Source organism: Chrysemys picta, chromosome 6, assembly GCF_011386835.1.
Source record: "Chrysemys picta bellii isolate R12L10 chromosome 6, ASM1138683v2, whole genome shotgun sequence".
Classification (NCBI taxonomy): domain Eukaryota; kingdom Metazoa; phylum Chordata; order Testudines; family Emydidae; genus Chrysemys; species Chrysemys picta.
Window position 1 is genome coordinate 980,282 of NC_088796.1, and position 141,818 is coordinate 1,122,099.

The 141,818-nt window shown below is 51.9% G+C and overlaps 3 protein-coding genes and 1 long non-coding RNA gene across 9 annotated transcripts; 2 read left to right on the plus strand and 2 right to left on the minus strand.

The window, feature by feature from the left end:
* The first annotated feature begins 1,383 nt into the window (after positions 1-1,383).
* LOC101936239 (gamma-secretase subunit Aph-1b-like) lies at positions 1,384-27,477 on the plus strand. Of its 2 annotated transcripts, none has more exons than XM_042846652.2 (7): positions 1,384-1,775; positions 11,993-12,163; positions 21,971-22,044; positions 22,316-22,438; positions 25,249-25,376; positions 25,981-26,104; positions 26,423-27,477. In XM_042846652.2, the coding sequence occupies exons 1-7, from the start codon at positions 1,663-1,665 to the stop codon at positions 26,650-26,652; spliced, it is 963 nt and encodes a 320-aa protein (XP_042702586.1). In that variant the 5' UTR covers positions 1,384-1,662; the 3' UTR covers positions 26,653-27,477. The 2 variants fall into 2 exon arrangements, with proteins under 2 accessions (XP_042702586.1, XP_005288917.1); XM_005288860.4 differs by having other exon boundaries at positions 1,389-1,775; positions 26,418-27,477.
* A 1,986-nt stretch (positions 27,478-29,463) lies between these two features.
* CA9 (carbonic anhydrase 9) lies at positions 29,464-75,612 on the minus strand. 5 transcript variants are annotated; one of them, XM_008174893.4, is made up of 14 exons: positions 75,249-75,612; positions 56,269-56,298; positions 48,683-48,853; positions 45,475-45,617; positions 44,060-44,152; positions 43,446-43,512; positions 42,124-42,281; positions 41,738-41,879; positions 37,119-37,193; positions 34,603-34,677; positions 31,124-31,147; positions 30,579-30,614; positions 30,155-30,248; positions 29,464-29,814 (listed from the first exon to the last, which is right to left on the minus strand). In XM_008174893.4, the coding sequence occupies exons 1-14, from the start codon at positions 75,349-75,351 to the stop codon at positions 29,748-29,750; spliced, it is 1,278 nt and encodes a 425-aa protein (XP_008173115.1). In that variant the 5' UTR covers positions 75,352-75,612; the 3' UTR covers positions 29,464-29,747. The 5 variants fall into 5 exon arrangements, with proteins under 5 accessions (XP_008173115.1, XP_065454644.1, XP_008173116.1 ...); XM_065598572.1 differs by lacking the exon at positions 75,249-75,612 and adding an exon at positions 67,789-67,861; XM_008174894.4 differs by lacking the exon at positions 34,603-34,677.
* Positions 75,613-105,331: 29,719 nt separating this feature from the next.
* Positions 105,332-130,726, minus strand: LOC135984172 (uncharacterized). The gene is made up of 3 exons (XR_010602068.1): positions 129,233-130,726; positions 110,090-113,830; positions 105,332-108,564 (listed from the first exon to the last, which is right to left on the minus strand). It is a non-coding gene; the product is annotated as an uncharacterized LOC135984172 (long non-coding RNA).
* A 7,069-nt stretch (positions 130,727-137,795) lies between these two features.
* Positions 137,796-140,325, plus strand: LOC135984166 (uncharacterized). The gene is made up of 2 exons (XM_065598574.1): positions 137,796-138,777; positions 139,772-140,325. Exons 1-2 carry the CDS (start codon positions 138,201-138,203, stop codon positions 140,245-140,247), a joined length of 1,053 nt encoding a protein of 350 aa, XP_065454646.1. The 5' UTR covers positions 137,796-138,200; the 3' UTR covers positions 140,248-140,325.
* Positions 140,326-141,818: the final 1,493 nt, after the last annotated feature.

Here is a 141,818-nt window from a genome sequence, read left to right on the forward strand (position 1 = left end):
GACTGACCCCAGACTCCCCCCACCGGCCTTAGTCCCCACGACTGACCCCAGACTCCCCCCCCCCCCGCCTTCGTCCCCACGACTGACCCCAGACTCCCCCCCCCCCCGCCTTCGTCCCCACGACTGACCCCAGACTCCCCCCTCAGCCTTTGTCCCCAGGACTGACCCCAGACTCCCCCCCCCCCGCCTTCATCCCCACGACTGACCCCAGACTCCCCCCCGCCTTCGTCCCCACGACTGACCCCAGACTCCCCCCACCGGCCTTCGTCCCCACGACTGACCCCAGACTCCCCCCCCCCGCCTTCGTCCCCACGACTGACCCCAGACTCCCCCCCCCCCCTTTGTCCCCACGACTGACCCCAGACTCCCCCCCGCCTTCGTCCCCACGACTGACCCCAGACTCCCCCCCCCCGCCTTCGTCCCCACGACTGACCCCAGACTCCCCCCCCCCCCTTTGTCCCCACGACTGACCCCAGACTCCCCCCCGCCTTCATCCCCACGACTGACCCCAGACTCCCCCCACCGGCCTTCGTCCCCACGACTGACCCCAGACTCCCCCCACCGGCCTTCGTCCCCAGGACTGACCCCAGACTCCCCCCACCGGCCTTAGTCCCCACGACTGACCCCAGACTCCCCCCACCGGCCTTAGTCCCCACGACTGACCCCAGACTCCCCCCCCCCGCCTTCGTCCCCACGACTGACCCCAGACTCCCCCCCCCCCCGCCTTCGTCCCCACGACTGACCCCAGACTCCCCCCTCAGCCTTTGTCCCCAGGACTGACCCCAGACTCCCCCCCCCCCGCCTTCATCCCCACGACTGACCCCAGACTCCCCCCCGCCTTCGTCCCCACGACTGACCCCAGACTCCCCCCACCGGCCTTCGTCCCCACGACTGACCCCAGACTCCCCCCCCCCGCCTTCGTCCCCACGACTGACCCCAGACTCCCCCCCCCCCCCTTTGTCCCCACGACTGACCCCAGACTCCCCCCCGCCTTCGTCCCCACGACTGACCCCAGACTCCCCCCCCCCGCCTTCGTCCCCACGACTGACCCCAGACTCCCCCCCCCCCCTTTGTCCCCACGACTGACCCCGACTCCCCCGAGGCTCAGCGCCCTGCTCCGTTCTCAGCACCCAGGAGCGCGCTGGGCAGAGCAGAGGAAGCCCCGGTCCCCTCTCCAGGGGCCTAAACCCGGACCTGGCAGGAGGGGGGTCGGGGGTCCGGTCCCACAGGGACTTGGGGCGGGGGGCGGGTCCGTCACCCCCAGGCCCAATGATGCTCAGCACCGCCCTGTATAGACTGGCCCAGGGCCGGCGGGGCAGAGCTCGGCTCGGGGCTCCTGGGATCGGCTCGGCGGGGCGGGGCTCGGCTCGGGGGCTCCTGGGCTCGGCTCGGCTCGGCTCGGCTCGGGGGCCCGGCGGGGCAGGACCGAGGCTCCACGCTACGGCCCGGCGGAGGGCCCCTGGCTCCGGCGTTGCCCTTTTAAGGCGGCCCGGCTGGGGGATGTGATGTCACCGGGCTCCCGGAAGGGCCGGAGCCGGGACCGGGACCGGCGGGGCGGGGCTCAGTCGGGCGGCGGGGGAGCGGCTCAGGCAGCCGGACGGACGGACCGACAGACCGAGCCCCGCCCCCGGACCGGGAGCCCCCGGAGCCCCCCCGGCCGCCATGACCCTCGCCGTGTTCTTCGGCTGCACCTTCATCGCCTTCGGGCCGGCGCTCGGGCTCTTCCTCTTCACCGTGCTGCGGGACCCGCTGCGCATCATCATCCTCATCGCCGGGTGAGTGCGCGGCCCCGCGGGACCCCGCCCGCAGCCTGCCCCGGGGGGGGGTCCCGCTGCCTCGGGAGCGCGCGGGGGGGGCCCGCTCCCGGCCCAGCTCCCGGCCCCCGCCCGCAGCCTGCCCCGGGGGGGGTCCCGCTGCCTTGGGAGCGCGCGGGGGGGGGGCGCTCCCGGCCCCCGCCCGCAGCCTGGCACGGGGGGGGTCCCGCTGCCTCGGGAGCGCGCGGGGGGCGCCAGCCTGCCCCGGGGGGGGGGGTCCCGCTGCCTCGAGGGGGGGGGGCGCCTTCCCCGGTCCCGGCCCCCGCCCGCAGCCCGGGGAGACCCAGCCTGACCTCCCGTCGCACCGGCCCCAGGCCCACCCAGCCCAGGGTCCGGTCTGCCTCGGGGGCACCGGCCGCTGCCGGGAGTGAACCGAGCCGGTGACCACCCAGTGACCCATCCCCTGTCGCCCGTTGCCAGGCTCGGGACACCCTCCCTGCCCAGCCTGGCTGATAGCCACTGATGGACCCGTCCTCCACGAACTTATCTAGCTCCTTTTGGAACCCTGTGACAGTCTTGGCCTTCACAACATCCTCTGGCAAGGAGTTCCACAGGTTGACTGCATTGTGTGAAGAAAGACTTCCTTTGTTTGTTTTTAAACCTTCTGTCTATTCATTTCATTAGGTGACTCCTAGTTCTTGTGTTATGAGAAGGAGTAAATAACACTTCCTTATTTACTTTCTCCACACCAGTCATGATTTTATAGACCCCTATCATATCCCCCCTTAGTCGTCTCTTTTCCAAGCTGGACAGTCCCAATCTTATTAATCGCTCCTCAGATGGAAGCTGTTCCATGCCCTCAGTCATTTGTTGCCCTTTTCTGTGCCTTTTCAAATCCCAATATATCTTTTTTGAGGTGGGGTGACCAGATCTGCAAGCATTATTCAAGCGGGGGAGGGATAGCTTAGTAGTTTGAGCACTGGCCTGCTAAACCCAGGGTTGTGAGTTCAATCCTTGAGGGGACCACTTTGGGGATCTGGGGCAAAATCAGTACTTGGTCCTACTAGTGAAGGCAGGGGGCTGGACTCAATGACCTTTCAAGGTCCCTTCCAGCTCTAGGAGATGGGATATCTCCATTAATTAAGTGTGGGCATACTATGGATTTATACAGAGGCAATATGATTTTTTTTATCTTATTACAGTAACTATCCCTTTCATAATGATTCCCAACATTATTTAGCAGAACCTGGGAATGGGTGGCAAGGAATGGATCACTTGATAATTCCCTGTTCTGTTGATTGCCTCTGAGGCACCTGGCATTGTCCACTGTGGGAAGGTAGGTGACTGGGCTAGATGGACCTTTGGTCTGAGCCAGTATGGCCTGTTCTTATGTTACCTTTTTTGACTGCTGCCGCATATTGAGCGGATGTTCTCAGACAACTGTCCATAATGACTCCAAGATCTTTCTTGAGTGGTGACGCTCGTTTAGATTCTGTTGCTTTATATGTATAGATGGTATTCTAGCACGGGCCGTAGGACTCATCTGACCTCCTGTACAGCATAGGCCAGGGAACTGCCCCAAAATGGTTTCTAGAGTGGAGCTTTTCAAAAAACATTTGCTCTTGACAGGGCCAGCTCTATGCACCAGCAAAGCAAGCAGGTGCTTGGGGCGGCACATTTGTAGGGGCGGCATTTGGGTCATCCTTTTTCTGTGTGTGGGGCGACCCAGCCCGACACTGACCCAGCCCGCAAGCTGACGCTGAAGTCCAGGTGGAAGAGCCGCTGTGGGTGGCCAAAGCTGGCCCCGGGGCTGGGGTCCAGCAGCAGCAGCAGCGTGTCGTGTGGGGAAGGCGCTCTAGGGCCGCTATGGTTCGTGCCGCTGGCCACGGCTGAGCCATCCAACAGGCTCTGACACGTGGAGTGCAGGACACTTGGGCTGGGAGCTGCCCCGCGGGGTGCATGAAGCCGCCTGCAAGTGCCGCAGGGCGGCCGCCCCCTAGCGCTGCAGCTGGGGCTGGGCAAAGCGGCCCGAGCTGCTCAGGAGCTGGGGTGGCAGAGGGTGCAGGTGTGGGGAGAAGCCCAGAGCTGGGGTGGGGGGGCAGCCAAAACATTTTTGGCTTGGGGGGAGGGGGAGAGGCAAAAAACCTAGAGCCAGCCCTGCTCTTGATTTAAAATTTTTCAAGTTATGGGGTACCCACCATGATCCTTGGTAAATTGTTCTAATGGTTAATTACCCTCACTGTTAAAAACATACACCTTATTTCTAGTTTAAATTTGTCTAGCTTTGATGTCCAGCCATTGGATCGTGTTAGACCTTTCTCTGCTAGATTGAAGAGCCCCTTATTGAACATTTGTTCCCCATGTGGGTACTTGTACACTGATCAAATCAGACCTTAACCTTCTCTTTTAAGAGTTTATCTTAAAAGGCCCCAAAAGCAAGCTATTCCTCTGGTTAGGAAAGATAGAAAATGTGGCAAAAGACCACCTTGGCTTAACCATGAGATCTTGCATGATCTAAAAAATAAAAAGGAGTCATATTAAAAAATGGAAACTAGGACAGATTACAAAGGATGAATATAGGCAAACAACACAGGAATGCAGGAGCAAGATTAGAAAGGCAAAGGCACAAAATGAGCTCAAACTAGCTACGGGAATAAAGGGAAACAAGAAGACTTTATCAATACATTAGAAGCAAGAGGAAGACCAAAGACAGGGTAGGCCCATTGCTCAGTGAAGAGAGAGAAACAGTAACAGGAAACTTGGAAATGGCAGAGATGCTTAATGACCTCTTTGTTTCGGTCTTCACCAAGAAGTCTGAAGGAATGCCTAACTTAGTGAATGCTAATGGGAAGGGGGTAGGTTTAGAAGATAAAATAAAAAAAGAACAAGTTAAAAATCACTTAGAAAAGTTAGGTTCCTGCAAGTCACCAGGGCCTGATGAAATGCATCCTAGAATACTCAAGGAGGTATCTGAGCTATTATCTTTGGAAAATCATGGGAGACGGGAGAGATTCCAGAAGACTGGAAGAGGGCAAATATAGTGCCCATCTATAAAAAGGGAAATAAAAACAACCCAGGAAACTACAGACCAGTTAGTTTAACTTCTGTGCCAGGGAAGATAATGGAGCAAGTAATTAAGGAAATCTGCAAACACTTGGAAGGTGGTAAGGTGATAGGGAACAGCCAGCATGGATTTGTAAAGAACAAATAGTGTCAAACCAATCTGATGGCTTGTTATCCTATCAAAGAAAGCTTTGTGGATAAGGGAGAAGCTGTGGATGTGGTATACCTAGACTTTAGTAAGGTATTTGATACGGTCTCGCATGATATTCTTATCGATAAAGAAGGCAAATACAATTTAGATGGGGCTACTATAAGGTGGGTGCATAACTGGCTGGATAACCATACTCAGAGAGTTGTTATTAATGGTTCCCAATCCTGCTGGAAAGGCATAACGAGTGGGGTTCCGCAGGGGTCTGTTTTGGGACCAGCTCTGTTCAATATCTTCATCAACGACTTAGATATTGGCATAGAAAGTATGCTTATTAAGTTTGCAGATGATACTAAACTGGGAGGGATTGCAACTGCTTTGGAGGATAGGGTCATAATTCAAAATGATCTGGACAAATTGGAGAAATGGTCTGAGTTAAACAGGATGAAGTTTAACAAAGACAAATGCAAAGTGCTCCACTTAGGAAGGAACAATCAGTTTCACACATACAGAATGGGAAGAGACTGTCTAGGAAGGAGTACGGCAGAAAGGGATCTAGGGGTTATAGTGGACCACAAGCTAAATAGGAGTCAACAGTGTGATGCTGTTGCAAAAAAAGCAAACATGATTCTGGGATGCATTAAAGATGTGTTGTGAGCAAGACACGAGAAGTCATTCTTCCGCTCTACTCTGGTTAGGCCTCAGCTGGAGTATTGTGTCCAGTTCTGGGCACCGCATTTCAAGAAAGATGTGGAGAAATTGGAGAGGGTCCAGAGAAGAGCAACAAGAATGATTAAAGGTCTTGAGAACATGACTTATGAAGGAAGGCTGAAAGAATTGGATTTGTTTAGTTTAGAAAAGAGAAGACTGAGAGGGGACATGATAGCAGTTTTCAGATATCTACAAGGGTGTCATAAGGAGGAGGGAGAAAACTTGTTCACTTTAGCCTCTAAGGATAGAACAAGAAGCAATGGGCTTAAACTGCAGCAAGGGAGGTTTAGGTTGGACATTAGGAAAGAGTTCCTAACGGTCAGGGTGGTTAAACACTGGAATAAATTGCCTAGGGAGGTTGTGGAATCTCCATCTCTGGAGATTTATCTAAGCTTACTCTTAAATAAATGTCTAGACCATCTCTGATAGACAGTATTTGGTCCTGCCATGAGGGCAGGGGACTGGACTCGATGACCTCTTGAGGTCCCTTCCAGTCCTAGAATCTATGAATGAGGACTCCTCATTGTTTTTGAAGATACAGACTAACACGGCTACCACTCTGAAACCTGTTACCCTGTCTACAGTTACATTTTGAGACCTACCAGTTAGCCAGCTTTTAATCCATTTAATGTGCACTATCTCACCTGGGGGAGGGATAGCTCAGTGGTTTGAGTATTGGCCTGCTAAACCCAGGGTTTTGAGTTCAATTCTTGAGGGGGTCTGTAGAGAAGCAGACTCACCCCTGCGGTGCCTCCTGCTGGTCATCCAGGGAATTAGCTCTCCAGCCTCTGGAGCGCCCTCTGTAGGCCGGTGATCCACCTGTCCTCGCCTTCTCAGCTCCCATGTCCCTCCCAGGGCCCCTGTGCCCCTTGCTCTGGGTGCTGCTCCCTGGCAATACCCACACACGCTAGGTCTCCCCTCCCAGGGGATCCCACTACCCCCACCTCAGGATAAGGCTACTGCCAGTCACCAACTAGCCCCCACTCCCTGGGGCAGACTGCAGTATAGGCCACTCATCACTGGCAAGGTTGGGTTTGGACCTGCTGCCTTGGCCTAGCCTGGGCTGCCCTCTGCAACCCCCAGTACCCCTTGGCCTATTACCAGGCCACAGCTTGGGGCTATCCAGGCTGGAGCTCCCCAGCCTTTCCCAAGTCCTGTGCCACTCAGTACCCTGTCTAGCTCCCTGTAGCCAGGCCCTTCTCTCTGAAGGCAGAGAGAGACTCTTGAGCTCCTGGCTCCCAGCCTCTTATATAGGCCAGCTGGGGCCTGATTGGGGCATGGCCCAGCTGTGGCTACTTCCCCAATCAGCCCAGTAGCTTTTCCCTTTGCCCCAGCCCTCTGCCAGGGCTGTTTTAAACCCCTCAGGCAGGAGTGGGGTAAGCACCCCGCTACAGGGTCACTTAGGGATCTAGGGCAAAATCAGTACTTGGTCCTGCTAGTGAAGGCAGGGGGCTGGACTCAATGATCTTTCAAGGTCCCTTCCAGTTCTAGGAGATTGATTATAAATAAATAAATTAATGGAGATATCCTTTCTAGTTTTTTGTTTTTTTTAATTAAAATGTTGTGCAGTACCAAGCGCTTCACAGAAGTCAGCATTTATTACATAAACACTATTACCTTTAGCAACCAAACTTTTAATCTAAAAAAAAAAAAAAAAAAAATAGAATCATGGAATCATAGAAATTTAGGGCAGGAAGGGACCTCGAGATGTCCTCAATGCTAGTCACCTGCTCTGAGGCAGGACCAAGTAAACCTAGGCTATCCCTGACAGGGGTTTGTCCAACCTGTTCTTAATCTCCAGTGATAGGGATTCCACAGCCTCCCTTGGAAGCCTGTTCCAGAGCTTAACTACCCTTATAGTTAGAAAATTTTTCCTAGTATCTAACCTAAATCTCCCTTGCTGAAGTTTAAGTCTATTACTTCTTGTCCCACCTTCAGTGGATATGGAGAACAATAGATCACAGTCCCCTTTATAACAGCCCTTAAGGTATTGAAGGCTGTTATCAGGTCCTCTCTCCCTGCCTTCTTTTCTCAGGACTAAACAAGCCAGTGTTTTTTAACCTTTCCTCACAGGCCAGGTTTTTCTAAACCTTTTATTATTTTTGTTACTCTCCTCTGGACTCTCTCCAATTTGTCCACATCTTTCCTAAAAGGTGGTGCCTAGAATTTGACACGGTTTTCTGGCTGAAGCCTCACCCAGTGCCAAGTACAGCAGGACAATTGCATCCCATGCTTTTTGTACAAAATTCCAGTTAATACGCCCCAGAACGATATCCACCTTTTTGCAACCGCATCATGTGGTTGACCCATATTCAATGTGTGATCCACTCTAACCCCCAGATCCTTTTTAGCAGTACTCCCACCTAGCCAATTATTCCCCATTTTGTAGTTGTGCGTTTGATTTTTTTTTTTTCCTTCCCGAGTGAAGTACTTTTCACTCGTTTTTTATTGAATTTCGTCTCCTTGAATTCAGACCAATTCTCCAATTTGTCAGGGTTGTTGTGAATTCTAATCCTGTTCTCCAAAGTGCTTCCAACCCTCCCAGCCTGGTGTCATCTGCAGATTGTATAAGCATGCTCTCCACTCCATTATCCTAAGTCATTAATGAAAAAATTGAGCAGTACCAGACCCAGGATTGACTGCTGCAGGACCCCACTAGATAGACCCTCTCGGTTTGATGGCAACCCATTGATAACGACTCTTTGAATATGGTCTTTCAATCAGTTGTGCACCACCTTATTGTAATTTCATCTAGACCACATTTTTCTAGTTTTCTTATGAGAATGTCACATGGGACTGTGTCAAAAGTCTTACTAAAGTAAAGATGCATCATATCTATTTGGCCATTAACTTTGTCAAAGAAGGAAATGAGATTGGTTTGGCATGATTTGTTCTTGATAAATCCATGCTGGCTGTTCCTTATAACCCTGTTATTCTCTAGGTGCTTATAAATTGATTTTTTTAAATAACTTGTTCCAATATTTTTCCAGGTATTGAAGTTAGGTTGACTGGTTTGTAATTCCCTGCTCCTTTGCTCCTCTTCTTAAAGATAGGTGCTATGTTTGCCCTTCTCCAATCCTCTACAATCTCACCCATCCTCCAAGAGTTCTCAAAGATTGCTTCCGTAAGTAGGAACTAGTATGAATTTCATTAGGTCCTGCTGATGTGAATACATCTACTTATCTAAATAGTCTTGAATCTATTCTTTCCCTATTTTGGCTTGCATTCCTTCCCCCTTGTTAATATTAACCATGATATCAAGTTAATTTGCGGTGGTGTTGTAGCCATGTTGGTCCCAGGATATTAGAGACAAGGTGGGTGAGGTAATATCCTTTATTGGACCAGCTTCTGCTGGTGAGAGAGACAAGCTTTTGAGTTTATACAGAGCCCTTCTTCAGGTCTGGGAAAGCTACTGAGAGTGGAGACAGCTTGTCTTTCTCACCAGCAGAAGTTGGTCCAATAAAAGATATTACCTCACCCACCTTGTCTCATCAAGCTAGTTTGACAGGATCTATTTTCCATAAACCCATGCTGATTAGCATTAATTATATTATCCTCCTTTAATTCTTCATTAATTGAGTCCCATATCAGCTGCTTCATTATCTTGCCCAGGATCGATGTCTGGCTGACAAGCCCATAATTACCCAGGTCATGCTGTTTACCCTTTCGAAATATTAGCACAATATTCGCTTTCTTCCAGCCTTCTGCACCTTTCCCCAGCGTTTTAGGGCACTTTGAAAATCAGCAGTAACGGTCCAACGAGCTCCTCAGCCAGCCCTTCTAAAACTCTTGGGTTCAAGTTATCTGGACCTGCTGTTTTTAAATATCTAACTGTTGTAGCTGCTGTGGGGCATTCTCCTGAGAAAGTAGTGGAATGGAAAGAGTGATATTGTCATATGATGAGCCTACAACGTCTCCCACATACAGAACAGAAATATTTACTGAACTCCTCTGCCTTTTCTCATTATTATTATTATTTATTATTGATAATTCTACTACTTCCATCTAGTAATAGACCAATCCATTGTCAGGATTCTTGTTCTTTCAAACATATTTTAAAAACTCTTATTGTCCTTATCTCTGCTGGCCACAGATTTCTCCTTGTGTCCCGTTTCAGTGTTCTACGATTCCTAACTTCTGATTTAAATCCATTTCCACCCCCTTCTCCTTTCTTCCATTTGTTGTGTATTGTTTAATTTTTGTACACTAGAGTGTGAGTGCGCACAATGCGGGCCAGGTAGATAGATAAAGCAGGACCTGAGAGAAGGAGTTTTCAGGTCTGGGTATATTTTCTACGGGTCAGACCAGCAGCAGTCCCCTGTGCCCCAAGAGAAGGATCTGGAGCAGCCTGGGTCAGAGAGGATGGGGGAGCTCAGGGAACAGGAGCTGGGCACCTCTGCAGGTTTCAGGGGCTGAGCCCTGCAGCAGCTCCACCGGACAGCACTGGAGATGCAGACTTCTCTGCCATGGGGCATGCTGGTGGACAATTCACCATTCCCTTGTGCTGTCATTTACAGCAGTGTACATGTGTGCAATGCTGTCCATCGGCGTTCGCTCTCTTTGCATCACCAGGCAGGGCAGACAAGGACAGGAAATAAAATTAAGATTCAGCTTGGAAAAGGCAGCTGGGGCCAGGGGTGCAGTGGGAGGAGAAATAACTCCAGTGCCTCCATCATGGTGGGCAGGTGAGAACCGTATTCAGTGAGAGACAGCAGGGCGCGGGGCAGCCAGGTGACATGGCAGCAAGAGACGCCAATGCCGTTTTGGGCGTTGAAGATAGGAGCTGGGAGAATGAGTCTCTCTGTGCAGCATGGACAGGATGGGGGATGCAGCGCTGGAAGGGAGGTGTTAGACAAAGGGAGACATCCCTGGCCTGGCTGGGCCTGAGGACATGGCCGCTGGGACCTAATCCAGCTCTTCCTCTAACTGGTATGGTGCAGTGTGTGGTGGGCTGCAGCCCCCAGCTCTGCGAGCCAGCTGCCTTTGGGACCTCGCTCCCCTTGCTGCCCCCAGAGTGCCTGAGACTGTGACCTGCAGTGACAGGGGCTGAGTGTCTTTCACTTGCCATCAGGTGTTTGCTCTCTTCTGCTCTGAGCACCGTGTGCTTCAGGTAGGGCACTAACTGCCCAGTCTACTCCCTGGCTGAGGAGCACAAGGGCCTCATTCTGGAGCCGCTGCTAAGAGCCCAGTCCCTGTGCACTCTGTGGTTTGCTGGTCTGTCTGTCATGGGGTGGGCATTAGACGTGGGGGTCTCTGTCCATGCACTGCAGGGTCTTGAGTTGGGTTAGCAGTAGGTTTTTCTGCCACTTCCCATGTTTCTGGGCCCCCCTTGCTCTGGGCACTGCGTCTTGCTGCTCTCCCAGGGGCTGCTGCCGACAGTGGCAGGAGAGCACCAGGCCTCGGCCTGGAGGGGCCTAGCACATGATCCGTCACGCGCTCTCAGAGAGATGTCAGCACAGATTCGTTCCCTCAGCTGGCGCATGGGAGTCACACTGCTGTGGTCACTGCTCCCCCCAGAGTAACTCTGCCTCTCGGCTGGTCCTGTTCTTGTCGGGCCCACAGTGGCCCTGCCAGCTCTTGGGGCACTCTGGGGAGGAAGAATGCAGCCTCTCTCTCTTTCTTTCTCTCAGGCCCTGGCAGCAGCTAATGGTCCTGAGGACCAAGCCAGTTCATCTGAAATAAAATAGCTGTTTCTTTGGCAGCATCACAGAAACGGGGAAGCGCAGAATAGAGACTGGCCAACCCCAGATGCACCCCAGGCTGATCCAGTCCTCATATCACCCAGACAGCAGTGTGGCTTCAGTGCCAGAGGAGGAATCTGTCTCCCATGAAGCTGCCTGTTGGCAATCCCTCTGGGAGAATGGCCACAGGTCCTTGCCAGACTCCCCATGTATACGGGGTAGGGAGGCGCAGGGGAAAAGTTACCTGTTCCCCCTAGACACACCTCACTTGGGTGATTGCACATGGTCTCCAGCCCCGTTGCACAATTGTAATGCTCCTCAGAGCCCCTAGCTGAGAGCGCCTGTGTGAGCAGGCTAATGGGGCAGGCCCCAGGCCAGGCACCTATGGCCCCACCCTCAGCAGGTGGGAAGACAATGGAGCTCTGAAGATTTCCACCAGCTGAGACTCCTGCTACAGGCATCCACACTTCTCCCTGCCCCTAGCTCTGTCGAGCCTGACCAGGCCTGGGAGCTGCACCCCACTGATATGCAGATAGTGGGACCCTTTCCACACTGCCCACCCGGGGGGCTATCTGGAAGCAGGCAAGCAGTATGGTGCTGCATTTTCCAAAATGGCCTGTCTCTTTCTCTTTCAGGGCCTTTTTCTGGCTGGTCTCCCTGCTCCTGTCATCGTTAGTCTGGTTCATTGCAGTTAAAGCCAGTGACCCAGGGGATGAGCCGCTGCAGAAGGGCCTCCTGATATTCGGGGTCCTGTTCTCCGTGCTCCTGCAGGAGGCCTTTCGATTTCTCTACTACAAGTTGCTCAGGTAAGGAGTGGGGTGGGGTGCCTCACACTGCCTGCCTTTCTAGACTGTCAGTCCAAACTGCAACTGCGCTGCCTATTGCACAAGCCAGGACTTTGACACTCACCCTGCTGCCCCACCCCGCTTGTCTGTTTGATCCACCTGACGTCTCTTGTTACGTATTCAGACTGTGAGCTCTCTGGTGCAGGGACTGTCTTTTGGTTTTGTTATAGGTGTTTAGAGCGCCCAGCACAAAGAGCCCTGATCTCCCGCCTCTAGGTGCTCCTGCAATACTAATAGTAAATAGAATCATAATTGTGATTAAATTCGTCTAGTTTAAGGCCAGAAGGTCCATTAAATAATCTAGTCTGAGCTCCTGGGTAGCACAGCCCATTGAATTTCCCCCAGTTCCCTCTGCACGGAGCCCAGTAACTTGTGTTTGGCTGAAGCAGCTTCCAGAAAGATCAAGCTTGGATGTCTGACACCAAGAGATGGAGAATCCACCACTGCCCGTAGGAGTTTCTTCCAATGGTGATTCAGCTTCACTTTTAGACATTTGTGTCTAATTTCTAACCTGAATTTGTCCAGATTCAGCTTCCAGCGTTGGTTCTTGTTCAGCCCGTCTCTGCTAGATTAAAGAGCCCTTTGGTACATGGCATTGTCATCTCAGGAAGGTACTGACGCTGTAAGCAAGTCACCTCTCCATCGTCTTGTTGATAAGCTGGAGCTGAGGCTGAGACTAGATTCCTGTTCATTTAACGCAACAGTCTTACGAGTGCTACTTTACCACAAAGGGAAAAAGCCAAGAAATTAGCGCAGCGTGGCTGAAAATCTGGCAGTGCTTACGCTGCATCCTGCTCCAAGCCACGACCCAACCCCGACCCAGCACTCCTCTGCATCCCGCTAGCTTCCCTACTACAGCAGATCCTTGTTGTTTGTGCAGCTTTGTAAACATGGTAATGTGTATCGAACATCTGAGAGACTGGGGCTGACTCTCATGTCCTCATGCAGCTGGGAGTGGGGAGTTTTGCTTTTCCCTGTTACAGCGCGCCCATCCAGCTTTGGAATCCATCCATCTAGTAACCGGACGAGAGCAAAGTGCTACCCTCTGCCAGCTCCCCCCCTCTGCTGAGCTCCCCAGGCTGAAGAAAGGGTGGAGGCACTTGTGGAGAAGCGGCCAAGTGGAGGTGGAGGTTACAGCTTGAGCGGGGACTTCTCCTAAAGGGACTCTTCATGTTCCTGCAGCAATCTTGAAACGGGCCACTTTCTTCTCCAAGTGAGAGTCTCTGCTTCGACTCCCAGCTGTGATGCTTCCATAGCGCTATGTTTCATCCCCAGGCCTGGAGCACTGAGCAGCTAATGGTGCCCTGTGTACTCTGCTCGCCAGGATTCTTCTGCTCACACACTTGGGGCCTGGGTCTTGTGCCCCCTAATTCTGGCTTAACTGGCTACCTTGGCCCCCCCCTGCACCAGGAGGAGAATTCCTGGGTCACGGCACTAGTGCAGTGGCTCTGTGCTGGCCACCACGTAGGAATGCGGCCAGAGCACTCTCCACGTCAGCTATTCTGGACTGCCCCTTTGCATCACGGGCAGTGGGTGTAATTAGAGCAGGCCTCAGGCAGCTTGAATTTATGCCAGGGACTGGTCTGATCCCTGGTCAGTCCCAGTCTCTGGGGGCTGCAAAGGCTGTGCACAGCCACCTTCCCCTCCCCTCCCCCCCTCCAAGCTCAGCTCAGAATCCAGGCCTAGATCTGTACGTAGAACAAAGCAGGGGGGGGGGACGGCTTGAAGGTGACTTCGGGGCTCTGCCTTAAGCCCTGACTGAGCGTGTAGAGATGATAGGCAATGTGTGAGATGGCATTATGCCCACCTGTTCTCATCTGGGCTCATTCCGAGCTACAAGGCTCAGAGCCAGGTCAAGAGCAACGAGGCAGTTACTGAGACGTTTGGGATCGGATCTCCTCAGCAGACAGTTTCTGTGTCTTTGGATCCTGGTCTTGGGTCCAGGATGCTCCTGTGACACCCACTCTGGAGGGGGCAATGCCATAGCCTTGGTGGATCACAACTCCACTCACCTCACACACTTCTGCTGGGCTCAGCCCAAGAGACACTTTTCTAGAAGTGTCTATTCAGACTTTCTGGGGTGAGGATGGGTAGGGGCAGCCCCTCTCCTCACTTGCTCTGGCTCCCGGATCTGTGCATCAGGACTTGGTTCTCGGGTTCCTGAACTGCATTCCCTACAGCAGCCAGTGGGTGGTGATTGTGTATTACAAAAGTTTCCATCAGTGGAGATGTGGTTCTGACTGCAAATTTGATCCTGACTGTTTGCACAAGGCTCTCCGGCCTTGGCCTGGAAGCGCAGAGTCACTCTGCTGGGAATTGCGTCCCTCCCTTTGTTTATAACCCTGAGTCAGAGTCAGCGATTGGTAAGGCCAGAATGGGCCATTATGATCATCCAGTCTGACCTCCTGCTAGCACAGGCCAGCGAGCCTCGCCCAGTGATTCCTGCATGAAACCCAGAATGTCTGTTCCATGTTGGCAAACTGTCGGGAGCTGGCACTGCTTCCTGGGCTCTGCAGGGTTGGTTCCCTGTGTGGATGGAGCCGTGAGGCAGGTCAGCCCTGCAGCTCTTCCAATCATTCTTTCCCTGACTCTAGTACATCAGATCCAAGGCTTTCGAAGCATTTCACAAAGGCTGTTGAGCTCAGTCTTGCGGCCCCTCGGAGCAGGGCAGTATTAACCGCCCGTGTTAGCAGATGGGGAACTGAGGTAGGAAGTGTGTGTCAGAGCACAGCCACTAACAGATCCCAGATCTGACTCCCATTCCTGGGCTTTAGCCTGAAGACCATCCTGCCTCCTGTATAATCTGCACAGAACGTCCCTGCATTTGTGCATCTCAAAGCCCCTTGGAGCCTTCAGCTCTGGGCCTCATAAACCGCTTCCCGTCAGTGCAACTCTCATGTGGCTTGCCCGGCCTCATCCTCTCCAGACACTCCCCGACAGGAGAATCCAGGGGAAGCTTCAGGCAAATTGACATTGACTTGCAGGAGGGAGGAGGCGCAAGAGCCCTGTTTTAAAGAGACACCTTCCCCCCCATCCCAGACACCAGAGGCTGCTGCCTCTTATGCATGTTCACAGGCAGGTGCAGCCTGCTCTGAAAATCAGGTATAACCCTCAGACCCCTGGCCAGCTGCCAGCACAGCCCTGATCTGGGTAAAGTCTGGGCCCCGCCCTCAATGAATCACCAAATAATTACGAAATCAATTTGCAAACACCTAGAAGATAATGAGATAAGTAACCATCAGCATGGATTTGTCAAGAACAAATCGTGTCAAACCAACCTGATAGCTTTCTTTGACAGGTAAGCAGCCTTGTGGAAAGGAGGGATGCAGTAGACGTGGTATAACTTGACTTTAGTAAGGTTTTTGATACTGTCTCTCATGACCTTCTCATAAACAAACTAGGGAACTACAACCCAGATGGAGCTACTATAAGGTGGGTGCAAAAGTCGTTGGAAAACCATTCCCAGAGAGTAGTTATCAGTGGTTCACAGTCAGGCTGGAAGGGCATAATGAGTGGGGTCCCGCAGGGATCAGTTCTGGGTCCGGTTCTGTTCAATATCTTCATCAATGATTTAGATAATGGCATAGAGAGTACACTTTTTAAGTTTGCGGACGATACCCTGCTAGGAGGGGTTGCAAGTGCTTTGGAGGACAGGATTAAAATTCAAAATGATATGGACAAACTGGAGATATGGTCTGAACTAAATAGGATGAAATTCAATAAGGACAAATGCAAAGTGCTCCACTTAGGAAGGAACAATCAGTTGCACCCATACAAAATGGGAAATGACTGCCTAGGAAGGAGTACTGCAGAAAGGGATCTGGGGGTCACAGTGGATCATAAGCTAAATATGAGTCAATAGTGTAACACTGTTGCAAAAAAAGAGAACATCATTCTGGGATGTATTCGCAGGAGTGTTGTAAGCAAGACACAAGAAGTAATTCTTCCACTCTACTCCGCGCTGATTAGGCCTCAACCGGAGTATTGTGTCCAGTTCTGGGCGCCACATTTTAGGAAAGATGTGGACAAATTGGAGAAAGTCCAGAGAAGAGCAACAAAAATGATTAAAGGTCTAGCAGGTAAATATGCCCAATGGTCTGTGATGGGATGTTAGATGGGTGGGATCTGAGTTACTACAGAGAATTCTTTCCTGGGTGCTGGCTGGTGAGTCTTGCCCACATGCTCAGGGTTTAACTGATCGCCATATTTGGGGTCGGGAAGGAATTTTCTTCCAGGGCAGATTGGCAGAGGCCCTGGAGTTTTTTCGCCTTCCTCTGCAGCGTGGGTCATGGGTCGCTTGCTGGAGGATTCTCTGCACCTTGAGGTCTTTAAACCATGATGAGGACTTCAGTAACTCAGGCATAGGTTAGGGGTTTGTTACAGGAGTGGGTGGGTGAGATTCTGTGGCCTGCGTTGTGCAGGTCAGACTAGATGATCATAATGGTCCCTTCTGACCTTAAAGTCTATGAGAAAACATGACCTATGAGGGAAGAGTGGAAAAAATTGGGTTTGTTTAGTCTGGAGAAGAGAAGACTGAGAGGGGACATAACATTTTCAAGTACATAAAAGGTTGTTACAAGGAGGAGGAAGAAAAATTTGTTCTTCTTAACCTCTGAGGGCAGGACAAGAAGCAATGGGCTTAAATTGCAGCAAGGGCAGTTTAGGTTGGACATTAGGAAAAATTTCCTAACTGTCAGAGTGGTTAAGCACTGGAATAAATTGCCTAGGGAGGTGGTGGAATCTCTATTGTTGGGAATTTTGAAGAGCAGGTTGGACAAACACCTGTCAGGGACGGTCTAGATAATACTTAGTCCTGCCTTGAGTGCAGGGGACTGGACTGGACGACCTCTCAAGGTCATCCAGTCTGATTCTATTTCCCATCTACCTTCAGGGCATCAGAGGGCACCAGGGATTGATGCCGCCTGCTGGACAAAGGGAGCCTCTCAGGCCATAAATCCTCCTCCTTTGCATTATGAGAATGGGGCCTTGTGTGCAGCGCTACACACGGCGTGAGAGACAGTCCCTGCCCCAAGGAGCTGACAGTCTAAGCAGACAAAGAGGGGCACAGTGAAAGGAAGTGACCTGCGCGCGGTCGATATACATCTGTACCAGCTAAACCTAGGCAGGGACGGGATCCAAACGAGCTGTGACCACTCACAAAAGAGAGCTTGAAGTCACCGTGGGTAGTTCCTTGAAATTTTCAGCTCAATGCACAGCTGAGGCCAAAAGGGCAAACAGAATGTCAGGCGCCATTAGGAAAGGGATAGAAAATAAGACCCTAAGTAGCATAATACCACTAGATAAATCCATGGTTTGCCCACACCTTGAATACTGTGTGCAGTTCTGGTGACCCCATCTCAAACGATATATATTAGAAATCGAAAAGTACAGAGAAGGGCAATAAAAGTATGGAACATCTTCCATATGAGGAGAGATTAGAGACTGGGACTTTTCAGCTTGGAAAAGAGATAAATTAGGGGGTATATGAGAGAGGTCTATAAAATAATGTCTGGTGTGGAGAAAGTGAATAAGGAAGGTGGGGGGGAGGAATAGCTCAGTGGTTTGAGCATTGGCCTGTTAAACCCAGGGTTGTGAGTTCAATCCTTGAGGGAGCCATTTAGGGATCTGGGGCAAAAAAAATAGTTGGAGATTAACCCTGCTTTGAGCAGGGGGTTGGACAAGATGACCTCCTGAGGTCCCTTCCAACTCTAATATTCTATGTTCTAAGTCGGGGTCGGCAACGTTCAGCACGTGGCTCACCAGGGTAAGCACCCTAGCAGGCCGGGCCAGTTTATTTACCTGCTGATGCGGCAGGTTCGGCCGATCGCGGCCCCCCACTCGCCGCGGTTCGCTGTCCCGGGCCAATGGGGGCGGCGGGAAGCAGCGTGGGCCGAGGGATGTGCTGCCCGCAGCTTCCCACCACCCCCATTGGCCCAGGACGGCGAACCGCGGCGAGTGGGGTCCGCGATCGGCCGAACCTGCCGCGTCAGCAGGTAAATAAACTGACCCGGCCCGCCAGGGTAAGCACCCTGGCGAGCCACGTGCCAAACGTTGCCGATCCCTGTTCTAAGTTCATAAGCCTAAACCAGGTGGCAGTGAGGGGCCGGGGCTGGCTCTAAACGCAGCAACTCCATACTACAGCATCTCCCTGTTTGGTATCAAAAACCCTTTCATGCCTGGGCTCAAACTGCATGGCCCAGCACGGTAACATCAGAGCCAGGCCTAGAACCCAGGATTCATAGTGTTTGAGCCAGAAGGGAGCATTAGTCTGACCCCCTGCAGAGTACAGGCCAGCTGCTGTTGTCCAGTCACTCCTGTGCTGAGCGATTTACTCTCAGCCATTGGTTCTTTTCTGCCTTTCTCCTCTCGATTAAAGAGCCCTTTAGTACCTGGTATTTTCTCCCCGTGCGGGTCTTTAGATGCTCTTTGTCTCTTACTGTAAGGCATTTTTCCAGCTCTTGGATTATTTTTGTGGCTCTTCTCTGCACCCTCTTTAGTTTTTCAACATCCTTTTAAAAATGTGAACCCCACAATTGGACGCAGTGGCAACCTCACTAACGCAGTATAAAGAGGTAAAATCACTTCCTCCTCGATAATCACCTGTGCATACATAGATGACCACAGTGGTCCTCTCTTCCCTTAAAATCTATGAATCTATCTGACCTTCTGCAGAGCACAGGCCAGAGAACTGCTCTGAAATAATTCTAGAGCAGAACTTTGAGGAAAAACCTCCCATCTTGATTTTAAAATTGTCAGTGATGGAAAGTCCACCACAGCCCTTGGTAAACTGTTCCAATGGTTGTTTAACCTCACTGTTAAAAAGTGTGCCTTATTTCCAGTCTGACTGTCTAGCTTATACTTCCACCCATGGATCGAGTCAGACCTTTCTCTGATCAATAGAAGAGCCCATTATTAAATATTTGTTCCCTATGTAGGTACTTGTAGACTGGAATCAAGTCACAACTTAACCTTCTCTTTGTTAAGCTAAATAGATTGAGCTTCTTGAGTCAATCACTATGTGGCAGGCTTTCTGATGCTTTAATCATTCTCCTGGCTCATCTCTGAACCCTCTGCAATTTATCCATATTTTTCTTGAATTGAGGACACCAGAACTGGACCCAGGATTCCAGCAGTGGTTCCAATAGTGCCAAAGACAGAGGTAAAATAACTTCTCTGCCCCACTCGAGATTCCCATTCATGCCTCCCAGGATCGCATTAGCCCTTTCGATCACCATGTCACACTGGGAGCTCATGTTCAGCTGATTATCCACCACACCCCAAATCTTTTCCAGTGTCACTGCTTCCCAGGATGGAGTCCCCCATTCTGTAAGTGTGGCCTGCATTCCTCCTTCCTAGATGGATACATTTACGTCTAGTCATATTAAAATGTGTATATTGTATGCTTGTGCCCAGTTTACCAAGTGATCTACATCGCTCTGTATCAGTGACCTGGCCGCTTCATTATTTACCACTCTCCCAATTCTTTTTTGTCATCTGCAAAATTTCAATGATGGTTTTGCTTTCTTCCAGCTCATTGATAAATGGTTAAATAGCATAGGGCCAAGAACCAATCCTGGTGGGATCCCACTGGAAACAGTCCGGTTCAGAGATGATTCCCTATCAGTTAGCCAGTTTTTAATTCGTTTAATGTGGGTCGTGTTAATTTTCTATCATTCTAGGTTTGTACTGGGAGCTCAGTTCAGTTGCTTATCCCCTATGACCCCTAATCCTTTTTAGATTCACTACTTTCCAGGATACAGTCCCCCATTCTGTAGGTATGGCGTGCATTCCTATGACTGTATTAAAATGCATTTTGTTTGAATGGGCCCAGATTACCTTATGTGACTGCCCTGTCCTTGTCCTTATTTACCATTCTGCCCGTCTGTCATCAGCAGACTTTATAAGCAGTGTGTGACAGACCCAGACCAGTGGGATACAGGAGTCTGGTAGAGGGCAAATATACTGGTCACTGGATAAGTAGTTTTCTGTTCCCTGAGTGACCAGAGCAGGGGCTGCACTAGAGTAATCAGGAACCTGCTAGAACCAGTTAAGGCAGGCAGGCTAATTAGGACACCTGGAGCCAATTAAGAAGAAGCTGCTAGAATCAATTAAGGCAGGCTAATCAGGGCACCTGGGTTTTAAAAAGGAGTTCACCCCAGTTTGTGGTGGGAGTGTGAGGAGCTGAGAGTGTCTGCTGCTGGAGGACTGAGGAGCACAAGCGTTATCAGACACCAGGAGGAAGGTCCTGTGGTGAGAATAAGGAAGGTGTTTGGAGGAGGCCATGGGGCAGTAGCCCAGGGAGTTGTAGCTGTCATGCAACTGTTACAGGAGGCACTATAGACAGCTGCAGTCCACAGGGCCCTGGGCTGGAACCTGGAGTAGAGGGTGGGCCCGGGTTCCCCCCAAACCTCCCAATTGACCTGGACTGTAGGTTCTTCCAGAGGGGAAGGTCTCTGGGCTGTTCCCCAACCCACATGGTGAATCTCTGAGGCAAGAAAATCTGCCAAGAAGCGCAGGACCCACCAAGATAGAGGAAGAACTTTGTCACAAGTGATATTTATATTTACTTCCAGATCCTTTGATTAAAAAAATTAAGTGGCATTGGGCTTAGAACCATACCAGAAATGCCTCATTCAGTTATGATTTCCTCTTGACAGCTGTCCCAGAGCTTTGGAACAGTCCCTAGGAGGAGCCTGTCAGTGGGCCAGACCCCGGGGGGAGGGGGTGTCTCTCTCTTTCTCCATCATAAGCTGTGCGGCTTCACCACCTCCTGAGACTGGACCTCTGGGCCTGAAGCCCCCCTGTGTCACCCCGTGAGCTCTGGTTAGCGAGTCCCACTGAGATAAACCCCGATGGAGGCTTGTCCACTCCGCAGGGATTAATGCACCTCGCCCAGCATCTGCAGTGACCCTCACCCAGCGCTGCCAGAACAGTCGGGTCTGTCCGTCACCTGGACACAGCACAGGGAGCCCTTAGGGTAGCCCAGAGAACTGACGCTTAGAGTATCCTCCAGTCTGGCCAGCCCAGAGCCCAGCTGCGCTGTAGAGAACCCCTTGGGTCAAGCTCTGTCTGTCTCTGTCTGACCTCCTTGGTCAGACTCCAGGTGAGAGCCCAACTCCTGCCAGCTCTGATCCCGCATCTCACACTTCCAGTCCTTTGGTCTCCAGCTGGGGAATGTTTCTCAGCCTCCCTGCTGAGAGGTGGGAAATCCGGATCCCTCTGGGGCCTTGGTCACTGGGTGTCAACGTCTGAGGGATTGGATTTGCCATTGTTTTCTCAGATCTCCCTTGATGTGGGGCCTAAAGCCCAGACAGTTCAATGACACCCACCCCTTTGCTTCTTTGCCTGCCCTGAGAGCAGACAGCCCTTTTCCACCCACTTGGCAACCATGCAGCACACAGGGGAAATGGGCTCACAGGACTCTTAAGAATATTACAGAATATTCCCACTTTCTCAAAACTCCTTTCTGAGATCTGTCAGCCAGTTCTAAATCCGTTTAATTTACGCTTCATTGATATTGTGTGGAGGTAATTTTTTAATCAGACTATCGTGCGGTGCTAAATCGAACACCTTGTAAAGATCCAAGTACAGTACGTCTACACAGTTACCGTTATCAACCAGCCTAGTAATCCCATCAGAGAATCAGAGTCCTGGCTCCCAGCACCGTGGTCTACATGCACCCATGATGCTGCTTTGCATCCCCACGCCAGGCACCATGGGCAGCCATACACTGGGGTGTGACTGGAGCGCTCTCCTTTCTCTGTCCAGGAAGGCGATCGAAGGGCTGGTGGCCCTCAGCGAAGATGGCTGCTCCCCGATTTCCATCCAGCAGATGGCGTATGGTATGTTCCTCGGTGGGGCAGGGCTGACTCCAGCCTGAGTGGTGGGGACATGGGATGAGTGGAGGTAGCATCTCCTAGAGGAGGGGAGCGGGTCTTGGGGAAAGGAGGTTTCTTACCAGGGATCCCTCAGAATGGAGGAAAGTGTTATGGGGTCCCTGTGCAAGGCTGTGGGGGAGGCCTCTGGGGTTGGAGACAGGTCAGGGAGCCTCTCTGAGAGTCTCTGGCTCTGACGTCCCTGGGCTCAGCAACACGTGTTTTCTCTGTCCCACAGTAGCTGGCCTGGGCTTCGGGCTCATGAGCGGCGCCTTCTCCATGATTAACCTCCTGGCAGATGCACTGGGGCCTGGCACTGTGGGGATCCATGGAGACTCGCAGCTCTACTTCCTGACCTCGGGTGAGCAATGGGCCTACAAACCCCTGCACCATCTCCCCACCAAACTGTGCCATAGAATCTCTATGGATAGTAATTCCACGCTCTAATAATAAGAATGTAGCAGTAGTGATATACTACTGACCACCTGATCAGGATGGTGATAGTGACTGTGAAATGGTCAGGGAGATTAGAGAGGCTATTGCAATAAAAAACTCAATAATAGAGATTTCCACTTTCCCCATGTTGACTGGGCACATGTCACCTCAGGACGGGGTGCAGAGATAAAGTTTCTGACACCTTCAATGACTGCTTCTTGGAGCAGATAGTCCTGGAACCCACAAGAGGAGAGGCAATTCTTGATTTAGTCCTAAGTGGAGCACAGGATCTGGTCCACGAGGTGAATATAGCTGGACCACTTGGTAACAGTGACCATCATATAATTAAATTTAACATCCCTGTGGCAGGGAAAAGAGCACAGCAGCCCAACACTAGCATTTAATTTCAGAAAGGGGAACTACACAAAAATGAGGAAGTTAGTTAAACAGAAATTAAAAGGTACAGCGCCAAAAGTGAAATCCCTGCAAGCTGCATGGAAACATTTTAAAGACCCCATAATAGAGACTCAACCTAAATGTATACCCCAAACTAAAAAACATGAGAACCAAAAATGCCACCATGGCTAAACAACAAAGTAAAAGAAGCAGTGAGAGGCAAAAAGGCATCCTTTAAAAAATGGAAGTTAAATCCTAGTGAGGAAAATAGAAAGGCGCATAAACTCTGGCAAATGAAGTGTAAATATAATTAGGAAGGCCAAAAAAGAATGTGAAGAACAGCTAGCCAAAGACTCAAGAAGTAATAAAAAATTCTTTAAGTATATCAGAAGCAGGAAGCCTGCTAAACAACCAGTGAGGCCACTGGACGATGGAGATGCTAAAGGAACACTCAAGGACGATAAGGCTATTGCAGAGAAATTAAATGAATTCTTTGCATCAGTCTTCACAGCTGAGGATATGAGGGAGATTCCCAAACCTGAGCCATTCTTTTTAGGTGAGAAATTTGAGAAACTGTCCCAGATTGAGGTGTCATTAGAGGAGGTTTTGGAACAAATTGAAAAACTAAATAGTAATAAGTCACCAGGACCAGATGGGATTCACCCAAGAGTTCTGAAGGAACTCAGATATGAAATTGCACAACTGCTAACTGTGGTCTGTAACCTATCATTTAAATTGGCTTCTGTACCAGATGACAGGAGGTTAGCTAATGTGATGCGAATTTTTAAAAAGGGCTCTGGACGGGATCTTGGCAATTACAGGCCAGTAAGTCTGACTTCAGAACTGGGCAAAATGGTTGAAACCATAGTAAAGAACAGAATTGTCAGACACATAGATGAACATAATTTGTTGGGGGGAAGAGTCAACATGGTTTTTGTAAAGGGAAATCATGCTTCACCAATCTACTAGAATTCTTGGAGGGGGTCAACAAGCATGTGGACAAGGGGGATCCAGTGGGTATAGTGTATTCAGATTTTCAGAAAGCCTTTGACTAGGTCCCTCACCAAAGGCTCTTAAGCAAAGTAAGCTGTCATGGGATAAGAGGGGCGGTCCTTTCAGGAATCAGTAACTGGTTAAAAGACAGGAAACAAAGGGTAGGAATAAATGGTCAGTTCTCAGAATGGAGAGAGGTAAATAGTGGTGTCCCCCAGGGGTCTGTACTGGGACAAGTCCTATTCAACGTATTCATAAATTGGGAAAGGGGTAAACAGTGAGTTGGCAAAATTTGCAGATGATACAAAACTACTCAAGATAGTTAAATCCCAGGCAGATTGCGAAGAGCTACAAAAGGATCTCTCAAACTTGGGTGACTGGGCAACAAAATGGCAGATGAAATTCAATGTTGATAAATGCAAAGTAATGCACACTGGAAAACATAGTCCCAACTATACATATAAAATGATGAGGTCTAAATTAGCTGTTAACACTCAAGAAAGAGACCTTGGCATCATTTGGGGGGAGGGATAGCTCAGTGGTTTGAGCATTGGCCTGCTAAACCCAGGGCTGTGAGTTCAATCCTTGAGGGGGCCACTTGGGGATCTGGGGCAAAATCAGTACTTGGTCCTGCTAGTGAAGGCAGGGGGCTGGACTCCTTGACCTTTCAAGGTCCTTTCCAGTTCTAGGAAATGGGATATCTCCATTAATTTCAATTTCATTGTGGATAGTTCTCTGAAAACACTCAAAAAAGCAAACAGGATGTTGGGCATCATTAAGAAAGGGATAGTTAATAAGAGAAAATATCATGTTGCCTCTACATAAATCCATGGTACGCCCACACCTTGAATACAGTGTGCAGATGTGGTCACCCCCGTCTCAAAAAAGATATATTGGAATTGGAACACACACAAGAGCGGGTTGCAGCTCTGCTTCCCGATCTCAGTTAAGCAACAAGTGTAACAGCCCCTGCCATGCCCCCCCCCCGAACCTGCACTGCACCCAACCCATCCCCTCCTCACCCATGTCTGCTCCCCACTCCTGCCATGTCTCCACTAACCACCACCACCAACCCTTTTCTCACCCACACTGCCCCCCACCACTGCCTCCTCCTCAAGGCACCCCACTCCCACAGCCCCTTGAACTACCTGCCTACTGCCCCCCCCCCCCCCACACACACACACACCTTCATCACCCACGGACATCCTGCTCACACCCCGCCCATCCCCTCAGGTAAAGCCAGTTTTCCTCACCCTCTGCTGATGGGTGCCCCACCCTGCCATGGCCCTGACTCTGCCCGGGGCAGCCTCCCATCTTGGCCGTGACTGTGTCTGCTCCTCCTCACAGCCTTCATGACCATGGTGATGATTTTCCTTCACACATTCTGGGGAATCCTCTTCTTCCATGGCTGTGAGACCCAGCACTGGTGGGAGATGGCGGCCGTCATCCTCACTCACCTCATCGTGTCAGGATCGGTGAGTGTGGGCAGGGCAAACCGGAGACATGGGCGGCTGGGCAGACTGCTCCCACACCACCGTGTCTCTGCTGCCGGGGTGGGCAGTTCTGGGCCAGGAATTACTATCTGGCTGGTGTGCGGGGTGCCCCCAGGATCTGGGCCCTGTCCGGATGGGTGCCGCATGCACAGAGAGACAGTCCCTGCCCCCAGGAGAAACTGGGTGTTCCCCCCCCATGACCTGTGGGACCCTGCATGAGTGCGAATGGGCAGAGGCAGCCTCTAGGTATGGACACCTGCAAGTGAGAGACACTAGCACCCCTGAACCTCAAACTCCAAACGCTTCAGAGGAGCCTGCAGGACCCACTAGCTCTGGGGGGTAACGCTGTCCTGCTGCAGACCAGCGAGACACCCCAGTGCCCTCGGCATCCCAGCCCCACACCCCTCAGAGCATTGTGCCTCAGCCAGGTGCAGAGCCAGGAGTGTCAGGGAAGGAGATTAGCGCATCGAGGGGGCCTGAGCCAAGCAGGCCAGGGCTCAAGGGGAGGCCAGCTCTGGCATAACTGCCTCTGGGGCTCCCCCCGGCTCATCCCCTCCTCTCACTCTGTTTGCTGTTCTCCTCTCAGACGTTCTGGAACCCCCTGTACGTGGGCAGCCTCGTCCCCTCCTACCTGCTGATGTTTGCCACAGGTGCATGGGCCTACGTCCTGTCAGGAGGCTGCACTCAGAACCTGCTCCAGTCCCTGCGGGGTGAGTATCCGCTCCAGCCCCACGTCCAGAGCAGGAGCCCTGCCGAGGCCCTGCCTCTGAGGGGGTAGGGAGGGGCTACCCCAGTGTTGGGAGGATGTGGCCTGCTTTGGGGCCCATCCCCAGAATTATCTGGGAGAATGCCCTGATCTGAGCCCCTTCAGCAGTGACGTTAACCCGTTCCTGGCACTAGCAGGTGGGGAAACACCCCAATCTGGGCTGTTCATCAGGGTGAGAATGGGGTGGGAAATGACCCGCTCTGGAACCCTGTGAGCTGGGTGCCTGAACTCACCCCCTCGCCTTTACTTCTCCATAGGGCAGCAGAGCGAGACAAGCCCCCAGCCAGGATCCTGAGGGTCCATCAGGAGCTCTCCCCCTCAGCTGCTCCCTGCCTGCCCTGCCCTCCCTCTGGTGCTGTCAGCTGGGACCTACAGTTGCCTTCTCTGCAATATCATTTCTCTCTTCTGGAATGGGGGTCCCCCGATCTGTCCCTGCTGGAGGCAGGTGTCCGGGGACTCCTGCAGCCAGGGAGTAGCCAGCAGACTGTCTGATAGCCGGGGGCTGCTCACCGTCCTACCAACCCCTCTCCCTCCGTGCTGTGGACATGGACTGATTTAGCCCACCCTTGAAAGACACATGGTGTGAGGGGTTCTCCAGAACTCACTGTGCCTGCGCCACAACCGGTGTGTGTGTGTGGTGGGCGCGCTCTGCCCCATACAGGGAACGTCCTTCTCGGCCCCAGGACGTCTGATCTGGCCGGCAGTGGGCTGGGCTGAGGAGCAAGTGAGCAGTGCTGGCCTGTGACTGTTTGCCAGGATACATCCAAGGGCCAAGCTGGGGATGCCAGGCACTAAGGAGCTGCAACGTCCTGTCCCCTTGCCCAGGAGTGGCTGTACCAGGGGGCCGAATTCCCAGCCCTGGCCCCAAGTGCCTGGCTGCTGGTATGGGACAGACTGCCAGGTACTGGCCTGGGAAGGATGGAGGGTGAGAGTGGGTGGCATTTGCGTGGGAAGTGCAGGACAGGTGGGTGGCAAAGGATGAGGCTGACTGATGCCCAGCACTGGCATGGGGAGGGGGTGAGTGGTGAGAAAGGGGAGGGGGTGGGCAGGTGGTGCTGGCACTGCATAGCTGGTAGCTGCACGCCTCATGCAGAAGTGCTGGGAGGAGGGGCGGTCGCAGAGGTTTATCCGTGACCCTGCCCATCTCTCTGGTGGGGGTGGATATGAGGCGCATGAGCTGGCACCAGCCCTGGGGATGTGGGGTGGAAGGGGGAGCAGGGACCCTGGTAGCCGTGCAGGGGCGTCAGGGCCAAGAGCCAAGACTGGCTGAGTTTGTAATGGGCTTTTATATCAATAAAGAGAAATACCAGCCTCAAAGAGAGTGTGTGTGTGTGGCTGTGGGGGATGGGTCCTGCGAATGCAGTGCACCGGCCATGCTGGGAGAATCATAGAATATCAGAGTTGGAAGGGACTTCGGGAGGTATCTAGTCCAACCCCCTGCTCAAAGCAGGACCAATCCCCAACTAAATCATCCCAGCCAGGGCTTTGTCAAGCCGGGCCTTAAAAACCTCCAAGGAAGGAGACTCCACCATCTCCCTAGGTAACGCATTCCAGTGCTTCACCACCCTCCTAGTGAAATAGTGTTTCCTAATATCCAACCTAGCCCTCCCCCACTGCAACTTGAGACCATTACTCCTTGTTCTGTCATCTGCTACCACTGAGAACAGTCTAGATCCATCCTCTTTGGAACCCCCCTTCAGGTAGTTGAAAGCAGCTATCAAATCCCCCCTCATTCTTCTCTTCTGCAGACTAAACAATCCCAGTTCCCTCAGCCTCTCCTCATAAATCATGTGTTTCAGCCCCCTAATAATTTTTGTTGCCCTCCGCTGGACTCTCTCTCCAATTTTTCCACATCCTTCTTGTGTGGGGCCCAAAACTGGACACAGTATTCCAGATGAGGCCTCACCAATGTCGAATAGAGGGGAATGATCACGTCCCTCGATCTGCTGGCAATGCCCCTACTTATATAGCCCAAAATGCCATTTGCCTTCTTGGCAACAAGGGCACACTGTTGACTCATATCCAGCTTCTCGTCAACTGTGACCCCTAGGTCCTGCTTCCTAGCCATTCGGTCCCTAGTCTATAGCAGTGCATGGGATTCTTCCGTCCTAAGTGCAGGACTCTGCACTTGTCCTTGTTGAACCTCATCAGGTTTCTTATGGCCCAATCCTGTAATTTGTCTAGGTCCCTCTGTATCCTATCCCTACCCTCCAGCGTATCTACCTCTCCCCCCAGTTTAGAGTGAAGTTGGGGTAATACCCAGCTCGTATGCAGTGTTTCAGGGGTAGGGGCAGGGTTATTATCCGTATTGTACAGCTGGGGAAACCAAGGCACAGGCACGGAATTGATTTGTCTAAGGTCACCCACAGCCCAGTGGGGGAGCCTGGAAGAGAACCCAGCTGTTCTGAGCCCTGGTCCAGTGCTGAATCCACTCGACCACATTGCCACTGTCTTGGGAGGGGAGGTTTGTAGACAGTTGGGGAGGGGGCTGTCTTATTGTTTCCCTTGGGTCCTTGTTCATGACAGAAATGCTGCAGGGACTCCACATGGCCACTAGGTGTCAGCCAGTCCACGGCCTGTGGCGCTGGCATCGAGTGGGGCTGTGGCTGGATGTTGCCAGGTGGACGCGGGGCTCCAGGCTGGCCCAGTAACGAGCCCCACCAGAGGGTCACAGGATGCTGGGCACTGGCTTCCCCGCTCTGGCTGGGCAGTGGCTGTCTAGCCTCTGCTGCTGCAGGCAGGGGTCTGGTTGCTGAGCCCCGGGGGGCAGGCCGATGGCCATGGGAATCCCCCTCCCACCTGGGACAGGCCTCGTGGCAATTACTTCTGCTGCTGCTCAGCCCACGGTGCACTAAGAACGTGTGGGACTGAGCTGCACTTGCCACGGCAATGCAGCCACGGGCGGTGGGGGGGGGGGGAAGGCAAAGCCCAGCTGCAGCGTCCCCCATGTTGGGATTGGCCCAGGCCGCTGGAGCCTGTACCCTGACAGCTGGGGAATGTCCCACTGGTTCTTCACTGACCACAGGCAATGGGACCTTCAGTCTGGTTCCTGCACCCCCAGCCCGGTGGGGGGACATATCCCCTGCTAGCTTGTAACAATCACCCCTTGCTAACTCCCACCCCTGGGGCTTCCTGGCTGCTCTAGCTGGGCATCCGCTGTGCTGCTATGGGCGGCTGGCCCTGCCCAGGGGTGCTTCCTAGCCCTGGCCTGGGGCAATCCCCCAGCAGAGGCAGGGCCGTCACTGCAACGGTGGGAGTGGCCCTGGCCCCCGTGGGCGATGGCTCCTGCAGCAGAGGCAGGGCTGGTGTAGCAATAGGTTTTTATTTCATTTATTTTATTGTGTTTTTAAAAAAAGTATCTGTGAAAGGGGGGGAGTTTTCCCCCTCAGTCTCTGCTGAGCAGGTAACCAGGCCTCAAGGAGCGAAGGCCCCAGCCGAGGGGCCCCTGGTGCTCTGGCCCCCCGGTAGGGGGAAGGGCGTGCTGGGCTGGCCGCAGGTGGCAGGGTCGGGCTGGCTGAGCCCCAGGAGGCGTGTGCTGGTCTCCAGTCCATGTGCCAGAGGCCCTCGCAGGGCAGCAGGGGCAGCGCCTACGCCGCGTTCTCATCTGTGGTGGCTGCTGTGTAGATGACATTGGGCTTGGGGTGAGAGTCCGGCCTGCAGGGAAGGGAGAACACAGGGGTCAGGGCGGCCCTGGAATGAGCTGAGAAAGGACTGGTCACCTGCAGCTCCCTGGCAGCCCCCCTTCCGCATCATGGGGCAGGTGCTCCCCACTCACCCCCCGGCCGCTGGGCTGGGCTGGGCTGTGCAGGAGTGACTGCTGCTAGGTGGGCTGCGACTCTCCCAGCCTTTGCAGGGTAGGGCACTGGGGTGAGGGGTGGGGATTTGGCTGGGGGGGGCAGCAAGGGAGAATCATAAATTGAATGGAGTTTCAGGATGGTGGGGGGGGAGGTTCCTGCATACAGAGAGGGGAGTGGAGGATGCCTGGGGCTCTCACCTCCTATTCTGGCTCTGCTGCTTGTAGATGTAGATGAGGAAGGCCAGAGCCGTGACTGCGAAGAGAACCCCGAAGAGACCGGCCAGCACCTCCGCTGCAGACACAGGAGAGCAAGGGGGGGTGAGGCCCTAGACACAGACGGGGAGGGAGAGCTCTAGTCCTGGGAGAGTGGGACAAGCCAAGTGATGCTCCCGGGGGGGAGGAGGAGGAAGCTAGCGGCCCTGAGCAGGGCTGGGGTGCCACAGGACAGGGGCAGGGACAGGCCAGGAGAGCCAGGGCAGGGGGTGGAGTTGAGAGAAGTTGGATAGCCCCAGGCTGGGGAGGCTGTGTGGCCTGGGGCAGGAGGTCGAGGTAGCAGAAGCTGAGTGGTCCCGGGGCAGGGAATGGGGGGAGAGGCCAGGGCCACCCAGCAGGGAGCACTCACCTGTCTGCAGGGCGAAGCCCAGCTGTTTTTCTGAATCTAAACATGAAACAGTTTGAGGGGGACACAGAGACAGCAGGTGAGGCTGGGCAGGGACAGGTGCCAATATCACAGGACCCACCAGGCCCCTCCCACCTGCCCCATGTACAACCCCCAGCCCACTATCTAGCCATCGCCTGCCCACATCCCAGCATGCAGCCACCAAGCCTGCCCCCCCCCACATCCTATCCCAGCGTGCAGCCCCATCCCCCACCCATCCCATTAGGGGGTCACTGAAATCTGCACACCCCCAATCTGTGTGCACCCCCACCCCCCTGTGCAGTGCCAGGCTCTTTCCTGGCACACAGCCACCCCCACCCCCATGTAAACTCATGTCACCCCATGGACATGTTTCCCTCCCCCCTGGCATGGTGCCTTAGGGAAGCAGGAACCACCCCCCATTGGCACTGCCCTGGCGGCTCCTGCTCTGAGCTGGTGTTAAGGGGAGGCCTGGCAATTCTTCGCCTCTGCCCCATCCTTGGGGTGTGGGGCCGGGGCCCAGCTCTTACCTGCGCATGGTGGGCAGCCAGCACCTGCAACAGAGGCAACAGGGTGAGCAGGCCATGGGGGGGGGTGGGGGGTGGACAGGCATGTCCCATTACAGTCCCCCCCTCCCCCCGTTTATTTGGTTTTGGTAAAACAACTTTGAAGGGTCTCTGCCCCCAGCAGAGCTGCCATTCCCGCTGCCCCCCCTCTCCAGCAGGGACATTCTCCCCCTCTGCACACAACCAGCCCCAGCAATGCGGCTGCTTTAAGCCCAGCTCATCGGTCCTTCAGCATGGCTCAGCTGCTCCCTGGGGCTTGGCCTCTGCTCCAGTTCTTCCTCGTACTCAGGTGTTTTGTGAAACGCACCCCACCACTTTCCAATTCAGGGAAACCCAGAGCCCAACTAGGAGCGTCTCATGCCCACAGCGAGGCCTCCGTCACACACACAATGGCACTGGGAGACCCTCACATACACCCCCAGGGGGGTATGACAGTCCTTTGGCCATGACCATCACCAATCTAGCCTCTGACAGAGCCCAGAACCCCCTTCCTCCCTTCCTGAGAGACCCCGCTGCCCACACAGGACTCTGGAAATCCATAAAGGAACTGTGCCAAAACCCAGCCAGCAACACAGCTTGGGAAATGCTGGTTCCCCTGAGCCAGGCGCGACAAAGAGAGAAGCCCAGATCTCCAGCCGTGCTCCCAAATATGCCTAGCATATGAGGTGCCCTCCCCAGCAGCTGTGCTGGCTGCAGGGAGATGGAAAGGACAGACGTGGAAGTGTCAGTGCCAATCCCTGGGGCTCACAAGCCAGCAGGAGTGTGGTACCGTCTTCAGGAACATCGCTGGTGCTTACCCCTGCAGCGCCTTTGGGGGCAGGAGTCACGGGGGGAGCCCCACCACATGTGGTGAGATTACAGGGACTTCAAACAATTCAGGGGCCTCTCAGAAATGCCTGTGCCCAGCCCTCATGGAAACCCCCACCCCAGTGCCTGCCCAGCTTCAACATCCACCCTCTAGATCTTGTTATACTTTTGTCTGCTAGACAGGCCATCTTTCCGCAATTTTCTGTTCCCGCTGCCGGTACTGATCGACTGTGATCAAGTCACCCTTCATCTTTGTTAAGCTAAAAATGACTGAGCTCCTTGAGTTTATCACTATAGGGCAGGTTTTCCCCTTGTTTAATCAGTCTCCGGTTCCTCTCAACCCTCTCCAGTTTTCATCCACCCTTCAACTGTGGGCACCAGCACTGGACACACTATTCCAGCAGCGGCTGCATCAGTGCCAAATAAAGAGATAAAATAAACTCTCTGCCCCTACTCAGGATTCCCCTGGTTATGCCTCTGTGACGAACTGGGACTGTTCTTAATGTGGTCTTTGAATGCTGAGTGGGGAGTGTTGGCTGGGAAGACAGGGGAGTGTGGCTAGGACGGTCTGCATTGGGGATGGGAGACTGGCTGTAAGGGAGGATACCTGAGCATGTAACGTGAGACCCCAGGAAGGGGTTAGAGGCCAGGTGACACCTCTGCCCGGGAAACTGAACAAAGGCTGGGGAGAGAGGTTCAGAGCTGGCTGGTGATATGGCTGGGAGGCAGACGGGGCTCTGACCTCCCAAGGGGGCTGCGGTGCCCTGGGACCCCAAGATGCAGCTAATTGGGGGGGGGGGGATCCTGTTGCCTGTGCCTGCAGGACCTGTCTTGGACTGTGTTCCTGTCGTCTAAATAAACCTTCTGCTTTACTGACTGGCTAAGAGTCCTGGTGAATCGCAGGAAGCCGGGGGTGCAGGGCCCTGAGTCCCCCACACTCCGTGACAGCCTCCCAGGGTCACATTTGCTCTTTTGGGCCATAGTATTGCACTGGCCCCTCATGTTCAGCTGATTCTCCACCACAGCCACCCCCAAGGCTTTTCCAGAGTCGCTGCTTCCCAGGACTGAGTGCCCTGTCCAGTACGTGCAGCTGCAGCCTTTGATCCTGCATTTGTCTGTTCCTAGACGTACATGTTTACATTGGCTATATTAAAACACATATTGTTTGCTTGTGCCCAGGTTCCAAGCGATCCCGATCCCTGTGTCAGGGACCTGTGCCCATTATTTCCCACTGCCCCACCAATGTTTGTGTCAAACTTTATCAGTGATGATTTTACATTTTCTTCTAGATAATTGATAAAAATGTTAAATAACATAAGGCCAGGAACTGATGACTGTAGGACCCCACTGAAAACCCACCCGTTTGATGATTCCCAGTTACATTTTGAGATCTATAAGTTAACCAGTTTTGAATCCAGCTGTTAGCCATATTAATTATATATCAGTCTAGTTTCTTAATCAAAATGTCCTGTGGTCCCAAGTCAAATCCCATACCGAAGCCTGGCTATTGCATTTACCTTTGCTGTAATCTCATAAAAAAAACAGCACGTTGATTTGACAAGATCTATTTTCCATAAACCCATTTTGACTGGCATGAATTATATTACACCCCCCACCCCTTTAATTCTTTATTAAGCGAGTCCCATATCAGCAGCCCCATTGTTTTGCCTAGGAACAACGTCAGCCTGATAAACCAGGAATTACCTGGGTCAGTCTGTTTAACCTTTTCAAACAGTCACACACCATTAAATATTGGCACAATCACTCTCACTGCTAAATATTTGTGCCTTATTTCTAGTCTGTATTTGTCTAGCTGCAGCTGATAGCTACTGGAGCTCGTTCTGCCTTTGTCTGGTAGAATTAAGAGCCCTTTGTTCCCTGTGTAAGTAATTGTGGAAAATGATGAGTCTTTCCAAAGCAGATTTTCCAGATCTTGAACACTCACAACTCTTCCCTGAACCTTTTCCTAGCTTTCAACATCCCCTTTGAAGTGTGGCCCCTGGAGCAGGACACCGTGTTCAGCAATGCCATATGCAGAAGTAATAGCACCCCCGGCAGGCAAGGGTCAGGTTTTGTTACCATCACGCTGGGCACTCCTGTGCCAGTGTACATCTGCCATAATCACGGAGTCCTTCAAGTGATAAAGGGCCTTGAAGGCCAAGACCAGGAGTTCAAGTGTGAGGCACTGGAGCGCCATGGCAAGAACTCAGGGTGTGTGCAGGGGAAGTGCCCAGGGCCCAGAAAGCCCAAACAGCCTGAAAGTGCCTCATGGACAAAGTGCGAATGTTGTTTATTATTCTAGTGCCCATGTACCTAGAGCCTCTCCCACTCCAGAGAAAACGTTCCATCCCCCCCACTAGCCATTGCCAGAGCCCAGGTCCCTCTAGCACTGGAGAGACCTCCACACACAGCCCATCACCCCCCAGCCACCACCAGAGCTCAGGCTAGGACAGTCCTCAAGCCAAACCCCCACATGAGACAATCCCAGCACCAAAGCCCATCAAGCCCAGAACCCCAGCAGAGGTTCAGACTCCGACTGGCCCAAAGAGAGCCCTTCCCAGCAGCTGTGCTGGCTGCAGGCAAGTGGAAAGCACAGAGATGGGAGAACCAGTTCCAGCCACCAAGGGGAGCGGTACCTTCTTCAGGCGCTTTGTCGGTGCTTCCCCCTGCAGTATCTTCAAGGGCAGGAGTCACAGGGGCATCGCTGCCATCTGGGGTGAGATTACAGGGGACTGAAATATGCACAAACCAGGGGGAGGGGCTTTTCCAGCCAAGGGCCACCCACAACCCTCGCTCTGAATCAAGGAATAGTCTAAAACTCCATCATGGAGCCCTGGAAATCCTGAAATACCCTGAGCAGCCCAGCGAGGCACGCCATTACAAATCTGTTCGCACCTCTTTCAGCGCTGCCAGCAGGCTTGCTAAACAACGCTACGTCTCTACCTTACCTGAGTCGCACCCCCACAGTCTCAGCCCTCTTTTTGCCATGTTTGAGTCACTCCTCAAATTCTCTCCTCCTCCTGCCTCCACTACTCTCTCCATAAAGGGGCGCGGCAATTCCTTCCAAGAGCAGATTGACAAACTATAACAGGACCTTCCCCCTCTCGTCTTGCCTTCCCTTCGCCTCCTACAGCTCTCGCCACCTTCTCCCTGAGAACAGAGGCAGACATTTTTCATCTGCTCGCCTCTTCGAGCCCCAGGACCGTCTGCTCTCTTGGGCCACACTAATTCCCCCTTTTACCCTTCTCCGTAATCTCTCACTGGTCTGTGGCGCGTGCCCCTCTGTGACAACGCCTTCCCGCGGCCGGCAAGCATGCTTTAGTTTCTTCCATCGTAACAAATGAGCCCAGTTCCCTTTCAGTTCTAAGGCCACCGAACACAAGGTTTACGCTCGCTGGCTGGAGTTCCGCTCCACTCTGGCTCTTGGTCCTTGCACTTCACACTCACCCACGTCTGTAATGAGCTCTTAGCCGACACTCAGACCCATCCGCCTTGACCTGTCAGCTGCCTGGCACGCAGTCACCCATGCCCGTCTTGAAGTCTTGTCCTGCCTGGGCGTCTGTCACTCTGCCCTCTCCTGAGTCTCCTCCCACCTCTCCAATTGCTCCTGCAGCCAGTCCTTCTGCACGTCCTCCTCCGTCCCACTTCAGCTGTCTGGGGGATTCCTCAGGGCTCTGGCCTTGGGCTCCTTCTCTTCTCCCGCTACACCTAGCTCTGAGTAATTTCATCTGCATACACAATACCAGCTCTATGATGGTGATTCACAGACCAGTCTCCTTCTGTACACACTAACATCTCAGCCTGTCTCGCTGACATCGCTTCCTGGCTGTCTCACCATCAGCTCATGTGCAATATGGCTAAACCAGAGCGCTTAATCTCCGCCCAACACACAAGTCTGCTACCTCCCTTCCTGACCACAGTGGACAACACCACAACCCTGCCTGTCACTCAGGCCTGTCACCGGGGTGTCATCATTGACTCGGACCGCTCTCTAGTTCCTCACATCCAGACTGAGTGCAAGTCTTGCAGCTTTTTTTGCATAACATCACTAAGATCCGCCCTTTCGTATCCATCCACAAGCTAAAACACGTCAGCTCATGTCTCAATTACGGCGCCAGTCTTGACACGCGTCTCCCTGACGGCTCACACTCAAAGCTAATTTCCTAGGCTGTCGCTCTGACCACAGATCCCTCCACTGCCGCCCTCTTCTCTAGCACAGGGGTTCTCAACCTTTTTGTTCCTGGGGCCCCCCAACACGCTATAAAACCCCCAGGGCCCCCCTGTGCCACAACAACTGGTTTTCTGACTACAAAAGCCAGGGCAGCGTTAGGGGGTAGCAAGCCGGGCAACTGCCTGGGGCCCCACGCCACAGGGGCCCCTGCAAAGCTACATTGCTCAGGCTTCAGCTTCAGCCCCGAGTGGCGGAGCTCAGGGCAATGGGCTTCAGCCCCATGCAGTGGGGCTTTGGCTTTCTGCCCTGGGCCCCAGAAAGTCTAAGGCTGGCCCTGCTTGGTGGCCCCCCTAAAATCTGTTCACGGCCCCCCAGGGGACCCCAGAACCCTGGTTGAGAACCACTGCTCTAGCACATCCAACATTTGTCTCCTTGCGTCCCTTTCAAGGCCCTTCATGGCCTATCTCCCCCCCACATACGGCGTTTAAAAGAAACAAAACACCCCACCCAGCAAGAGTTGCGATACAGGGGAACAAACTAGCTACTGACACTCCTGTCCCCCCACCCTCCAAAGAAACTCCTGGGAATACCTAGTATAGCAGAGCCCATCCCCCACAGCCAACCACTGAGACAGCCCCGAGCCCCATCCTCCAGCTAGCACCCCCCCCCCCAGGTGCAGAGCTATCCATCCCCCACAGCCAGCCACTGAGACAGCCCCAAGCCCCTGCCCCTGCCCCCCAGGAGCACCCAACCTGCTCAGATCCACAGCCGCACCCACCAACCAGCCACGCTGCCCCTCAGAGCCCAGAAGCCTCTCGGCCCAGCTCCCCAGCAGAGGCGTTGACTCTGCCCAGACACGGTAGAACCCCCCCACCCCCCCCACAGCTGTGCTGGCTGCAGGGAGACGGGCAGGACAGACAGGGGGGAGCCCGATCCAGCCCTTCGAGGGGATAACAAAAGCCACCAGGAGGAGAGCGGTACCTGATCCGGGGGCTTCGGCCGTGCTTCTCTCTGTGGCACCGTCAGGGGCGGGCGTCACAGGGGGAACGCCGTCGTCTGGTGAGATTCAGGGACTCAAACACACAAGATCCAGGGGCCTCCCAGCACCCCAGTGACCACCCCCCCAGCCATCCCCCCAGCAACTCCCCTGGAATGCCTGCACAGAAGCCAGGAACAGCCCAAACCTGGTCCCACACCCGCAGCCCAACATGTCCCAGCAACCTTCACAATCTCCCCCTCCCCCTCATCCCGTGAGCAGCCCAGAGACTCACTGAATTCAACCGCCTGTGGCAAGGACACTCCGAATCCTGGGCCCATGCCATCCCTGCCCCTGGGACCCTTCTGCAGGCAGCTTTGGGCTCTTACCAGAACGCTCGCCCCAGCCCGAAGCCCTGACTAATGGGGCAGGACCCTGCATTGGGGCCAGGCAGGTAAAGTCAGCGCACTGACTGCTGTGCCCCATGTGTTCAGCACAAGCCTTTGTTAGGTTCGGCTTTGCCTGATTCCCTGCCGGGGACGCGGCCTCCTTTGGGACTGCGTGCCCCTAGGCCAGGGGTGGGCAATCTTTTTGGTCCGAGAGCCACATCTGGGTATGGAAATTGTGTGGTGGGCCATGAATGCTCATGAAATTGGGGGATGGGGAGCGGGAGGGAGTGAGGGCTCCAGCTGGGGGTGCGGGCTCTGAGGTGGGGCCAGAAATGAGGAGTTCAGGGTGCAGGAGGGGGCTCCGGACTGGGGCAGGGGGTTGGGGTGTGGGAGGGGATCAGGGGTGCAGACTCTGGGTGGCGCTTACTTCAAGCAGCTCTTGGAAGCAGCAGCATGTTCCCCCTCCAGCTCCTACGTGGAGCGCGGCCAGATGGCTCTGCGCACTGCCCCGTCTGCAGGCGCCGTCTCTGCAGCTTCCATTGGTCCTGTTTGCTGGCCAATGGGCGCTGCGGAGGCGGCGCTTGGGGTGGGGGCAGCGTGTGGAGCCCCCTGGCTGTCCCTATGTGTAGGAGCCAGAGGGGAGAACATGCCGCTGCTTCCGGGAGCTGTGTGGAGGAAGCCCCCGACCCCACTCCCTGGCAGGAGCTCGAGGGCCAGATTAAAACGTCTGAAGGGCTAGATGTAGCTCCCGGGCCATAATTTGCCCACCCCCTGTCCTAGGCACTGCCCACAGCACCTGGGTGACAGAGACAGGGGTCTGGCTCAGATCGGGGACCTGGGCCCAGCCTGGCTGGAAGAGTCATGCTGAACCGCGAAGAAAGCCCTGAACCCTGCAGCAAGTGGCACCTTCCTCCCGCATTCACAGCCCCAAGCCAAGTTCCACATCCTGCTACAGCCTGACAGAGATGCTCAGAGCCAGGCCGGAGCCAGAGGGCACTGCGATGGTAGGGCCTCCTCTCACTGAGCCGGGGACCTCTCCACCCAGCAGCCAGTGGGCCAGGAACTTGCCAGAGGCAATCTGTCCCTCTGAGCTGCGTCATCTGCCCCAAAGACAACAGAGACGCATTGCCTGGGCCCAGCCACCTCCCTCCCCCACCTCCAGGGCCTTTAACTTCTGGAAGCCCTAAAGGCCCAAGAATGGGTCAGTGGCTCTGAGCTGTTCCAGCCGAGCCTTGGCCCGTGGGTGCCTGCTGCACCAGGGTGCCAGCTCATCAGCACCATCCCAGGAGGGCCGGAAGCCCGGATGCCCAGCTGTGACGAAGTCGGACTGTTCTTAATGTTTCCTCTGAATACTGTGTGGGTGCCTCAGTTTCCCCTATGCAGTTCTTAAGTCTCTAGGTGGTGGGATAAAGGCCAGTGTGCATAAAAATGGCCAACACTCTGTCTCCTGGCAACTAATGGCCGGGGCCCTTCCCCCCTGCAAGGAGATAGCTAAGGTGAACAAAGAGATCAGGTGACCTCCTGGCCCGGGACAGAGACAAAGGCCAGAAAGGAGGGGCTGGAGGGGGTTTCAGTTTGGAGCTGGCTGGGGACTAGGAGTTAGAGCAGACGGGGGTGTCTGGCTCGCTGGGCCCCAGAATGGACCCGGCGGAGGGGTCCCGTTCGCTGGACCGACAAGCTCTGTTTTAGACCCTGTTCCTGTCATCTAATAAACCTCTGTTTTACTGGCTGGCTGAGAGTCACGTCTGATTGTGGAGTGGGGGGTGCAGAACCCTCTGGCTCCCCCAGGACCCCGCCTGGGCAGACTCACTGTGGGAAGCGCACGGAGGGGCATATGCTGAATGCTCCAAGGTCAGACCCAGGAGCTGAAGCCATGTGAGCTTCTTGCCCTAAGGACAGTCTGCTCCATGGGAGAGGAGGCTCCCCAGAGTCCTGACTGGCTTTGTGGGGAGCAGTTCCAGAGCATCGCCCGGGGACTCCGTGACACCAGCCAGCAGAAATTGAAGAAGCACACAGGAAATGAGCCCTCAGCCATGTTACCAATGGCTTCAGCACCTACAGCAAAGTGAGCAGAGCAAGCCCAGCCAGGCGGGCGGCAGGGGCCCAATGGCACCCACACGGCCCTGTGCTAACCATCACCACCCCCAAGACACCATCACAAGGGGCCCTTCGTGCCCCCTCAAGCAGGGCACTTGCAGAGGGAGCTGGTGCGGCCGTGAGAGACAGTCCCCCCAGCAACCACCTAGCGGGGACAGAGCTGCAGGGATGCCACTCACCATCGTCTGCCATTCCCCAAGGCAGCAGCCAAGCTCTGACCAGGGTGTAGAAGACGAATCACTTGCACTGTGCCCCGGGTGCTCAAAGCCTGGCTGGGAAAGGGGTGGGCAGACCCCAGGAGCCATGGCTGGGGCAGCTCCTGCCAGCGCCACCCTTACAATGTGCAGCGCCGGGGCCTCCTGGTACGGTCGACACGCTCAGTGCCACCACAGAGTTGCCTGGTCTCACGTGCGGCCGGAGGCAGCTCAGCCCCGGCCTGGCCATGTTCTCGGAGGCACAGGGAGTCTGGCTCCACAGCGCCTGCAGCCCATTCCCGTTCCCACGTCTGCCCAAAGCCAGCGGCTCTCTCCAGACCATGGTCACTGCAGTCAAGGAGGCACTGTGGCCCATCATAGTGCCAGCCCCTCCTCTGCCCCTCTCCCTGTGAGGCTGAGAGTCCCAGCCTCCATTCCCTCCAGAGCCTGTTTTAACCGGTAATGTTTGGGACGTCAGAGGGAGAGCAGCCTGTTAGCGTGTCACCCTGCCCCCTCCTGCTGTCTCCCTGGGGCACCCGGGCTGCTGAGTGGGAGGCACTGGGAGAGCAGCCCCAGCTAATGGCTCAGCTCGGCCTGGTTTGGGGCAGCAGGACTGACCAGAGCCCACTGGTGGTTTCGTGCTGCCCCACGTGACACAGGGGATCATCATATCCCCTGTGGAGGTCGGGCACCCAGACCTTCCCCTCCTCACTGCTTCAGGGAGCCGTGTGACATCTGTGCACATACAGATGTGCCCTTATTGCTCCCAACAGGCCCCATCAAGGCGCCTGTGGGGCAGAGCCAGGGACGTTCTTCTCCAGTGAGTCTGGTTCTTCCTTCACGCTGGGCAGCAGCAGGACTGACATCCCTGGGCCTTGCTGAGCCCACAGAGTGTGACCCCTCTTTCTAGGGTGCCTGCACTGTCTCTCCTTGAAACCCACCCTCACCTGCACGACGTGTGCTGTAAGGGCGATCTCAGTGACTGCGATTTCCAAGGCCTCCGCCACCCTCCCTGTACCAGGGCTCCGGCACATCCACCAGCACATGTGGTTGGTGGTGGGTCAATCGTCTGCTCTACAGGCAGTAACTGAAACTGGGCCCAAAACTAGGACTTTGTGACACACTATGGGGCTCCGCCAGGCAAATATTTACCCAATGCGGTATCACAGGCCGTTAATGGTTCTGTTATCGCCTGGTACACACCTGCTGTATCATGCACAGGGTGGCTTTGTCTGGGGGTGAGACACAGAGACACGCCGGGGCTTGGCCCACCTGCTTGGCCCAGCCTCAGTTGTTGAATGATCCAGGAGTGGGGCAGCGAGACTGCGGCTTTCCTAGACCACTGATGGGTCAGGAAGATCAACAAGTCCCTGAGCTGGGGCAGGAGTGTTCCAGGGAAGGGTTCAAAGAAGCTGAACTGACCGAGCCCTTTCCCAGGTGGGGAAGAGGGTATGCCCCCATTCACTGCTGGGCCTAGCCAGGCCCAGAAGTGGGAGCCACAAAATACCCCTGGAGGGTGTGTTCTGGGGTTTCAAAGAGTCCTGCTCTCCTGCAGCTCCAGCCTGGCTTTGGCTAGCAGGGCTGGAGACATGCAGAGAAGCACCTGAACGCCTGGGTCCCGAAGGGAGCTGGCAAAAACTGCCAACAACTTGCTGTGACTACTTGTTCAGACACATTCCTTTTGTGCCCTGCTGGCATGTCAGCTGTGAGGCCAGGACAGAGCAGGTCCTGGAGACCAAGCTGCCTCCCCACAGAGCCCCCTCAGGTCAGGTTAGCAGTGAGACCCATTGCGTTGTTTGGCCCCACGGCTCGCTGGCACTGGCTTACATGAGCTATTCCTTCCTGGGACACCAGCGTCCGGGTCCTGCTCTGCTCTGCCAGGCTTGTCTGTGTCAGGGTGGCACGCAGCAGAGAACCGCCCAGCCCCATCCCACAGCTCCTTACCAGGTAGCGGGACCCGTCTCGGGCTGAGGGATGCCTGGAAATTCGCTAGGACTTTCCGTCCGTGCAGGCTCTGGGTTAGCCGGAAGTTGTTCTGCAGATCTTTGTCATCGTCTCCCTGCAGCGTGGTCTCCAGCAGCGAGATCTGGAGAGGGAGGGTTGAACGGCGTCACTAAGCCGCCCCTGGGAGCCTCTTGAACTCAGCCATCCTCGGTGCCCTGGTGCGAGGGGGGCTGGCTTCAGGAAGTCTCCAGTGGCCCACGGGCCGCCCCCGCCCATTGCTGGTGCTGGCACGCAGCTCCTAGCGTGACAGGCATGGCAGAGCCACCTGCAGACAGCCCCACCCACCCCCAAGAGGAGAAAAGGAGGCCCTCACCCCCCGGACGGACCTGCTCCTTGGACAGCAGCACCGTCTGGTTGAAGACAGTCCAGTTCACCGTCTGGTAGCAGGGAGGGGTGGTCAGAGAGCCGCTGTAGCGGTAATAGCGGCTTAGGTTGGTGGGCAGCAACCCTTCAATATTGAATCCAGCCACAGTCCTTTCCGTGCCTGGAAGGAAAAAAATACTGCCTGTGCTCTAGAGCAGTGTGTCTCCATGCTCTAGAACAGAGAGACAGCACAATCTAGAGCAGCACAGCTCCATGGACTAGAGCACAGCAACAATCGAGAGCTGCACAGGCCCCTGGGGATCTGAATCTGGACAGCATTGTTGTCGGCAAAAGGGCCCGAGGACAGCAACATCGGGTTCGTTGCCTGGTGTGCTTCACGCCAATGAACACACCAGGATGGAGAAGCAAACAAAGTTTATTTGAGATCTCAAAGTGGTGCAAGGAGACAGACAAGTCTCAGATCAAGCACACTGAGAGAAACAGTTTTCCCTTTTTATTCTTTTGCAGCTAGGCTTCACCCTTTACCCCCCTCCTTCACCCTCCCTTTCTCCTATAATAGTTTACTTTAAGCAAGTAACAAGCAATTACATTTCACAGCCAAATTCCTCCCTCTTCCCCTCTCCCTTCTCTCCCCCCCTTCTCCCATTCCCTCTCCCTTCTTCTACAAAAGCCATGTTTATACATTTAAGCAGTTAAATCATTCTGGCGGCTATAAGTCTAGCTTGTTAGTAACACTCCTCTAAACCGTTACCTGGTCCTGTTTCCCTTTGATTTATTATCTCCCCTTCAGCCAGAAACATACAGGTCTCATTATTACCGCTTGGTACCAGTATGAAGGGGGGGTTGTAACTGATAACTGGTTGTTACACATTCTAATTTCTGCCCCTGGCTTTTGAGGTCGATTAAAGTGAAACATGGAGCAACTTTGGTTCCTTTCGGCCTCGTGACACCAACAGCATGATCCTGGTCAGCACATGCCCAGGAGCCAACATCCAGAGACGGTGAGCTGTCACTGCGCAGCCGCCTGGGAACTGAGCCCTGGTTTCACTGCAGACGCACAATGCCCTGGCCAGGCACAGCCAGTCTGTACAAGCCCTGGATGGACGAGCCTATGGCGCTAGAGAAGCCATGTCATTGGGACAGGTGCAGAGTGGGAGCCCGGGGAATCCCGAGGGATGAGACAGGCCACTCATTGCCTGTCTGTCTCACAGGAGCTGCCTGCCTCTGTCTGTCTCTGGCATGCACAGGCCTCTCCATGCAGCAGGCAGCTCACCGCTGCCCCGGGCTGTCCCCATGGTGGGCATTAGGCAGGCAAGGGCTTTACCTTCCTCTTGGACCTTATGCAGCTGCTCAAGCAGAGGCTGATAGTGCACGTTGTCCTCCGGCCCAACCTGTAACACAGACTCAGCAGGTGTGAAAGCACAGGCGCCAGGAAGGGCCAGTCCCCTGCCTATTAAGCCCTGGTAGCTGGGTCACAGCAGGGAGGGTAGCTCTGAACATGGGACTAATTTCACTCTCACAGGCAGCAGAGCGACCTGTGACCTCCCTGACTAACCTGGCTGGGGTCAGGGCATCCCGCAGCACGGCCCTTGCACCCCCGACCAGGATCAAAGCATGAACCCTACCACTGACCAGCGATTAGGGCATCCCCTAACCTCACTTGGACCAGTGCACAGAGCACTTTCTGCCTCCCACCACAAGCATGGCCCAGCGATCGGGGCATGTCCCGTCTCCGCGCTGGCATGGCCCAGTTGTCAGAGCATTCCTCCCTCCCAGACAGCCCCTGCCCTCCATTGCCCCTGTTCTCCTCCACCCCAGAACTGCCTATGCCCTCTCAGTCCTCGCCTACCCTGCCACGCCCAGCCCAGTGATCAGAGCATCCCTGCCTGGCACTGCCCCCCCCCCCACCTTCCCAGGGACTGCCCCCATTGCCATCACCTGCAGGAAAGCTGCCAGCACTGCCAGGCCACCGGGTTGCCTCATTGCCTCTTTGATGCTGCCAGAGCTGGGGTTGTAATACACCACATGGATCTGGAATCAAAGCACAGAACCCCCTGAGGCTCCATTGTGCCATGGGTGAGTGCTGGACCCCCCAGTCCTGCACCGGTCCCAGTATGACCCCGCCAGGTCTGGCCAACCCCAGCACTAGGGCCTCGCCATTAGCAGTACCTGGGGCTTGGTCAAGCGGCCAGAGCCCCCCACTCGGCACCAGGCAAGCTCCCCAAACCATTTTACAGTGACCCGAGAGTGCTGCTGCTGCCAGCCCCTGCTGCCCAAGAGCCCTGCCACCAGCCTCCCCTGTTTTCTGCACATGGGTCAGGGCTGAAGGTCGTCTCCCTGGTGCCCCTCTAGCTGGGGCAGCAGCATGCTGGCAGCCCCTCCAACTCCTGTCCTCCCTGATGCACTGGGCCCTGGCGGCTCCGTGTGAACAGCAACAGGGGGAGGGGGGGGGGGGTAGAACCAGTTAGGAACCAGACCCAGGCAGCAAACACCTCTGTGTATGAGACAACAGTCCCAGGAGCTCTCTGACCACACAGCTCTGGGCTGGTGCCAAGGACGAGGGCACAGCGAGCTGCCCCCCTCTCAGGCCCTCACATGCCAGGGCGCGGGCCAGAGTGCTGGGGAAAAGCTGAATCATCCTCCAGCACAGGGCGGCCTGCACTGGGGAGCTCTGCGTTGCCCCCTCCTTAGGTTCTAGGTCCCCTGGGGTAGCTTGTGCCCCCCTGGGCACATCCGAGGGCAATTTTAAAGGGGGCTGTGATGGGCCCTGGACTTAGGTGGGGGTGGGCTCCCTGTGCCCCTAGCACCTGGTTAGCGCCAGGGCAGTCTGGCTGCAGAGCAGTATGGATTGTTTATCCTGTACGCAGAGTGTGTGCTCCCCGCGTGGGTCCGTCCCCGCATTGTGCACTGGGTGCCTGGCTCCAGGCCATTCCCTCCCCACCCCCACCCTGCTGGCACAATGTCCCTTCCATGGGGGAGTTTTGCCTCACTTCCCCTCTGCTTCCATGTTTCAGGCTGTGTCATAAACTCTGCTTTTATTTCAGTTGCTCAGCCCTAGGCGCATGATTCCTCCCTCTGGGTTCCTGGGCACTGGGCACTTGAACTGAGCCAAGGGCAGAGACTGGTCGGAGCACTCCGCCAAGGGCAAAGGGGTGGCAACCTCCCCGCCAATGGAGCTGCAGTGTGGACAAAGGGCAGCCAGTGACCTGGGGGTGCCACATCCGCCTCAGGGCACTAGCCCTTCACCCCGTGCAGACAGCTGGAGCGGGTGGGACTGAAGTGATCACCGCCAAGCACTGAGGCACACCCGGGGAGCAGCAGGCAAGAGGGGAAGGCCCACGACGGATCTTTACCTCCCCATCATAGCGGCGTCCGTCCACGGTGTGTTCTGAGCCAGGCCCTTCCGGGGAGCCCCAGTGCAGGTGCAGCTGCATAGCTCTGTACTCCTGCGGGTAGCCGCTGGCAATAGTCAGAGAGCCAGGCAGCCGAAGGACAACTGCAGGAGTGAGGGAGTGAAGGGGGAGAGAAGTCAGAGGTGGGCTCTGATCCATGGCGCTGGCACCAGGCGAAGATGTGTGTTATGGAAAATAGTCAATGTGGTTTAATGGAAAACAGGTCTTCTCAAACAAACTGATTTCATTCTTTGATGCAATTAGGAGTCTGGCTGATAGAGGGAACGGTGGAGATGTAACGTACGGAGACACAGTACAGTACAACACTGTAAGTTAAAAACGTAGCACTGTACAGTAGCAATAGAACACGCTAAATGGATTATACCCCGGCTAACCAACTGCTCTCAAAAAACAGCTGCCAATGGGAAGCCTCACTGATCAGGGGAGTCTAGAGTGAGGTTCTGCAGGGATCAGTTCAAGGCCTGACACTATTCAACCGTTTCACTAACGCTCTGGCAGAAACTCACTGCTGATGGCACAAAGATCGGCAGAGCGATAAGGATGAAAACGGGGCAGCCACACAGACCAATCTGGATCACTTGGTAAGCTGGGCCCATTCAAACAAAATGTGCTTTAGTGCAGCCAAATGCCAAGTGATACAGCTAAGAACAAGGAATCCCGGCTCTGCGTCCCGGGAAGCAGCGACTCTGAAAAGGATTGAGGGGTTACAGTCACCAGCAACTCAACAGGAGCTCCCAGTGCAACACTGGCACAAGGGGCTAATGAGCTCCCTGGAGGTATAAATAGGGGATTAGCAATGGAGCCGGGAGGTGCCTTTATCCCTGTCTTCGGCACTGGTGAGACTGATACTGGAACTTGGGTCCAGTTCTGGGGTCCACATTTGAAAATTAGAGAGGATGAAGAAAAGATCTGTGAGTTGAGTGCTACAGAAAATGTCTCCTAGTGAGAGACCTCCATCTGTTTAATCAAAAAGGAGATTGAGAGGTGACTTGATTATGGTGTAGGGTTTGTCTACAGCACAGGAACACTCAGGAAACTAACGTTTAAAGTGGATTAGTTAAATCCCTGTGTGGACACTCTGAATCAGAATTAAAGTGAACTAAACAAAACTGAAAAAAAGCCACTCTAATTCTGAATAAGAACATCCACACAGGAGTTCAAGGCAGTTTAACTAATCCACTTTAAATTCATACCTTTGGCTAATTCAGATTAATTTTCCTGCATGTCCCCATGTACACAAACCCTTATTTACCTAAGTACCTTAGCCCTAAGTACCTTCCTGGGAAGAAAATAACAGGTTCTAAGGGCTCTTTACTCTAGCAGAGAAAGGCAGAACAAGAACCGATGGCTGGAAGCTGAAAACACATGAATTCAAATTAGAAATTAGGCACCAATTTGGAAGAATTTTTTTAACGTGATTAACACCTGGCACACACTGCCAGAGACAGTGCTGGACTCCTCGTCTCTTTGACGTCTTCAAGCCTGGCTGCCTTTCTGGAAGCTGCTTTAGCCAAACACAAGTTCTGGGGCTCAGTGCAGGGGACTGTGGTGGGATTCAAGGGCGTGTGCCACAGAGCAGGTCAGACTAGGGATCTGATTGTCCCTTCTGCCCTTGGAATCCAGGAATCTAGGAAACTCTAGGACAGTCAGGGAACCGTCACGGGGAGGGGCAGACAGTGAGCCCAGAGCTTACCCAGACCTGGCACCCCAGTGGGGCCTGCTGGGGGAGACTGGAACTGTAAAACCAGGAGTTTCCCCCACAGCCAGCACTCCCGCCCCCCTGCTCCCCACAGCGTCCCCTCTGCTGGGAGAGACCAGGCTGGAGTAGCCGGGAGCTCCCCCCACAGCCAGCGCTCCTGCCCCCCTGCTCCCCACAGCGTCCCCTCTGCTGGGAGAGGCTGGGACTGGAGTAGCCGGGAGCTCCCCTAGGGTTGGAACTTTCTAATCCAGGGGTGGCCACCCTGTGGCTCCGGAGCCACACGCGGCTCTTCCCAAGTTAATATGCGTCTCCTCGTACAGGCACCGACTCCGGGGCTGGAGCTACAGGTGCCAACTTTCCAATATGCTGGGGGGTGCTCACTGCTCAGCCCCCGGCTCTGCCACAGGCCCTGCCCCCCACTCCAACCCTTCCCGCCCCCAGGGCCAGCTCCAGGGCTTTGGCCTCCCCAAGCAGCCAAAAAAAAGCCGCGATCGCAATTGCGATCTGTGGCAGCAATTCGGCAGGAGTGAGGGACCGTCCGCCGAATTGCTGCCGAATAGCTGGCCCTGCCGCCCCTCTCCGGAGTGGCCGCCCCAAGCACCTGCTTGACAGGCTGGTGCCTGGAGCTGGCCCTGCCTGCCCCCTCCCCTGAGCCTGCCATGCCCTCGCTCCTGTCCCCCCCACCCCCAGCCTCCTGCATGCTACGAAACAGCTGATGGGATGTGAGGGGAGGGAGGGGGAGGCGCTGATCCGCGGGGCTGCTGGTGGGTGGGAGGATCTGGGAGCGAGGGGGTGGGGACAGAGCTGATGGAGGGCTGCTGACTTATTACTGTGGCTCTTTGGCAATGTACATTGGTAAATTCTGGCTCCTTCTCAGGCTGAGGTTGGCCACCCCTCTTCTAATCGCACAAAACTGAACACCCTAGCCCCGCCCCTCCCTGAGGCCCTGCCCCCCCCACTACATTCCCCCTCCCTTGGTGGCTCGCTCTCCTGCACCCTCACTCACTTTCACTGGGCTGGGGCAGGGAGTTAGGGTGCAGGAGGGGGTGAGGGCTCTAACTGGGGGTGCAGGCTCCAGGGTGGGGCCAGAAATTAGGGGTTCAGGGTGCAGGAGGGGGCTCTGGGCTGGGGCAGGGAGTTGGGGTGCAGGCGGGGGTGAGGGGCTCTCGTTTGGGATGCGGGCTCTGGGGTGGGGCCAGGAATGAGAGATTTGGGGTGTAGGAGGGGGCTCTGGGTTTGGGATGGCTCAGGGATGGGGCAGGGGGTTGGGGTTCAGGGCTGGGACTCAGGGCTTATCTCCGGTGGCTCCTGGAGGTCAGCAGGCTCCCTGCCTGTCCTGGCACTGTGTTGCACCCCAGAAGTGGCCAGCAGGTCCAGCTCCTAGGTGGGGGGGCAGGAGGTTCCACGCGCTGCTCTCGCCCGCACACACCGCTCAGCCCCTGCACTGACCTGTGTGTCCGTTGTTCATTAGGCTGAGACGCTCACTGGGGTCCAGGTTGTAACCCGCCAGCACAACAGGCTGCAGCTCATGGCTGAAGATTGTGGAATTGGTGTCAATATTGATGGGAGACTGCATCTGCCCACCGCAGTCTGGGAACTCCAGCGGCCACTCGTCCTTATCTGTGCGGGGAAGAGAGAGACAAGTGGGGGAGCTGCGGGGTGAGGGAGCCTGCCGGGGAAGGGGAGCGTGCAGGAGGACTTCGGGCCCACCAGCAGAGGCTGCAGACTCACGGGATGGTGATGTCAGAGGTCTGAGCGAACCAGGGGCCTGTGGGGAGCTCAGCTGCAAACACTGGTCCCTCCTGACAAGCAGGGCCGGTGCAAGGAAGTTTCGGGCCCTAGGCGAAACTTCCACCTTGCGCCCCCCCGCAGCTAACCCCACCGCCCCACGGCAGCTAACCCAGCCCCCCACCCGGGGAGCCCCCCCCCCCCCCGCCCAGGGAGCCCCCCCGCCACCCCTGCGGCAGCTAACCCCGCCTGGGGAGCCCGCCTCCACAGCAGCTAAACCTCCGCTGAGCATCCCAGTGCCACTCTAATTCTCCTCCCCTCACAGGCTTGCGGCGCCGATTGGAGGAGACTTAGAGTGGGGGCTGTGTGCTCAGCGGAGGAGGCGGAGTGGAGGTGATCTGAGGCGGGGAGCGGTTCCCCTGTGCGCCCCCTCTGTTACTGTGGGCGGCCCTCCCCGCGCCAGCTCACTTCCACTCCACCTCCTCGGCTGAGCAGGCTTTTAGGCGCCCTCAACCACTAGGCGCCCTAGGCGGCCGCCTAGTTTGCCTGAATGCTTGCACCAGCCCTGCTGACAAGCACGTGCCACAGGGATTGTGTTGGCCACTCAGTGGGTCTGGGTGCAGCGCAGTGTGTTTATTCACACTCAGTTCGTCTCACTGACGGCTACTTACCCCTGAATTTTACCCCGGAGTGGTGGTGGGGGCGGGGGAACGGACAGTGCAAGCATCCTCTTGCCCCGTCTTGTGGTACCTGCCTTGAGCATAGTGCATTGGGGTGCTGCTGCCCTGCGCTAGCTCCCTCCAGATTTGCTCAGAAGCCTTTGCCGGCGCAGCACTGCGATGCTGCTTCCGGCCCAGACAGAAGCTGATGACCAGGGCCTGCTCCGCCAGCAGACAGTGCTCGGCTCAGAAGCTGCTGGAATCTCTGTGCAGCTGTCACAGGACAGGGCTCTGCACTCTGTCCACTGCCAGGAGCGTCTATTTTAAGGCGCAGCTGAACAAGCTGTGAGAAGACGATTTACAGCCTGATCCTGGCAGGGAGCAAGACACGCTCCTGGCGCAGCTGTGCTGCTCCCTCTCCGCCGCTAAGCGTGCGCTTTGCTGCCCTGCCCTTCATGGCCCTTTCAGAGGCAGCCAGGCTGGCCAGGTCAGAGACATGAGGCAAAACTGCTAATGCAAGTCACATGTGGGGGAGAGACATGCAACAGAGCTATGGCCATGAATGGAAACAGGCTGGTGGCTCCCTGGGAGCCACAGGACTTCACTGCACAGTGAGCAGCACCAGAAACTCAAAGGCGGCACCACAGAGAGCAAGCCTCATCTCTTCCACGTCGGCACAGCCGGGCGACACAGGGACCTGCGTCCATGGCCAAACATGTTCATGTACACGTGAAGCCCTTGTGTGTGCATGAGAGTGAGGCAGACAGAGCCACGTCTCTGTGTGCGGCTACAGGAGCTGTGCCCGAAGACACACGTGTGTGTGTGTGCGGCTACAGGAGCTGTGCCCGAAGACACACGTGTGTGTGCGTGCGGCTACAGGAGCTGTGCCCGAAGACACACGTGTGTGTGCGTGCGGCTACAGGAGCTGTGCCCGAAGACACACGTGTGTGTGCGTGCAGCTACAGGAGCTGTGCCCGAAGACACACACGTGTGTGTGCCTGCGGCTACAGGCGCTGTGCCCGAAGACACACGTGTGTGTGCGTGCGGCTACAGGAGCTATGCCCGAAGACACACGTGTGTGTGTGTGCGGCTACAGGAGCTATGCCCGAAGACACACGTGTGTGTGCGTGCGGCTACAGGAGCTGTGCCCGAAGACACACGTGTGTGTGTGTGTGTGCGGCTACAGGCGCTGTGCCCGAAGACACACATGTGTGTGCGTGCGGCTACAGGCGCTGTGCCCGAAGACACACATGTCTGTGCGTGCGGCTACAGGAGCTGTGCCCGAAGACACACACGTGTGCGTGCGGCTACAGGAGCTGTGCCCGAAGACACACGTGTGTGTGCGTGCGGCTACAGGAGCTATGCCCGAAGACACACGTGTGTGTGCGTGCGGCTACAGGAGCTATGCCCGAAGACACACGTGTGTGTGCGTGCGGCTACAGGAGCTGTGCCCGAAGACACACGTGTGTGTGCGTGCGGCTACAGGAGCTGTGCCCGAAGACACACGTGTGTGTGCGTGCGGCTACAGGAGCTATGCCCGAAGACACACGTGTGTGTGCCTGCGGCTACAGGAGCTATGCCCGAAGACACACATGTGCGTGCGGCTACAGGAGCTGTGCCCGAAGACACACATGTGTGTGCGTGCGGCTACAGGAGCTGTGCCCGAAGACACACGTGTGTGTGTGTGTGTCTACAGGAGCTGTGCCCGAAGACACACGTGTGTGTGTGTGTGTCTACAGGAGCTGTGCCCGAAGACACACATGTGTGTGTGTGTGTCTACAGGAGCTGTGCCCGAAGACACGTGTGTGTGTGCGTCACCACTTCTGGGGGATCCATGGCCAGCATAGCCCCTGCCCAGGCACGTGTCTGCTTTAAGACCTGTTAGGCTGTGCATGTTGGATTTGACCCAATATTATTTTTGGCTGGGTTACTTTTGCTATTCCTTATTCCTGTATTTTGAATGCCTATAAAGGTTTCTGGGTTTCCCTGACGGGGCTCAGTAAATGGGCTCTTTCCCTTATCGGTAGAGCCCTGCGTGGGACTCGTGTAGAGCCCTGCAGAGGGACTGGAATCCCACAGGACCCGCTGCCATGCTAGCGGAAGCAGGATTTTTAAAAGTCCTGCGCAGGGCTCTAGCTGGAAGCCGTGGTACTGGTGTGTCACAAGTTGCTCCTAGTTACCTCAGTACGAGGTTTAGCTGGAGCTCCTAAGGAGGAACAGGTTAGGCTGAGCACCTGGGGGACATTTCGGGTGAGCGTTGGGGGAGGAGTAGAGAAGGGTGGCACCCACAGAGCACAATTCATGGTGCATATTGCTAGGCAGAGTGGCTTAGAGTGAGTGCCCGGGAACTGTTCAGGGCACACACCTGGGAAGAAGGTTTATGGTGAACGCCAATGGCTTGGTTTAGGGTGAACACCCAAGGAGGAGCAATTAAGGGAGAACACCCAGGAATGATTCAGCGTGAGCACGTGGGGAGCAGCACTTTAGGGTGAACGCTGGACGAATGTTTTTTGAGTGAATCCCAGAGATGGAGCAATTTAGAGTGAACCCTCACAGAACGGTTTAGGGCAGGGCCCAAGGGAGAAGCAGTGCAGGGTGAACAGTCAATGAACAGGTGTAAGCATCCAGAGAGGAACAACGTAGGGTGAAACCATTGGGGAATCATTTAGGGGCGCACCTGAGAAGAGCGCTTTACAATGGACACCCAGGGAAGAGCATTGAGGGCAGAGTAGTTTGGGGTGGACACTTAGGGAGCTGTTCAGCAGGGGCACCCAGGGAACAGGGTAGGATGAGCATGTAGGGAAGAGCCAGGGGTTTGTGTTAGGAGAATTTGAGAGTGTGTCTAGGGAGGAAATATTTAGGGGGGCATGAGAGGGGACCGGTTCAGGCAGAGCACTCAGAGAGGTGCAGTTAGCGTGAGCACAGTGAAGAGCGGTAGGACGGACTCATGGGACAGCGTTTACATGTTTCTCCCCTACATGGAGTGAGCAGACCAGGGGACTGGTTTAGGATGATACCCAGGCACTGTGGTTTAAAGTGAGCACAGAGGAGACTTATTCTGGTTCTCCCTGGGTGTCTATCCTGAACATTTCCTCCCCCGGTGCTTATCCTGATCGACTGCTTCACCCACGTGCTCACCATTCACTGTTCCCTTTCTGGGCACGTGACCTAGATTGTTCCCCCAGAGAACTCACCCTCCCCTTGAGCCCTTGCCCCAGTGGTCCCACTGGTGCTCACTTAATAGACGTACTCCCTGGGCAGGGCCATCCCTATGGGGACGCGGGGCCCGGGACATAGGCGCAGAGTTTCTATCTGCCGGGCGGTGCTCCCACCCAGCTCTGCCCAGGCCCCGCCCTCACTCCACCCCTTCCCCCAAGACCCCACTTCTGACCTGCCTTTTCCCACCCCTGCTCCGCCCCCACCCTGCCTCTTCTCACCCCTGCCCCACCTCTTCCCAGCCCATTTCTGCCCCCTCCCCAAAGTGTGCCACACCCTCACTCCTCTCCCCTCCCCCCCAGCGCTTTCTGACGCCGCGGGCGAAACATCTGATCTGCAGTAGGCACTGGGAGAGAGGGGAGGCGCTGATGGGCAGGGCCCGCTGGCAAGCAGGAGGCGCTGCGGGGAGGGGAGATTGGTGTGGGATGGCTCCTCCTCGCCTCCCCGTGCCCACCTCCCCACCTGCCTCCTTACGAACCGCGGGAGCCCCCAAAGCGTGGGGCACAGGGCAGTTGCCCCAATTTGCCATACCCTAGGGACGGCTCTGTCCCTGGGCGCTTCCCCTAGCCCCCTTCACTCCAAGTACTCACCCTCAATAACTATTGCCCATGAGCTAACCCTAAACTGTTGCTCTGAAGGAGACTCCCCAGTGTGCTCATGCTAAACCATGCCTTGCAGGAGATAAATTTAAACTCTCCTCCCCTGGAGCTCACTCTAAACCCTTTGCCACACCCCACTCTTCACAGCTATTCCCCTTTCGCAGCTCCCCGGACGCTTTCACACAATCACTCCCTCGCTTTATCCCCATAAGCTGCCCACACTCCCACTTAGTATCACGCTGCCCTCGAACACAGGTAAACCCCACGAGACGGGATGCGGCAGGCTGTCGCCGTTTGCAAACAGCTCAGTACAACCCTGGCGGTGTGAAGCATGAGTAAAGCCACTGTGAGCTCACGCACCTGGGTGTTGGCCAACCCAGCTCGGCGTTGCACCGAACACGCCCTTAGCGCTAACAGGGCTTTGGTCAACACGGCTCGGCGCTGCACCGAACACCCCCTTAGCGCTAACGGGGCTTTGGCCAACAAGGCTCGGCGCTGCACCGAACACCCCCTTAGCGCTAACGGGGCTTTGGCCAACACGGCTCGGCGCTGCACCGAACACCCCCTTAGCGCTAACGGGGCTTTGGCCAACCCAGCTCGGCGCTGCACCGAACACCCCCTTAGCGCTAACGGGGCTTTGGCCAACCCAGCTCGGCGTTGCACCGAACACCCCCTTAGCGGTAACGGGGCTTTGGCCAACACGGCTCAGCGCTGCACCGAACACCCCCTTAGCGCTAACAGGGCTTTGGTCAACACGGGTCGGCGCTGCACCGAACACCCCCTTAGCGCTAACAGGGCTTTGGTCAACACGGCTCGGCGCTGCACCGAACACCCCCTTAGCACTAACGGGGCTTTGGTCAACACGGCTCGGCGCTGCACCGAACACCCCCTTAGCGCTAACGGGCTTTGGCCGACACGGCTCGGCGCTGCACCGAACACCCCCTTAGCGCTAACGGAGCTTTGGCCAACACAACTCGGCACTGCACAAAACCCCCCTTAGCACTAACAGGGCTTTGGCCGACACGGCTCGGGGCTGCACCGAACATGCCCTTAGCACTAATGGGTTAACGGAATGGGTGGAGACACAGGGATGCATTTAACCTTCTTTGGGCTGGTGGTCTTGGACCCCCCACCTCCAGCCCATCGCTAGGCCTCAGGAGGGGCAGATCTGACCATTGGCAAGTCTGAGTGAGACCTTCTATAGGGCCCAATTCACATTTTGGGGCCTAATTCACCAGGCCCCTGCACCTTGTGTTCAGGGCCGGCTTTAGCAAGAGCGGGGCCCGATTCCTGGGGGCGAGGCTTGCTGCAAGCCCCACCCCCAGGAATCGAGCCGCACTCCGGCCGTGTTCGCCGGGCTTGGGTCCGGCCCAGAGCCCCTTGGCGGCCGGAGCCGCGCCGCGCCGCGGGGGCCAGGCTGGAGCTGCGCTGCGGGGGCCGGGCCGGGCGGCCGGACCCGAAGCCGTGCCGCGGGGGCGGGGCCGGGCCGGGTGGCCGGACCCAAAGCCGCGCCGCGGGGGCCGGGGGCCAGACCCGAAGCCGTGCCGCGGGGGCCGGGCCGGGCCGGAGCCACGCCGCGGGTTGGGCCGGAGCCACGCTGCGGGCCGGCGCACTCGGCCGGAACCGGGGCCGGACTAGGCCGTGCCTCCCCGGAGCCCTCCTCGTGCCCCCCACCACCCCGGGTTATCTAGTGCTGCCTGCCCGCCCCTGCTTCTTTTCAGACTTCCCGCGAACCTCTGATTCGCGGGAAGCAGGGGCGGGGGAGGAGCAGGGGGCGGAGCATTCAGGGGAGGGGAGGAGGGGGAAGTGAGCTGGGGGCGGGGTGGAGAGCTGCGGCGTGGGGCCCGAATTGGCTGAATCGGCCTAAAGCCGGCCCTGCTTGTGTTGTCACTGACACCAGTGCAAAGTGAGTGTAAGGTGTCCCCACTCTGATTTACAGGGCAAATGAGACACAAGGGTCAGGATAATGGTGACCTGGGCCTTGGTGTGAGTGTGGGGAGGACAGCGGCTTGCATGGGCTGGGTGGAGAGAGGAGCAGGGAAAACCAGCATGGAAGGAAAAGAAGGACGCAGAGGAGCCCGGCATGGTGGAGTCAGGGGAGCCAGGAAGCTCAAGGAGCAAAGCAAAGGTCCTGTAGGCACAGCTGAGATTTCCAGCCCCAGCCCTGGTTAAAGGCCTCAGAGGCGTGGGATGCCCGTGATGTAAGGAACTCTCTATCCAGCTGGGCTGTCCCTGCGGGCAGCCGAACAGCCAGTTCACCAGGCAGGCACAGGGTCAGGAGCCTGGCTTGCGCCCTGGGCCACCTCCCTATGGGCAGGGAGCTGCACAGCCAGCCTGGCTGCAAAGCGGGGTGCGTATGGCAGGGGGACATAGGACTGGTGAGTCAATACCCCATAAGAGAGGATGTGTTTGTAAGCCGGGGGGCGACGTTCCAGCAGCGGGAGCAACCCTAGGTCTGCGTGAACATGGAACCTGGCTCTCCCAGTGACCCCAGGGGTGGGTGAAGTCCAGCTCAGTGAGTGAATGAACCTTTTAGCCTGTGGGAACATAGAACAGATGGGCAGGGTGGGGCCCAACAACGGCTCCCCACGGGTCACTCTCTCTTATCTGAATCTGAGCAGCTCCCACCTCTCCCTGGGCCTGTCAGGTCCCAGAAATGCTTGTGAGCCCCTCTGGGGTTGGTACCAGACCCCACTCCTGCTGCTGAACAGGGGCAGGGCACGGCAGAGCCTGGGCGAGAGCAAGGCAGCCCTGTAATAATTAACCCTGGCTGGCACGGGCCCAGGGCCTGCTGTGTGATATGAAAGGGTACGAGTAACCACGGTGTATTTACCTGCATAGCTCCAGTGACCGTGGCCAGGACCTTGAAAAGAAAAGAGAGAGAGAGAGAATGAGTGGAAGCCCGAGCTGGCAGCAAACAAACCAGTTCCAGGCAGCCCTCCAGTCCCCGCCCAGCTGGACTGCCCCACACTCGCTCCCAGCTCCCTCCCAGTTTCTCACCCTTCCCCCTCCTCTCACTCAGGCAGATGCGGATTTACCATGAAACAAACAGTGCAGTGGCCCAGGGCCCCCAATGAGTCGGAACCCCCCAAAATGCAGGACAAATCTCATCTAACAACCAGCACCCGAGTCCCAGCCGGCGGCGCTGCAGGGCTCAGGCAGGCAGGTTGCCTGCATTCTGTGGCGGGTAGCCCCACACTGCTCCCGGAAGCAGCCAGCATGTCCCTGCGGCCCCTGGGGTGTGTGTGTCTCTGCGCGTTGCCTCCGCCCCAACCACCAACTCCGCAGCTCCCATTGGCCGGGAACTGCGGCCAATGGGAGCTGTGGTGGCGGCGCCTGCGGCAGTGGTGCTCAGAGACCTCCTGGATCCCCCACTTAGGAGCCGCTGCCAGAGGGGTGTGCTGGTCGCTTTGGGAGCCACGCCCCCCAAGGTAACTGCTACCCCCTGACTCCTCCCACACCCCAACCCCCTGCCCCAGCCCAGAGCCTGCACCCAGCACCCAAACTCCCTCCCAGAGCCCGACCCCTGCACCCCTTCCTGCTCCAACCCCGGCCCCAATCAAGGTACCTCACTTTATTTTCATTTACTTCCTATTACTTATAATATAGGAGGAGGACGATGGAGGGTAGCGATAGGGTCCAGAGTGACCTAGACAAATTGGAGGATTGGGCCAAACAAGGTTCAACAAGGACAAGTGCAGAGTCCTGCACTTAGGACGGAAGAATCCCATGCACCGCTACAGGCTGGGGACCAATTGGCTAAGCAGCAGTTCTGCAGAAAAGGACCTGGGGATTACAGTGGATGAGAAGCTGGATATGAGTCAGCAGTGTGCCCTTGTTGCCAAGAAGGCCAACGGCATATTGGGCTGTATTAGTAGGAGCATTGCCAGCAGATCGAGGGAAGTGATTATTCCCCTCTATTCAGCACTGGTGAGGCCACACCTGGAATATTGCATCCAGTTTTGGTCCCCTGCCTACAGAAGGGATGTGAACAAATTGGAGAGAGTCCAGCAGAGGGCAACAAAAATTATTAGGGGGCTGGGGCACATGACTTACAAGGAGAGGCTGAGGGAACTGGGGTTATTTAGTCTGCAGAAGAGAAGAATGAGGGGTGGATTTGATAGCAGCCTTCAACTACCTGAAGGGGGGTTCCAAAGAGGCTGGAGCTCGGCTGTTCTCAGTGGTAGCAGATGACAGAACAAGGAGCAATGGTCTCAAGTTGCAGTGGGGGAGGTCTAGATTGGATATTAGAAAACACTATTTCACTAGGAGGGTGGTGAAGCACTGGAATGGGTTCCCTAGGGAAGTGGTGGAATCTCCTTCCTTAGAGGTTTTTAAGGCCCGGCTTGATAAAGCCCTGGCTGGGATGATTTAGTTGATGTTGGTCCTGTTTTGAGCAGGGGGTTGGAGTAGATGACCTGCTGAGGTCTCTTCCAGCCCTAATCTTCTATGATTTTATGAAAAAATGAATGAAAAACTTGGGGGAGATAAAAGAGAATGTTCTTTTTCTTGGCTGGGTCCCGAAGGGGTGTGTGTGCGAAAATGAAGCTGTGCACAGGGCCCCACTAACTCTAAAGCTGCCACTGCACTCAGGTGCGAGCTGGCAGACGCCCTGTGGCCTCAGGGCCAGCTCCTCTCTCAGACACACGTGAGAAAGGCCCCTTCGGAGAGTCTCTCTCCTGCTCACTCAGACCAACCTGATGCATCTGGAACATTCTGGAAATTTGGGCCATTTTTAAGTGATCTGAGTCCCATGCACTGAGAAATTGTACAAACGCTCTGCCATGTGCCCAGCTAGCTCCAACGCTGCTCCTTCTCCACCCTCAACCTCTTCTGGGTCACTGCTCTCGAAGAGTAAGGCCTGAAGACCTTTAGCTTAGCAGGAAGGCTACACTTTTCCCTACATTCCTAATGAGATGCAGAAACTCCAGATCATGTGCTCGTGGGGCATATAAACAAGGGAGTAGGGAGGAGGCAAGGCGGGTGATTTTTACCTCTCTGTATTTACAGCATTGGCAAGACCAACACTGGAGTACTGCGGTGAATTCTGGTGTCTACATGATTAAAAAGCTGTTGATACATTATAGAGGGTGCAGAGTAGAGCCTCAAAAATTATGTGAGGGCTGAAAAATGCTTTAGACTGGAAGAGTTAAGGCGCTCCATCTGTTTAGCTTATCAAAAGGAAGACAGAGGTGATCTGATTACAGCCTACAAGTATCTTCCAGGTACTAAGGGGCTCTTCAACCTTACAGGAAAGGCAAAACAAGAACCAACGGCTACAAGTTAAAGCCAAACAAAATCAAATTAGAACTAAGGCACAATTTGTAACAGTGCTTAAGCACTGGACCAAACTCCCAGAGTGGATTCTCCACCTCTTATCTTCACATTAAGACTGGTACCTTTCTGGAAAAGCGTTAGTCGAACACATGCTATTGGGCTCAATACAGGGGTAACTGGATGAACGGCTCTGGCTCTGGTCGGATTAGATGATCTAATGTTGCCAACAGGCCTTAAGATCTATGCGCTGCTTGTTGCAAGGGAGCCTGTCTGGAGCACCGTACTGCCCCAGAGACACGCTCAACACTCACAGGCACTGAGCCGCCCCAAAGAGCTTGAGAAGAAATGTGTGAGCCTGAGAAACACAAGGCAGGAAGGAGGGGAGCAGGGCTAAGACGCAGAGTTATCTAGACCTGCTACGAGATAACCATTCTCAGCTCTCCCCACTGGTTCTTCTGCTCAGCCCTGAGCCATTGGCACCTTCCCTTAGGCCTTGGAGCAGAGCTGGATCTTAAGGAGGAGCGGGTAGGTGTCTTGCGGCTTAGCTCCAGGAGGGGTATGGTTGCCAATTTTGGTTAGCCATATTCCTGGAGGTTTCATCACATGACATAATCTTTAATGAAAGATTAATTTTTAATTCCTGGATACTCCAGGGCAATCCTGGAGGGTTGGCAACCCTTCAGAAGGGGGTGGGGGAGGTAGGAAAGGGGAGGCCAATAGGCCACTGAACTCAGCTAACATGCGCTTGCTCAGTCTCCCTCGGTTTGGATTCTGAAGGACCTCGGGTGTGGGGGTGTCTTCCCCTCTCAAATTCACTCCCCATCTCGGGCAGGCAGACCTTGGGGATGCTGAGGTTCAGGCCAGGTGCAAGGCCCCTGTTCCCCAGCTGGGGATGGTTTGCCAGAAGCTGGGAATGGGCGACAGGGGATGGATCACCTCATGATTTCCTGTTCTGTTCATTCTCTCTGGGGCACCTGGCACTGGCCACTGTCAGAAGACAGGATACTGGGCTGGATGGACCTTTGGTCTGATCCAGTCTGGCCGTCCTTATGTTCTTACGTCACTGAGAGGCAGGGTTCCCTGGTGGGGAGTTGCTCTGTTCACACTGACATGTACCATGCTGGTTCTAATATGCATTTCTCTCCAGGTTGATGAAGTTTAGAAATGGGCGAGCAGACCCCGGAACAGGAAAGGCAGCAATGTAGGGGCTTGGGTGGGTGGGTTCAGAGAACCTGGGGACACAGAAACATTGGAGAGGAGTCAAGTATCAGAGGGGTAGCCATGTTAGTCTGGATCTGTAAAAGCAGCGAAGAGTCTTGTGGCACCTTATAGACTAACAGACGTATTGGAGCATGAGCTTTCGTGGGTGAATACATGCATGCATCTGACAAAGTGGGTATTCACCCACGAATACGTCTGTTAGTCTATAAGGTACCACCGGACTCTTTATTGGACAGGAGGTAAGTGAAAGGGGCCAGTGGAACCCCCAATTCCTGGGGCGAACAGCCCTCATCCCACAAGGTACAGCTCTTGTAGCTGGGGTCTCCATGGCCCTGACTCTGAGCAGGGCCGGGAACCTGCCAGTGTTGTCGTCACACTTGGCCCATTCGGGAGGTGAGCCTGACGAGCTGACAGCACTGCTCTCCGGCCCCGCCCTTGGCAATGGCTATGGAAAGACACCTGATATTAATAGAGTGAGTTTATAGATGAGAAAGACAGATTTTCCCAGGCCCAGCCCTGAGGCTGCTCATTGCCCTGAGACCCAATGGCACTGCTGGCGGGGGGGGGGGGAAACAGGGGCTGTCTCGGGCTATGTCTACACTATGAGCTGGGTGTGAGTTGCTGTTCGTAGACATACGTAAATAGCAGCATAGCGACGGCAGCAGAGCCTGACTTAGCTGTGTTGAGTACAAACATGCCTGAAATGGGGGGCATGTACTTGGCACGGCCACGCCGTGTCTCCGGTGCTACTACCCATGTCATCATGTGTGATGTTATTGACATGAACTGTGACCATATAGATCATTGTTGCAACCAAGGTCCTATAGTTGACTTCCTTTGTACAAGATTTGTGCAAGTAAGGTCTCTATGAAAAGGTTGTAATTTGCTGGTTATAATTATGCTGTCTGTATGTGTGTATCATTTTTGTATTTGAAGTTATGAATATTAGCTATACACTTGTATCTCAATGTGTTTGATTCTAAGTGAAGCGTTTGGTCAGCTTCTTGAGGAAGGAATTTTCAGATTAAGTGCCCAGTCAAGAAACATTTGACTGACAATGGACCTTGGGAGACTCCACTCTACATATGGGAAGCCTTCCTGGGAACGTTCAAGGCAGTATGTGAGCAATGGCTGCTCTACCTGTAAAGAACTGAGTCATGCATGGACATGTGATTGCCCAGACTCCACCTTGCTTCTGTGATTTTCCACAGTAAGAACAAAGGGGTGTCCTTCCACATGGCAAAAGGGCTATAAAAGGCAGCTGCATCATCTCCATTTTGTCTTCAATCCTGCTTCTTACCTCTGGAGGAACTTTGCTACAAACTGATGCTCTGAACAAAGGACTGAATGACCCATCCCAGCTGGGGATGTTCCAGAGACTTGATTTGAACCTGCAGTTTATTCTATCACTGCTACAAGCCTGAACCAAGAACTTTGCCATTACTGTATATAATTGATTCCTTTTAACCAATTCTAACCAATTTTCTATCTTTTTCCTTTTATGAATAAACCTTTAGATGTTAGATTCTAAAAGGATTGGCAACAGCGTGATTTGTGGGTAAGATCTTATTTTTATATTGACCTGGGTCTGGGGCTCAGTCCTAGGGGATCAGGAGAACCTTTTTTCTTTTACTGGGGTATTGGTTTTCATAACCATTTGTCCCCATAACGAGTGGCACTGGTGGTGATACTGGGAAACTGGAGTGTCTAATGGAATTGCTTGTGGTTAGCCAGTGGGGTGAAACCAAAGTCTTCACTGTCTGGCTGGTTTGGTTTGCCTTAGAGGTGGAAAAACCCCAGCCTTGGGCTGTAACTGCCCTGTTTTAAGCGATTTGTCCTGAATTGGCACTCTCAGTTGGGTCCCGCCAGAACCAGCATCATTACAGTGACCATCCAGTCTGACCCCCTGCATAGCACAGGTCCTAGGACTAGTCTGACCCTGTGTATAGCATGGGCCATAGGACTAGTCTGACCCTGTATATAGCACAGGCCCTGGGACTAGTCTGACCTCGGGTGACCAGGTGTAAGGTTTTTGTTAAAAGACTGGTCAGCAGTGCTGCGGCGCTAAGGCAGGCTAGTCCCTACCTGTCCTGGCTGGCACCGTGCTGCGCCCCGGAAGTGACCAGCAGGTCCAGCTCCTAGGCGGGAGGGCCATGGTGCTCTGTGCGCTGCCCCCGCCCCGAGCACCGGCTCTGCGCTCCCTGTGCAGGAATCCACTCAGTGCAGCTATGCTGGCTGCACATAGGTGGTGTTGCTAGAGTGGGAAGAAAGCTCTGCAGATCTTTAAGTCTCACTTGCTCCCTTCCCCCCACCCACTTAGTTCATCGAGTCTGAGGCTAGAAGGGACCACTGTGATCATCTCGTCTGACCTCAGGTAGAACATAGGCCAGAGAATTTCCCCAAAATAATTCCCAGAGAAGATCTGTTCAAAGACATCCAATGTTGATTTAAATATTGCCAGAGATGGAAAATCCACCACCACCCTTCGTAAACTGTTCCAGTGATTAATTATTCTCACTGTTAAAAATGTACATCCCAGTTCCAGTCTGAATGTGTCTAGCTTCACCTTCCACCCACTGGATCATGTTAGACCTTTCTCTGCTAGATTGAAAAGCCCATTATTAAATATTTGTTCCCCATGCAGGTGCTTACAGACTGTAATCACGTCACCCCTTCACCTTCTCTTTGTTAAGTTAAATAGATTGAGCTTATGGAACCCGTCACTAAGGCAGGTTTTCTAATCGTCTAATCACTCTCGTGGCTCTTCTCTGATCCCTCTCCAGTTTATCAACCTCCTTCTTGAATTGTGGACATCAGAACTGGACAGGGCATTACAGCACCAGTGCCAAATAGAGAGATAAAATGACCTCTCTACTCCTGTTTGAGATTCCTCTGTTTATGCATCCAAGGATCGCATTAATCCTTTCGCCCACAGCAATACACTGGGAGCTCATGTTCAGCTGATTATCCACCACACCCCCAAATCTTTTCCAGCGTCACTGCTTCCCAGGATAGAGTCCCCCATCTTGTAAGTATGGCCTGCATTCCTTGTTCCTGGATGGGTACATTTACATTTAGTTGTACTAAAAGACATATTGTTTGCTTGCGCCCAGCCTCCAAAGTGATCCAGATTGCTCTGTATCAATGACCTGCCCTCTTCACTATTTACCACTCCCATCTGCTAACTTTATTGGTGATGATTGAATGTTTTCTGCCAGGTCATTGATAAAGATGTTCAATTGCATAGGGCCAAGAATCAATCCCCAGCACTGCTCGATGACGATTCCCCGTTTACAGTTACACTGAGATCTATCAGTTAGCCAGTTTTTAATGCATGTAATGTGTGACATGTTTAGCCCAGTGCAGAGCCAGCCCTAAAGCTGTTGGGCTAGAGGCGGCCTCTGAGGCCTGGGGCTCCCCAGGGAATTTCCCAGCCTCAGAGGCCAATCAGTCTCCCCCCCACCCCCATACTGAACAGGGCCCTCGCTCTTCTCTGCAGCTCTGCCAGAGTCCCCCATAGACTCATCTCCTCATTCTTCCGGGCCCCTCCCCCTCGTCTCTGCTCCCAGGAGGAGTCCAATTCCCACATACATCTTTCCTATCTGCTATCAGATGATGAGTGTTCGGCAGGCATCTTGCTGCACAGTTCATCCTGGCGCTGCCGGCGCAGAAACTAGATGAAGAGCCACAGATACGGGGGTCACGGCACTGGCCCCAGCAGACTGCCCAGGCAGCAGCGTGGCCTGCCAACCACAGTTGCCAACTTTCACGCTGTAAATAAGCACCCCGACTTTCACAATAAGACAAACATCAAACTAATCCCATTTGAAAACAAGGCCAAAACAAGCCAATCCCTAAGAACCCCAACACTCTATGTGACTAGATCCCTCCGGCGTGCTGGGTGGGCCCACTGTGCACCCCTGACTCTCTCCCTCCCCTTGCCCCTGCTTGCCAAGAGCTGATCAAAAAAAAGAAGCAACAAGCCAAAATAATAGCCAAAAACTAGCCAACAAGCAACTCACAAGCCAGTTAAGCCAAAAACAAGCCCAATTTCTGAATTTTTTTCACGGGTTTGGCATGTCTGCTGCCAACCCGTCCCTGCTCAGGTGAACCTGTCCTGCACCCCTCGCTCCTGCCTACAGCTTCACTGAGTCCAGGATTCCCCTCCATTTCCTGCTCGTCACTCTTGTGTAGACCAGCTGCCTTGCCCCGCCTCAGAGGGGGCTGCATTTCATAGTAGGCATAACAGTTCCTCTGTATCCCTCAGAGCAGTGGGCCTGAGCCAAACTCTGAAATCCCACTCGGACTCTTAAGGCAGGGGGAGGGTAATTAATTATGGCCCATTCTGCTACCCTTACTCTGTAAGTGCTCCCAGAGACTTCAGCATGCATAAGGGAGGAAGAGTCTGGTCTTGGGTGTCCAAGTGCTGATGGTTGAGGCTGGGTGGGTCACCAGCGGTCAGTGTATCAGCTGCATCTGCATCTCCCTCCTCACGCTCCTTCCTCTCCCCTCTCCGCATTCTCTCCCTCTTTCTGCCTTGCTCCTGCAGTTCACTCGCCCTGCATTTGCACTGTGCTTATCAACATGGTATCTTGGCCCATTACGTGGTGTCCTCTGGCCTCCCGTCAGCCTGTCCCAGCCATTCTGAGGGGAAACGAACTGAGGCCTACACAGGCAGCGCTCTCACCCATCGCCGTTTCCCAGTGAGATGCAAAGACACAGCCACCATCAGGAGCACACAGAAGCACTCACCCCTGCACATCTCAGCCCTGAGCATCCAACACCTCCAAGCACAGGGCACAGTCCTGTCACCATCCACAGTGGTACCAGGGCCTGGTACCCACCCAACTTAAATAGAACTCACCACAGGGGATGGCGGAGGGCTGTGCTTAGCCACAACGCAAACCACTCCCTCACTGAGAGGTTCTAGTGTCTCCCCAGCTGCCAATCCCTGCTCCCCACACTGACCCTGCGGCAAGGAGTTCCACAGGCTGGCTGTGCATTGTGTGAAGAAATACTTGTATGAAGGGGTAAAGAACACTTCCCTGTTCACTTTCTCCATACCACTCATGATTTTACAGACCTCCCCCGTAGCCATCTCTTTTCTAAGCTGAACAGTCCCTGTCTTTTTAATCTCTCCTCATACAGAAGCTGTTCCATCCCCCTAATCATTTTTGTTGCCCTTTTCTGTACTTTTTTCCAATTGCAATTTATCTTTTTTCAGATGGAGTGAACAGATCCGCATGTAGTATTCAAGGTGTGGAGGCACCATGGATTTATGTAGTGGCATTATGATATTTTCTGTCTTATTATCTCTCCCTTTCCTAACTGTTCCTCGCAGTCTGTTAATTTTTTTGACTGCCGCTGCACATTGAGTGGATGTTTTTAGAGAACTCTTCCAATGCTGCCTTCTCCTGCCCAGTCCTCTCTCCAAGCCCCTCCTTCGCTCAGTGCTAATGCCCTGAGATGATCGCGCTCCTTCCCCCCAGGCCCTGCCTGGCCCATACACAAAGAGAGGAATCAGATCTCCCTGCTCCAGTTGCCTTGGCAATGAGCACTGGGCCCTGCAGTCACCCAGAGAAGTGACGGAGGCAGAGGCCAGGAGGCTGCATTCCCATTGTTCCCAGAAGAGTCTATTCCACACACACTGACTCAGCTTTACCCCATAATCTCCTGCCTCATCTCACGGAAAGGCTGCACCCCAAAGGGGAGCACACAGGGCTCCACACTCGAGGTGGGCATGACAAAGGGGAGTGCACGGCAGGAGACCCCAACACTTGTATTTACCTATGGCCAGACTGTCCCTCTCCCTCACGCCCAGGAGCAGCAGCAGGATCCCTGTTCTCAGCTGGTCTCAGACCTGGGTGGGGAGCACAGCGCTGCAGCATGACAAGCTCCAGGACACAGACAACGCCAGCAGCAGCACAAGGGAGCAGCTGGGAGCTGGTCTTGTCCTCACCCCCACAATGGGATCCAATTAGGGCAGAGGTGGGCAAACTACGGCCCGCGGGATCGTCCTGCCCGGCCCTTGAGCTCCCAGCTGGGGAGGCTGTCCCCCCCCATCCCCCGCAGTCTCAGTTTGCCGTGACGCCAGCCCTTCTTAATCAGAGAGATTCAGGCAGAACAAACTTCACTGTTCAGCCCCCACAAAGCAAAATGTTTCCTAGCTGGCAATAAGCGTTTCCCTGAGCTCTACCGCCCTGTCCCTTCAGACCAGCAGAATTGGTCTCACTTGGAGACCATCGTTTGGAAAGTCCCAGTAACATCACAGCCTCTGGCCAGGCCACTTTGTGCTGTGACCCCGGCAGCTCTCACAAGCGTATGCAGAGCTGGGCCTGATCAGCACCTGCAGCAGGCACCTCAACGGAACACCTCGGTACTGCCCATCATGGCCTGGGTGATTGGGGCTCCTCTCTCTGCCTCTGCACTGACCCAATGCCCCCATGTGGGGCAAAGAGGCACTGCTGGAGAGGCTGTAATACCAAGGTCCTGTCCACTTATAGGCTTTAACAATCCCCCAGTACTTTGCACAAGGGATGGTAACACTGGGGCCCTGGCCCAAATCCTGTGCAGGTAATTATAGCCTGCCACTTAAATTCCCCCTGTACTTGCAGTCGGGTACGGTTTTCTTCCAGTCAGAAATTGCTGAGTAGCATTGCTATTCACTGTTGAACAGCTGCCACGTACCACACCAGAGGTGGACGCATTTCAGTGGTGGGTGACATGATCACTAACTATCCGTTACCTATCTCTAAGGAGGAGTGAGGCTTCAGTGGTTATAACCTCAAAAGCCTTGAATGAAAGCTCAACTGGCCACCCACCGGTTAGGTCACTGCATTCACAGGGTAACTGGCAGGGCCAAGATTTGCTTTGGTGAGAATCCCAACCAGGGAACTCAGCAGAGAGAGCTGCACACGAGGCATGTTCAGCTGCCACTGGGCTCAAAGAATCAGAGAAGCAAGCCAGCCTGTCACCCTGTCCCAGCCCATCCCCAGAGTCAAGGCAGGCTTCAGCCATCAGCATATTCTCTAGGCTTCTGTCAAGTCCAGCAAGAAATGCTGCAGATGACAGGGCCCTGCCCAGGGAGACCCTCCTCTGGCAGCCTGAGATTCAGCCTAAAAAAGCTCCTCTGTGTTAACTTCAGCCACTTTCTCCTCGTCACTGCACACACCCAAGTGCCGCCAGAAATCGCTCTCTCGCTATCAGGCATTTTGAGGATGCTCATCATGGCAGAGCCTGTGCGAGTGCCAGGTCTGTGCCTTCCTTACTGCTACATTTGGGCAGGAGCTGCTGCCATTAAAGGCAGGCAGCTTTGCATGTCCACACTGCTCCCGCAAGGAAGGCAGTGAAAGCAGAGCCAGTGTGCTGTCAGGGGGAGGTGCTGAAAAGGCTGTGGGTTGGAACCAGTCCTGTGCAGAAAAGAAGCTGCTGACCATAGATAGCTGAAGCCCCCAGTTCCCAGGAGCTCCTGGCAAACAGCCAGCCTGTTTGTGCTGGAAACCAGGCCTTAGTGGCTGGTGTGGTGCATGCGTCCTGGGGTCAGTGACTGGCTCGTACCTGCTCTGTTGCCCGCCCACCCTCACAGAGCCCTGTCCCCCTCTACGCCACTTGCCCCCTGCTTCCAGGCACAGCACTGGAACCTGGGTTACCCTGGTACAAACCCCCCCAGACCTCAGCTCCACCCAGAGACCTCTCACCCAGTAAATGAGGGGGATCCCCTTATCCCCTCCATTAGTGACAGACAATGCCAGGGATCCCCAAATCCCACCCTGAGGGTGCCTGGCCCTCACGCCAGGGCACATTCCTGGACAGTCGCTCCCCGAAGATGAGGAGCTCTGATCTCCCAAATTCTCACCCTCCTCTTCCTTGTGGGCATGCTGCCCTCCACCTCTCTGTCCTGGCACATGCCCCATGGACACTGTTCATCTGATGCTCCTTGGCCCCTCCCTGCATATGCCCCATGCCTGGTGCTACTTCTCCACTGCTCATTGGCCCCTCCACCTTCACATGGTTCAGATTCAGCTTCTCCAGGATCTCCTGCCCTCCCACGCAGGCACAGCCCCTGGGCACGGCTCTCCGGTGCACACCCTGGGCACCACCCAGGCGGGCCTCGCTCCTTCCCAGCCTGAGCTCTGACTGCGCAATAACCTCAGCCCTGTTTAGAAATCTTGCTCTAGTGCAAACCTTTGTGACAGTCTCTAATCCGCAGCTGGCAGCTCGTGTTGCTACAGGGAACATTCCTTGTGTTCCTGGCGGTGGAGGGCACAGGTCCTGGTGCCTGGGAACTGAGCCAATTCCCTACAGCGGCTTCTCTGCAGGAAGGTGGCAGAGGGCTGGCAAGCCCCAACGTACCTTTCCCATCCCCTGACAGCCACGGAGCCCCTGCTCCTGCAGGTGTGAGGATGAGGGAGATTGCACCCGCAGGGAAATGGGAGCGGGCACCAAGGCAAGACTGGGATGGAAGGTGACCAGGAATGGAGCTGGGAATGGACAGAGACAGGAATGGGGAGGGGAATGGACTAGGATGGCTGCAGTGGGACTGACATGGGGCAGGAGGGACTAAGGGAGGTGCAGGATGAGAAGGAGAGTGGGTAACAGAGGCAGGTGGGGGGCAGACTTCGTGGGGAGCCTCTCCAGGGTGGGAGGGATCAAGGCCCCAGAGTCTCGCTCTCCTTCTCCTTCCCCCAGGGAGATGCTATTTCTCCCCATCACTCTTGATAACAACCCTGCCCATTTTATCAGGGCCAAGGTCTCTGTGCCCGGCCCAGGCTGGGTAGCTGCATGCCTGAGAGGTGAGGGGTTAGCAGGGAGGGCCCTGAGGGCTAGGGAGCTGCCTGGGGGCCTCTGGCCAGACACAGGGTGAGCCCGGCTGAGGAGCCCACACGTGTGTGTCGGGGAGGGGGTGGGCAGAGAAAAGCTCTGGCAGAGCTCATGCTGCCGGCACAGTCTGCTGCAATAACCACTGCTCAGCTGTGGGTACAGCCATCCCCTCTCCTCACAGCCAGGGCTCTGCTCTGCAGCTGCCCAGCCCTGCTGCCTGGGGCCCATCCATTCTGCAGGGCATTGCTCGCACTCCGGCACTGAACGCTCAGACCAGCTGGCAGAGGCTCCAGGGAGGCAGGTCAGAGCTGACTCTCCCAAGCCATACCTCAGACAGGACCCTTTTGTGGAGGGCACCCCTTCCTCCCCCAAGCTTGGTGCACTGTGTAACACAGAGCCCGGAGCCAACCCCCCTCCCAGAGACAGGCAGGGCACCTGGCAGTGCTTTCTCCTTTGCCGCAGCAAAATCCAGTCCAGCTCAGCCCTGCCCTGCCCCCTGGCGCAAGCGCTGAGATGGGGGAGCCCAGCAGACACCCTCTGGTTCCAGAGGCCCCAGGTAGGATCGGGTCTCGGCCCCGACACATACCCTGCCCCCAAGATCTTAGCAGCAGATTTACAAGCACCCAGCCTGAAGCTCCCCCCGGCGCTGGCCACTGGAGCACACACTGTACCCAGAGCCCCAGACCTGCCCCTCTGGCACCAACGGGCGGGTTCTTCCCACCATCACGTCCACAAACCACACCGATTCAGTGCATCTCCTGGCACTGTAGGAGGAAATGATGCAACCTGCGGAGAGTAATCCCTCCCCAGGACGCTGCCTGTGCAGATCCCTCGAGTTCTAGTACAACCCTATAAAACTAAACCACATGCCACAGCTTCCCCTGAGTCACCCCAGCCCTGATGCAAGTAGCACTTCCAACCAGCAGCATGTGCTCGGAGGCAAGAGGCAGATGCAGAGACCCTGGAGCTGCAGCCTAGTCCAGCCACAGAGCTGGGTGTGGGCATGGTGCTCACAGCTCAGCACAAGGTGTCTAACAGGGTGATGGAAGGCAACACAGGGACCAGATGGGAGCAAGGGGGGTGCAGTGGAGGGTCGGCGGGGGGTGAGATGAGGTGGGGGTGACATGGGGTGATGAGGTGAGGATGACAAAGAGGTGAGGAAGGGGGGTGATACTGGAGTGAGACAGCGACACTGCACAGCACCCTGCAGCACCCTGCCCAGGACCCACTACTCTGGGCCCACTGCTCAGTCTGTCTAGGCTCTCCAACTGCACTCACTGCTGTGTTCTCAATGCCCGCCTGGCTCTCACCCCTCGAAAGCTGCTGCACTCTCTGAGCTCCCAGGAACCCTCTGTACATGGACAACACAACTGCAGCCTCACTCCTGTATCGACACCCCCTGGGAACTTCCAGCATGGAAACATGACAGCACCCCCAGCTATATTACAGCACCGTGCCCCCTGCAGCACTGACACCTCTGCATCCCCACTCCCTGGGCTCAGCACAGCCCTCTCAGCACCTGACCGGTAGAGCAAATACCCTTACCCACAGCCAGGAAACATGCAGGACAAGCCCAGCACCTAGAATGCAAACATACACTGGGCAGCCAGGGAGAACGAATCCAAAACAGCCCCAGCCCCAGATCCCTGCACAGAACAATCACACTGGTACAGACATCACTGCAGCGACATGTGCAGAAATAGACAAACCCTCACCAAATACAGACTCAGTGACCATAAACCAGGGGTGGGGACCAGGCGGCATAAAGCATAGGCCAAACTCACAGAGCAATGACTGTCCGGGGGGAGGGATAGCTCAGTGGTTTGAGTATTGGCCTGCTAAACCCAGAGTTGTGACTTCAATCCTTGAGGGGGCCATTTAGGGACCTGTGTCAAACATCTGTCTGGGGATTGGTCCTGCTTTGAGCAGGGGGTGGGACTAGAAGACCTCCTGAGGTCCCTTCCAACCCTGATATTCTATGATTCTATGACAGAGAAGAGAGAGAAAGAGAAACATTCTAGTCCAATGTCCCACAGCAATGGAACAAATGGAAGTTGGACTCCAACTATCAGGAATCCTAAGCAATATCTTACCAGAGTGAAGAACTGCTGGAGATGGAAAGAAACAGCCCCACATTATGGAACCACCTGCCCTGGGGCAGGGATGGGCAGGAACAACAAATGGACCCAGGGGCTCAAACCCCAAAGACATGAAGCCCTGACCAGGGTGAATCATAGCCCCACCTCTGACAGAGACTGCAATGGGCTGTTACTTTCCAGCACTTGTCTAGCCAGTCATGACAATCAAGTCTTACTGAACAGAAGTGTGTGACAGTCCCTGAGAGCCTCCTTCACTGAGACATGACCACATCCCTTCCACTGTATCACACCCTCCAGGCCTTGCACTGAGATGTGGCTGAATTTATTCCTCCAGCAGAACAGAGTGCGACTGATGCTGTTTGGAACATCACTGCACGTTTCTCTCCCGCTCCCCGGGTGCCTCATCGATTTCTCAGGTGATTCAAGCAGGTTCTGTGATAGCCCAGCACTGCAGTAGGGGGCCTTAGACGTGAGTGTGAAGTGGCACTTGGTGGTAGCACTGCTCTGACCCTATTAGGGCAGTATGTCTGAGCACGCTCACCACCAACAGACCAACACTACAGATGAAACGCACCATAAACCCGCTCAGCATTGGAATATCCATGCAGCTGTTTCAGGTCCATCCCCATATGCCTCCCCTCCCCCCAGCACCTTATTGCCCATGTGGCTGTGCCATAAATCTTGACAACCTCGCTGTCCAGGCTGCTGTGCCAGGCCACCCCCGTCTGAGTTGCTGACCGTACCAGTCACATGCCATCGCTTTCCCCTGAGTGTTAGAACTGTAACTGTCAAGTTGACATTAATCCCTTTGATCTGATGGAAAAAGGAATTAATGTGTGGAAAGGGGTTTGGGGCCCAGCGAGGAGAAAGGGGGGCTGCAGGAGATGGCTCAGGAGCTGTATGTAGAGAGTGGGCGAGGTGAGCAGGAGAGGTGAGGGGTGTGACCTGGTGGGAAGAATGGGCCCACGTGCTATGCAGGATGTCAGCCTGCGTGACTATCATGGGCCCTTGTGGCTTTAAGAGCTATAAGTCTGTGCACATAAGGAGGGAACTAAGGTGAGGGAAAGGGGGGCACAGGATCTATACACGGCGGGTGAGGGAAAGGGGGCACAGGATCTATACCCGGCGGGTGAGGGAAAGGGGGGCACAGGATCTATACCCGGCGGGTGAGGGAAAGGGGGGCACAGGATCTATACCCGGCGGGTGAGGGAAAGGGGGGCACAGGATCTATACACGGCGGGTGAGGGAAAGGGGGGCACAGGATCTATACACGGCGGGTGAGGGAAAGGGGGGCCCAGGATCTATACCCGGCGGGTGAGGGAAAGGGGGGCCCAGGATCTATACCCGGCGGGTGAGGGAAAGGGGGGCCCAGGATCTATACCCGGCGGGTGAGGGAAAGGGGGGCCCAGGATCTATACCCGGCGGGTGAGGGAAAGGGGGGCCCAGGATCTATACCCGGCGGGTGAGGGAAAGGGGGGCCCAGGATCTATACCCGGCGGGTGAGGGAAAGGGGGGCCCAGGATCTATACCCGGCGGGTGAGGGAAAGGGGGGCCCAGGATCTATACCCGGCGGGTGAGGGAAAGGGGGGCCCAGGATCTGTACCCGGCGGGCGAGGGAAAGGGGGGCACAGGATCTATACACGGCGGGCGAGGGAAAGGGGGGCACAGGATCTATACACGGCGGGCGAGGGAAAAGGGGGCACAGGATCTATACACGGCGGGCGAGGGAAAAGGGGGCACAGGATCTATACACGGCGGGCGAGGGAAAAGGGGGCACAGGATCTATACACGGCGGGCGAGGGAAAGGGGGCACAGGATCTATACCCGGCGGGCGAGGGAAAGGGGGGCACAGGATCTATACCCGGCGGGTGAGGGAAAAGGGGGGCACAGGATCTATACCCGGCGGGTGAGGGAAAAGGGGGGCACAGGATCTATACCCGGCGGGTGAGGGAAAAGGGGGGCACAGGATCTATACCCGGCGGGTGAGGGAAAAGGGGGCACAGGATCTATACCCGGCGGGTGAGGGAAAGGGGGCACAGGATCTATACCCGGCGGGTGAGGGAAAGGGGGCACAGGATCTATACCCGGCGGGTGAGGGAAAGGGGGCACAGGATCTATACCCGGCGGGTGAGGGAAAGGGGGGCACAGGATCTATACACGGCGGGTGAGGGAAAGGGGCACAGGATCTATACCCGGCGGGCGAGGGAAAGGGGGGCCCAGGATCTATACCCGGCGGGCGAGGGAAAGGGGGGCCCAGGATCTATACCCGGCGGGCGAGGGAAAGGGGGGCACAGGATCTATACCCGGCGGGTGAGGGAAAGGGGGCACAGGATCTATACCCGGCGGGTGAGGGAAAGGGGGGCACAGGATCTATACCCGGCGGGTGAGGGAAAGGGGGCACAGGATCTATACCCGGCGGGTGAGGGAAAGGGGGCACAGGATCTATACACGGCGGGTGAGGGAAAGGGGGGCACAGGATCTATACACGGCGGGTGAGGGAAAAGGGGGCCCAGGATCTATACACGGCGGGTGAGGGAAAGGGGGGCCCAGGATCTCTACCCGGCGGGTGAGGGAAAGGGGGGCACAGGATCTCTACCCGGCGGGTGAGGGAAAGGGGGGCACAGGATCTATACACGGCGGGTGAGGGAAAGGGGCACAGGATCTATACACGGCGGGTGAGGGAAAGGGGCACAGGATCTATACACGGCGGGTGAGGGAAAGGGGGCACAGGATCTATACAAGGCGGGTGAGGGAAAGGGGGGCACAGGATCTATACACGGCGGGTGAGGGAAAGGGGGGCACAGGATCTATACACGGCGGGTGAGGGAAAGGGGGGCACAGGATCTATACACGGCGGGTGAGGGAAAGGGGGGCACAGGATCTATAGATGGCGGGTGAGGGAAAGGGGGGCACAGGATCTATACACGGCGGGTGAGGGAAAAGGGGGCACAGGATCTATACACGGCGGGTGAGGGAAAGGGGGGCACAGGATCTATACACGGCGGGTGAGGGAAAAGGGGGGCACAGGATCTATACACGGCGGGTGAGGGAAAAGGGGGCACAGGATCTATACACGGCGGGTGAGGGAAAGGGGGGCACAGGATCTATACACGGTGGGTGAGGGAAAGGGGCACAGGATCTATACACGGCGGGTGAGGGAAAAGGGGGCACAGGATCTATACATGGTGGGTGAGGGAAAGGGGCACAGGATCTATACACGGCGGGTGAGGGAAAGGGGGGGCACAGGATCTATACACGGCGGGTGAGGGAAAGGGGGGCACAGGATCTATACACGGCGGGTGAGGGAAAGGGGGGCACAGGATCTATACCCGGTGGGTGAGGGAAAAGGGGGCACAGGATCTATACACGGCGGGTGAGGGAAAAGGGGGCACAGGATCTATACATGGTGGGTGAGGGAAAGGGGCACAGGATCTATACACGGTGGGTGAGGGAAAGGGGCACAGGATCTATACACGGTGGGTGAGGGAAAGGGGCACAGGATCTATACACGGCGGGTGAGGGAAAGGGGGGCACAGGATCTATACACGGCGGGTGAGGGAAAGGGGGGCACAGGATCTATACACGGTGGGTGAGGGAAAGGGGCACAGGATCTATACACGGCGGGTGAGGGAAAGGGGGGCACAGGATCTATACACGGTGGGTGAGGGAAAGGGGGCACAGGATCTATACACGGCGGGTGAGGGAAAGGGGCACAGGATCTATACATGGTGGGGGTCATGGGAGTGGAGGGTCTGTACGGCTGTGTACACAAATGCTTATTTAATTGGCAGACTGGGCAGAGTGCCTGGCGGGGAGATGTTGCTGTGGTTACACCTGACCAGGCTATTCCAGTTTGTAGGTGTGCTGGGTTCTCCAGGGTCAATACAGCTGGCAACCTTCTCTGCATTGTGGTACCATTTGTGGGTCATGTCCTCTTGTCAAGGTGAAGCTGGGAGAAATTCCATCTCCACTGACTGAACTTTTGGTGGGAGCCCCCAGGGGCTTAGCTGGTGCTGGGATGGGTGCCCTGGCTGTGTGCGCTGGGTCCAGCAGGTGCTGAGAGACAGGAAGCGGATCCAGGATTTGGGCTGGGGGACTGGAGGCAGGAACTGAAGCACTGTCTGTGCAGGGGCATTCCTCCAGCAGCGCTCTCGGCAGCCGACATGCCCTCTCCAGCAGCCTAGCAGACAATTGCCCCATGACACAAACAGGACATGCTTCATTCAGCCCTCCTGGGATGTGTTAGAGAACCAGCAGGGCGACACCAGCCAGCCCTGTGGGGAGCAGAACCAGCGCCAAGTACCCTGCGCCCCATCTCTCCCTAGAGTGAGCAGCCAGACACCAGAGAGCTGTGTGTGGCCCAGGGAACCAGAGATCGAGTCTGGGATTTACTCACCTTTCTTTTTGGGGTGAGAAGAGTCCTCTGAGCCATGCTCATCCTCCGTCCAGCCCAGGGCAGCCAGCAGCAGGAGAGAGAGACCCAGCCTGGTGCAGCTCATCCTCCAACAAGGGCCAGTTCAGTGGGACGGCCCCACTTCTCCACTGCAGAGCCTGCCTCTGGCTGCCAGAGCAGCAGGAGCTGTGCTGGGCGGCCGGAGCTGAACTGTGTCTGCGTGAGAGGGAGAGAGAGAGGGCAAGAGCGGGAGGGGGCAGTGACTCACACAGCCTTTACCTTTTATAGAGACTGCAGGCAAAGTCTGCGGGGCAGGTGAAGGGTGAACGACATGCTGCACTGGGAGCTGCCTGAAGTTCAATGTCATTGCCAGCTGGGGGTCTGGGCTGGGACCAGGGTGTGCGTATCTGGAGCCTTAACGTGGACTAGAGCCAAGGGACGCGACCGGAGCTTGAACAGGGTTTCCTTTTCAGACAACCTCCCAGCAATGCAGTTCAAACACAGCCACAGCTCCCCTCCCATAGCAACGGGGCCTGGGACCGACCCTCCATTATCCCCATAACCACAGCTCCTCTCCCATAGCAAGGGGGCCTGTGACTGACCCTCCATGAGCCCCATAACCACAGCTCCCCTCCCATACCAATGGGGCCTGGGACTGACCCCTCCATGAGCCCCATAATCACTGCTCCTCTCCCATACCAATGGGGCCTGAGACTGACCCTCCATGAGCCCCATAACCACAGCTCCTCTCCCATAGCAAGGAGGCCTGGGACCAACCCCCTCCATGAGCCTCATAACCACAGCTCCTCTCCCATAGCTATGGGGGCTGCGGCCTGACCCCACCCTCCTGTGAGCCCCCATTACCACAGAGCCCGTCCAATAGCAATGGAGCCTGGGACCGACCCTCTGTGAGTCTCATAAGCACAGCTCCCCTCCCCTGGCAATGGGGCCTGAGAACTAACCCCTCCATGAGCCCTAGAAGCAGAGCACCCTTCTCACAGCAATGGGGTCTGGGGACAGCACACAGCACCTGTGACCCATCCACATCATTGTAACTACACCCCCACCCTTCCTGTGACACAGAGGGCTCAGGAGCCCACACCCCAAGGGGTTGCCCTTTGATGGGAGAGTGAGGCCCGAAGCAGATATTGCCCTCATGCCACTGCTCATCAGAGCGAAGGACAATACACAGGAGTTTAAGTATATAGAGAACAAAAGGAATCCTAACAGTGATCATGGTCCATAGCTAGATGGGCCTGGTAGACCTGTCAGTAATAATACAGAAAAGGCAGAAGTGTTTGGTAAATATTTCTGCTCTGTATTTGGGAAATAAACAGATGATGTGTTCATATCCTATTATATGATGATGAAATATATTCCATTCCAATAGCAACCCAGGAGGATGTCAAACAGCAGCTTCTACTGTTAGACATTTCTAAATCAGCAGCTCCAGATAACTTGCATCCAAGAGTATTAAAGGAGCTGGCTCAGGAACTCAATAAGTCTTGGAACACGGGAACGTTCCAGAGGAGTGGAAGAAGGCTCTTGTTGTGTCAACATTTTAAAAGGTAAACCGGGTGACCCAGGTTACTTTAACCTGTCATCCTGACACTGATCCCGAGCAAAAACATGGAATGGTTGATATAAGACTAGATTAATAAATAATTAAAGCAATGCAATATAATTAATGTCCAACAGCTATTTCTGAGAACAGGTCTCATCAAAGTAACATACCGTTTTTTGATGAGATCACAAGTTTGGTTGACAAAGCTCATAGTAATATTTAGACATCTGTGAGGTATTTGACTTGGCACTGCAGGACATATTGATTAATAAACTACAGTGATATAAACTCAACATGGCATACATCTAATGGATAATAGACTGATTACACTGTAGGTCTCAGAATTTAATTATAAATGGGACGTCATCACCAGAGTGACTGTGTTTCTAATGGAGTCCTGCAAGGATCAGTTTTTGGCCTTACACTATTAAACATTTTTATCAATGACTTGGGAAAAAAACAAAATTTTTACTGATAATGTTTGCAGGTGACAAAGATTGGGGAAGTGGTAAATAATGAAGAAGACAGGTCACTGATAATACAGAGGGATCTTGATCACTTAGCAAATGGGACACAGGCAACAATATTCATTTAAATATGTCCAAATGCAAGGGCATACATATAGGAGCAAAGAATGTGGGACATACTTACAGGCAGGGGGACTTCATCCAGGGAAGCAGTGACTCTGAAAAAGAGTTGGGGGTTCTGGGGGATAATCAGCAGATCATGAGCTCCCAGGGTGACCAAAAAGGCTAATGTGACCTCTGGATGTATAGAGAGGGGAATAGTGAGTAGGAGTAGAGAGGTTATATCACATCTGTATTTGGCACTGGTTCGACCGCTGCTGGAATCCTGTGTCCAGTTCTGGTGTCCACACTTCAAGAAGGATGTGGGTACATTGGAAAGACCATTGAGAGAAGAGCCATGAGAATGACTGACTCATGGGAAAACATGCTGTGATAAATGAAGGGTAAACTCCCTTTTATGGACACCCAGACAGCCAGTTAGCTATAAAATCCCTCTTAGTAGCTGTTCTCCTCTTGCTCTACCTGTAAAGGGTTAAAAAGTCTCACTGCTATGCATAGGTAAAAGGGTGGGAGTGGGCACCTGACCAAAAGAGACAGTGGGAAGGCTAGAACATTTTAAAATAGAGAAAAACTTCCCCTTTGTCTGTCTGTGGTTGTTCTCCCAGGGAGAGGGACAGAACAGCAACTATACTGTAAAAAGCTTGGGCCAGGTATGAAAAATCATCAGATCAGATCATGCCTAGAAACGACTCATTTGAAACCCCAGATATGTAAGTAGACCAGGAAATGTCTAGGAAGACGCAATTAGGTTTAATCTCTTATTTCTTTATGGCTTGTAGATTCCTCTGTGCTAACTCCAGGTGCTTTTGTTTTGCTTGTAACCTTTAAGTTGGACCTCAAGAAATCTATTTTGGTGCTTAATCCTTGTATTTGCTCTTTTAAAATCTAGCAATAGCCTGAGTTTTCAGAATTTTTTTTTTTAAATAAAATTTACCTTTTTTAAGAACAGGATTGAAGTTCTGTGTCTTAAAAGGTTTGTGCACATGTTTTTTTTATTAGCTGGTGGCAACAGATGATTTCTTTTTCTTTTCTTTCTCAACTCTTCCCCGGGGGTAGTGGTGAAAGGGCTTGAGGGTACCCCACAGGAAGGGATTCCCAAGTGAGCCTTCCTGGTCTCTCAAAGGGATTCTGCACTTGGGTGGTGGCAGCATCTACCCATCCAAGGTCAGAGAGAAGCTGTAACCTTGGGCGTTTAATACAAGCCTGGAGTGGCCAGTGTTAATTTTTAGAATCCTTGCGGGCCCTCACCTTCTGCACCCAAAGTGAGGAATCAGCTTTGACACATGCCATGTAGTGAAATTCTTAAGGAGCTCAATCTTTTTAACTTCTCAAAGAGCTGAAGGGGTGATGATCACAACATATAACTACGTACATGGACATTAGCAGACAAAGGTATAACTCGACACACCAGCGGGAAGTTAAAGGTAGATGAATTCAGACTAGAAATAAGGTGCAAATTTTTAACAGTGATAGTAATTAACTATTGGAACAATGTACCAAGGAATGTGGTGGATCCTCCATCACTGGAGATTTTTAAATCAAGATGGGATGTTTTCCTAAAAAATACGCCCAAACTCCAACACAGCTCTTGGCCTTGCCGCAGGTTTTAATACAGAGAAGTTCTATGACCTGTGTTATGCAGGAGGTCAGGCTAGATGATCACAGTGGTCCATTCAAGTCTTAAAAGCCATGAATTCCCTAGCTAACCTCAGAGGCCATTCGCTCACATTTGCAACAAGGCCTTGGAGCTGTTACTCGGTTCCCCAGTCATGAATGGAGTTAGCTTCATATGCTTGGGAGGCAGGGCATGGTACTAGCCCCACTGTACAGATGGGAAACAGGCACAGATTTCAGAAGGGACTTGCCCAAGGTCACAGAGTGGGTCAGTGGCAGAGCTGGAAATAGACTCCAGGTCTCCAGAGTCCCAGTTCTATGCCATAACCACAGGTTACCCCGCCAGGATGCTAGTCTGCTAAGCTCTGCTTGTGGCAGTCGCGCCCTTCAACCCATAGGGAGTGGTTGCTCACAGAGCATGCAGAGTACCTCCCATCTCCTGCAAGCCTCCTCTGCAGTTTAACATACAGGCCCGAGCCAGCTTGCCCTGCTTCTATGCCTGCCCTTCATGCAATGGGCTCTTTCTGCCTTTGGGCACCCCGTGCTGGGACTGCTTCTTCAGCCTGGCTCACTGTGCCGAGGGCTCTTGCTAAATAGGTCACATACTTGGCAGGATCAGTGCATCCCTCAGGTGACTGGCCCCATTCTGCACCCCGGTTCCTGTGCTGAACTCAGTCATTTGCCACCAAGTGGGGGTTGGAACCAGGGGAGGACTGCTCGTCGCTGGATTGTGCCGGGGGACCCCAGGGAGCAGCTGCCAGTACTGAGGAAAGGTGACAGCTGCCCTGGCTGTGAGTGGAGGGAGGGAGAGGCACATTCCTCCCAGAACAACCTCAGCTGGAAATTCCAGGCCTGCTCAGGCTGCAGAGGGCAGCAGCCCAGGCCTGGCCACAAACTGCTCAGCAAAGCCCCTGGCGAGTGTCCAAGCTCCTTGGTTGGGCAGCAGAGGAGCTGCCGCCCACTTGATGGCCTTCACTGGAGTGTACCTGCTGCCTCTTTCCAGAGCTGGTAGTGAGCACAGGTTATCCCTAATCCCCTTGTCTCCAGGCAAGTCGAATTCTTCTGTAGCTATAGCAGGGCTTGGCCCACCCCAAGAGACCTGCACCAGCCAGGCCAATGCAGGCAGCTCTGGACTTGCTGAGGGGATCTCTCTGTGCCCACGTGCCCTAGCCTGCATACCCCCTGGAGCTCTGGGTTGAACTGAGTGACATATTAAAAATATTTTTTATATATTAAAAATGTACACACTTGGACTGAGGTAGAGATGGACATAGGAGACGGAAGTGTTGAGAGTCTCTGGGTTAGGCTAAAAGGGGTAAAAAACAAGGGTGATGTAATGCTAGGAGTCTACTACAAGCCACCTAACCAGGTGGAAGAGGTGGATGAGGCTTTTTTTAAACAACTAACAAAATCATCCAAAGCCCAAGATTTGGTGGTGATGGGGGACTTCAACTATCTGGATATATGTTGGGAAAATAACACAGCGGGGCACAGACTATCCACCAAATTCTTGGACTGCATTGCAGACAACTTTTTATTTCAGAAGGTTGAAAAAGCTACTAGGGGGGAAGCTGTTCTAGACTTGATTTTAACAAATAGGGAGGAACTCGTTGAGAATGTGAAAGTAGAAGGCAGCCTGGGTGAAAGTGATCATGAAATCATAGAGTTTGCAATTCTAAGGAAGGGTAGAAGGGAGAACAGCAAAATAGAGACAATGGATTTCAGGAAGGCGGATTTTGGGAAGCTCAGAGAGCTGATAGGTAAGGTCCCATGGGAATCAAGACTGAGGGGAAAAACAACTGAGGAGAGTTGGCAGTTTTTCAAAGGGAAACTATTAAGGGCCCAAAAGCAAGCTATTCCGCTGGTTAGGAAAGATAGAAAATGTGGCAAAAGACCACCTTGGCTTAACCACGAGATCTTGCATGAGCTAAAAAATAAAAAGGAGTCATAAAAAATGGAAACTAGGACAGATTACAAAGGATGAATATAGGCAAACAACACAGGAATGCCGGGGCAAGATTAGAAAGGCAAAGGCACAAAATGAGCTCAAACTAGCTATAGGAATAAAAGGAAACAAGAAGACTTTTTATCAATACATTAGAAGCAAGAGGAAGACCAAAGACAGGGTAGGCCCACTGCTCAGTGAAGAGGGAGAAACAGTAACAGGAAACTTGGAAATGGCAGAGATGCTTAATGACTTCTTTGTTTCGGTCTTCACCGAGAAGTCTGAAGGAATGCCTAACATAGTGAATGCTAATGGGAAGGGGGTAGGTTTAGCAGATAAAATAAAAAAAGAACAAGTTAAAAATCACTTAGAAAAGTTAGATGCCTGCAAGTCACCAGGGCCTGATGAAATGCATCCTAGAATACTCAAGGAGCTAATAGAGGAGGTATCTGAGCCTCTAGCTATTATCTTTGGAAAATCATGGGAGACGGGAGAGATTCCAGAAGACTGGAAAAGGGCAAATATAGTGCCCATCTATAAAAAGGGAAATAAAAACAACCCAGGAAACTACAGACCAGTTAATTTAACTTCTGTGCCAGGGAAGATAATGGAGCAAGTAATTAAGGAAATCATCTGCAAACACTTGGAAGGTGGTAAGGTGATAGGGAATAGCCAGCATGGATTTGTAAAGAACAAATCGTGTCAAACCAATCTGATAGCTTTCTTTGATAGGATAACGAGCCTTGTGGATAAGGGTGAAGCGGTGGATGTGGTATACCTAGACTTTAGTAAGGCATTTGATACGGTCTCGCATGATATTCTTATCGATAAACTAGGCAAATACAATTTAGATGGGGCTACTATAAGGTGGGTGCATAACTGGCTTGATAACCGTACTCAGAGAGCTGTTGTTAATGGTTCCCAATCCTGCTGGAAAGGCATAACGAGTGGGGTACCGCAGGAGTCTGTTTTGGGACCGGCTCTGTTCAATATCTTCATCAACGACTTAGATATTGGCATAGAAAGTACGCTTATTAAGTTTGTGGATGATACCAAACTGGGAGGGATTGCAACTGCTTTGGAGGACAGGGTCATAATTCAAAATGATCTGGACAAATTGGAGAAATGGTCTGAGTTAAACAGGATGAAGTTTAACAAAGACAAATGCAAAGTGCTCCACTTAGGAAGAAAAAATCAGTTTCACACATACAGAATGGGAAGAGACTGTCTAGGAAGGAGTACGGCAGAAAGGGATCTAGGGGTTATAGTGGACCACAAGCTAAATATGAGTCAACAGTGTGATGCTGTTGCAAAAAAAGCAAACATAATTCTGGGATGTATTAACAGGTGTGTTGTGAGCAAGACACGAGAAGTAATTCTTCCGCTCTACTCTGCTCTGGTTAGGCCTCAGCTGGAGTATTGTGTCCAGTTCTGGGCACCGCATTTCAAGAAAGATGTGGAGAAATTGGATAGGGTCCAGAGAAGAGCAACAAGAATGATTAAAGTTCTTGAGAACATGACCTGTGAAGGAAGGCTGAAAGAATTGGGTTTGTTTAGTTTGGAAAAGAGAAGACTGAGAGGGGACATGATAGCAGTTTTCAGGTATCTAAAAGGGTGTCATAAGGAGGAGGGAGAAAACTTGTTCACTTTAGCCTCTAAGGATAGAACAAGAAGCAATGGGCTTAAACTGCAGCAAGGGAGGTCTAGGTTGGACATTAGGAAAAAGTTCCTAACTGTCAGGGTGGTTAAACACTGGAATAAACTGCCTAGGGAGGTTGTGGAATCTCCATCTCTGGAGATATTTAAGAATAGGTTAGATAAATGTCTGTCAGGGATGGTCTAGACAGTATTTGGTCCTGCCATGCTGGCAGGGGACTGGACTCGATGACCTCTCGAGGTCCCTTCCAGTCCTAGAATCTATGAATCTATGACACTCAGAATGTCCATCAGCCCCTCCTTCCAGCTCCTCAGCTGGGATACAGTGGGACATGCCTTCAGCCACTCCCCAGGGCCTGGCTTCATCACAGGAGACCTCCCACGCCAGGTAGATGAGCATGACACCTACATCCTACATCCTCTGCTAGGTAAGAGACTGAAGTCCAGGACCTCCATGGCTGTATTCTCTGAAATGCTTCCAGTTCCATGCGCAGGGCAAGTTAGACAGGCAGAACTGCAGAGTCTCAATGCATGGATGAGACAATGGTGTAGGGAGGAGGGGTTTAGATTTATTAGGAACTAGAGAACGTTTTGGGAAAGGGGGAGCCTATACAGGAAGGGTGGGCTCCACCTAAACCAAAATGGAACCAGATTGCTGGCATGTAAAATTAAAAAGGTCGCAGAGCAGTTTTTAAACTAAGGACTGTGGGAAAGCCAACAGGTGCAGAGCATCTGATGAAGTGGGTTTTAGGGTTACCATACGTCCTCTTTTTCCCGGACATGTCCGGCTTTTCGGCACTCAAACCCCCGTCCGGGGGGAATTGCCAAAAATAGGGTTACCATACGTCCTCTTTTTCCCGGACATGTCTGGCTTTTCGGCACTCAAACCCCCGTCCGGGGGGAATTGCCAAAAAGCCGAACATGTCCGGGAAAATGGTGGCTCTGCTCCTCCCCGACTCTTCGGCTCTGTTTAAGAGCCGGGCTGCCTGAGAGCTACCGGCTTCGGGCAGCCCCTATGCCTCCGGACCCTGCGCCCCCAGCCGGGCACTTCCCCTCCCGGGCTCCAGCGGCGCAGGGTCCAGAGGCACGGGGGCTGCCCGAAGCCGGTAGCACTCGGGCAGCCCGGCTCTTAAACAGAGCCGAAGAGGAGCAGAGCCTCCAGCCGCCGCTGCTCTGCTTAACTTACACTGTGTCAGTTACATAGAGCCGAAGAGGAGCAGAGCCACCCTGGTCCTGCTAGTGAAGGCAGGGGGCTGGACTCAATGATCTTTCAAGGTCCCTTCCAGTTCTAGGAGATAGGATATCTCCCTCTGTTAATTAATTAACATCATGTAATGGCAGACAGCTAAAAAGTGATAATTTTTTTAAGTGCTTATAAACAAATGCTAGTAGTCTAAATAATCAGATGGGTGAACTAGAGTGCCTCGTTTTAAATGAAGATATTGTTATAACAGGCATCACAGAAATTTGGTGGAATGAGGATAATCAATGGGACACAGTAATAGCAGTGTACAAAATATATTGAAAGGACATAACTGGTCGTGCTGGTGGGGGAGTGGCACTATATGTGAAAGAAAGCATAGAATCAAATGAAGTAAAAATCTTAAGTGAGCCAAACTGTACCATAGAATCTCTATGGATGGTTCTCTATGGATGGTAATTCCACGATCTAATAATGAGAATATAGCAGTAGGGATATACTACTGCCTACCTGACCAGAATGGTGATGGTGACTGTGAAATGCTCAGGGAGATTAGAGAGGCTATTAAAATAAAAAACTCAATAATAATCGGCAATTTCATATCCCCATATTGTCTGGGTCCATGTCACCTCAGGACGGGATGCAGAGATAAAGTTTCTGACACCTTAAATGACTGCTTCTTGGAGCAGATAGTCCTGGAACCCACAAGAGAAGAGGCAATTCTTGATTTGGTCCTATATGGAGCACAGGATCTGGTTCAAGAGGTGAATATAGCTGGACTGCTTGGTAATAGTGACCATAATATAATTAAATTTAACATCCTGGTGGCAGGAAAAACACAACAGCAGCCCAAAACGAAAACATTTAATTTCAGAAAGGGGGACTACACAAAAATGAGGAAGTTAGTTAAACTTTGAAGCTGTGAGCTTCAAAGGAAGGTCTGAAAACTAGAAGCCTCCGGTAATTGGCTGAGCCTTAATCAGTGGGCGGGGCATTCACATAGGCCAGGGCTTTATAAAGCAGCGCACAAGTGACCAGGGAGCTTTTGTGAACAGGGGCTGCTAACAGGGAGTTTCACAAGGGAATTTGGAAGGGAGTGGGGTTCCCTTTATTCCCCTTAAAACCTATAAACCAAACTACATTCAAAACCTTTTGCTTAAACCACCCTTTCATTAACTAGGAGACAATGCAGGCAGAAGCCCAGCCACAGAGTGGGGGCTATCCAGTTTATTGCACTGAGTGCAGCATGTATGATTACCTGCCCCGTGGGCGGGTGGCGTATGTGTGCATTCGGTGCAAGGAGCTCCTGGCCCTCAGAGACCACGTACGGACTTTGGAGGCCAGAGTAGCGGAACTGGAGGAGCTAAGGGAGGCAGAGAGGTATGCTTTCCGGGACACTGTAGAATTGTCCCACCTCCGGTCAGACAGCCCCTGCGCTGTTGAGGAGGATGAAAGGCCCAGGGAAGCAGAGCAGTCAACGGGAGCAGAGGGAAACCTTCCCATAGTTGGGATCCTCCTTCCAGATGGTGCTGGGGTTGCCTCTCGCACTGAGGTTACCTCTCCGGGGGAGGGAACTCCAGTTGCTATGGGAGATTCGATCATTAGAAACATAGATAGCTGGGTTTGTGATGACCGGGAGAACCGCATGGTGATGTGCCTGTCTGGTGCGAGGGTTGCGAATCTCTCGAGGCATCTAGACAGACTTATGTGTAGTGCTGGGGAGGAGCCGGTGGTCGTGGTACATGTAGGTACCAATGACATAGGGAAGCGTAGGAGACATGTCCTGGAGGCCAAATTTAGGCTGCTAGGGAAGAGACTGAAATCCAGGACCTCTATGGTGGCATTCTCTGAAATGCTCCCAGTTCCACACGCAGGGCCAGGTAGGCAGACAGAGCTTCAGAGTGTGGATGAGACAATGGTGTAGACAGGAGGAGTTTACATTCATTAGGAACTGGGGAAACTTTTGGGATGGGGGGAGCCTATACAGGAGAGATGGGCTCCACCTAAACCAAAGTGGAACCAGACTGCTGGCACTAAACATTAAAAAGGTTGTAGAGCAGTTTTTAAACTAGGAGATGGGGGAAAGCCGACTGCTACAGACGAGCATGTGGATCGGACAGAGACTTCTCTTAGGGGAGAGTCTAATGATAGAGAATCTCCAGGTAATAGTCAGGAGCAGAGGATGGAAGAGGATAAAGTAGGGGCCAGATCAGATGATAAACATTCACATAAAAAAGAATCTAACACATCAGAAAAGGGCAGACAAATAAACAGTGACAAGTTTTTAAAGCGCTTGTACATAAATACTAGAAGTCTAAATAATAAGATGGGTGAACTAGAGTGCCTCGTGATAAAGGAGGATATTGATATAATAGGCATCACAGAAACCTGGTGGAGTGAGGACAATCAATGGGACACAATCATTCCGGGGTACAAAATATATCGGAAGGACAGAACAGGTCATGCGGGGGGGGGGGGGGGAGGTGGCACTAAATGTGAAAGAAAATGTAGAATCAAATGAAGTAAAAATCTTAAGTGAATCCACACGTTCCGTAGAATCTCTATGGATAGAAATTTCATGCTCTAATAAGAATATAACATTAGGGATCTGTTATCGACCACCTGACCAGGACAGTGATAGTGATGATGAAATGCTAAGGGAAATTAGAGAGGCTATCAAAATTAAGAACCCAATAATAGTGGGGGATTTCAATTATCCCCATACTGACTGGGAACATTTCACTTCAGGACGAAATGCAGAGATAAAATTTCTCGATACTTTAAATGACTGCTTCACGGAGCAGCTGGTACGGGAACCCACAAGGGGAGAGGCAACTCTAGATTTAGTCCTGAGTGGAGCGCAGGAGCTGGTCCAAGAGGTAACTATAACAGGACCGCTTGGAAATAGTGACCATAATACAATAGCATTCAACATCCCTGTGGTGGGAAGAACATCTCAACAGCCCAACACTGTGGCATTTAATTTCAAAAGGGGGAACTATGCAAACATGAGGGGGTTAGTTAAACAGAAGTTAAAAAGTACAGTGACTAAAGTGAAATCCCTGCAAGCTGCATGGGCACTTTTTAAAGACACCATAATAGAGGCCCAACTTCAATGTATACCCCAAATTAAGAAACACGGTAAAAGAACTAAAAAAGAGCCACCGTGGCTTAACAACCACGTAAAAGAAGCAGTGAGAGATAAAAAGACTTCCTTTAAAAAGTGGAAGTCAAATCCTAGTGAGGCAAATAGAAAGGAGCATAAATGCTGCCAAATTAAGTGCAAGAATGTAATAAGAAATGCCAAAGAGGAGTTTGAAGAACGGCTAGCCAAAAACTCCAAAGGTAATAACAGAATGTTTAAGTATATCAGAAGCAGGAAGCCTGCTAAACAGCCAGTGGGGTCCCTTGATGATCGAGATACAAAAGGAGCGCTTAAAGACGATAAAGTCATTGCGGAGAAACTAAATGGATTCTTTGCTTCGGTCTTCACGACTGAGGATGTTAGAGAGATTCCCAAACCTGAGCTGGCTTTTGTAGGTGACAAATCTGAGGAACTGTCACAGATTGAAGTGTCACGAGAGGAGGTTTTGGAATTAATTGATAAACTTAACATTAACAAGTCACCGGGACCAGATGGCATTCACCCAAGAGTTCTGAAAGAACTCAAATGTGAAGTTGCTGAACTATTAACTAAGGTTTGTAACCTGTCCTTTAAATTGGCTTCTGTACCCAATGACTGGAAGTTAGCTAATGTAACGCCAATATTTAAAAAGGGCTCTAGAGCTGATCCCGGCAATTACAGACCGGTAAGTCTAATGTCGGTACCGGGCAAATTAGTCAAAACAATAGTTAAGAATAAAATTGTCAGACATAGAAAAACTGTTGAGCAATAGTCAACATGGTTTCTGTAAAGGGAAATCGTGTCTTACTAATCTATTAGAGTTCTTTGAAGGGGTCAACAAACATGTGGACAAGGGGGATCCAGTGGACATAATGTACTTAGATTTCCAGAAAGCCTTTGACAACGTCCCTCACCAAAGGCTCTTACATAAATTAAGTTGTCATGGGATAAAAGGGAAGGTTCTTTCATGGATTGAGAACTGGTTAAAAGACAGGGAACAAAGGGTAGGAATGAATGGTAAATTCTCAGAATGGAGAGGGGTAACTAGTGGTGTTCCCCAAGGGTCAGTCTTCAGACCAATCCTATTCAACTTATTTATAAATGATCTGGAGAAAGGGGTAAACAGTGAGGTGGCAAAGTTTGCAGATGATACTAAACTGCTCAAGATAGTTAAGACCAAAGCAGACTGTGAAGAACTTCAGAAAGATCTCACAAAACTAAGTGATTAGGCAACAAAATGGCAAATGAAATTTAATGTGGATAAATGTAAAGTAATGCACATTGGAAAAAATAACCCCAACTATACATACAATATGATGGGGGCTAATTTAGCTACAACAATTCAGGAAAAAGATCTTGGAGTCATCATGGATAGTTCCCTGAAGATGTCTGCACAGTGTGCAGAGGCGGTCAAAAAAGCAAACAGGATGTTAGGGATCATTAAAAAGGGGCTAGAGAATAAGAATGAGAATATATTATTGCCCTTATATAAATCGATGGTATGCCCACATCTCGAATACTGCGTACAGATGTGGTCTCCTCATTTCAAAAAAGATATACTGGCACTAGAAAAGGTTCAGAAAAGGGCAACTAAAATGATTAGGGGTTTGGAACGGGTCCCATATGAGGAGAGATTAAAGAGGCTAGGACTCTTCAGCGTGGAAAAGAGGAGACAAAGGGGGGATATGATAGAGGTATATAAAATCATGAGGGAGGTGGAGAAAGTGGATAAGGAAAAGTTATTTACTTATTCCCATAATACAAGAACTAGGGGTCACCAAATGAAATTAATAGGCAGCAGCTTTTGAAACAAATACAAGGAAGTTCTTCTTCACGCAGCGCACAGTCAACTTTCGGAACTCCTTACCTGAGGAGGTTGTGAAGGCTAGGACTATAACAGCATTTAAGAGAGAACTGGATAAATTCATGGAGGTTAAGTCCATTAATGGCTATTAGCCAGGATGGGTAAGGAATGGTGTCCCTAGCCTCTGTTTGTCAGAGGATGGAGATGGATGGCAGGAGAGAGATCACCTGATCATTGCCTGTTGGTCCACTCCCTCTGGGGCACCTGGCATTGGCCACTGTCGGTAGACAGGATACTGGGCTAGATGGACCTTTGGTCTGACCTGGTCTGGCCGTTCTTATGTTCTAAAAGGTTCAGTGCCAAAAATGAAATCCTTGCAAGCTTCAGGGAAACTTTTTAAAGACACCATAAAAGAGGCTCAACTTAAATGTATACCCCAAATTAAAAAGCATAGTAAGAGAACCAAAAAAGTGCCACTGTGGCTAAACAACAAAGTAAAAGAAGCAGTGAGAGGCAAAAAGACATCCTTTAAAAACTGGAAGTTAAATCCTATTGGTGACCCCTTTCACAAAGCAAGTCTCTGAGTGCGACCCCTCTTATGAATTAAAAACTCTCATTTTTTATATTTAACACTATTATAAATGCTGGAGTGAAGCGTGGTTTGGGCTGGAGGCTGACAGCTTGTGACCCCCCATGTAATAACCTTGTGACCCCCTCAGGGGTCACAACTCCCAGTTTGAGAACCCCTGCTATTGAGGAAAATTGAAAGGAGCATAAACTCTGGCAAGTGAGGTGTAAAAATATAATTAGGAAGGCCAAAAAGAATTTGAAGAACAGATAGCCAAAAACTCAAAAAGAATAGTAAAATATAAATAAAAATTAAGTACATCAGAAGCAGGAAGACTGCTAAACAACCAGTGAGGCCACTGGATGATCAAGATGCTAAAGGAGCACTCAAGGACAATAAGGCCATTGCGGAGAAACTAAATGAATTCTTTGCATCGGCCTTTGTGACTTTGAGGGAGATTCCCAAACCTGAGACCTTCTTTTTAGGTGGGAAATGTCCAAGATTGAGGTGTATTAGAGGAAGCGTTGGAACAAATTGATAAGCTAAACAGGAATAAGCAACCAGGACCAGATGGGATTCACCCAAGAGTTCTGAAGAAACCCAAATGTGAAATTGCACAACTACTAACTGTAGCCTGTAACCTATCATTTAAATCAGCTTCTGTACCAGATGACAGGAGGATAGCTAATGTGATGCCAATTTTTAAAAAAGGCTCCAGAGATGATCCCGGCAATTACAGGCCAGTAAGCCTAACTTCAGTACTGGGCAAAATGGTTGAAACTATAGTAAAGAACAGAATTGTCAGACACACATAGGATGACCAGATGTCCCGATTTTACAGAGACAGTCCCGATATTGGGGCTTTTTCTTATTTAGGCTTTTATTACCCCCCCACCCCCATCCCGATTTTTCACACTTGCTGTCTGGTCAGCCTAGACACACAGATGAACACAATTTGTTGGGGAAGAGTCAACATGGTTTTTGTAAAGGGAAATCATGCCTCACCAATCTACTGGAATTCTTTGAAGGGGGTCAACAAGCATGTGGACAAGGGTGATGAAGTGGATATAGTGTACTTAGATTTTCAGAAAGCCTTTGACAAAGTCCCTCAGCAGAGGCTCTTAAGCAAAGTAAACTGTCATGGGATAAGAGGAAGGTCCTCTCGTGGATCAGTGACTAGTTAAAAGATAGAAAACAAAGAGTTGAAATAAATGGTCAGTTTTCAGAATGGAGAGAGGTAAATAGTGGTGTCCCCCAGGGGTCTGTACTGGGACCAGTAGAGTTCAACATATTAATAAATGACCTGGAAAAAGGGGTAAACAGTGAGGTGGCAAAATTTGCAGATGATACAAAACTACTCAAGGTAGTTATGTCCAAAGCAGACTGTGAAGAGTTACAAAGGGATCTCTCAAACCTGGGTGATTGGGAAACAAAATGGCAGATGACATTCAGTGTTGATAATTGAAAGTAATGCACATTGGAAAACATAATCCCAACTATACATATAAAATGATGGGGTCTATATTAGCTGTTACCACTTAAAAAAGAAATCTTGGAGTCATTGGGGATAGTTCTCTGAAAACATCCACTCAATGTGCAGCGACAGTCAAAAAAGCTAACAGAATGTTGGGAATCATTAAGGAAGGGACAGATGACGTATATACTCGATCATAAGCCGGTTCGTTTATAAGCCGACCACCCCACCCCCCAAGATGGATAAGTAAAAATGGAAAAAATTAGTGACCCGTTCATAAGCCGACCCTATAATTTAGGGGTCAGCAAACTTTGGCTCCAGGGCCATCAAGATAAGCTGCTGGTGGGCCGAGATGGTTTGTTTACCTCGTGTCCGCAGGCAGGAGGTAAACCTAAGTAAACAAAGTGTCCCAGCACAAGGGCACACTGCCGACTCATATCCAGCTTCTCATCCACTGTAAACCCCCGGTCCTTTTCTGCAGAACTGCTGCTTAGCCAGTTGGTCTCCAGCCTGTAGCGGTGCACGGGATTCTTTCATCCTAAGTGCAGGACTCTGCACTTGTCCTTGCTGAACCTCACCAGATTTCTTTGGGCCCAATCCTCCAATTTGTCTAGGTCACTCTGGACCCTATCCCTACCCTCCAGTGTATCTACCTCTCCCCCCAGCTTAGTGTCATCCGTGAACTTGCTGAGGGTGCAATTCATCCAATCATCCAGCTCATTAATAAAGACTCAATGTTTCCAAGCCCACACTGCATTGTAAAGCCATGTCTAATAGGTCCTTGCCGGGGCTCGACTCTTCCGGGCAGGAGGGGAGCCACACCGACTCACTATTGTGGGAACAAGCAGTCCGTTAGTCCAGAAGCTCCGGCCCTCAGGTGCAGGGGCGGAGCAAAGCCGACAGCTAGCTCAGGGCTTAGGCCCTCAGGGAGGGGCTGAGCAGGCAATCGGGAGTCCGGGGCTCAGGCCCTCTGGTGCAGGGGCTGAGCCGGCAACAGTTAATTCAGGGCTCAGGCCCTCTGGTGCAGGGGCTGAGCAGTCAAACAGCTAGGGAGCCCAGGCCCTGGATCAGGGCGGGGCACACAGTTCAAGCTCAGGCCCTTGGTTGCAGGGGCTGAGCGAGCAAACAGTTCAGGGTACGCCTAGGCTACTACAGCTGAGCGTTGGGTGAGGGGGAAGCCTGCCACCCGTGAGTGGGGTGACAGGGGGGAACACAGGCCCACCCACTCCACTGCGTTCCAGCCCGGGGCCCTAGCAGCGGTTGCTGCCGCTGCTGGTCAGTGGGGTATCCAGACCGCAACACACTGACATTGGCTCACATTCGTCTGAAGCCTGACCGGGGTCGGCTACCCCCGGGCTACTTCCAGATCCCCCCTCAGGGCCTACCTCATTCGTCACACCGGGCTCGGGCCAGTCCATCTGCATGGGCTCCTCTCGGCCAGGGCTTGGTGGCAGGTCCGGCAGCTCCGCCGGGAAATCAGGCCAGTTGCAGTTGGGCGGCTCCTCCGGGTAGCAGCAGGGGCGGAGGGGTTCTGGTGCGGTCTCGCCTTCAAGGTTAGTGTGGGGCGGTTCCAAGGGTTCCTCCCAGCGACGGGGGCAGACGGGCTCCGGCGGCTCCTCCTCGTAGTGGGCCCGGGGTAGCTCTGGCCAGTTAGGGCCCTGGCCTCGGGCCTCGGCGGTCTCCTGGCCGGGAGCTCTGCTCTCTGTGGTGGCTGGCCGCTGACTGAGCTCTGGCGGCCGGCCTTTATACTTCCTGTCCTGCCCCTTGACTTCCGGGGGGCGGGGACAGACGGTGGTGGCTCCACCCACTCTGGTGCCTGCACGGGGGCTCCCTCTTCTGGGCAGGAGGGGAGCCACACCGACTCACTACTCCAGGTTTCCAATTGCTGGACCCAAGCCTCACAACTGCGTGAACGCATCCACACTGCACTACACAGACTTTCTGACTCAGGTTTGCAGCATTGCAAGATGGCAGTGCTTGGACCTGAGGCCCAGTGGGACTTGTCTCAGTCCATGGGCTTGGGTCCTGAGGGCTTACTGACCCAAGTCAGAAAGATTTGTGTGTGGACAATAAAGGGGTTTGGGCTTAAACCTGAATCTGAGCTTGGGTTTACAATGCAGATATATCAGAGCATATGGAGCAGTTACACAGTCAGGCAAACTGAACAGTTAGAAATCAAAATAAATAATAAAACATTCCCCCACCATATCCTTTGGCCTTGCTACAGACCCGGCAGAATCTCCTTGTCAGTGCAGCCACTTCTTCCCACAGGGAGGGAAGGGAACAGACAGGGCTAGAACCTGCAGAACAGACTCAGGGTCCCCATATGCCTGGGGGCAGGACTGCTACTCCCAGAGAGGGGGAGGGGAAAAGGGGAAAGGTTGAGGCAGGGTTTACAGTTCCCATTAGGGATCCTGAGGTGTCTTATCTTTCTACTATATTGTTAGAACGTTCAGAGAGAGAGAGAGAGACAGAGACAGGAGCAGCCAGCATCACAAACAGAGAGAGAAGCCTGACAGATCAGACTCAAAGAGTAGTTACCAATGGTTCGCTGACAATCTGGGAGGGCATATCCAGCAGGGTCTCACAGGGGTCTGTCCTGGGGTCAGTACTGTTCAGTAGTTTCATTAATAACTTGGATGACTGAATGGAAAATATGCTTATAAAATTTGCAGACATCAAGTTGGGAGGGCTTGTAAACACTTTGGAGGACAGGATTATAATTCCGAAGGATTTGAAATCACGGTACAATCAGAGGTGAAAGTAAGCCGGTACGCCCTGGTAATGGCATACCGGCAAGAGCCAGTGCACCATACCAGGGCGGATTGGCTTGACCTGACAGCAATTGAAAGGGCCTGGGGCTCCCAGCAGTGTTTGGAGCCCCGGGCCCTTTAAATCGTCCCCGGAGCCCTGCTGAAGGAGCCCTGGGGTAGTGGCGGCGAGGCTCCGGTGGCAATTTAAAGGGCCTGGGGCTCGGCCGCCGCTACTGCCCCAGGCCCTTTAACTTGCCACCACAGCCCCGCTGCCGCTACCCCAGGGCTCCAGCAGAGGGGCTCCAGGAACGATTTAAAGGGCCCAGGGCGGTAGCAGCAGCCAGAGTCCTGGGCCGTTTAAATCACCACCCGAACCCCCGGCTGCCGCTGCTACCCCGGGGCTCCAGCAGTGCGCCTCGGGTGGTGATTTAAAGGGCCCAGGGCTCCCACTGCTGCTACCCTCCGGGGCCCTTTAAATTGCCACCCGAGCCCCACTGCTGGAGCTCTGGGGTAGCGGCGGCAGGGCTCTGGCGGTGATTTAATGGGCCAGGGGCTCCCAGCTGCCACTACTGCAGCGGAGCCCCAGACCCTTTAACGCTCCGCCAGAGGCTGGGGCCCCGGGGTAGAGGCAGCAGCCGGGAGCCCCCTCCCATGGTGATTTAAAGTGCCCAGGGCTCCGCTGCGGTAGTGGCAGCTGGAGCCCCGGGCCCTTTAAATCACCCCCAGGGCTCTCAGCCGCCTCTGCAGCTGGTAGCTCCAGGGGTGATTTAAAGGGCCCGGGGCTCCCAGCTGCTGCTACCACAGCCCCAGCCCTTTAAATCCTGATTTAAAGCGCCCAGAGATTTACAGGCCCCGCCTCTTCCGGTAGAGGCCCTGCCCCTCCTAAGGACTCTGGAGTACCGGTAAGTCCTTTAAGTTACTTTGACCCCTGGGTATAATTCAATAAAGACAAGTGCAAAGTACTAAGGAAGGAAAACGTTTATTGCACAAATACAACACAGGAAATAACTGGTAGGCAGCAGAACTGCAGAAAAGGATGTGGGGTCGATAGTGGATCACAAACTGAATATGAGTAAATAATGTGATGCAGTTGTGAAAACAGCTAATATCATTCCACGGTGTATTAACAGGAGTGTTGTTTGTAAGACATGAGAGGTAATATTAGGCCAAAAGAAACCTGATGAGGTTCAACAAGGACAAGTGCAGAGTCCTGCACTTAAGACGGAAGAATCCCATTCACTGTTACAGACTAGGGACCGAATGGCTAGGTAGCAGTTCTGCAGAAAAGGACCTAGGGGTCACAGTGGACGAGAAGCTGGATATGAGTCAACAGTGTGCCCTTGTTGCCAAGAAGGCTAACGGCATTTGGGTCTGTATAAGTAGGGGCATTGCCAGCAGATCGAGGGACGTGATCATTCCCCTCTAGTCGACATTGGTGAGGCCTCATCTGGAGTACTGTGTCCAGTTTTGGGCCCCACACTACAAGAAGGATGTGGAAAAGAGTCCAGTGGAGGGCAACAAAAATGATTAGGGGGCTGGAGCACATGACTTATGAGGAGAGGCTGAGGGAACTGGGATTGTTTAGTCTCCAGAAGAGAAGAATGAGGGGGGATTTGATAGCTGTTTTCAACTACCTGAGGGGGGGTTCCAAAGAGGATGGAGCTCGGCTGTTCTCAGTGGTGGCAGATGACAGAACAAGGAGCAATGGTCTCAAGTTGCAGTGGGGGAGGTCTAGGTTGGATATTAGGAAACACTATTTCACTAGGAGGGTGGTGAAGCACTGGAATGGGTTACCTAGAAAGGTGGTGGAATCTCCTTCCTTGGAGGTTTTTAAGGCCCGGCTTGATAAAGCCCTGGCTGGGATGATTTAGTTGGGGATTGGTCCTGCTTTGAGCAGGGGGTTGGACTAGATGACCTCCTGAGGTCCCTTCCAACCCTGATATTCTATGATTCTATGAATTCGCCTGCTCTACTCAGCATTGGTGAGGCCTCAGCTGGAGTACTGTGTCCAATTCTGGACTCCCCACTTTAACAAAGATGTGCACAAATTGAACATAAGAATGGCCATACTGGGTCAGACCAAAGGTCCATCTAGCCCAGTACCCTGTCTTCCGACAGTGGCCAATGCCCGGTGCCCCAGAGGGAACGAACAGAACAGGTGATCATCAAGTGATCCATCCCCTGTCGCCCATTCCCAGCTTCTGGCAAACTGAAGCTAGAGACACCATCCCTGCCCATCCTGGCTAATAGACATTGATGGACCTATCCTCTATGAACTTATCTAGTTCTTTTTTGAACCCTGTTATAATCTTGCCCTTCACAACATCCTCTGGCAAAGAGTTCAACAGGTTGACTGGGCCTTGTGTGAAGAAATACTTCCTTTTGTTTGTTTTAAACCTGCTGCCCATTCATTTCATTTGGTGACCTCTAGTTCTTGTGTTAGGAGGAGGAGTAAATCATACTTCCTTATTTACTTTCTCAACACTAGTCATGATTTTATAGACTTCTTTATCGATTGGAGAGAGTCCAGAAGAGAGCAACAAAATGATAACAGGTTTAGTCAACCTGACTGATGAAGAATGGTTAAAAACTTGGATATGTTTAGTCTTGAGAGAAGAAGACTGACGGGGCACCTGATAACAGCCTTCAAATATATTAAGGGCTGTTATAAAGAGGGCCATGATCTGTTGTTCTCCATGTCCACCAAGGGTAGGACATTGGCTCAGTCTGCAGCAAGGGAAGGTCAGATTAGATAACACTGCTCTACAGCCAAAATGCTTCTGAAATAAATGTAGTTAAACTTTACTAATTCTGGGTCACTGAGAACGAAAATGATGCTTAAAATTGTTGATTGGCTCTAGTTTTCAAGATATGCTATTGGGTCAGTATATACGACCCTTGACTTGGGAATGGCGGAGGAGAAGTGAGTTATAAAGGGAAGGGATCTCAATTTAAACCAGAAATGACTAAAATCCATCTTTGACTGGATCTATGAATAAATCTATGACTGGGTTTGGACAGTACTTGCTTTTTAGGCAAAACAATGAATGATGCAATCTGAAGCTGGTATTGCATCATACATGATATGAATTGCATCATGTTATTCCTAGAAGTCATGGATGATGTAATCATAACGAAGCTTACATCACTCTGCTGAACAAATTGCCCTATATCAGCTTTAGAAATCATACAGTGTCGTGCTCTCTTACTTGTCAGTGTTTGATTTTGCAAAGGGGCACATTTCTGTTTAGCCAAAGTGAGCAGAGATGCCTCGTAAAGTGCAGATAACTTCTGCTATGTTTGTGGTGAAGTGACTTTTGCATCACAAAAGCGCAGTATAACCACTATGGTTAAGAAAGCCTATCACCTTTATTTTGGCTGCAAAATTGGAGATCAGGACAAGAGGTGGGCCCCACACATATTCAGCAACACTTGTGCAACAAATCTTCACCAGTGGTTGAACAGGAAAAGGAAATCTATGCCTTTTTGCAGTGCCAATGATTTGGAGAGAGCCAACAGATCATACCAGCAATTGTTACTTCTGCATGGTGCCTCCAGTTGGGAAAGGTGTGTCAAAGAAGAAAAAGTGGACTGTGCATTATCCAAACATTCCATCAGCTATACGCCCAGTACCCCACGGAGAAGGGCTGCTGGTTCCTGATGCACCAGAATCATTCTCACTTGAGTCAGACGAGGAAGAGGAAGAGGATGAAACTTCTGGTCCTGAACCATCAATGTCACAGGACCCACATTTTCTCCCATCCTCCTCCTCTGAATCACACCTCATAACACAAGGTGAACTGAATGACCTTATCAGGGATTTGGAACTACCCAAGAGTAAGGCAGAGCTGTTGGGCTCCAGACTACAGCAGTGGAATCTCCTGGCAGGTGATGTTAGGGTTTCCATGTTCCGTGACCGTCAAAAGGATCTTGTCCCATTCTTCTTCATGGAAGGTGATCTTGTAGCCTGCAACAACATCGATGGTGTGATGGCAGCCCTCAACATCGTTCACGATGCAGATGAGTGGAGACTGTTCATTGATACATCGAAGATGAGTCTTAAAGCTGTTTTATTGCATAATGGCAATGTTTTGCCATCAATTCCAGTTGGTCATGCAGTCCATATGAAGTAAACCTATGACAACATGAAACAACTTTTGAGGTGCATAAACTATGACCAACATCAGTGGCAGCTTTGTGGCCATTTGAAGGTTGTTGCTCTCTTGCTTGGTCTGCAGACTGGATACACAAAGTACTGCTGTTTTCTCTGCAAATGGGATAGTCGTGCAAGAGATTCCCACTACATCAAGAAAGATTGGCCACTCCGACAGTCATTGGAGCCTGGGAGGAAAAGTGTTCAGCATCCACCACTTGTTGAATCAAGGAAGATTTTGTTACCACCCTTACACATCAAGCTGGGTCTGACAAAGAACTTTGTCAAGGCCATTGATAAAACACAAGCACCTCCGTGGAAAATTTCCAAGGTTAAGTGAAGCTAAGATAAAGGTAGGTGTCTTTGTTGGTCCTCACATTCGTGAACTTCTTCGAGATGATGCATTTGACCATGCACTGCATGGCAAGGAAAAGACGGCATGGAAAGCCTTCCAGTTAGTGGCAATACATTTTCTCGGAAACAACAAGGCAGACAACTACAGGTTGTAGGTGGAAAACCTCCTCAAGGCATACAAAAGCCTTGGTTGCAACATGTCACTAAAGATAAATTTTTTGCACTCTCATCTAGATTTTTTTCCACCGAACTGCTGAGCAGTGAGCGACGAGCACGGCGAGCGATTTCACCAGGACATTGCAACAATGGAGAAACGCTATCAGGGCATATGGAGCCCATCAATGCTTGCAGACTACTGCTGGACAGTGACAAGAGATGCTCCATTTAATGAATACAAGAGACAAGCCAAGAAGTTCCGAGTAGACATTGAATAGGACTAAACTATGTACATAATAGTTTTTGCCTTTTGTTTCATAATAAATTTTATTTATATAACCCTTTTGCTGATTTTTAAAGTGTTACATAAACAGGACAGGTGACATATTATCATGTAAAGCAACCATAAACACATGAAAAGACCTAGGTTTACAATTTATGATTAAAACTCTACTATCTACACAATATACATAGACATAAAATGTAAAAACTTAAATATCTTAGAAACAGTAGCCAATCAGGTGTTTTAATTGTCATATTTGAATTCAGCACATCAAAATACATAATAACTAGCACATTTTATCTCTGAAGCAGACGACTTCTCAAAAATTGTAGACCAGTGTATTAGAAAAAACTTTTTAACTATGAGGGCAGTTAAATTCTGGGACAGGTGACCTGGGGAGGCTGTGGAATCCCTGTCATTAGCGGTTTCTAAGAGCAGGTTAGTCTAGATCAGTGGTTGTCAAACATTTTTTTCACAGACCACTTGAAAATTGCTAAGGGCCTCGGCGGACCACTTAATGATCTTTCCCAGGGGTAGGCAACCTATGGCACGTGTGCCAAAGGCGGCACACGAGCTGATTTTCAATGGCACTCACACTTCCCGGGTCCTGGCCACTGGTCCAGGGGGTTCTGCATTTTAATTTAATTTTAAATGAAGCTTCTTAAACATTTTAAAAACCTTATTTACTTAACATACAACAGTAGTTTAGTTATATCATAGAATCATAGAATATCAGAGTTGGAAGGGACCTCAAGAGGTCATCTAGTCCAACCCCCTGCTCAAAGCAGGACCAATTCCCAGCTAAATCATCCCAGCCAGGGCTTTGTCAAGCCGGGCCTTAAAAACCTCCAAGGAAGGAGACTCCACCACCTCCCTAGGTAACGCATTCCAGTGTTTCACCACCCTCCTAGTGAAATAGTTTTTCTTGATATCCAACCTGGACCTCCCCCACTGCAACTTGAGACCATTGCTCCTTGTTCTGTCATCTGCCACCACTGAGAACAGCCGAGCTCCATCCTCTTTGGAACCCCCCTTCAGGTAGTTGAAGGCTGCTATCAAATCCCCCCTCATTCTTCTCTTCTGGAGACTAAACAATCCCAGTTCCCTCAGCCTCTCCTCGTAAGTCATGTGCTCCAGACCCCTAATCATTCTTAAAAAGAAGAACAGGAGTACTTGTGGCACCTTAGAGACTAACAAATTTATTAGAGCATAAGCTTTCGTGGACTACAGCCCACTTCTTCGGATGCATCCGAAGAAGTGGGCTGTAGCCCACGAAAGCTTATGCTCTAATAAATTTGTTAGTCTCTAAGGTGCCACAAGTACTCCTGTTCTTCTTTTTGTGGATACAGACTAACACGGCTGTTACTCTGAAACTAATCATTCTTGTTGCCCTCCACTGGACTCTTTCCAATTTTTCCACATCCTTCTTGTAGTGTGGGGCCCAAAACTAGACACAGTATTCCAGATGAGGCCTCACCAATGTCGAATAAAGGGGAACGATCACGTTCCTCGATCTGCTGGCAATGCCCCTACTTATACAGCCCAAAATGCCATTAGCCTTCTTGGCAACAAGAGCACACTGTTGACTCATATCCAGCTTCTCGTCCACTGTGACCCCTAGGTCCTTTTCTGCAGAACTGCTACCTAGCCATTCAGTCCCTAGTCTGTAACAGTGCATGGGATTCTTCCGTCCTAAGTGCAGGACTCTGCACTTGTCCTTGTTGAACCTCATCAGGTTTTTTTTGGCCCAATCCTCTAATTTGTCTAGGTCCCTCTGTATCCGATCCCTACCCTCTAGTGTATCTACCACGCCTCCTAGTTTAGTGTCATCTGCAAACTTGCTGAGAGTGCAGTCCACACCATCCTCCGGATCATTAATAAAGATATTAAACAAAACCGGCCCCAGGACCGACCCTTGGGGCACTCCAAGTCTATATAGTATAGACTTATGGAAAGAGACCGTCTAAAAACGTTAAAATGTATTCCTGGCATGCAAAACCTTAAATCAGAGTGAATAAATGAAGATTTGGCACACCATTTCTGAAAGGTTGCTGACCCCTGATCTTTCCAAATGTTGTTTGTCCCGTTAGCTAACTATTGTAAAGTGCTTTGGATAAAAGTGCTATATAAAAAAAACTTAATTAACTCTTTTTGTTCTACAAATAAAAGCTTACAACTCATATTTTAATATCAGTAGTCTTACCTTTCTAATGCGATGGATGTGCCCTCTCTCCTCCGCTGCAGTAGCCCCCGAACTAGAGCTGGGAAGAAGGGGGGTCTCTCCCCCGCCACAGCAGCCACAGACTTGGGGCTGGGAAGGAGGGCCATCTCTCCCCAGCAGCCACAACTCTGGAGCTGGGGAAAGTTGCCTCTTCCTCTGGCCACCGCAGCCCTGCACGTCCCAAATTCCCCTCACCCCCTCTTCTCACCCCACTGCCACCTCCTACTTACCCCTTATTCCCCCCAAGACCTCCACCTCACCTTACATGTGCGTCTTCTCCAGGGTCCAGGCACCTAATTAGTGGAGCCACGCCTGCGCAGCTCCACTAATTAGGTGGGTGGCCCTTCATTCTCTTGTGTGCAGCCGCCCAGGCGTGCACCTTACTGGGAACTATCCACGGACCACCTGGATGGAGCTCGCGGACCACTGGTGGTCTGCGGACCACAGTTTGAGAACCTCTGGTTTAGATCTACTTAATCCTGCCTCAGCACAGAGGGATAGACTAGATATTTTCCTGTGGTCCCTTCCATACCTACACTTCTCTGCGTATATGATAATGCACTAGTAAACTTTCATTGAGCGTCACAGGGGGTAGGGAGGACCAGTGAGAGGCAACAGTGAACAGGATACTGATCTTCACCAAAGGAGAGGAGCAATCCTTGCAAGTGCTGTCTGCGAACTCTCATCTCTTCCCCTCGAAAACACCATCTCGCACCCCTTGCACTGTCTGTACACTTGGTGAAGAGTTTCTCATGTCTCTGGGAGGGCCGCAGCCCCAGACACGGCACACCTTACAGGACAGGACTCCTTAGTCTGTAGAGGAAGGGTAGCCAAGTGATTAGGTCTCAAATATGGGCCTTGGGAGACTCAAGTTCAATTCCTTGCCACAGACTTCCTGTGGGACCTTGGGCAAGTCACTTAGGGTATGTCTACACTAGAGCTGGAAGGCGTCAATTCCAGCTCAAGGAGACATACCCACGTTAGCTCTCATCAAGTGAGCTTGCTAAAAATAAAGTGTAGCCACCAGAGCACGCGTGGCAGGAATCATAGAATACTAGGGTTGGAAGAGACCTCAGGAGGTCATCTAGTCCTATTCCCTGCTCAAAGCAGGATCAACATCAACTAAATCATCCCAGCCAGGGCTTTGTCAAGCCGGGCCTTAAAAAACCTCCAAGGAAGGAGATTCCACCACCTCCCTAGGTAAAGCATTCCAGTGCTTCATCACCCTCCTAGTGAAATAGTGTTTCCTAATATCCAACCTAGACCTCCCCCACTGCAACTTGAGACCATTGTCCCTTGTTCTGTCATTTGATACCACTGAAAACAGTCTAGATCCATCCTCTTTGGAACCCCAGGTAGTTGAAGGTTGCTATCAAATCCCCGCCCCCCCCCAACTCTTCTCTGCAGACTAAATACCCCCAATTCCCTCAGCCTCTCCTTGTAAGTCATGTGTCCCAGCCCCCTAATCATTTTTGTTGCCCTCCGCTGGACTCTCTCCAGTTTGTCCAAATCACTTCTGTAGTGGGGGGACCAAAACTGGACACAATACTCCAGATGTGGCCTCACCAGTGCTGAATAGAGGGGAATAATCACTTCCCTCGATCTGCTGGCAATGCTCCTAGTAATACAGCCCAATTTGCCGTTAGCCTTCTTGGCAATGAGGGCACACTGCCGACTCATATCCAGCTTCTCATCCACTGTAATCCCCAGGTCCTTTTCTGCAGAACTGCTGCTTAGCCAGTCGGTCCCAGGCCTGTAGTGGTGCATGGGATTCTTCCTTCCTAAGTGCAGGACTCCACACTTGTCCTTGCTGAACCTCATCAGATTTCTTTTGGCCCAATCCTCCAATTTGTCTAGGTCACTCTGGACCCTATCCCCACCCTCCAGCATATCTATCTCTCCCCGCAGCTTAGTGTCATCCGCGAACTTGCTGAGGGTGCAATTCATCCGATCATCCAGATCATTAATAAAGATGTTGAACAAAACCGGCCCCAGGACTGACCCCTGGGGCACTGCATTGGAGGTTAGCCATCTGTGACAATGCGGTTCTGGTGGAACCCAACTGAGAGTGCCAACTCAGGACAAATTGCTCAAACAGGGCAGTTACAGCCCAAGGCTGGGGTTTTTTCCACCTCTAAGGCAAACCAAACCAGCCAGACTAGGACTTCGGTCTCACCCCCTGGCTAACCGCAAGTCTCACAAGCAATCTCCTTAGACACCCCAGTTTCCCAGTATTACCACCAGTGCCACTCGTTATGGGGACAAATGGTTATGAAAACCAATACCCCAGTAAAAGAAAAAGGTTCTCCTGATCCCAAAGGACCAAGCCCCAGACCCAGGTCAATATACAAATCAGATCTTACCCACAAATCACGCTGTTGCCAATCCTTTAGAATCTAAAATCTAAAGGTTTATTCATAAAAGGAAAAAGATAGAGATGAGAGTTAGAATTGGTTAAATGGAATCAATTACATACAGTAATGGCAAAGTTCTTGGTTCAGGCTTGCAGCAGCGATGGAATAAACTGCAGGTTTAAATCAAGTCTCTGGAATACATCCCCCGCTGGGATGGGTCCTCAGTCCTTTGTTCAAAGCTTCAGCTTGTAGCAAAGTTCCTCCAGAGGTGTGAAGCAGGATTGAAGACAAGATGGAGATGAGGCATCAGCCTTATATAGTCTTTTCCAGGAGTAAGAACACCTCCTTGTTACCTCCTTACAGCCAAATGGAGTCTGGAGTCACATGGGCCAGTTCTTGCATACTTCGCTGAGTTACAAGGCGTATCTGCCTTCTCTCAATGGATCCATTGTACAGCTGATGGTCCTTAATGGGCCATCAAGCAGGCTAGGCAGAGCTAATCTCAGCTTGTCTGGGATGTCACCCAGAAGCATAGCATAAGTTTGCCATACAGACAGTATAGAGCCAATATTCATAACTTTAACTACAAAACTGATACACACATATAGACAGCATAATCATAACCAGTAAACCATAACCTTGTCCTAGACACCCCATTTGACCCCCTTTATACAAGATTTGGGTGCCACTACAGGACCTTGGTTGCAACAATGATCTAGACGATCCTAGTTTATGTCAATAACGTCACACCATCCTGAGTACAATCCCGTCTGAGACCATAGGTATGTACTCAGTGCAGACAGCCCCTCCACAGAGGCGGTACTTCTATTTCAGCATGCTAGCTCAATCAGTTAGTGTGTGTGTCTCCTTGCGCTGGAATTTAACCTTCCAGTTCCAGCACAGACATACCCAGGGCTTGTCTGTGCCGCAGGCCCCATATGTAGAATGCGGATAATAGAACTGCTGCCCTCACAACTCGGAAGGATACATGCGGTCACAATTGTGAGGTGCTGAGATACTACAGTGACAGAGGCCTGGTAAGTCCATGCCATGTGGACTGAGGACCCTGAGCAGGGTAAGCTTCAGCCACCAGCCTGGTGTCCTGCTCCTGGGGACCCTCTCTTCTTCCATCCAGGTCACTTTGTTTTGCTGCCTAGTGCCCTTATTCACATAAGTATTTACTGAGATAGGCTCTACAAGGAGGGGATGACAGTCCCTTATTAATGCCCACCGCCTGTATCCCAAATCCAATCTTGACTGCATTCCCGGCTTAAACACAAAGGTTCATTCCTGGTTTTATGGTCCCATTTTTACAATGTAAATAGTCCTTTGGAAGGTCACACACAAGCACACACAATGTACTTGTGTGGTAGATACGCTGGGAGGAGTGGTAGATATGCTGGAGGGTAGGGATAGGATACAGAGGGACCTAGACAAATTAGAGGATTGGGTCAAAAGAAACCTGAAGAGGTTCAACAAGGACAAGTTGAAGTTCAAGAAAGATGTGGAGAAATTGGAAAGGGTCCAGAGAAGAGCAACAAGAATGATTAAAGGTCTTGAGAACATGACCTATGAACAGGGCTGGCTCTAGGCACCAGCAAAACAAGCTGGTGCTTGGGGCGGCACAGTTTTAGGGGCGGCATGGCCGGCGCCAGAATGTTGCCCCTGCCGCCCCTAAAAATGTGCCCCGGCCGCCCTAGCTCACCTCCGCTGCTGCTGCCGTTCACGCGCCGCTACTCGCCCTCCCTCCCAGGCTCTCAAACCTGGGAGGGAGGGGGAGCAGCAGCGCGCGAATCAGCTCCTGGGCCGCGGCCACTCGGAGTCTCCCCCTCCCTCCTAGGCTTGAGAGCCTGGGGGGAGGAGGCAAGGCTGGGGATTTGGGGAAGGGGCGGAGTTGAGGCGGGGCTGGGGTGGGGTAATTAAAAAATGGGAGGGGGGGGGCCGCCAAAATTGTTTTTGCTTGGGGCGGCAAAAATCCTAGAGCCGGCCCTGCCTATGAAGGAAGGCTGAAAGAATTGGGTTTGTTTAGTTTGGAAAAGAGAAGACTGAGAGGGGACATGATAGCAGTTTTCAGGTATCTAAAAGGGTGTTATAAGGAGGAGAGAGAAAACTTGTTCATCTTAGCCTCTAAGGATAGAACAAGAAGCAATGGGCTTAAACTGCAGCAAGGGAGGTCTAGGTTGGACATTAGGAAAAAGTTCCTAACTGCCAGGGTGGTAAAACACTGGAATAAATTGCCTAGTGAGGTTGTGGAATCTCCATCTCTGGAGATATTTAAGAGTAGGTTAGATAAATGTCTATCAGGGATGGTCTAGACAGTATTTAGTCCTGCCATGCGGGCAGGGGACTGGACTCGATGACCTCTCGAGGTCCCTTCCAGTCCTAGAATCTATGAATCTATAAGTGCAGAGTCCTGCACTTGGGACGGAAGAATCCCATTCACTGTTACAGACTAGGGACCGAGTGGCTAGGCAGCAGTTCTGCAGAAAAGGACCTAGGGGTTACGGTGGACGAGAAGCTGGATATGAGTCAACAGTGTGCTCTTGTTGCCAAGAAGGCTAATGGCATTTTGGGCTGTATAAGTAGGGGCATTGCCAGCAGATCGAGGGACGTGATCGTTCCCCTCTATTCGACATTGGTGAAGGCCTCATCTGGAGTACTGTGTCAGTTTTGGGCCCCACACTACAAGAAGGATGTGGAAAAATTGGAAAGAGTCCAGCAGAGGGCAACAAAAATGATTAGGGGGCTGGAGCACATGAGTTATGAGGTGAGGCTGAGGGAACTGGGATTGTTTAATCTGCAGAAGAGAAGAATGAGGGAGGATTTGATAGCTGCTTTCAACTACCTGAAAGGGGGTTCCAAAGAGGATGGATCTAGGCTGTTCTCAGTGGTAACAGATGACAGAACAAGGAGTAATGGTCTCAAGTTGCAGTGGGGGAGGTTTAGATTGGATATTAGGAAAAACTTTTTCACTAGGAGGGTGGTGAAGCACTGGAATGGGTTACCTAGGGAAGTGGTGGAATCTCCTTCCTTAGAGGTTTTTAAGGTCAGGCTTGACAAAGCCCTGGCTGGGATGATTTAGTTGGGATTAGGTCCTGCTTTGAGCAGGGGGTTGGCCTAGATGACCTCCTGAGGTCCCTTCCAACCCTGATATTCTATGATTCTACTTATCACCTTTGCATTTCCAAAGCAGCATTCCCCACTCCAGGGGCTCCCACGCCCTGTGTCCTAGCCACATGCTTGGTACCTGTCCTGGCTGGAGAGGTTAGCTTGATTCCAACTTGCTGACTACCTTCCATGCCTCTGATTCCTCTCTAGATCAAAGGTGACTCATTGACAGACAAACACTGAACTGTCACATCACGCTAAAGAACCAAGAACTGGGAGAAAATAGCCAAGGGTGTGCAGAGGGTAATTGTACCATGAGTGAGGCAGATCTATAACCCCTTTGCACCACATGCAACCTATGTCCCTAGCCACTGTCACTACACAGTCCTCCCCATTGTAAGTTGCTGGGCAAATCATGCCAGAGACACTTGATGGCTTTGTCTGGCGATCTACAAAACGAAGGGGGTAAGTTGGTAGTTAATAGCACACGTCACTCAGCTGAGGAGCTCTAATGAATTTACAGAGGGCTGTTAGCTACCTGTGTATTTAAATACACTGGCTAGGTCACAGCTCACGTAGTGCAGGCGAGCTGCTATATTAAACTTCATCACACCATGCAGAGACTTGGCCCACATAAGGGAACAGGGCTGGTCAATATCCTCTCCTGTCCTGGCTGGGGTTAGCAAATGACTCCGTAAGCCAGAATCTCTGCAAATAGTTTCACTAGTTGTTAGGAGGTGTCCCTTCATGGGGCTGGATAATTTACAGATTATGGCTGATCAGACACTGCTTCTCAACTGGATTTGCTATTCGTGGTATGTGGTTGGTCACCTCTGTCACAGGAATGGTTTCCGGAATGGTTTCCTCTTCCCAATTGGATCAGGAAGCACTTAAACTAGGAGATAAAGGCTAAGAGTCTCTGTATGGAGCCTGGTATTGTTTGGGCTCCATGCATGAATAAAGCATCCCCACAATAGTGACTGGCTGCTAGCAAATAATGCAGAATGCACTGCCCCATAGGGATAATCATCGGTGCTTTGAGGACTGCTGTTCATTTCCTGCAATGCTGAGCATGCCAAACTCTCCCAAGTAATGAATAATTCAATCCCACGAATCAGAAAGAACAGAATATGGCACTTTTACTGGCAAAAAACATGCACCATTTTTTTTAACTGTGCAAGCAACCGTGAAGAGGGGCAGCCAAGCAGAGACCAGCATGGTGGCATTTGAGTAAAGCCCCTATCCCGTGAGGGGGTCCTGTAGACAGCAGGAAATGCCCCTCTCAATTCCTCTTGTGTTACTCTAATGCAAGGTGGCCACAAGGGCGGGGAGGCTGATGCCTCAGTATACAGACAAGTTCTGAGGGTTGCTAAAGGACAGTGTGTTGGGAAAGGTTGGGAAATGTGGCTCTTGCCCAATTCCCCACAACTGTAATCTCTGGCTCCACCGAAGTGCGCAATTCACTGGTTACAGAGTGCAGCGAGACACTGAGCTGATCAGAGCACGGTGAGTCACTGACATCACCACACTTTGTGCTCCATTGTGACACTTACTTTTTAAATATTTCCTCTATAAAGGGAAGGAGACGGGGCTAAAAAAGCCTACCTTAGAGCCATTTTAAAGGCCACAAACTCAGTAATCACAAAGATCTCACTAAGCAAGAAAAGTAACGGCAATCTATGGAACAGCAGTTAAAAATCCATTTTTCTGAATGGTTTGTACCTGGTGTTAAAATGACCGACGATAGTTTAAAAATAATTAGCAAATTCTTAGGATGAGGTAGAAGCACGTACAGTATGGCAGGGTATAAGGCGGGCATGAATGGTGGGTGTCATAGGCTGGCTGAGACTGTGCCTCCCCAAACAGCCAGGCGTACCCTCGCCCATGCTCCACCCCCAGGCCCCCTCTGCGGCTCCCCCTGTTCAGTGGCTCTGCCTGGGGCTGGGGCCATGCCACCCGCCGTCCCAGCGCTCTGTGGTTGGGGGGGGGTGCCCTAGCCTGGGGCAGGGGCTGGCGACCATGGGGGGGGGGGGGGTCTGGGCTCACATGGGAGGGCAGAAGGGGCAGGGCCTTGGGCAGAAGGGGCGGGTCTGGGGCTAGCCTCCCCCAGCCGGTGATTCACATGCTGCCCGCAGGAGGGTATGTGGATCTTAGATTCACAGAATTTAAGGCCAAATAGAACCATTAGATCATCTAGTCTGACCTCCTCTATGTCACAGGCCAGAGAATTTCATCAAGTTATGCCTGAGTTGAGCCCAGTAACTTGTGTTTTATTAAAGCTTCTTCCAGAAAGGCAGCCAGTTCTCACATGAAGACTCCAAGAGACGGAGAATCCACCACTTCCCTTGGAAGTTTGTTCGAATGGTTAAATCACCCTCACTGCAGTGGCGTAGCCAGCTTCTAAGAGAAGGGGGAGAAGGGAGCAAATATAAAAAAGGCGCCCCCCCCTTAGCTCCTCCTCCGGTCACACCCCCTTGGCTCCTCCTCCGGCCGCCCCGCCCCTCCCCCCCCCATGGCTCCTCCGGCCCTGCTGTGCCACCCCCGTGACTCCCTCCCCTTGCTCCTCCGGCTGCAGCTGGAAGCCGCCATGCTGCGCCCCCCCCCCGGCTCCTCCGGTCGTGCCCACCGCTCCCCCATGGCTGCCGGCCACAGTGCCGGCCGCCGCTGCCAGGCTGCTCTGCGGGCCGCATGCCGCGCCCCCCGCTCCTCTGGCCATGGCTGCCGGGCCGTGCTGCAGGCCGTATGCCACACCCCCCCCACTCCTCCGGCTGCTTTCGGAAAGGCGGGGGAAGCGGCTGCTTCCCCTGCACCCCGCTAGCTACGCTACTGCCTCACTGATAATAATGTGTGGCTAATTTCTCATTTGAATTTCACTGGTTTCAGCTTCCAGCCACTGATTCTTGATACGCCTTTCGCCACTGGATTAAAGAGCACTTTAGTTTAAAGAGTTGCAGCAAACTGGATGTTGGTTGGCAAGAGGTCTTGCCTGCAGGAAGTCTCTGTCTCGCTTATGGAGCAAAACCATCTTTGGACTGAGACAAAGTTCAGGTGTCAGAAACCAGGACCCTCTACAGGCATACTTGGAGTGGCTTGAGGCATTCCACAAGTGCTGCCAGCATCAAATACCGAGCATAAAGTGGTTTGACTTTGTGTGATGCTGACAGGCCAGCTGAGGTCAGAGCAATAAGTCAATTAACTTATGTGTGAATATCAACGGAATGTTGTGTACTAATTCACTTGAGTGCTAATTTAGTTAAAAGGAAATGCAAATGATATTGTCTTCATTTATCTGTAACCTGTTGATTGTTATCAATTTACATTATATGTATCCCTGTACTTACCGGTACTTAACCTCAGATCAAAAGGGTTATTTTATTAGTATTAAAATAAGAATTTACTTGATGTGTAAACTTCATGAAAACTAATGAAGGATTGTTGTATGCTGTTACATTACAATTTACATAGCATATATCCCAGTAATTACATTTACCCATCAAACCAGATTGGAGCCTTGGAAATGTAAATGAAGAAGGTTGCTAACTTCAAAGCAAGGGCCATTTAGTTCACAATGGAAATTCACACAAACTCAATCTGCATTCCTCACACGCAGCCCGAGGACAGAATTCAGCTTGTCTTCTGTTAGCAGGATCTATAAATACTGGTTTAAGGGAATGATCCTGCATCTCTGAACTGTTTGTAGACTCACAAGGGAATGCTCCAGATGCAAGACGGAGATCCCCAAAGTTGTTTTGGGTAACCCTGAGAGACTTATGGAAAATTAGCAGATTGCTACATCTCAGCTATCATTTTGGACTTGCAAACTTGGACTCACCTGTTAATGTATTTTACTTGATTTAACCTCTCAATAACACTCATTTCTTTTTCTTAGCTAACGAACCTTTAGTTAGTTTACTAGAGAAATTACCTGCTTGCGTTGTCTTTGGTGCGAGATCAAGAGTATCCATTGACCAGGGGAAGTGACCAACCCTTTCGGGTTGGGAGTAACCTGAAGAAGTGAGATTTTTGTTAATAACCTTTTATCATGAAGTTCAGTTCGTCTGGGTAGCAAGACAGGCTGGGGGCTGTAAGGGGACTGTCTGTGACTCCTTGGCAAGATTGGTATAGTGATCCAGGCGTTCACATTTGTTACTGGCTTGGTGAAATCTAATTATAGAATATACCCCCAGTTTGGGGTGTCTGCCCTATTTTCTGACAGTCTGACCTGAGATTGGCACTCTCAGTTGTGAACCTCTCCAGACAGCATGATATCGAGCTTAACACGGCTTGACTTTGTGTGAAATGTCATAATCTAACCAAGACTGGCCTTCCTTCAGTGGCTCATTACATTCAAAAGTGGCATTGCATGCGCTTCAGCCACATCGCCAGAATGGACACCCTGCCCCCAGCATACCATGCTCTCAACCTCTCCACTGATGCATGAAGGGATGCATGCCCTGATACTGCCTGGCCCCACCAGCAGGCTCACCCCAGAGACTTCTGTGTTTGCAGGATTGAGCCAGATCTGGGAACTTCAGTATAGGATGCCTGTTGCGACACCATCAACCGCGGTCGCTCTGGCTGGTGTAACAACCTCAGTAGACTGTGTGAATTGATGATGGTGATTTAGTACCTGGTATATTCTCCCGGGAAAGGCACTGATACACCACAATCAAATCACCTCTCAGTCTTCTTTTTGGTAAAGTAAATAAATTAAGTCCCTGAAGTCTCTTGCTATAAGGGCTTGTCTAGACAGTGTGGTAATACGCACTACGGGGTGTGATTTCTCAAGTGCACTGTGTTGCACATTAAGTGGTCTGTGTAGACCCTGCTGGTGTGCACTAAAGCATCCCTTGTGCACTTTAATGTAGTGCTACTTGAAATGGTAAAGTGCACTAGGGAAACTTTACTGCGCACAAGCAGGGTTAGGGTGACCAGATGTCCCGATTTTATAGGGACAGTCCTGGTATTTGAGGCTTTGGCTTATATAGGTGCCTATTACCCCCTCACCCCGTCCTGATTTTTCACACTTGCTGTCTGGTCACCCTAAGCAGGGTCTGCATGGACCAATTAATGCACAACACATTAGTGTGCTTTAGAAATCACCCGCCTGGACAGCCCAATACTCTACCAGGTAGACAAGTCCTAAGGCATTCTTTCCACCCATCAAATACGAGCAGCAAGGGCCTGGTTCAATATCAAGGGGTTAATGCCTCTTAGTATTACAAAACAAAACCAGTCCCAGTCCCTACGCTGAAACCTGGGCATACTAAATACATCCCATGGTCCCCCCAAATAGGCAGTACTTCCCCTCTCGCAAGCTCTTAGGGTTTGTGTACACAAGCCACACCATACTCGTTGTCTTGATGGTGTGCGTCCTCACTACCAGCGCCTGCATTGATGCACAAAGCAGTGCATCGTGGGTAGCTATCCCAAAGTGCAACTTGCCGCAATGTGTTTTGGGAAGTTTGTGCAATGCCTCATGGGACCAAAACATTGTTGCAGGGGAGACTGGGAACATTGCGTCGGTATCCCATGATGCACTGTGCTCTCTCCATCAATGGCAAACACCCAGTGGTTTTTGCGCCTTAAAACCGCCATGTGTACGCCATAATCCCAGAAGCCTGGCGCCTGCTCAGTTGTGCACTCTTGCTGTGAGCATCTCAAAACACCTTGCGCCTTCTCCTGCAGTATTTCCAGAGCCAAAGTAGGGTCCGCCGCACGGAACATAGCGATGTCCTGCAAGCAGCCCTGCTGCAAGCCATTGAAAAAAGAATTCACAGTTACCGATGGCAGTCACAGAGCAGCTGCACTCTGTTGAGCGCTGTTTCTGTTCCCGTGAAACAAGCACTTACTGGAGGGACCACATCATTTTGCAGCTATGGGATGAGCAGTGGCTGCAGAACTTTCAAATGCGGAAGGCCACCTTCCAGGAACTTTGTGCAGAGCTTTCCCCTGCCCTGCAGTTCAGCATAGGGTGACCAGATAGCAAATGTGAAAAATCGGGACAGGGAATGGGGGGGTAATAGATGCCTATATAAGAATAAGCCCCCAAAATCGGGACTGTCCCTATAAAATCGGGACATCTGGTCACCCTAGTTCAGCAACACAAAAATGAGAGCTGCTCTGACAGTGGAAAAGCGAGTGGTGATCGCTATTTGGAAGCTTGCAATGCCAGACAGTTACCAGTCAGTGAGGAATCAATTTGGAGCAGGTAAATCAACCGTGGGAGCTGCTGTGCTCCAAGTGTGCAGGCCATTAATTGAATTCTGCTACGAAGGGTAGTGAGTCTGGGAAATGTGCAGGACATAGTGAATGGGTTTTCCACAATGGGGTTCACTAAGTCCGGTGGGGTGATAGATGGCACGCATATCCCCATCTTGGCACCAGACCACCTTGCCGAAGAGTACATAAACTGAAAGGGATACTTTTCAATGGTGTTGCAAGTGCTGAAGGATCACAGGGGGCGTTTCACCGACATCAATGTAGGATGGTCGGGAAAGGTTCATGACGTGCACATCTTTAGGAATTCAGGTCTGTTCAAAAAACTGCAATCCGGGACTTTCTTTCCAGACCACAAAATTAACACTGACGATGTTAAGATGTCTATAGTTATCCTGGGGGACCCAGCCTACCCCTTGCTCCCATGGCTTATGAAGTCATACACCGGCCGTCTGGACAGCAGTAAGGAACGGTTCAACTATAGGCTCAGCAAGTGCAGAACGGTGGTTGAATGTGCCTTTGGTCACTTGAAAGGGCGTTGGAGAAGTGTACTAACAAGGTTGGACCTTAGTGAGGAGAACATCCCCATGGTTATAGCTGCCTGCTGTGTGCTCCATGATATCTGTGAAAAAAGGGGGGAAATTCTCCGCAGGGATGGGCAGTTGAGACAGATCCCATAGCAGCCATTTTTGAGCAGCCAGACACCTGGGCAAGGGACGCTGCATATCCGTGAGGCTTTGAAAAGTCATTTCAATAATAATGAGTCACAGTAATGTGGGCTGCTTGTCTGCATTGTGCTTTCCCAAACCTTCACCTGGCTTGTATCACCGTCCCTGTAAAGCCAACCCCCCACCCAAACCCACTGTTTCTACTCAATAAAGAACATTTATTTCTCGAATCCATTTACTTTAGTTTACAAACATAAGTGAAGAGGGAGAGCAGAAAGAAAAGGTAAACTTGGGGAAAAGGGGTTGTAAAGTTGGAACAGGAGAAACATTTTCATCAAAGGTCTGTGAATGGGCGCCTTCTGTTCCTTGTACCCTCCCCCAATCCCCCGAGTTAAGTGAAAGGGATAATGGACTTTTTGCCCACGCCTCATGGAACAATTGGGGGAGGGTGATTCTGTGCCAGGCGATGCTGGCTGGCTGTCCACCAGGGTCTGCAGAGGGACTCTACCCTCCTGCTTCTGTTCCTGCAGTTCAACCAGACATCTCAACATGTCTGCTTGGTCCCTCATAATCCGAAGCATCTCATCCTGCGCCACACGCTCTCACTCATTGGAAGCTTTCCTGCGCTCCATGTCCACTTCTCAGACAGTGAAATCCTCCACGCTCTCAGCTCTGCGTCAGTCGTCCCGGAGGCGTTCATTATCTCAGTGAACATGTCCTCCCGCATTCTCTTTCTCCTCCTGCTAATCAGCGAAAGTCTGCTTTCAGGTGTTGATGACCTGCCAAAGGACACATTTCTAGCTGTCAATCAGAGGGGAAAATAAAGGAGCCATTGTACACGAATAAAATGTTTCCATAGCAAAGCATTAAAAAAAACAAAAATAAAAACCTTTATTACACTAGGGGCAAGCCATAACATAATCAGAATCCGTAACCGTTCAGTGTGCTGTTTTGCTGCTCCAGCCCTGGTGAGTAGCCCCCCCCCGCCCCCCGGTCATGGGTGACTGCACTTTTAATGAAGTTTATGGCAGGCTCATGTCAGGAGCACAGGTAGCTAGTCGAACAATGGCCCTTCCCCATAGCACCATGGGAAGCTGTTTATGTACAGGGTGGGGGGAACATTTTCACTCCCAAATTGTGGAATCTCTCATGTGGGGGCCCAGTCCAATATCCGCCAATTTAAACTACTTGCCAACCCATGCCGAGCACAGTAAAGGCACAATAGCGGCCGTGTGGGTTGACGATCCGGAATGTGTGTGTGGGGGGTCTACATGCCCTTTTTTTCCCCGTGTAAGAGCACTTTTAATGAGAACTTCCCCAGTTTTCCCTAGGTGACCCTATGTGATATCAGTCTCTTGAGGATAACAGAGGCAGAAAGGAAGGAGATCATAGAATCATAGAATATCAGGTTTGGAAGGGACCAGTAATCTAGTTCAACCCCCTGCTCAAAGCAGGACCAATTCCTAACTAAATCATCCCAGCCAGGGTTTGGTCAAGCCTGACCTTAAAAACCTCTAAGGAAGGAGATTCCACCACCTTCCTTGATAACCCATTCCAGTGCTTCACCACCCTCCTAGTGAAACAGTTTTTCCTAATATCCAACCTAAACCTCCCCCCCTGCAACTTGAGACCATTACTCCTTGTTCTGTCATCTGTTACCACTGAGAACAGTCTAGATCCATCCTTTTTGGAACCCCCTTTCAGGTAGCTGAAAGCAGCTATCAAATCCCCCCCTCATTCTTCTCTTCTGCAGACTAAACAATCCCAGTTCCCTCAGCCTCTCCTCATAAGTCATGTGCTCCAGACCCCTAATCATTTTTGTTGCCCTCCGCTGGACTCTCTCCAATTTTTCCACATCCTTCTTGTAGTGTGGGGCCCAAAACTGGACACAGTACTCCAGATGAGGCCTCACCAATGTCGAATAGAGGGGAATGATCATGTCCCTCGATCTGCTGGCAATGCTCCTACTTATACAGCCCAAAATGCCGTTAACCTTCTTGGCAACAAGGGCACACTGTTGACTCATATCCAGCTTCTCATCCACTGTAACCCCTAGGTCCTTTTCTGCAGAACTGCTTCCTAGCCATTCGGTCCCTAGTCTGTAACAGTGAATGGGATTCTTCCGTCCTAAGTGCAGGACTCTGCACTTTTCCTTGTTGAACCTCATCAGGTTTCTTTTGGCCCAATCCTGTAATTTGTCTAGGTCCCTCTGTATCCTATCCCTACCCTCCAGTGTATCTACCACGCCTCCCAGTTTAGTTTCATTTGCAAACTTGCTGAGAGTGCAGTCCACGCCATCTTCCAGATCATTAATGAAGATATTGAACAAAACCGGCCCCAGGACCGACCCCTGGGGCATTCCACTTGAAACCGGCTGCCAACTAGACATGGAGCCGTTGATCACTACCTGTTGAGCTCGACGATCTAGCCAGCTTTCTATCCACCTTATAGTCCATTCATCCAGCCCATACTTCTTTAACTTGCTGGCAAGAATACTGTGGGAGACTGTATCAAAAGCTTTGCTAAAGTCAAGGAATAACACATCCACTGCTTTCCTCTCATCCACAGAGTCAGTTATCTCATCTTAGAAGGCAATTAGGTTAGTCAGACATGACTTGCCCTTGGTGAATCCATGCTGACTGTTCCTGATCACTTTCCTCTCCTCTAAGTGCTTCAGAATTGTTTCCTTGAGGACCAGCTCCATGATTTTTCCAGGGACTGAGGTGAGGCTGACTGGACTGTAGTTCCCTGGATCCTCCTTCTTCCCTTTTTTAAAGATGGGCACTACATTAGCCTTTTTCCAGTCATCCGGGATCTCCCCCGATCGCCATGAGTTTTCAAAGATAATGGCCAATGGCTCTGCAATCACATCCGCCAACTCCTTTAGCACCCTCAGATGCAGCGCATCCGGCCCCATGGACTTGTGCTTGTCCAGTTTTTCTAAATAGTCCCGAATCACTTCTTTCTCCACAGAGGGCTGGTCACCTTCTCCCCATACTGTGCTGCCCAGTGCAGCAGTCTGGGTGCTGACCTTGTTCGTGAAGACAGAGGCAAAAAAATCACATCCTCTCTCACTAGGTTGCCTCCCTCATTCAGTAAGGGCCCACACTTTCCTTGACTTTCTTCTTGTTGCTAACATACCTGAAGAAACCCTTCTTGTTACTCTTAACATCTCCTGCTGGCTGCAACTCCAAGTGTGATTTGGCCTTCCTGATTTCACTCCTGCATGCCTGAGCAATATTTTTATACTCCTCCCTGGTCATTTGTCCAATCTTCCAGTTCTTGTAAGCTTCTTTTTTGCGTTTAAGATCAGCAAGGATTTCACTGTTTAGCCAAGCTGGTCGCCTGCCATATTTACTATTCTTTCTACACATCGGGATGGTTTGTTCCTGCAACCGCAATAAGGATTCTTTAAAATATAGCCAGCTCTCCTGGACCCCTTTGCCCTTCATGTTATTCTCCCAGGGGATCCTGCCCATCTGTTCCCTGAGGGAGTCAAAGTCCCTCGTGTAGTCCTTCTCCCCCATTCCACGAGCAATCTTTGCATACATGTCAGCGTTTCTTCTGCTGGATCGGAGCTCTGCCTGCACAGACTCTTCTCCCCACACAGCAATGAGATCCACCTCCTCCTGTGCAGACCAGGCTGGAACACGTTTGCGGTGTGTAGTTTCCATGATCAGCTGTGCTCAAGCTGGCATGCTCCCAATGTTGATCAAACAGGAACTGGGAATTCAAAAGTTCCTGGGGCTTTAGCAGGGGAGGGGCTGTTTCCTGTGTACCTGGCTGCAGTACAGCTGAGTTGAGAATGATCTCCAGAGTGGTCACAGATGAGCATTGTGGGACACCATCTGGAGGCCAATTAAGTCGAATTACACAATGCTGCATCTGCACTACCTTGCAGTCGGCCCATGAAAATCGAACTAAGCGCTACACCTCTCACAGAGGTGGATTACAGAAGTCAACATCAGAGGCAACTTAGGTCGATGTAAAGGACCCGGTAGTGTAGACACATACATTAACAGGTCGACTTAAGGCATCTTCCTGTGACCTAATTTTGTAGTGTAGACCAGGCCTCAGTCAGTGTATAATACACAGGACACTTATTGTGGGGAGAGGGACAGAGCATTAATTTGAGAACACACAGCAACAATGACTCAAAAGTACGCAGATCACAATTCAAACCCCGATCCCACAGTATCTTGGACAGCGTCCTTTGTCTCACTTTCCCCCTTCCAGTGTGAAAGTCCAGTGGACAAATGTCCCTTTAACATGCCACTTCCCCTTCCCTCACTGTACCCCACTTACAGTTTGTTGTCAGAGGCTAGCGAAGTCCCAGCATCATGGAGCGCATTCAGGCGGGTTCACGTCCAGTCCCAAGGGATGGGGGTGGAGAGTTACTGCTGCCTGGCTCCCATGAAGGGATGTTTTGCTGCCTGTCTCCTCTCTTGCCACTGCTGCTACGACCACCTCTTGCTGTTGCTGTTACCTTGCTGCCTCTCCTTGTCACTCCGCCTGTCCGATCTGGTCCCACCATGACCACCTAGCCCAGCTGCGATCACAGTTCTGGGACTGTTGAGCAGGGGGCACCTTGCTGCTGCTACAGCTCCCACCACCAGGCTGCCTTCAATTGCAATGTTATTTTGCTAGTGGTTTCACTAGGTAGGGGGGAAGAGTACTGCTGCAGCCTCCTCTGCACCACTGGAACTCTGTCGCCATGCCACGTCATAGAATATCAGGGTTGGAAGAGACCTTTGGAGGTCATCTAGTCAAATCCCCTGCTCAAAGTAGGACCAACGCCAACTAAATCATCCCAGCCAGGGCTTTGTCAAGCTGCGCCTTAAAAACCTCTAAGAATGGAGATTCCACCACCTCCCTAGGTAACCCATTCCAGTGCTTCACCGCCCTCCTAGTGAAATAGTGTTTCCTAATATCCAACCTGGACCTCCCCCACTGCAACTTGAGACCATTACTCCTTGTTCTGTCATCTGGTACCACTGAGACCAGCCGAGCTCCATCCTCTTTGGAACCCCCTTTCAGGTAGTTGAAAGCAGCTATCAAATCCCCCCTCATTCTTCTCTTCTGCAGACTAAATACCCCCAGTTCCCTCAGCCTCTCCTCATAAGTCATGTGTCCCAGACCCCTAATCATTTTCGATGCCCTCCGCTGGACTCTCTCCAATTTGTCCACATCCCTTCTGTAGTGGGGAGACCAAAACTGGACACAATACTCCAGATGTGGCCTCACCAGTGCCGAATAGAGGGGAATAATCACTTTCCTCGATCTGCTGGCAATGCTCCTACTAATACAGCCCAATATGCCGTTAGCCTTCTTGGCAACAAGGGCACACTGCTGACTCATATCCAGCTTCTCGTCCACTGTAATCCCCAGGTCCTTTCCTTACGTCTAAGGCTCAGCCCCCTAGACCAGCTTCAGTGATTTCAGTTCCAGTGGTCGCTGGAAAGGGAGGGGGACTCTCAATTGAGTCTAATCAGCTCTGTCTTTGAACTCTGGAAAGGAAGGGCTCAAATGGGGTATAGGACCCTGTAGAGAGGTTAGCCGGGGCTTGTCTCTCTCTGGGGCGGCGGGGAACCAAACCGCCTCACTAAACTCAGGAAGATGTCTTTTGGGGAATTAGTCCGGCCACGGGAGTCTTCCTCTGTGGCCTTTGTGAGGGCAGAAATAAACAGTGAGCCCAGGCCCTAGGCCAGGGCGGGGCAGTGGTGAGTCAGGCGCTCAGGTCGGGGCTGAGCAATAGCATAGGCCCAAGCCTCCAAGGCCTGGGAGAGGGGGAGACGGCCACCTGCGGGGTGGGTGGCAGGGGGGACGCAGGCCCTCCCACTCCACTGCGTCCCAGCCCAGGGCCCTAGCAGCGGCACAAGACTCGCTGCTGTGTCAGTGGGGATCCTGGTCGCAACTAGAGTGACCAGACAGCAAATGTGAAAAATCGGGACGGGGGTGGGGGATAATAGGAGCCTATATAAGAAAAAGACCCAAAAATCGGGACTGTCCCTATAAAATCGGGACATCTGGTCACCCTAGCCGCAGCACACTGACATGGGCTCTGGCAGTGCTGCAGCCAGACTAGGGTCAGCTGCCCCCGGGCTACTTCCAGACTCCCCCTCCTCAGGTACCTGGGTTGGGGTGGTGCCCTCCAGGGGGGCCAGCACCATGGGCTCCTCAGGATAGCTGGCGAGGGGTAGACTCTGCAACTCCTCTGGGTGGATGGTGCGGGGCAGGTCGGGCCAGTCCTTGGGTTTATTGCAGGCCGCTGGGCTTCCCAATCGCGAGCTAGGCTGGAGGCATCTGTCCTCCCCGGCGGCTGCTCTCTCAGTGAGCTCTGAGGTCGCCTGGCCCTCTGGGGGTGGGCTCAGAGCTCCCTGGCTCCGCCCACTCTGGTGTCCGGAGGGACTTGTCTCTCTCCAGGGCGGCTGGGAACCACACCGCCTCACTACAGACCCTTACACAGAGTCCTTACCACCAGGTAGGAGCACCTGTCCCTACCACTTCTTTTCACTGGGATTTTGGCTCACTACATCGCAGACCAGGACACACCAACTCAAAGTGGCCTCAGACCCTGCCAGAACAGTTGTAAAACCTGCAGACGTATCTCCACTGATCAACACCCCCCACCCCCAACACACCTTTCAAGATCCATGGGTCATACTTATGCATAGGCACCCGACTCTGTGGGTGCTCCGGCACTGGAGCACTCACGGGGGGAAAATGGTGGGTGGTGAGCAGCCATTGGCAGCCCTCTTATCAGCTCCTCCCATCCCCAGTGCCTCCTGGCAGGCCCCACGGATCAGCCTCTCCTTCCCACACCTCCCGCCCACCGCAACCAGCTGTTTCACGGCGTTCAGCAGGTTCGGAGGGGGCGGGAGGAGAAGTGGGGACGAGGCGCACTCAGGGGAGGGGGCGGAATTAGGCGGGAAGAGGCAGGGTGGGGGTGGAGCGGGGACGGGAAGAGTTGGGGAAGCGGTGGGGCCTTGGGGGAAGGGGTGGAGTGGGGGCAGAGCCAGGGGTCGAGCACCCACGGCACTTTGGAAAGTCAGTGCCTGTGTACCCATCCCTATCACAACATGATACAAACATCATATCATAAACAAACTAGAGAAATGCAACCTAGATGGAGCTACTATAAGGTGGGTGCAAAAGTGGTTGGAAAACTGTTCCCAGAGAGTAGTTATCAGTGGTTCACAGTCAAGCTGGAAGGGCATAACGAGTGGGGTCCCACAGGGATCAGTTCTGGTCCGGTTCTGTACAATATCTTCATCAATGATTTAGATAATGGCATAGAGAGTACACTTATAAAGTTTGTGGACGATACCAAGCTGTGAGTGGTTGCAAGTGCTTTGGAGGGTAGGATTAAAATTCAAAATGATCTGGACAAATGGGAGAAATGCTCTGAAATAAATAGGATGAAATTTAATAAGGACAAATGCCCAAGTACTCCATTTAGGAAGAACAATCAATTGCACACACACAACAAAATGGGAAATGACTGCCTAGGAAGGAGTACTGCGGAAAGGGATCTGGGGGTCATAGTGGACCACAAGCTAAATATGAATCAGTAGTGTAACGCTGTTGCAAAAAAAGTGAACATCATCCTGGGATGTATTAGCCAGGAGTATTGTAAGCAATTCACAAGAAGTAATTCTTCTGCTCTGATTAGGCCTCAGCTCAAGTATTGTGTCCAGTTCTGGGTGCCACATTTCAGAAAGGATGTGGATAAATTGGAGAGAGTCCAGAGAAGAGCAACAAAAACGATTAAAGGTCTAGAAAACATGACCTCTGAGGAAGATTGAAAAAATTGGGTGTTTAGTCTGGAGAAGAGAGGACTGAGAAGGGACATGATAACAGTTTTCAAGTATGTAAAAGGTTGTTACAAGGAGGAGAGAGAAAAATTGTTCTTCTTAACCTCTGAGGATAGGACAAGAAGCAATGGGCTTAAATTGCAGCAAGGGAGATTTAGGTTGGACATTAGGAAAAACTTCCTAATCTTCAGGGTGGTTAAGCACTGGAAGAAATTGCCTAGGGAGGTTGTGGAATCTCCATCATTGGAGATTTTGAAGAGCAGGTTAGACAAACACCTGTCAGGAATGGTCTAGATATTACTTAGTCCTGCCTTGACTGCAGGGGACTGGACTAGATGACCTCTCGAGGTGCCTTCCAGTTCTATGATACTGTGTAGCGTACCTCATGCAGTGCACTAAGTGCTCCAATTACAACTATGTGGGTGAAACCAAACAATCACTATGTTCTCGAATGAACTCATACAGGAAAATGATAAAGGACAAACACCATATCACCCATGGGTGATAGGGGTGCCAATCCTCCAGGATTGTCCTGGAGTCTCCAGGAATTCAAGTTTAATCTTTTATTAAAGATTATGTCATGTGATGAAACCTCTAGGAATACGTTCAACCGAAATTGGCAACCCTAGTGGGTGAACACTCATCACACAGCGACCACGCTGTATCTGACCTATCAGTCCTCATCCTCAAAGGAAACCTGCACAATACTTCCAAAAGATGAGCCTGATAACTTAAATTGATTTATCTTCTAGACACTAAACATCATGGACTGAACAGAAACACTGGATTTATGGTTTATTACAATAATTGACAACAAACTTTGGCCCACTAATCCCCTCTTTTTATTCTATAACTGCAGAGGTGTTAAAGGGCCACTCTGCCTTGAATGGTCCCTTATAATATGCGCTAATACTTATGCTAAACAATCTGTTCCACCTGGCATTTAGCTGTGATGCTCCTTGTTCCTTTCCCAGACCTGAAGAATAGCTCTGTGTGGCTGGGAAGCTTGTCTCTCTCATTAGCAGAAGTTGGTCCAATAAAAGATATTGCCTCACCTACCTTGTGTCTCTCATATTAGAGATCTGCGTTTTTACACCAAACTGGTCTCCTTCTGCTCACACTAATATCTAGGCCTGTCTCTGAAATCTCATGGATGTGTAGCCGCCAGCTCAAGCTAAATGTGGCTAAAACAGTGCTCCTAATCTCCCCCATCCCACCAAGCCCTCCCTGTTACCTCCTTACTTGATCACTGTAGACAACACCACCATCCTGCCTGTCACTTAGTCCTGTAACCTTGGCGTCATCTTCGACTTGGACTTCTCTCTAGGTCCTCACATCCAGGCTACAGCTTGCCAACGCTTCCTGCAGAACGTCTGTCAGATCTGGCCTTTGCTGTCCATCCACACAGCTAAACTCTCAGCAAAGCTTTCATCGTCTTGCCTCTCATGGCAACACCCCTCTCTGTGGCCTTGACAAATGCAGTCCTGCCCTGCTCATACCCACTCAGAGTGCTGCTGCAAAGAGCGTTTGCCAAAGGTCCCCAAGCACTGAGACTAAGGAGCTCCAGGAATGATGACCACACAGGATTATTGCATCACCCTCCTAAATCAGGAGAGTCAGTAAGGAGCCACTGACCCCCTGCTGTGGGGACAGAGCTGTACTCATCCCTCCACACTCACTGCAATGTGAACTCAGCCCTGCACCTTATTACTGCACAGTTCTCACAGCCTGCCAGCCTCCCCACAGGCTACGGGCACCACACGTGCTGCACTACACAGCAACAATAATCGACAAGGAAAACTGCTTCAGCCACAAGCAGCTGTAGTGTACCCATCACCCTCACCCCTGTCCTGAGTGAGGCATTCCCTAGGAAACCCACAGGAATTGCCAGACAGCATCAGACCTACAGCCCCCGTCAAGCCAGTATTATCTGGCCTGTGCTATACTGGAGGTCAGATTAGCTAATCTAATGCAGGGGTTCTCAAACTGGGGGTCGTGACCCCTCAGGGGGTCAGGAGGTTATTACGGGTGTGTGTGTCACAAGCTGTTAGCCTCCACCCCCAAATCCCGCTTCACTTCCCGCATTTATAATAGTGTTAAATATAAAAAAAGTGTTTTTAATAGATTAGGGGAGTGACACTCTGAGGTTTGCTGTTTGAAAGGGGTCACCAATACAAAAGTTTGAGAACCACTGATATAATGGGCACTGCTGGCCTTGGAATCTAGGAATCTATCTTGACTCCGACAATGGCCAGCAGCAGATGCTTCAGCAGAAGGGCCAAGAAACCCGCACCAGGGGACGTAGAATAATCTCCCTTCCATGAAGGGCACCTCCTGGTCTCTAATGGTTATGGACTGGCTCAAGACCAGTTCCTTTCTGAAACTCTTGTTTCCAGTGCTTAATTTGTGCAGGGGTGAGCCCCGGCACCTCTGGGCCTGGCAGCTCAGAGCCCTGGCACTTCTGGGCCTGGCAGCTCAGAGCCCCGGCACCTCTGGGCCTGGTAGGGCTACATAACAATGGCCAAAGGTCCATCCAGCCCAGTATCCTGTCTACAGACAGTGGCCGATGCCAGGTGCCCCAGAGGGAGTGAACCTAACAGGTAATGATCAGGTGATCTCTCTCCTGCCGTCCTTCTCCACCCTCTGACAAACAGAGGCTAGGGACACCATTCCTTACCCGTCCTGGCTAATAGCCATTAATGGACTTAACCTCCATGAATTTATCTAGTTCCCTTTTAAACCCTGTTATAGTCCTAGCCTTCACAACCTCCTCAGGCAAGAAGTTCCACAGATTGACCGTGCGCTGTGTGAAGAACTTCCTTTTATTTGTTTTAAACCTGCTGCCCATTAATTTCATTTGGTGAACATAAGAACGGCCATACTGGATCAGACCAAAGGTCCATCTAGCCCAGTATCCTGTCTGCTGACAGTGGCCAATGCCAGGTGCCCCAGAGGGAGTGATCCTAACAGGTAATGATCAAGTGATCTCTCTCCTGCCATCCATCTCCACCCTCTTGCAAAAAGAGTCTAGGGACACCATTCCTAGTTCTTATATTATGGGAAAAAGTAAATAACTTTTCCTTATTCACTTTCTCCACACCACTCATGATTTTATAAACCTCTATCATATCCCCCCTTAGTCTCCTCTTTTCCAAGATGAAAAGTCCTGGCCTCTTTAATCTCTCCTCATATGGGACCTGTTCCAAACCCCTAATCATTTTAGTTGCTCTTCTCTGAACCTTTTCTAATGCCAGTATACCTTTTTTGAGATGAGGAGACCACATCTGTACGCAGTATTCGAGATGTGGACGCACCATGGATTTATATAAGGGCAATAAGCTATTCTCCGTCTTATTCTCTATCCCTTTTTGAATGATTCCTAACATCCTGTTTGCTTTTTAGACTGCCGCTGCACACTGCGTGGACGTCTTCAGAGAACTATCCACGATGACACCAAGATCTCTTTCCTGATTAGTTGTAGCTAAATTAGCCCCCATCATATTGTATGTAGAGTTGGGGTTATTTTTTCCAATGTGCATTACTTTACATTTATCCACATTAAATTTCATTTGCCATTTTGTTGCCCAATCACTTAGTTTTGTGAGATCTTTTTGAAGTTCTTCACAGTCTGCTTTGGTCTTAACTATCTTGAGCAGTTTAGTATTGTCTGCAAACTTTGCCACCTCACTGTTTACCCCTTTCTCCAGATCATTTATGAATAGGATTGGTCCTAGGACTGACCCTTGGGGAACATCACTAGTTACCCCTCACCATTCTGAAAATTTCCCATTTATTCCTACCCTTTGTTCCCTGTCTTTTAAACAGTTCTCAGTCCATGAAAGGATCTTCCCTCTTATCCCATGACAACTTAATTTATGTAAGAGCCTTTGGTGAGGGACCTTGTCAAAGCTTTTTGGAAATCTAAGTACACTATGTCCACTGGATCCCCCTTGTCTACATGTTTGTTGACCCCTTCAAAGAACTCTAATAGATTAGTAAGACATGATTTCCCTTTACAAAAACCATGTTGACTTTTGCCCAACAATTTATGTTCTTCTATGTGTCTGACAATTTTATTCTTTACTATTGTTTCAACTAATTTGCCAGGTACTGACGTTAGACTTACCGGTCTGTAATTGCTGGGATCACCTCTAGAGTCCTTTTTAAATATTGGCATTACATTAGTTATCTTGCAGACATTGGGTACAGAAGTTATAGGACAGGTTACAAACCATAGTTAATAGTTCGGCAATTTCACATTTGAGTTCTTTCAGAACTCTTGGGTGAATGCCATCTGGTCCCGGTGACTTGTTAATGTTAAGTTTATCAATTAATTCCAAAACCTCCTCTAGTGACACTTCAATCTGTGACAATTCCTCAGATTTGTCTCCTACAAAGGATGGCTCAGGTTTGGGAATCTCCCTAACATCCTCAGCCATGAAGACTGAAGCAAAGAATTCATTTAGTTTCTCCGCAATGACTTTATCGTCTTTAAGTGCTCCTTTTGTATCTCTATCATCCAGAGGCCCCACTGGTTGTTTAGGTTTCCTGCTTCTGATGTACTTAAAAAACATTTTGTTATTACCTTTTGAGTTTTTGGCTAGCTGTTCTTCAAACTCCTTTTTGGCTTTTCTTATTAAATTTTTACACTTACTTTGGCAGTGTTTATGCTCCTTTCTATTTACCTCACTAGGATTTGACTTCCATTTTTTAAAAGATGCCTTTTTATCTCACTGCTTCTTTTACATGGTTGTTAAGCCACGGTGGCTCTTTTTTAGCTCTTTTACTGTGTTTTTTAATGTGGGGTATACATTGAAGTTGGGCCTCTATTATGGTGTCTTTGAAAAGTGTCCATGCAGCTTGCAGGGATTTCACTCTAGTCACTGAACCTTTTAATTTCTGTTTAACTAACCTCCTCATTTTTGCATAGTTCCCCTTTCTGAAATTAAATGCCACAGTGTTGGGCTGCTGAGGTGTTCTTTCCACCACAGGGATGTTAAATGTTATTATATTATGGTCACTATTTCCAACTGGTCCTGGTATAGTTACCTCTTGGACCAGATCCTGTGCTATACTCAGGACTAAATCGAGAGTTGCCTCTCCCCTTGTGGGTTCCCGTACCAGCTGCTCCAAGAAGCAGTCATTTAAAGTATCGAGAAATTTTGTCTCTGCATTTTGTCCTGAGGTGACATGTACCCAGTCAATATGGGGGATAATTGAAATCCCCCACTATTATTGAGTTCTTTATTTTGATAGCCTCTCTAATCCCCCTTAGCATTTCATCATCATTATCACTGTCCTGGTCAGGTGGTCGATAATAGATCCCTACAATTAGAGCATGGAATTGCTATCCATAGAGATTCTATGGAACATGTGGATTCATTTAAGATTTTTATTTCATTTGAATCTACATTTTCTTTCACATATAGTGCCACTCATCCCCCTGACGCACAACCTGTTCTGTCCTTCCGAAATATTTTGTACCCTGGAATGATTGTGTCCCATTGATTGTCCTCACTCCACTAGGTTTCTGTGATGCCTATTATACCAATATCCTCCTTTATCACGAGGCACTCTAGTTCACCCATCTTATTATTTAGACTTCTAGCATTTGTGTACAAGCACTTTAAAAACTTTTCACTGTTTATTTGTCTGCCCTTTTCTGATGTGTCAGATTCTTTTTTATGTGAATATTTCTTGTCTGATCTGGCCCATCCTTTATCCTTTTCCATCCTCTCCTCCTGACTAAAACCTAGAGAATCTCTATAATAGACTCTCCTCTAAGAGAAGTCTCTGTCCAATCCACATGCTCCTCTGCAGCAATTGGCTTTTCCCCATCTTAGTTTAAAACCTGCTCTGCAACCTTTGTAATGTTAAGTGCCAGCAGTCTGGATCCACTTTGGTTTAGGTGGAGCCCATCGTGGGCTTGGCAGTGCTGAGCCCCGGCACACCCGGGCTTGCTGCATCAATTTTGAAAGTAAAAAAATTGCTTGAGCTCTGGCACCTCTTTCATAAGCACTGCTTGTTTCCAGTAACTGTTATAACGCTGGATATTCTTGTTATCCATATAATCCTCTAATCCTTCTTTGAACCTTATTAAGTACTTGGCGTCAATGATCTCCTGTGGCAACAAGTTCCACAGTCTAATTATACGTTGAGTGAAAAAGTATTTCCTTTTATCGATGTTCGGTTTTCCACCGTTCAGTTTCACTGCATGTCCCCTTGTTCTTGTGTTATGAGACAGGGAAAACAGAAGCTCCTGATCTCTCTTCTCTAGACTGGTGTTTGATATTTCTTTATCATGTCCCGTCTTAGTCATCTGCCTCATGCAACAGTTCCAGTCTTTTCAGTTTCTTCCTATGAGTTTTTCCAGGCCCTTAATCATTCTTATTGCCCACCTTGTGAACCCCCTTCACTCTGCACTATCCTTTCTGAGATGGGGGACTAATGCTGCACACAGTATACAGATGATGCCAAACCATTGATTTATATCAAGGCATTAGAATATTCTCTGCATCACCCTCAACCCCATTCCTTCCTTATGCCTCCTGACATCTTTGTTAGCTGTTTGTACCACTGCTGCTCACTGAAAAGAGTTCTCCATTGCATTGTCTGCAGTGACACCCAGGTGCTTTCCCGAGTTGACAGAGTAATTTAGAATCCTCCCTCCAATGACATTACTTTGTATTATAGACATCAAATTTCACTTGCCCTCATGTTGCCCGCTCATCTGACTTTTGGGTTCAGGGAGTGAAGTTCCTCACAGTCCATTCTGGTCCTGACTAACCTGAAAAGCTTTGTGTCATCTGCAAATGTTGCTCCCTCCCAGCCGATTCCCTTTTCCAGATCATTAATATATTTAACAAGACTGGGCCTAGTGTGGAACCTTGAGGCCCTGATGGAAATTGACCATTTAACCCTCCTCTTTGTTTTCTCTCTCTGAGCCAGTTTCTGATCAATGACAACACTTTGCCTCTCACCCATGACAACTCAGTTTCCTTAGGAGACAGAATAGGGTTTAGAGGCTTCGGAGGTGTTGGAGTCATGTGAGCCCTGGAGAATGCTCCGGAGTTAAAATTAAACAGCAGCAAATCCAACTTATGCTGTGTGCGCGCCAGTGTCTGTGTCAGTGTGGAGGAATGCAAAGAGATGTGTTCCAGGCTCTCCCCTGAGGGGGCTTCTGAACTCAGTAGGGGGAGGGGGACTCACTCACACACACACACACCTCACTCCCCCTCAAGCAGCTGCACTGGCCAAGTACGGCCTTTGAGCGCTTTGAAATGGGCAGGTGGTAGCGTGCTGTTCCCCATTAGCCAGGCAGTCATAGGTTGTTTTCACACAGGAACAATGTTTGCCCAGGTGCTTCTTTTTGGAGAGTGAATTAATCCCTTTCGTTCTCCTCAGCCAATAGCCCTCCTATCTCACATCCCACATGCAGAAGTGGACACACCGCTGACTACAATGGGCGTTACTCTCAGTGGCGTTGCCAGCTTCTAAGAGGAGGGGGAGCAAACATAAAAAAGGCGCCCCCCCCTTGACTCCTCCTCCGGCCACGCCGCCCCTCCCCACCATGGCTCCTCCGGCCCTGCCGTGCCACCCCCGTGCCCTCCCCCCTCGCTCCTCCAGCCGCGGCTGCCAGCCGCCATGCTGCACCCCCCTGCTCCTCCAGCTGCGCCCGCCGCCCTCCCCATGGCTGCCGGTCGCGCTGCGGGCCGCCAGCTTGCGCCCCCCTCGCTCCTCCGGCCACGGCTGCCGGCCACATGCCGCGCCCCCCCTCGCTCCTCCGGCCACGGCTGCCGGCCACATGCCGCACCCCCCCTCGCTCCTCCGGCCACGGCTGCCGGCCACATGCCGCACCCCCCCTCGCTCCTCCGGCCACGGCTGCCGGCCACATGCCGCACCCCCCCTCGCTCCTTTGGCCACGGCTGCCAGCCGCAAGCTGCTGTGCGAAGGGGGCTGCACCACTGAGAGATTCAAGGGAAGCCAGAATAGTGCAGACAAGGCCTCGGGACAGCCTTTCATGATCCAGTACAACCAACTCCTACCACACAGGGCTGCCCACCTGTGGGGTTCGTCTGTGGCACCCTGCCAGGGAGGAGCCAATTCAGAAATACACCAGCAAAAGCAGAGAGCCGTGGAAGGGCAGCCGTCCAGCACTGAGGGCTCTTCTAGAAATCTAAACAAATTAATCTAAATAAAAATACTAAATAGAATTCTGAATAAAACTGGAAGTCTTGAAAGCCTTGTCAAAACAGCTACCAATACAGATGAGGTTAAAAAAAAAAAAAAGACTTGGACAATGTATCACATACAGATCAGCTGGTCTAGACAAAAGACATCCAAGTGTGTAAGTGCATGCACACTTACTGAACCAATGACAAGTCCTCAGACTCATGGATCCCAGAGAAGATATCCGAAGGCAGGAAAAAGGACATGTGGCACTGATCTTCAAAACAGAGCAGCCGAACATTCCTGGCTCCTATCACCCCACACAGAAAGTCGGGCGTCTTTCTGAAGTCTTATTCTCTACAGATAAGAAGAGGAAAAGTGCTAAGAGAAAAATCTTCAAAACATCTATGAAAAACATATACAGTGAAAATAAAGAGTCAAACCTCACATGGCTATGCAGCTGGGGTGCTGCAATCGCAGATTCCTATGTGAAGCCCACCTGTCCTGCTGTTACCTTGGGCTCCCTGTTTGTTGTACTCTGCTCATTGCCTCTTGTCTTGTACTTACATTGTAAGGTCTTGGGGCAGGGACCACCTTTCTGTTATGTGTGTACAGTGCTTAGCATTGGGGGATCTGACCCCAGACTGAGGCCTCTGGTTGGTACTGTAGGAGGAGGTTACTTACCTGTAACTGGAGGTGGGGAACCAATTAATTAATTTGCACTGCTCATCTTGAGCAGTGCAAGACGGTATAATTCCTGGGGTACAGTGCTGGGAGCTGCGGGGGGATTCGTCTGGTGCCTTTCTCTGTGCAATTCATGAGTGGCTTTGGGAGCATTCATGCAATCTAGCTGGGTGTGGGGCTCCACATGCAGTTGTGCTGAGTGATACCAGCACCTGGAGGGGTTTGCTGCTGGTCACTAGCAAGGCATTGTGAGACACTGCTCAGGCTGGAGAGAGTTCAGGAGGCACAGCAGTCCCACAGTCCCAGGCTGCACCCCAGGGATCCCGTCACACTGGGATAGTCCTTAGGAGAGTGGATTCCCTTCAATGGGCCATCAGCATGTCTGGCTCCTTCATTGTTGCTCCTGAAAGGCTGGTTGTGGGTGCTCCCAACCTCACAACATATTTTTGTCACACACACATAGCAAAACTTTATAACTTCCTATACAATGATGGCACATACAATCCAACAGGCTATTAATGTTCACCAAATCAAGACATCTAAAAATGATACCTCACAAGACATACTTTGTACAGAACATATCATAGTTATATGATGGGGTGAATATGGGGGTTCCAGGGTGCTGCTGTGAGGTACAGAGTGCCACAGCTGCTATGTGCACCTTGATGGAATTGAGAGCGAGTCCTGACGCCTTCAGGGATAGAAGGTAGTCCAAAAGAAGGGGAATGTCCACGTGCTCATGGGCAAGACCCATCTGTCGGCCCAGAAAGTGAAAAATTTCCACTTAGCCCAGTAGGAACACGCTGTGGACTCTTTCCTGCTACTTGAGAGGATGTCTTTTACTCCTGACGAGCATCCCCGTTCTAGCAAAGATGCTCGTCCAAAAACCAAGCTGTAAGGTGAAGTGTCTATGGATTGGGATGCCTGATCTTGCCACTGTGTTACATAAGCAGTTTCAGGAATGTTGGCAGCTGAAGAGGGAGACAGTGACATGCGAAGATGGAGGGGAAACCATAGAATCATAGAATCATAGAATATCAGAGTTGGAAGGGACCTCAAGAGGTCATCTAGTCCAACCCCCTGCTCAAAGCAGGACCAATTCCCAGCTAAATCATCCCAGCCAGGGCTTTGTCAAGCCGGGCCTTAAAAACCTCCAAGGAAGGAGACTCCACCACCTCCCTAGGTAACGCATTCCAGTGTTTCACCACCCTCCTAGTGAAATAGTTTTTCCTGATATCCAACCTGGACTTCCCCCACCGCAACTTGAGACCATTGCTCCTTGTTCTGTCATCTGCCACCACTGAGAACAGCCGAGCTCCATCCTCTTTGGAACCCCCCTTCAGGTATTGAAGGCTGCTATCAAATCCCCCCTCACTCTTCTCTTCTGGAGACTAAACAATCCCAGTTCTCTCAGCCTCTCCTCATAAGTCATGTGCTCCAGACCCCTAATCATTTTTGTTGCCCTCCGCTGGACTCTTTCCAATTTTTCCACATCCTTCTTGTAGTGTGGGGCCCAAAACTGGACACAGTATTCCAGATGAGGCCTCACCAATGTCGAATAAAGGGGAACGATCACGTTCCTCGATCTGCTGGCAATGCCCCTACTTATACAGCCCAAAATGCCGTTAGCCTTCTTGGCAACAAGAGCACACTGTTGACTCATATCCAGCTTCTCGTCCACTGTGACCCCTAGGTCCTTTTCAGCAGAACTGCTACCTAGCCATTCGGTCCCTAGTCTGTAGCAGTGCATGGGATTCTTCCGTCCTAAGTGCAGGACTCTGCACTTGTCCTTGTTGAACCTCATCAGGTTTTTTTTGGCCCAATCCTCTAATTTGTCTAGGTCCCTCTGTATCCGATCCCTACCCTCTAGTGTATCTACCACGCCTCCTAGTTTAGTGTCATCTGCAAACTTGCTGAGGGTGCAGTCCACACCATCCTCCAGATCATTAATAAAGATATTAAACAAAACCGGCCCCAGGACCGACCGTTGGGGCACTCCACTTGAAACCGGCTGCCAACTAGACATGGAGCCATTGATCACTACCCGTTGAGCCCGACGATCTAGCCAGCTTTCTATCCACCTTACAGTCCATTCATCCAGCCCATACTTCTTTAACTTGGTGGCAAGAATACTGTGGGAGACAGTATCAAAAGCTTTGCTAAAGTCAAGAAATAACACATCCACTGCTTTCCCCTCATCCACAGAGCCAGTTATCTCATCATAGAAGGCAATTAGGTTAGTCAGGCACGACTTCCCCTTCGTGAATCCATGCTGACTGTTCCTGATCACTTTCCTTTCCTCTAAATGTTTCATAATTGATTCCTTGAGGACCTGCTCCATAATTTTTCCAGGGACTGAGGTGAGGCTGACTGGCCTGTAGTTCCCCGGATCCTCCTTCTTCCCTTTTTTAAAGATGGGCACTACATTAGCCTTTTTCCAGTCATCTGGGACCTCCCCCGATCGCCATGAGTTTTCAAAAATAATGGCTAATGGCTCTGCAATCTCACCCGCCAACTCCTTTAGCACCCTCGGATGCAGCGCATCCGGCCCCATGGACTTGTGCACGTCCAGTTTTTCTAAATAGTCCCGAACCACTTCTTTCTCCACAGAGGGCTGGTCACCTTCTCCCCATGCTGTACTGCCCAGTGCAGCAATCTGGGAGCTGACCTTGTGCGTGAAGACAGAGGCAAAAAAAGCATTGAGTACATTAGCTTTTTCCACATCCTCGGTCACTAGGTTGCCTCCCTCATTCAGTAAGGGGCCCACACTTTCCTTGATTTTCTTCTTGTTGCTAACATACCTGAAGAAACCCTTCTTGTTACTCTTAACATCTCTTGCTAACTGCAACTCCAAGTGTGATTTGGCCTTCCTGATTTCACTCCTGCACGCCTGAGCAATATTTTTATACTCCTCCCTGGTCATTTGTCCAATCTTCCACTTCTTATAAGCCTCTTTTTTGCGTTTAAGATCAGCAAGGATTTCACTGTTTAGCCAAGCTGGTCGCCTGCCATATTTACTATTCTTTCTACACATTGGGATGGTTTGTTCCTGCAACCTCAATAAGGATTCTTTAAAATACAACCAGAACTGGCAAGGCCAAAATGGGGCAATTATAATAACCATAGCCCTCTCCTGCCTGATCTTGTGGAGGACATGTATCAGGAGCAGTAGCAGGGAAAGGCATAATTGGTTTGGTCCGATCAGCGATGACAAGGTCACCACCTTGGGAATGGGTGCCAAGGCCCCCTCTGGAGCAGTACTTGATGCATTTGCTGTTGGCATAGGAGGCAAAGAGGTCCCTGGTTGGAGTACCCCATTGGGTGAAAACATCTCTGACTAGAGTCGTGAAATTCCCATTTGTGGTCAGCCACAAATTTCCTGCTCAGAGAGTCTGCAGTCACGTTCTGAGTCCCTGGAAGATAAGCTGCCGACAATAGGATCTTGTGGGTGATGCACCAATCCCATAGATGAACCACTTCCGACCGAAGTGCTGGTGACCGCCTGCCCCCTTGTTTGTTGATGTAATGAATGGTGATGCTGTTGTCTGATATGACAAGATCATCATGAGAGTGAATGGATGAGAGAAATGCATGGCATGCCTCCGTACCACCCGAAGCTCCAAAACGTTGATGTGCATTCTGGATTCCCGAGTGGCCCAAGTCCCTTGTGTCATGCGGGCGCCCCATCTGGTGCGTGATGTGTCTGATTATCATCATGCTCGGGGAGGACAGCAGGAAGGGTATCCTGGTGCAGACCTGACCCAGGTCCATCTACCAGTGGAGGGAAAGGAGTACCTCTGGGGGAACTGCCAACAGGAGGTCCATGGTATGTAGCAAGGGAGAATAAACACTCTGGAGCCACAGCTGGAGGCAGTGAAGGCAAATATGAGCGAAGGTGGTGATGTACGTGCAAGCCACCATGTGCCAAGGAGGGAAAGCCAAGTCCAGACCGTAACAGAAGGACTAGTGACCACCTTGGCAATCAGCTCTTGTAGCGTCTGGAACCTGTCACTTGGTAGGCAGGGTTGTGCCGAGATCACATGGATGCGGGCCCCAATGAATTAAAGGGATTGTGTGAGATCCAAAGTCGATTTTTTGACATTTTCTCTGACCCGCCAAGGAGGAGAGGGGTCTGAGCAACATGGAGGTTGAGGCTCAAGCCTCCCTTTTGGATCATGCTGCTAGCAACCAGTCATTGAGGTAGGGGAATATGAGGACTCCCTGACATCAGAGGTGGGCCGCCACTCCAGAGAAAACTTTGGTGAAGACCCGAGGAGCAGTGGTGAATCTGAACTGTAAGACCTCGTGTTGGAAGTGTTAATGGCCTACTGTGAATCTCAGGAACCTTCTGTGGGTTGGATGGATGTCTATATCATAGAATATCAGGGTTGGAAGGGACCTCAGGAGGTCATCTAGTCCAACACCCTGCTCAAGGCAGGACCAATCCCCAACTAAAGCATCCCAGCCAGGGCTTTGTCAAGCCTGACCTTAAAAACCTCTAAGGAAGGAGATTCCACCATCTCCCTAGGGAACCCATTCCAGTGCTTCACCACCCTCCTAGTGAAAAAGTTTTTTCTAATATCCAACCTAAACCTCCCCCACTGCAACTTGAGACCATTACTCCTTGTTCTGTCATCTGCTACCATTGAGAACAGTCTAGATCCATCCTCTTTGGAACCCCCTTTCAGGTAGTCGAAAGCAGCTATCAAATCCTCCCCCCTCCCATTCTTCTCTTCTGCAGACTAATTACCCCCAGTTCCCTCAGCCTCTCCTCATAAGTCATGTGCTCCAGCCCCCTAATCATTTTTGTTGCCCTCTGCTGGACTCTTTCCAATTTTTCCACATCCTTCTTGTAGTGTGGGGCCCAAAACTGGACACAGTACTCCAGATGAGACCTCACCAATGTCGAATAGAGGGGAAAGATCATGCCCCTCAATCTGCTGGCAATGCCCCTACTTATATAACCCAGAATGCTGTTAGCCTTCTTGGCAACAAGGGCACACTGCTGACTCATATCCAGCTTCTCGTCCACTGTAACCCTTAGGTCCTTTTCTGCAGAACTGCTGCCTAGCCACTCGGTCCCTAGTCTGTAACAGTGCATGGGATTCTTCCGTCCTAAGTGCAGGACTCTGCACTTGTCCTTGTTGAAACTCATCAGGCTTCTTTTGGCCCAATCCTCTAATTTGTCTAGGTCCCTCTGTATCCTATCCCTATCCTTCAGTGTATCTACTACTCCTCCCAGTTTAGTGTCACCTGCAAACTTGCTGAGGGTACAGTCCACGCCATCCTCCAGATCATTAATAAAGATATTAAACAAAACCAGCCCCAGGACCAACCCTTGGGGCACTCTGCTTGATACCGGCTGCCAACTAGACATGGAGTCATTGGTCACTACTCATTAACCCCGATGATCTAGCCAGCTTTCTATCCACCTTATAGTCCATTCATCCAGCCCATACTTCTTTAACTTGCCGGCAAGAATACTGTGGGAGACCGTATCAAAAGCTTTGCTAAAGTCAAGGAATAACAAGTCCACTGCTTTCCCCTCATCCACAGACCCAGTTATCGCCTCATAGAAGGCAATTAGGTTAGTCATGCATGACTTGCCCTTGGTGAATCCATGCTGACTGTTCCTGATCACTTTCCTCTCCTCTAAGTGCTTCAGAATTGTTTCCTTGAGGAAGTGCTCCATGATTTTTCCAGGGACTGAGGTGAGGCTGACTGGCCTGTACTTCCCTGGATCCTCCTTCTTCCCTTTTTTAAAGATGGGCACTACATTAGCCTTTTTCCAGTCATCCGGGACCTCCCCCGATTGCCATGAGTTTTCAAAGATAATGGCCAATGGCTCTGCAATCACCTCCGCCAACTCATTTAGCACCCTCGGATGCAGTGCATCCGGCCCCATGGACTTGTGCTTGTCCAGTTTTTCTAAATAGTCCTGAACCACTTCTTTCTCCATAGAGGGCTGGTCACCTCCTCCCCATGCTGTGCTGCCCAAAGCAGTAGTCTGGGAGCTGACTTTGTTTGTGAAGACAGAGGCAAAAAAAGCATTGAGTACATTAGCTTTTTCCACATCCTCTGTTACTAGGTTGCCTCCCTCGTTCAGTAAGGGGCCCACACTTTCCTTGACCTTCTTCTTGTTGCTAACATATCCGAAGAAACCCTTCTTGTTACTCTTAACAACTTTTGCTAGCTGCAACTCGAAGTGTGATTTCGCCTTCCTGATTTCACTTCTGCATGCCTGAGCAATATTTTTATACTCGTCCCTGGTCATTTGTCCAATCTTCCATTTCTTGTAAGCTTCTTTTTTGTGTTTAAGATCAGCAAGGATTTCACTGTTAAGCCAAGCTGGTCGCCTGCCATATTTACTATTCTTTCTACACATTGGGATTTTTTTTCCTGCAACCTCAATAAGGATTCTTTAAAATACAGCCAGCGGCAAACAGCGGAGAGGCTAACAGAGGGAGTTTGCCTGGGATCTGTCCGAGAGGAGGTATGCTACGTGCTGCATTGGGGGGCTGTGTTGGCGAGTATCTGAGTGTCTGTTGCGGGGACAGTTTGTCCGTGTTCTTGATTGTTTGAAAAGTGTGAATTGGGAGTGCTTTGTTCCAGGTGGGCCTTGAGTGGGCCTGACTGTTATAAAAAGGCAGTCAGCAGCGAACCAGCTGAGCGGCGAACAGCGAAGAGGCTAACAGAGGGAGTTTACCTGGGAGTTTGCCTGGGGACAGCCCACAGATGCTTTCATCTTGCAGGCTTCTCTGAGTAGTTACTGCAACAGCTGAGAAAGCTCTTAGGTAATATGGACGGTGAGCGATCAGTTGTTGTGACCTGCACAGGATGTGCCACGTTTGTCTTTCTTCCACAGGACAGAAGCGACTTTGTCTGTACAAAGTGCAAACTGGTCTCCATATTGGAAGAGAAGGTTCAAGGTCTGGAGAAACAAGTATCAACATTGCGTTGCATAAGACAGATGTCAGGATATGCTTCTACAGGCACAACATTCTGAAGAATCACAGCAGGCTGTGCAGCGGGGACAGAAGGACGGTGATGAAATTTGACAGCATGTGACCTCCAGAAGAAGAAAGAGGAGCGTCCATGTACCAGCAAAGCAGATACAGGTGAGCAACCATTTTCATGTTCTCTCCACAGGTACTAATGCGGAGAGTGGACTAGATGATACATCTGAGGGAAGGGAGCAGAAGGAGACTCCACCGATTGGAAGGCGTGAGATGCACTGTCCTAGGGATGGGGGTTCCATGACCACCGCTCCCAAGAGAAGGAGGCGGGTGATGGTGGTTGGGGACTCTCTCCTCAGGGGGACTGAGTCATCTATCTGCAGTCCCGACCGGGAAAATTGAGAAGTCTGCTGCTTGCCAGGAGCTAGGATTCACGATGTGATGGAGAGACTGCCGAGACTCATCAAGCCCTCGGATGGCTACCCCTTCCTGCTTTTCCACGTGGGCACCAATGATACTGCCAAGAATGACCTTGAGCGGATCACTGCAGACTACGTGGCTCTGAGAAGAAGGATAAAGGAGTTTGAGGCACAAGTGGTATAATAATAATAGTAATGGAGATATCCCATCTCCTAGAACTGGAAGGGACCTTGAAAGGTCATCAAGTCCAGCCCCCTGCCTTCACTAGCAGGACCAAGTACAGATTTTGCCCCAGATCCCCAAGTGGCCCCTTCAAGGATTGAACTCACAACCCTAGGTTTAGCAGGCCAATGCCCAGACCACTGAGCTATGGTGTTCTTGTCCATCTTCCCTGTGGAAGGAAAAGACCCGGGTAGAGACCGTCAAATCATGGAAGTCAATGAATGGCTACGCAGGTGATGTCGGAGAGAAGGCTTTGGATTCTTTGACCACAGGATGGTGTTCCAAGAAGAAGGAGTGCTAGGCAGAGACGGGCTCCACTTAACGAAGAGAGGGAAGAGCATCTTCACAAGCAGGCTGGCTAATCTAGTGAGGAAGGCTTTAAACTAGGTTCACCGGGGGAAGGAGACCAAAGCCTCGAGGTAAGTGGGATGCCGGGAGGAAGCACGAGCAGAAGAGCGCAAGAGGGGAGGGCTCCTGCCTCATACTGAGGCCTGGTCTACACTAGGCGTTTATGTCGAAGTTAGCGCCGTTACATCGAATTAACCCTGCACCCGTCCACACCGCGAAGCTATTTAGTTCGACATAGAGGTCTCTTTAATTTGACTTCTGTACTCCTCCCCGACGAGGGGAGTAGCGCTAAATTCGACATGGCCATGTCGAATTAGGCTAGGTGTGGATGGAAATCGACGCTAATAGCTCCGGGAGCTATCCCACAGTGCACCACTCTGTTGACGCTCTGGACAGCAGTGCGAGCTCGGATGCTCTGACCAGCCACACAGGAAAAGCCCCGGGAAAATTTGAATTTTAATTCCTTTTCCTGTCTGGCCAGTTTGAATCTCATTTCCTGTCTGGACATCGTGGCGAGCTCAGCAGCACTGGGAACGATGCAGAGCTCTCCAGCAGTGATGGCCGTGCAATCTCAGAATAGAAAGAGGGCCCCAGCATGGACTGATCGGGAAGTCTTGGATCTGATCGCTGTGTGGGGCGATGAGTCCGTGCTTTCCGAGCTGCGCTCCAAGAAACGGAATGCAAAGATCTACGAGAAGATCTCTAAAGACATGTCAGAGAGAGGATACAGCCGGGATGCAACGCAGTGCCGCGTGAAAATCAAGGAGCTGAGACAAGGCTACCAGAAGACCAAAGAGGCAAACGGACGCTCCGGATCCCATCCCCAGACATCCCGTTTCTACGAGGCACTGCATTCCATCCTAGGTGCGGCCGCCACCACTACCCCACCACTGACCGTGGACTCTGAGGATGGGATATTGTTCACGGCCGGTTCCTCGGACATGTTAGCGGACGGGGAAGATGAGGAAGGAGATGAGGAGGACGAGGCAGTCGACAGCGCTCACAACGCTGATTTCCCCGACAGCCAGGATCTCTTCATCACCCTTACAGAGATCCCCTACCAACCGTCCCCAGCCGTTACCCCGGACACAGAATCTGGGGAAGGATCAGCCAGTAAGTGTTGTAAACATCTAAACATTTATTTTTAACAGAACAGGAATATTAACAACAACAAAAATGGGTTTCTCATGATTAGTTTGCCCTAGGCGCTTAACGGTTCAGTCATGGGCAGTGCAACTATTGAAAAAAAATCTAACAATGTCCGGTTTTGCATGATTGTCCTGCCCAAGCCGCTCTACTGTTTAGTCACTGCTAGTGCAGCTAGAGTAAAATGCGGTCTATATGTCCGGGGATAGAGCAGAAATCCTCCTGGGACATCTCGATGAAGCTCTCCTGGAGGTAATTGGAAAGCCGTTGCATCAGGTTCCTGGGGAGAGCGGCCTTATTGGGTCCTCCGTAGTATGACACATTGCCGCGCCACGAGACAATCAAGTACTCGGGAATCATTGCTCTGCACAGCAGGGCGGCATACGGCCCTGGTCTTTGGAGGCTTTCCCGGAGCATTCTCTCTTTCTCGCTGTCAGAGATCCTCATGAGGGTGATGTCGCTCATGGTGACCTGCTTTGAATTAGGTAGGGGAATGTTAGTGTTGGGACTGCTTGCCCGTTCCTTTACAGAACTGTAACCGCTGGTTTGCAGCCACGCGGTGGAGGCGGGAGAGGGGCAGCCTACAGGGATCGTTCCCGGGGACAGCCGCGAGGGGGTGGGACAGGGGCAGAGTTCCTGCTTGCCGGATTGCTGGCAGCAGGGACTGACATTGCTTTCAATGTGAAAGGAGGCCATTTCTAATATTAAAGTTTTAAGCTGCCACAAGTCTACGGCTTACCATGTCTGCCTGCAACAGAAATTCCGTTGTCCTGCCCCGCTTCTCAAATGTGCTGTGCAAGACCCCAGGCACTGAATGCGAAGGCCGAGAATTCGACCTTGTGCTGAGTGCGCATGTGATAGGTGCTGTGCATGGTCTTGTTCACAGAGAAAGACTATGTTCTTTGTTCACAACTACATTAATCTTTCTGAGGAATTCACTCCCTTTTTCCCATTCCCACAGCCACATCTGCGACTGTCTCACAACCTAGCCTGGCATCACACTCCCAGAGGCTAGCGCAGATTAGGCGTAGGAAGAAGAGGACACGGGAGGACATGTTCTCGGAGCTTATGGGCTGCTCCCGAGCCCAGGCAGCACAGCAGACCCAGTGGTGGGAGAACTTGTCCCAAATGCACCAAGCAAACATGGATCGGGAGGAGAGGTGGCGGCAGGAAGACCAGCAGGCGACTCAAACGCTGCTTGGACTACTGAGGGAGCAAACGGACACGCTCCGGCGCCTTGTGGATGTTCTGCAGGAACGGAGGCAGGAGGACAGAGCCCCGCTGCAGTCTCTCTCTAACCGCCCTCCCCCGCCACCAAGTCCCATACTCACCTCACCCAAAGTCCAAAGAAGGAGGGGCGGTAGAGTCCGTGCTAACTCTCACTCCACCCCTGCAGAGAGCTCTAGTAGCAGAAGGCTCTCATTTCCCAAAATTTGACAAGTTCTTTCCTTCCCGCCTCACACAAGCCCCCATCCAAGTTTCACCTCCCAGTTCCATGTGTAGTTGATAATAAAAAATATGTTTCTGTTAACTACTGTTTCCATCATGTTCTTTTGGAGGAGGAGGAGAAAGGGGGTTGGTAATTGGACAGGACAGTCACCTTTGGCAGGGTACATAGGCGGGGGCAGGTCCAGCAGCAGGGCACATACACAGTGCAGTGACTAGTTACCCTGGTCAGTCTGTGAGGTGGTTTTCATGTTATGTGGTGGGGGGTGGGTTGCTCTGTGACTTTGTGGCGGGGGAGGGCAGTTACAGATCTTAAGCGGCGGTCCTTATGCAGGATCACAGAGCCACGCAGCAGGAGATCTGTAACCGTCCTCCCCCTGCCACAAAGTCACATAGCCCTCCCATACACACAGTCCCGATCAGGAGGGGTGACAGGCTCCGTTGAAACAACCAGCCCACCACAGCGGAGCCTGTCAATCCTTGAGTTTAGAAGCTTCATTTGCGTCACTACACTACACCCGCTCCGCACCACAGTCTGCGTCCCAGTTTTAAAAAATTCCTGCGAAAACAGTAATAAAGAAAACGGTGTTCATTAACAAAGTAGAAGTGATTTTATTTCGAAACGTGTGTTGGAAGGGGGTGAAGGGGGTATGTAACTGGAGAGGATAGTCAACATTAACTGGGTAAAGAAACGGGGGCAGGTTCAGCTTCTCTGTACACAAACTTAAAAGTCACAGGTTACCCTGCTCACTCAGGAACCTAGCTTTCAAAGCCTCCCGGATGCACAGCGCGTCCCGCTGGTCTCTTCTAATCGCCCGGCTGTCTGGCTGTGCGTAATCAGAAGCCAGGCTATTTGCCTCAACCTCCCACCCCGCCATAAAGGTCTCCCCCTTGCTCTCACAGAGATTGTGGAGCACACAGCAAGCTGCTATAACAATGGGGATAAGCGCGTCCCGCTGGTCTCTTCTAATCGCCCGGCTGTCTGGCTGTGCGTAATCAGAAGCCAGGCTATTTGCCTCAACCTCCCACCCCGCCATAAAGGTCTCCCCCTTGCTCTCACAGAGATTGTGGAGCACACAGCAAGCTGCTATAACAATGGGGATATTGGTTTCGCTGAGATCACAGCGAGTCAGTAAGCTTCTCCATCTCCCCTTGAGACGGCCAAAAGCACACTCCACCACCATTCTGCACTTGCTCAGCCGGTAGTTGAAGAGTTCTTTTTCACTGTCCAGGGCGCCAGTATAGGGCTTCATGAGCCAGGGCATTAGCGGGTAGGCTGGGTCCCCGAGGATGACTATAGGCATCTCCACATCCCCAACAGTTATTTTGTGGTCCGGGAAGTAAATACCTTGCTGCAGCCGTCTAAACAGACCAGAGTTCCTGAAAACACGAGCGTCATGAACCTTGCCCGGCCATCCGACGTAGATGTTGGTAAAACGTCCCCTGTGGTCCACCAGTGCTTGCAGCACCATGGAAAAGTAGCCCTTTCTGTTAATGTACTGGCTGGCCTGGTGGTCCGGTGCCAGGATAGGGATGTGAGTTCCATCTATGGCCCCACCGCA

Bases quoted from the DNA above. Each gene is read 5' to 3' on its own strand.
- CA9 (XM_008174893.4), bottom strand. From the start codon at position 75,351: ATGAGCTGCACCAGGCTGGGTCTCTCTCTCCTGCTGCTGGCTGCCCTG. The intron at 48,854-56,268 runs GTAAATACACCG...TTCCCCGCACAG, and splicing joins CGGTCACTGGAGCTATGCAG to ATAAGGACGAGTGGCCGCTG. The intron at 31,148-34,602 runs GTACCGCTCCCC...CCTCTGTTGCAG, and splicing joins CGACAAAGCGCCTGAAGAAG to GTGCTGGCTGCCCACCATGC.
- LOC101936239 (XM_042846652.2), top strand. From the start codon at position 1,663: ATGACCCTCGCCGTGTTCTTCGGCTGCACCTTCATCGCCTTCGGGCCG. The intron at 12,164-21,970 runs GTAAGGAGTGGG...TTCTCTGTCCAG, and splicing joins CTCTACTACAAGTTGCTCAG to GAAGGCGATCGAAGGGCTGG. The intron at 22,439-25,248 runs GTGAGCAATGGG...TCCTCCTCACAG, and splicing joins GCTCTACTTCCTGACCTCGG to CCTTCATGACCATGGTGATG.
- LOC135984166 (XM_065598574.1), top strand. From the start codon at position 138,201: ATGCAGAGCTCTCCAGCAGTGATGGCCGTGCAATCTCAGAATAGAAAG. The intron at 138,778-139,771 runs GTAAGTGTTGTA...CCATTCCCACAG, and splicing joins ATCTGGGGAAGGATCAGCCA to CCACATCTGCGACTGTCTCA.